Source organism: Pieris brassicae, chromosome 3, assembly GCF_905147105.1.
Source record: "Pieris brassicae chromosome 3, ilPieBrab1.1, whole genome shotgun sequence".
NCBI classification, from domain to species: Eukaryota; Metazoa; Arthropoda; class Insecta; order Lepidoptera; family Pieridae; genus Pieris; species Pieris brassicae.
Genome location: NC_059667.1, coordinates 11859508 through 11964534, shown reverse-complemented (window position 1 = coordinate 11964534; position 105027 = coordinate 11859508). Strand labels below are relative to the sequence as shown.

The 105027-nt window shown below is 33.9% G+C and overlaps 5 protein-coding genes and 1 non-coding gene across 18 annotated transcripts; 2 read left to right on the top strand and 4 right to left on the bottom strand.

Moving 5' to 3' along the window:
• Positions 1-32473: 32473 nt before the first annotated feature.
• LOC123707008 (importin-11) lies at positions 32474-46475 on the bottom strand. Of its 2 annotated transcripts, XM_045656749.1 has the most exons (17): positions 46202-46475; positions 45756-45901; positions 44958-45178; positions 44032-44191; positions 43375-43621; positions 42457-42735; positions 41848-42029; positions 40892-41077; positions 39961-40060; positions 39403-39611; positions 38601-38798; positions 37430-37622; positions 36293-36545; positions 35241-35467; positions 34372-34501; positions 33555-33744; positions 32474-33154 (listed from the first exon to the last, which is right to left on the bottom strand). In XM_045656749.1, exons 2-17 carry the CDS (start codon positions 45888-45890, stop codon positions 33050-33052), a joined length of 3015 nt encoding a protein of 1004 aa, XP_045512705.1. In that variant the 5' UTR covers positions 45891-45901; positions 46202-46475; the 3' UTR covers positions 32474-33049. The 2 variants fall into 2 exon arrangements, with proteins under 2 accessions (XP_045512705.1, XP_045512706.1); XM_045656750.1 differs by lacking the exon at positions 46202-46475 and having other exon boundaries at positions 45732-45836.
• A 314-nt stretch (positions 46476-46789) lies between these two features.
• On the bottom strand, positions 46790-50114 carry LOC123706961. Of its 2 annotated transcripts, none has more exons than XM_045656646.1 (6): positions 49843-50114; positions 48147-48275; positions 47845-48056; positions 47591-47761; positions 47340-47522; positions 46790-47262 (listed from the first exon to the last, which is right to left on the bottom strand). In XM_045656646.1, exons 1-6 carry the CDS (start codon positions 49874-49876, stop codon positions 47176-47178), a joined length of 816 nt encoding a protein of 271 aa, XP_045512602.1. In that variant the 5' UTR covers positions 49877-50114; the 3' UTR covers positions 46790-47175. The 2 variants fall into 2 exon arrangements, with proteins under 2 accessions (XP_045512602.1, XP_045512601.1); XM_045656645.1 differs by lacking the exon at positions 49843-50114 and adding an exon at positions 48343-48517.
• LOC123706958 (heterogeneous nuclear ribonucleoprotein 27C) lies at positions 49078-66228 on the top strand. Of its 10 annotated transcripts, none has more exons than XM_045656634.1 (12): positions 49078-49234; positions 50662-50865; positions 53779-53969; positions 54586-54668; positions 55167-55387; positions 55765-55961; positions 56277-56366; positions 56586-56761; positions 59743-59818; positions 64562-64647; positions 64871-64952; positions 65289-66228. In XM_045656634.1, exons 1-12 carry the CDS (start codon positions 49197-49199, stop codon positions 65405-65407), a joined length of 1563 nt encoding a protein of 520 aa, XP_045512590.1. In that variant the 5' UTR covers positions 49078-49196; the 3' UTR covers positions 65408-66228. The 10 variants fall into 10 exon arrangements, with proteins under 10 accessions (XP_045512590.1, XP_045512588.1, XP_045512592.1 ...); XM_045656632.1 differs by having other exon boundaries at positions 56583-56761; XM_045656636.1 differs by lacking the exon at positions 56277-56366.
• A 385-nt stretch (positions 66229-66613) lies between these two features.
• Positions 66614-90190, bottom strand: LOC123706960 (ankyrin repeat domain-containing protein 29-like). Its single transcript, XM_045656644.1, has 12 exons — positions 90082-90190; positions 81825-81947; positions 79691-79789; positions 78938-79036; positions 77743-77940; positions 74041-74238; positions 73824-73922; positions 73575-73673; positions 69722-69856; positions 68062-68134; positions 67771-67887; positions 66614-67297 (listed from the first exon to the last, which is right to left on the bottom strand). Exons 2-11 carry the CDS (start codon positions 81945-81947, stop codon positions 67850-67852), a joined length of 1161 nt encoding a protein of 386 aa, XP_045512600.1. The 5' UTR covers positions 90082-90190; the 3' UTR covers positions 66614-67297; positions 67771-67849.
• On the top strand, positions 73326-73397 carry Trnac-gca. Its single transcript has one exon. It is a non-coding gene; the product is annotated as a tRNA-Cys (tRNA).
• A 2567-nt stretch (positions 90191-92757) lies between the features above and the next one.
• LOC123707512 (clavesin-2-like) lies at positions 92758-104496 on the bottom strand. 2 transcript variants are annotated; one of them, XM_045657608.1, is made up of 6 exons: positions 104355-104496; positions 99560-99723; positions 98480-98574; positions 95826-95970; positions 94772-94965; positions 92758-93821 (listed from the first exon to the last, which is right to left on the bottom strand). In XM_045657608.1, the coding sequence occupies exons 2-6, from the start codon at positions 99717-99719 to the stop codon at positions 93522-93524; spliced, it is 894 nt and encodes a 297-aa protein (XP_045513564.1). In that variant the 5' UTR covers positions 99720-99723; positions 104355-104496; the 3' UTR covers positions 92758-93521. The 2 variants fall into 2 exon arrangements, with proteins under 2 accessions (XP_045513564.1, XP_045513563.1); XM_045657607.1 differs by lacking the exon at positions 104355-104496 and adding an exon at positions 103633-103867.
• Between the last annotated feature and the right edge of the window lie 531 nt (positions 104497-105027).

Sequence of the window (105027 nt, the reverse complement as noted above, 5' to 3'; positions counted from 1 at the left end):
TCCAAAGGGAACGAAGTCGAAGTTGTAGGAAAGACTTTGATTTAAAAAAAACACTTTTTAACTGGATTGAAGCTATGTATTACTATTATAAACTTATTTACATAATTTTAAATTTTCCGACGTTTCGCGTGCTTTACGTGACCGTGACGTCATCGGAAACGTCGGAATTTTTTAAATTATGTTAATAATTATAAAAAAAAAAAATAGCTTCAATCCGGTTAAAAAGTGTTTTCTTAAGACTTTAATATTTGAACCAATTATATTCCGCGCGTTCCGTTTTTGTTTGTTCGAGGAAGGTGAGACAGGGATACTAATTAAATTTAAGAATCTATACATTTGTAAGTTTGTAACCTATTAACTCAATCCTTCGAAATTTCTTTTACCATTACAAAAATAAATAAGTGACACGTGCCAGGACAGGCCGATTCAGAAAACACAAAACTTTTCACCTAAATTTAAAATACAGCATGGTAGGTACTAAAATTTCCGTAAATACTAGAATATTCTCACATCTACGTGACTTTTTAAAACAGAGAGTTCGTTGTAGAGCCTAAGGTAATCTTCTATTTAAGAAAACTATATGGTTCGGAGACGGATCCAAGTGGGGCTGAATCGGCCAATTCCTTTTGGGGATGTAGAAACAATTTTATCTAAGTTGTCTTCAATTAATTGTTTGTGGCATTAATCTTGGAAATCCATGTTTTTCACTTGGCCAGTTATAAGTCGCCTGTTCCCATGTCGGAATACCAACAAAACTTTTTATAGCCATAAAGCATTTTAGTTAATTATACCAGATGGAAATCAATATTCATAGTTAAGACAGGAGAACGTCTGTCGGGTCCGCTAGTTAATATTAATTGTGATCTAATTTTGTCACATTTATGACGCGATTGGGCTAACATTTTTTTTATATTTATTTCTGTTGTTTCAAATGTTTTTTTATAGGTTTGACTTTATTTCTATCCACCTGCTAACCCAAAATAATATAATTTTTACAGACTGCACACCTAGTGAAAAAATAGAACACAATAACAGAGTGTCTTCACTTTAATAGAGACTGTAAGTAGTGTTATTGGACATTACCTTATGTTAAAAATCCTTTTTAGCAAATTAGGTTAGACTTAAATCACGTATTAGTCTTAAGTTAGGCTAGATCGTACTGTTCCATGATGTCTCAGTAAAGACCTTATAATAAAGTATATTAGAAGTAAACACAGCGACGTAGTAACATTGTTTTTATATTCCGTATTATTTACATACTTGACAAAAAACCTCGAAAAGTGAAGTTAGTATGTAAATTTAGTCATCAACATGCGTTTCGTGAAAAATGCAAATCAAAAGAGAATTTCAGTCACCCTTTTATGTTTGAACTTGATTTTGGGATGTTAATGTTGGTATTTATTTTAAGCGATTCGAGCACTAGAGCGTGATGGTGTTCTGACCGAAGAATAAATATTTTTTCACTGGCAATACGTGATTATGTGAGTTTTACATAATTTACTATTAATGAAGTTATAACTATAAAAAATAAAGTAAAGCAGTGGCGATACAACTTTTGTAGGTCTGGCCCTCACATTTCTGTATCTGTTTCATGATCATTTCTTAATCTAATAGGCAAGTAGGTGATCAGCCTTCATTCTGTGCCTGACGCACGCCGTGGACTTTTTCGGTCTAAGGCAAGCCGGTTTTCTCACGATGTTTTCCTTCACCGTTCGAGCGAGTGTTAAATGCGCACATAGAAAGAAAGTCCTTTAGTACAAAGCTAGGGATCGAACCTACCACCTCTGGGATGGCAGTCGCACGCTAAAGCCACTAGGCCAAGGTTTCTCTTATATATATAGTAAGTATACTATGTTAAAGATTACTTTTCTACGCAACTCATACTTGCTTTTAATCACATCATGATAAATCTTTTGTATGCCAGAGACAGAAATGATCCTGTTTGTGAAAAATTGGTTGTAGTGTCGAAGGTCGAACGTTATATTGTCAGGATGTAGTAGAGAAAGTAACGCTTGCTAAGTGTGTAAACATCCTGTATTGGAATCGATTACACAGACGAGAAAACAAGAGAAGTTCATCTTTGGTTGTTTACATTTACCAACATTCTTTTATAATATAGACGTTATGTTTTTTTTATGTTGCAGCTTGATGTTAAAATGCTCTGGCATTAAGAGTGTCCATGGGCGGCGGTATCACTTAACATCAGGTGAGCTCCTGCCCGTTTGCCCCCTGTTCTATAAAGTGATATCGACACTCTCAATCTCGGGCTCGCGAGTGCGTTCCTGTCTTAAAAAACGCTCACGTTTTTCATTTTACATTCTCGAATGTAAAATGAAATCATCGAGTGGGATGATTCCAAAAAAATCACAAGTCAATCAGTCAGTCAATCGTTTACTTCAATTAGACCTATTAAAAAGGCACCCCTTGTCCTTGTCCCTTCCAAAAGTTAGTTTCATATGCATAAAAGTGGGCTAGAAACTATCCCTTTTAAATCAATCTTTCAAAATAGTTTTTAAAATATTTTGTATATATTAATTTGATAATTATATGACCATATATATAGGACAAAATAAATAAACGTTTATTCTATCTAGGACCAAATGTTGCTTGTTAAAAAGTTCTATGTTTCTTTTACTTTATAAGCCGCAACTCTTGAAACATTCTAAATTGATAAAAGTTATAACCTAAATCCACAACGAATTTAGTATTTTATCTTAAAAATTCAAAACTCAAAAATAGAAACTTCTCGCACAACTTTGTTGGTGCCACGAAAATTCAGTTAAAATTGCTGTTATCGCTCCCAACGCACAAGGGCATAAACCACAGAGCACGTACTGTCCGCGTTTTTCCATTTTGGCGGCAAATTGCACTGTACGTGACCCGACCGGACGAAACTGAACATTGTTCTACTCTTACGAATTACTTTATGGGCTAGTAAAGTAAATTATCGAATGCCTGCTGCTTAACTTTACTTCTTTTTTATGAACAGCGCGCGCCGTAAAGGTCTTTATTGCCAAATAAGCTGCAATGAAAAAGCTTGTCATATGAGGAAGTAAATTTGGTAATTTATATGTCCAAAAATTTTCAAACGAACTTAGTATATGTTATATTTACTTACATGTATTACCGGTTATAAAACTAAGTTATTGTTTTCTTTGTAATATTATTCTTTTCAAACTACGAACATATTTTCTAAATCCTTATAAATTTTGAGGCAAATAATAACGTCCAATATTGGGATGTGTATTCTTCGTAGCTTTCGAGAAATGCATGACGCATGTATCAAATTACGTGGGATATTACCACCTGTATAATATAAACCTTGTCTATACAATATTTTATTATTTAGTATTAATATTTAATTATCATCGAATTAAGAATTATTTGAATTAATTTTAACTGCTTAACGGACTTAAAAATATTTTTAATATATTTTGCATAATACTTCAAAAGTATGAAAGCAGAATTATGTTGTCTGATCACACAAGTATATTTAAGTAGAATTACAAATATTTTTGTTCCAGATCTTATGCGTAAAGTTCTCAAGCGATGAAATCCGTTTAGAGCTCAACTTGAGAGGCGTGACTTAAGGGTTGCTTATTGCCTTGTACTTTCAAATTGGATGTCTTTCACACTGTAGTGTAGCAATTTTACTTAGATACCTTTTGATTAAACGTCATTTTCTACTTATCATTCGTTAAATCCTGGTATCACGTTTTGGTGTTACAAGACGTTATAGGTAGGATGTAGGTAGGTAACTGTGATAAAATAGCAACACATCTTTCATCATCTTTATTCACACAGAAGTTGATTAACTATAGACTTATAGATTGTCTATTGTGTTTTTTTTTCATAAAAATAACAATAGCCTTTATTTTCAAAACCTAATTATAAGCATTGAAGTTTTATTTATATGGATCCTAAAAAATGTAATTTTTAACAGCAGGTAAAATACAATGAAAAATTAAGGAACCATCATATGCCTGCACAGTCAGGTTTTGGTTTGTCCACTGTTGGACATACGACTCCTCCATCCGATCCACTCGTGTCTGTCGAGGGCCAGACTCGGCCAGGTGATCCTGGCGATGTTGTCCGCCCAACGCCATTACCTTTATTTTTTTATTGCACCAGTACCAGTGCAGCACTCTCCTGCACGTTCTTGCTGTGTGCAAGCCGCCAAACTCTATTTCAGATGGCACACCATTTTAGCTGCGTCTATAATTTTTGTTTTCTTTCGTATTGCTGAATTTAGTCCTGTTTCTCAGATTCAAACCCAACATGCTCCTTTCGGTGATTCCGGCTCCATGATTACTTTTTCATAGTGTATGAAAATTATATTGAATTATGAATTTAGAACTTTATATTAATACCAGTTTTCATTTATATGTAATCAGCATCTGAATCGGTTCCGGTGCAATACAAGGTTAGGCACAGTAGCCGGGCCCGTGACTCCGCATTCATTAGCACCCTCCAGGCTCCCAAGGAAGTTGGATTAAATATTAACCCAGCTTTACTTTAATAAGCTAACACGGATACTGTTTGTTCGCTTGTCGCCGGTCGTCGTGAAGCTATGTTTTATCTTATCAGGACAGTATAGAATATTAGTAGTTATAAATAACTAAGTAGTTCTTATTTAATGTTGTCATTTGTTTTAATTTGGATACTTTTCTCAAGTCAAATATTTAGTTTATTAACACGCTGATTTGAGTAAACTTGACGCCAAAGTGAGTTTGTTCAAAAAGTATGGGACTTGTTCAAAGAGCAGTCAAAATGGTATAGTGTCTGTGGAAATGGAACCGTCATGGCAGTTATCTAATAAAATTATTATTGACTACGTCATTTCATTTATTCATTTCCGTATCACCTCGTCATCCGTCATTCCACAACTGAGCGTTTCTTGAAGCAGTTTTTGCGTACCAATATGTGGAACCAACTGTCCATTGATGTATTTCCGAACCAATTAGACGTCCTTCAAAGAGCGTACATATTTCTTAAAGACCTGCATTCTGGTATCGATAGTGTCCATAGGCGGTAGATCACTTATCACCAGATATGCCTCCTACCCGTTTCCACCCTGTTTTATTAAAATGAACTTCGTATTGTTCCCATCACTCAAATACCTTAAAAAGTACCTAATACGTAGTTACAAGTTGTTACACACATGAACCCACACACATACTCATTCTATCACATCACAGAAAAATGTAATAATTTAAATATATAATTTAAAAAAAATTCTCATAAGAATTTACCATTAAGTTTGTTATGGATGAACCCAGGATTTAAAAATTCCTACTCCTTTAAGTAAATCCCAAATCTTACACATTATAATGAATATTTATCAAATGAATGACACATTTTATTTTTTTAAGTTTAGCAGAAATTAATGCTTGTTACACGATAAACTGACAATGTTTATATATTTATATTTATCGCAACGTTACCTTTGATCAACAATTAAACTTGACATTTCTAAATTTATGAATTAATCAATGTCAAATTTGGCGGTATTACTTAACATCAGGTGAGCCTCCTGCCCTTTTGCAGGTTATAAATTTAAAAAATCACACTTATTATATCCTTTTAATTTTTTCCAATTGTATATTATTCAAACTCTTTAATATTAAAAAAGATTACCGTCAAACTACAACAAAGTTACAATGTTGCCACAACAATAAAGTTAATAAGTAATAATAATAATATTTAAGCCCCATTTATTCCTTTAAACATTCAACCTCTTATGGAGTATAGGCTTCCTCCCACTGCCTCCGTCTCTCTCTGCCTTGAGCAGTTTTCTTTTAGTCTTTCCCACCAACTGCTTTAAAGTCGTCAGCCCACCATACAAGAGGGCTACCTCTCTTTCTTTTCCCTAGTGGCCCTTTCCATCTTGTTACCCTGTTTGTAAAGGTATAAGTACTGTACCTCAAATCTCACGATGGTTCTGCCTCCATACCCATCCGTAAACACCTGTCATAGCCAACAATCTCGTCAAGAAAGTCTATTGGAGAATATTCGCCATCAATCCCGTTGACAAGCAATCACAGAACCAAATTGAACTCCTGTCGGCGTTTTCTATTAATAGTTTTATTTTGTAGGGGCTGTCAAATGTGTATAATTTAAAGATTATGATTTAAAAAGAAACTACCTTTATATACAACAAAATGAGTTTATTTATTTATTGGATCTCACCACATATGATATATCCACATACATCTACAGTATATGTTACAAGCTCTCTATTCTAAAATACATTAAATGTTACAAAAAATAAAAATATTACACGTCTAATTTTAGTTTAGTAATTTCTTGCTTAACAATGCGGATTAGGTGATAGACACTTAACAATGCCTTTTGCTTTAACAAGTTCAATCCAAATGGCCTTCATATAAAAGTTTGCAGGATTACAATTGGATTGGGTTTGCGGCAAAACGAGGGTTATGGTTTTGATCGAATCGTAGGTATATATACATCCTTATTATTTCTATGATGCTCAGCATATTGATTGTCAGCGTATACATAAAAATATTTATATTATTTATGACCATAAATTATAACACATATAATATAATAATAATATATAAACATTAGAATCGCGTTTATTTGTATAAAAGGGATATTTTGATTCCATAAAAGTTTTCGCTGCATATCCAAATCACTTGATATCGTGATCATCTAGATCGGTCTACCGACTAAACGCCGAATTGCTAATCTCCTCCTTCTTTTATTATTAAAGTCGGGTAAAAACAAAACAGCATTTATGATCTATAAAATAGATACAGAAGCCCCAAATGGGTTTCCTTGCGCCGCGCTTTGCATTTGCAAGGGCTGACCAGGGAATTCCTAGGGCTTCACTACCTTTTCTGATCCCCGACGTCCTTCTTTGACCTAACAGTGCCCTTTCTACGGTACCGTAGACTAAATATACTATATAAACTTTACTGTACCTGACGTTTCGGTCGGCCTATCAGAGCTCAGCACAGAGAGAATTACAAAATCAAATAATAATTCAAAAGCATTTATAATACATCTATTATTTATTCGTGACATCTCACGAAGTATTTTTACATTTACGAAATATAAATTCTATATTAAACTACCATTGACAGCCCTATTCACAAGGCTCACTTTGAAGATGGACATGACCCAGTTATGTCACTTCTATTCCATTTTTTACTAAATTAATTTAGAGTTTGAAGTTTTCTCTTCATACTTTTCTCTTGAAACGAAAATACATATTAGAAGAACATATTATATATTTCACTACGAAAAAATGATTTTATAATGCAAGTTAAACAACAACACATTTAAATAAGTAATAAAAAGCCTTGAAGGCTGCTTAATTTACGAGTAAATATGCCTAAAGTTTTATAATATTTAGTCTCTATCAACACTTAATTACTATCGCCAAACGGTTGTTCGTCTACAGTTTGTCCTTCGACAAAGGCATCCTCTAAAGATTTCCAACCTTGGCGATATTTAGCGGTGCGAATTTCAATTAATAATTCAAGTAAAACATCTTTTATAAACGCGAGTATATTGAGGATTTTTGTTTAAGTCTATCTAGCTGAACATGTTATTTATTTATGTCGTACTTCTACTGGTAAAATAAATTATATATTATAACAAAATCAACCAAAGATGAAACACATAATAAAAGGTTCAAACATTGACGAAACTTAGAAAGGAAAAAATTAAAATGATTCAATACATTTAACTAAATAATACCTAATTCGTGTGTGTATGTGGGGTGTGTTCATGATACATGGTATTTAGCACTTTGGACATTCTGGATACTCCTTTTAAGCATATACCACGATAGCTTAAACAAGTCTTAAATAGATGTCGTTGTTATTATGTAAATAATAATATATATATAATAATAATATATACAATATTGCCGCGTATATAGCCATCAGAGAAGATGGAAAACTATTTGCTTTCGGAATTTAGTTTATCTAAATAAAGATTTTGAGAATTTAACAAAAATATCCACTACAAAGAAACGGTCACCCCACCGTTACTTTCGTTTTTCAAAGTTATAGGCACTTTGAACTTGTGCAAAGTATTTTCCTATAAAACAACCCACTTCTTAAACAGATCTATCAGAAACTCGTAATGTTTCGTGTTTCTTTACGAGGGCGTTCTTAATGGAGAAATCATTAAACAAACTGTTTCCTTTATAAATCGTTTATTATCAGTAACAAGTATTTTATTACCCTTTGTCGACCTTTTAGCTAAAATAAACTCTATTGAACAAGTTTTTAAATGTTTCTCTATAGGTATTTTTTTATAAATTTGACATTGAACTTTTCAAGTAAGCATAATTAATAGTTAATTAAAGTTAATAAGAGAATGATGTAAAACCAAATTAACGTCTTTATTAAGTGAACTTGTATTATGTGTATTTATCAATAATAAAATGAGAGACACATACAAGATATGTAAAAAAAATATACAAATTATAATTATAGAATTGTCCTTGACGTAAATGTAAACTCAGCAACCTATAGTACGATACGAGTACTCGCACTAAGGAAAACGCTTGTAAGTAGGGGACCATTATTGCAACATTAACAGAACATTTATAGCTTAAATATAAATATATATGTAATGAAATGACATTTATTGTTTTTTTTTGACGCGCCTCGCGCTTTTATAAGTTGTCTGTGGAAGTTGGATGGCAACGCATCGGAGTGACACGCGATGGAATATAGGTGACGTTCAGATTATTTTGTGCTTTTTACTGTTATAAATGGCTTTGTCGGGATATATAATCGAATATAATAGCCATGGCTATGATAATATCGGCACGATATGCTAATAGAAACTCGAAATAAACACAAGAAGTTGATCTGTTGAGGATTAAAACTTTTAATTGTCAAATTTTCAATCATACTTAACCATATATATATATATATATATATATATAAGTTTAGCTGTCAGCTGCGTTTTGTTATACAACAAATTTTTAACAAATGAACGGCTAGACTGATTTTTTGACTGATAATTTATTGGGTTTTCTGTTTATTGCATTTTGTTATACAACGTTTTATGTCAGGTCCCACGGAAACAGCATAAAAAGTTGTATGTCCGTCTCCTGGTTCTAAGCCAGGAGATCAACTTTTAGTCAAATCGGTTCTGAGGTTCTTGAGTTATAAATAGTGTAACCAATACGACTTTCTCTTATATATATTTAAATTAAATATTTTGGATATTATAATTCTTAGCGCCGTAGAATAAGTTTATTTAAAATAATTAAGTCTCTTCACCCTGTAAACATTTACATTACATTGATACCCAGTGCTGATTGGATATGAAAAAATCATTGATGCTGATGATCAGGACATAGAACCTCAGTGTTCAAAGTCGTTAAATGAAATGTTTAACAACTGCTCTTCATCAAATTAAAGTGTTAAACATTTAATAATAACAACAATAATGTTGTGGTCTCTGGCAGAATGGCTAGCGCTGTGGAACACGTCTGCTCCACAGCACTATGCTGAGCCAGGGCCAATTACAACCACAACACACACAAACTTAAAATGTACGTTATTCCTTTTTTTCTTCCTTAATTATTATTATTTCGTGAGTTTCTGTATGTGTATGTTTCGTTAGTAATAAATCGTATGTCTATGTCTAATATTGCTTCTTGAAATCGTAAACTATTAGGTAACATTATCTTTTATAAGAGCAGTGGATTCCTCAAATGTTTTAAAACCTAACCCCCGGTCTCTCATTACATAAAAATAAACATCCCACAGTGAAATTAAATCTGAGTACAGCTGTGCTCACCGCAGCGCAGTTTAATACAAGCTCAGAGTTGCGTGTTCCAGACAGCTTGATTTAAATCCCACTTGGACAAAGAAAACGTACCGGTTTTATGGCGCATTAAAGGATTGTTTGTTGGTAATACTAAGTTATAGTTCTTGACTGTGATGTGGATAGAAATTTGAAATGTAGCTTGTGTTGAACGGTTAAATTTTTTTGTATTTAATTAGCCCGGTGTAATCTACGTATCTGAATATCTATATTTAGGTCAACTAATATCCAACCATGATTCAACTAAATAGACAGAATAATTGGAAATACATAGAGGAGATAGTGGTCTCTAAATGAAGTTATGAAAAATAGTCAAACAAGCATGCACGTCAAGAGAAAACTTTTCAACACATGCATCCTACCAATTCACATACGGCTATCAAACATGGGCACTTACTAAAGCACAATGTGACAGATTAAGCGTTAGCCATGGAAATCTTTTATTATAAAGAAAAGAAGAATTGTCAATTCAATGTCAATGTCAATTCAATTCAATGTCAATAGGTAACAAGAATTTAAGAGATAAAAAAGGGTTTGCTGACGTTACATATAAAACAAAACAACTAAAATGGAAATGAGCTAGACATACCATAAGAGGAGCAGATAAATGGAGTAAAATTGTAATACTATGGTAACCAAGACGCTATAAAAGAAACAGATGTAAGTAATTTAAAAAGTGGACCTATTCCGATGAAATTATGAAAATTGCTGAAAAGACTAAGGACCTGGACGAGGTTGATACAATAAGGAAAAATAGAGCACAATTGGGAAGGCCTTTGCCCGTAGGCACACAGAATTGGTTATCATAGATTAAGAAAAACAATAACTATATTTTATATAAGGCTAAAAAATAAATTTGCATATCGATTTTAGGTTATCAAGATAAATCAATATCCAACCATAAACTGTAATGTATCAAGCAAATATTAATTCTCAAATACCAAGGAAACATGATGGAATAGGATAGTATAGACTTTACATACTGGGCTGTGTAATGGAGTCTGCCGCCGGCAGATACGAGAGTTGCGGGAATATTGTCTTTGTGTAAGTATGGATTGAGCTGTTAATCACATGCTAACTTCAGCTCCTGAACGCAACTGATTGGAGTTCCTACATTTAATAAGAAGTAGTTAAACACTATATACGTACAGTATTAAAGGATTTTTCGTAAAACTTTTAAAATGTTCAGAGTTCTTTCCAGTGGCGGATTTACCATCGGGCTGAGTAGGCTGCAGCCTTGAGCGGCAAATTTTTGGTACCTCGAAGAAATCAAAAAGATTTCTGCATGGCGGTTTTCTGATGTTTTACAGATTCTACAATCGACCGATAATCGATAATCGACCTCTGTGTTCTCAGCTTACACTTGGTACGAGTGAAAAGAGCGAAGTTGCAGATAATGTATTTCCCACTATAAACCTATACATATCATTCCTACTGGGTGGAGGCTGCCAACTAGATGGTTTGTGTATAATTTTGTACTCAAAAATCATAGGACTCATAGGAAAATCATATAAGATATAGGACATGACAATTGTAGAGGCAAAAACAGCAAATATGTAAATGCGCCACGCCACTGGTTCTTTCGATTTTCAGAAATGGCCTTTAAATTCGTCGATCGTGACTTTCCGGGTATTGTGATATTTCTTATTCAACTCGACTTTAAACTTTTAAACAATGGAGAACGCAACATTCTTCATCCATTACTCCTATGTCCTAAACCCTTGAACCCCTACTAAATTTATAAGATCCGTCAAAATTCCAACGTGTTCCTTGGCACTAACCAAATAAATCGTCCCTTTACAAGGTAAATTCACATAATCTGTTATTCAAATATCTGAAATCCGGATAATTGTGAAACCACACACGAGGATTATATAACACAGTAGTGGATAATCTTATTATACGTAAAACCATTTACTAACAAAAATTAACATCCCTGCTTCAAACTTAAAACCGAGAGCTCAGTCTTTTGTATAACTTGCAGTAGCTTGTTAACTCCACTGATGCCACTGATTGCTGTAAACACCGCTAGGCAACTAAGTTCTACCTATTAGATATAGGACAGCTTCTTTGAGTTCTGATTACGGCTTGTGTAATCGTAATTTTTATGTTTATTTTTAAGCAGATACATATTGTAACCAAATCGAAATGTAGGTCTGAATACTTGCTTCCTTTTTAAAGGTAAAACCTTGTTGGGAGCGAGAAAAGTAATGACGCCATTTCTAATTGGTTGCACATGTCTGGAAGATTCGTATTTGCTTACTATAAGTGTTACCTGTGTTATGTTGAAGCAGGCAGATGCTACTTTTTTGCTATTTAAATGCGTTCCAATGTGTAAAAGACAGTGACCACTTAAAACTAAAAATAATGCCTTGGGTAGCACTTAACACCAGGTAAGCCTCCAACTCGTTATTTGTTTAAAAAATCTCCTGGCTTGACTTAAATACTTACTAACGTACTGCTCTGTGCGTAAGAGCTGCTCCTGTGTGAAGAGTTATCAGACTATATATCTGATAAAGATTATCCAACCAACAGGGCCTTAGACTGACCTATCACCAACGCCGAGATTAAAGTAACGGCTCTGGACAGTCTAATAATATAAATAGGACCACACTTTATGCTAAACAAAACGTAAATCAATAAAAAAACATCCGCAATTATAATAATAATCTTTAAATGTATGCGTAAATTAATTTAATTTGAATAAAAAGCCATTTACTGGGATGTATAAAAATAATGTAAGTACTGTAGTGCAAGACTCATAAAAATATTAATATCCTGCTCAATTAATTATTTCCCGCTCTTAACCTAGTTATAAACTAGCGCTGATATTAAAGTTAGATTAAATGGAATCACAGGCTGGGACTTCAACTCGGCCCTCTGTAGTCGTACTTCAAACTTAGTACACGAATAGTGTCGACGACTAATCGAATTTTAACCAATTCTTGGGTCCGGCCCAGACTAGTAAAAGCTGACCTTACGAAAGGTATGAGACGAAAAAATGCTTGGAAGCCCGAATATGGTTTTTGAAATAAAAAGTTCTACAACACGTCTTAACATCAGATTTCTTGAGTTTAGGACCCTAGAAGATCTGCTACCCTCACAATCTCATAATCGAACTCAATTTGATTCTATACAGTTAAGGTAAAATAATAAAATATAAAAAAAGTATGTATCCACAAGGTCCTTAATTTGATCCTAAATACGTTAAAATGTTTGCCTTACCTCCTTTAAACAAGCAACATTACCATGTGAACGCTGAGGCAATCCAACTTCTTGATACATTGGGATACGACGCTTAAAGAAAACAAAAACCTTTTGAGTTACTAACCTTAGTATAGTGAATATAAGTGCAAGTGCGGTATTTTGGACACACGAGCTCAGTGCCAAAACGTAGAACACTAAGACTGTTACCTAACATTATCTTAGTTGAAGATATTATCCATAATTAAGTTAACTGATTTTAATTAATGAATTAAGTTTGTGGACACGTTAGCCCCGTCTCACCTCCCTAGGACAAGCAAAAAAAAGCTGGGGTGGCAGCAGAGCAGGCGGAAAATAATAATGGCTAAAATATTAAAGTCTTTCAACCAACTTCGATTTTGTTCCCTTTGCAGTAGAGACTCTAGGCCGGGTTCAAGTGTACAGGCGCTGATTAAAGACTTAAGTTGGCGCCTAGCAGATAGTACCGGTGAGCTGATGCTTTCCTCGCTCAACGAATAAATATCGCACTACCGCGAGGAAATGCTACGAGCGTTATTGGTACACTGCCACAGGGACCAAAGTTTATAAGTTTGTTTTAATTTTATATTTATTAATTTTTAATTATCTTTATTATTACTATGTAGGTTTAGAAAATTGTAGATACTGTATATTTGATTGTTATGTTTAGATTTTAAGTCAACATTATATTACTACTTATTAGTCGATATTAAATACTAAATTGTCATTCATTTGAAGTCGCACCCTCTTTTGTTAACTTAATAATTAGAAGAAAAAGATATCTTTTTAATATTCTACGTATATATTTTATTATAAATGATTATATTTTTTATTTATTGTGGGAAAATTCCGATATTTTACTTTTATACACACTTTATCGAATATAAAATGGAGGTCAAACAAAACTGGTCTTTTATTTCTCTGACTTTCAAAGGGAGTAACGGAATAAAATGCACTTAGCCCTGTCATAGTTACGTACAAAAGGACCTCTCACTGAAACTAGATTATTTCACTCGATAGAACCCAGTATATTTAATGCCATCTCTTTATGTAGGCTTTTAGTAAGCTTTACTTGAATTTCCAGTAAACAGTGAAAAACATAGCAACTTTTTTTCTAAATCTTGTTCACTAGAAACACTTAAAATCCAAGACTGGTTACAACTTTAACATGGAGATATATTTATTCTGCCCATAAATACAATGAAAAATTTACAAAATATTACATTTGAATTAAGAATCTGTCATTTTTATATCGCCAATACATTGTACAATATTTTGCGATATTCAAATAGTGATACAGAGAACCGAATCGCTGTGATTGCATTACACAAAGTAAGTATGGAGTAAATGCAATTTTTAAAACCCCTGGGTATTCGTAAAATGTTTGTGTACCGGGTTATTAATAGGTACCATGAGACCTCCTCTGTTTGTGTCAGAAAAAGATCTGGCCGTTCACGTATCGTTCGTACGAAAAAGGTGGCCAAAGCAGTAAGGGAAAGAATTCGAAGAAATCCTGTCCGAAAGGGCCTTGGCTGGAAACGAACGTTTTGGACTACATCAGAGCTGAAGACTGGCCGTCGTCTAGCCCCGATCTTAATCCGCTGGATTATGATTTATGGTCAGTTTTAGAGAGTACGGCTTGCTCTAAACGCCATGATAATTAAGAGTCCCTAACACAATCCGTACGATTGGTAGGGAAGAATTTTCCCATGGAAAGAGTGCGTGCTTCTATTGATATTTATTATTTACCTCAACGTTTAAAGGACTGTATTGCAGCCAATCGAGACCACTTCGAATAAGCTTTTTATATTTTATATTTATATACTGTAAAAGTAATAAATATTAGATATAGTAGATTTTTTATTACTTTGTTTCAGAATTTATGGCTAGACTAAGTAGAACTTTAGTATACAGCTTGCGGTTTCACATATAGGATTTAGGGTAGGGGGTACCTATGCTGTTATGGTCATAAATAATATCTAGAAAGCAACCTTAAGTTACGCCTTCTCCACAGACCGCAGTACACCCTTTGAATCTTCCCTAGAGTACAATGTAAATAAGAATGTATTTCTAGACAAGCGTGCTCTCAATAGGCCACACCTCGTTTTACATGAAATAGGAGTGCGGCAAAACATCTGTCCAGTACTGTATAATGAATAAATCACTAAGTTTAAAAAAAATACTATTTACTATTTGACGGTACATTGTAAAAAGTCTCTTTATAACGATTTTATAACAAATAACAAGATCATTACTTGACACTTTACGTTATCTGAACTCCGACCTAAAATATTAAATAAAAATTGCGCAGGACAATTTTTCTTCATTTCGTCCCTTTGTGAAAAGTTCGCGCCCTTATTATAAATTAATCTTGGAAATGATTATAGCATCACCTTACTCCTATCCAATCATCCGTGAAAAATGGCGCCTAGTAGGTATTAATAACGGAACTTTCTCTGTTGACTGTTTGATAAATGATATCTTTATTGCCTAAGTATAAGACAGAGCCGTAAATCATATATTTTGACTGACTTTCACTGATTTCAGTAATATTTCCCAAAAACATACGTATATATTGTACGTGCTGAGTGTGGTGACACAAAATAGCTACCAACTATGGCCGAAAGCTACGAAATTCGTAAACAGACTCCTAGTTAATAAAAACTAAATTATTATTGATGTCTCGGCTTTCAAAGAATGAATGAAAAACGAAAGAATGAAGTCGAAGGTGCTAGTGCCCCGAGAGCAATGGGGCGGAGCATCCTAAAAATAATTAAGATCACGGGCGTGCTAACCCACTCCTTAGAGCTGAAATGGAAATTTCCAGGCCATATTGCAAGGTGTAGAGATAAAAGATATACCGCCGAAGCCACCCGCTAGAAACAGAAACGTAAGAAGACGACAAAAGCGATGGGTTCAACATAGTTAAGGCTTCTGGGGAGAAATAGATGGAGGAAAAATCGAGAAAGTTTAGTAGGAGGCGAAAATATCAATAACTAACGTATATTAAAAAAACTAATTATACATAACTAAGTATGTAATTTTAAACAGTATGGCATTAAAGTGGCTTTATTATTATTAACTCGTTTGAATACGGCCAATACTGAGTATTTGAGTTATTAAAAGTATATTATTCTAATAAGTAAGTTAGTCTTACTATATATATTTTTCTTTTAATAATTATTTTGTACTGAGCTCAAGTGGCAATATTGCAAGTCATCTTTGCGTATAGAAAGAATAGGACATAGAATATACAATTATTATGTCCCAGCCTGAAATTCTGTGTCAATAGGACAACAATTCTTTATTGCATAATCGAGACATTATCTTTATTATAATAATTAATTTAAACTTAATATAAAGTTTGCTATTATTTGTGGTTCGAATATTAAACAAATGAAACGGAATCCTTAATTTTTTTCTTTAACTTCGTGTATAATTTATATACACAATAAATGTACTGTTTGTTTCTTCTGCCCCAAACAAGATTTTATCGTTTTGCTATACTTTGGAACCATATAGTACAAATTTACTTGGATTATATTTTGTCATATAAACGTACACAGAATAAAATATTTCTAAAAATATGGAAACCCTAACCAGTATTAACGAGCCAGCGACGAGAAAAAATGAATTATGACGTTATCTGAAGCTTTGAGATAATCATCTTCTTTATCATCTGATAAAGGTCCCTTTGGTAGTGTTTTGTTTACAACTTAATTTCCGTATATATTTCAATTTTATTTAAACTCAACAATACATCGAGATAGTAAATAACTAAGACATCTTCATAACTAATTAAATCACATTACATACAGGCAAAAGGCCAATCATATTTTAAAAGGCTGGCAACGCACATGTGAGCCCTTTTGCATTGAGCCCATAGACCGCGTTATAACTTAACATTCCATACAAAAAATATCCGAGTTAAGTTCGGTGGCGGTTGTTGTATGAATATGTTCAAATAAAACACTTTGTTTAAAGCTGGATAGCAACTGACTTAAATCGTTTAAAATGTGAGCTTATTACTAACATAAAATTAGAGGTAGTGGGTTGCGACGCTAACAAAACCTAACTTGGCTTATCTATGGGTACATAAATATATGTGATACTTCAATATAAGTATATTCGAATTTTTTGGACTTTATCGAAAACGAGAATGTTAAATTACAAATGAATATGAAAAATACTAAAAGGCTCATATTGGCTCAATTTTATTGTAAAAACGCTTAGTATAATACTGTAACTGTGAAATACATTAACTCCTTATAAGCTGATTATTACATTATTAAAAAACTTGAAGTTATAACTTAAAAGCCATAGAAGAAAACAAAGAAAGTAAAATTCTCAAGCACGCTACAATCATAATTCTCCGAAGGCTGTCTTACTTAATTCCTTTTGAACTTTGGAACTTAAGCGATAATTTTATAAAGTTACGCTGTAACTTTATGAATAATGCACCGGTTCATATAATTGTTTTTGAATGAAACATTGAATTATATTTTATCAATAAGAACCGAGAGGAAAACACTTTGGAATTTAATAAACTTCAGCGGACTTCAAAGCTATCTATTAAATTTGCCGTTTCGCTAATCATAATTATAACCATTTATGGAATATCATTAATATTCATTATTAACAATAATTTATTAAGAATATGGTACAAAAATGTTAAGGTACGCTCTGAGCGTGCAAATTTGTCTTAAAAGGGATTTTATATAGAAGTTACATACATTATGAATTAAAATTAAATTTTTATTAATTATGAGTCATATCATTATAGTAAAATCATATATTATTTGTAGTGATAAAATATTACACTTTAAAAAAATATGATAACGTTATCAAATTAATATTAATTATAATGTTTCATTAATAGAATATATTATGTCGATTTTTAAAAACTATAGTAGGCACGCAGATCTTTTAATATTTTTTGGTAAATTATTATAAATCTTGATTGCCATACAAAAGGTTTTTTAAATTTTTGGCATAGCCAATTATTATATAGATAATGTTCTATAATAAATATAAGGTCCATCATAAAGGATTTTGAGTCAAATTTCTGTTATCTCTAGAAAAATAATATTGTTGAAAAGGAACATAAATCCTTTTCATACATACGATATTAAACTTGAATACATTCCAATTTTAAATCCAATCCATCAGTTAGTGCGCATTGTGTAATGTTTATCTGTCCTTTTACGGCACAGACTTTAACAGAAATTAAATAGTTTAGAAATAGCGTGAGTTTGGTATTTAATTAAAAATATGTTAGAACTGGACTACACTACTGACGTTGAAGACTATACAGCTACAGTGCTGTTTGTGATGCTGCGGTGTAAGTGATAAGATAAATAATTATTTGATACTTTTATAAATAAGAATTCATGCTCATTATATACTATGCCAAAGCTGTACATTTTGATTGCTCAGGCTTTCTTTGCTTATAAGCGTAGTGATTTCGTAAATCGTCGGAGTTATGGCCCGAGAGTATAGCCAAACGTAGGCACTCTCATCCACTGTTACATTGCATTCATTCGTTACATAGCACCTTAACATGAGTGGTTATAAAGTAAAACTAAAATCCTCTATTAATTAAAGCACCCTGATGACCCAGGAACCGAACAGTTTGGTCCTTTGAGACAGATATAACTAAAACCAACGATAAATGTATCTACGACTACTAAAATTAATTTGTTTATTAAAAGGAAATAATTATACTGCTTCGTTAATTACAACAACGAGAAACAATATCGCCATATTATCTCTTACAAAGTTCTCTCTATACAAAGTTTGTGTTCATAGAATTAACATCCTAACGTGTTCGATTTTACTTAAATATCCTGAATGCAACTTTTAAGCATCTAATAATACTGACTTTTGCCGTACATAAACGGTATTTTTTTAATAATAGATAGGTTGATTTTGAGACATATATTGGCCACAGACTAATAATATAGATTATATATACCGCTTAAGTTTACAACAGAGGTTTATAGAAACAAGCATCAGAGAGCTGTCGACCCGTGTCACATGCTTATGGGCTGCAGGTCGCAGTTATTGAAAACGATACATTAGTGATGTGTTCCTAGTATTCTTAATCAAACATTTTTTTGTACCATAAATATTTCTCAACTCATCCATGTCCAGTCGATATCGAATATCCCAGATATTATATATCTGGATATATCAGCAGAAATTTTCTACTTCTCATGAAACATTTGATTTCAATTTACAATCTATTCTGCGATTCTTTTTTTATGAATTTAAATCAATAATTTCAACTAAGTAAGTGCGATTATATAATTTAGACCGAAGGAGGCAGTTCCTTTGCAGTCTGTTTACATAAAAACCGCGCACTGTCCCTGTATATTCACAAGATTTAAGAATTTCTGAGATACTACAAGTATACAACGTTAATCTCGGCACGCGCGGAATGCGGCCGCCATGACAGTTTAGTAATTTAGGCGTCTAAAATGGCGGCTAAGAAATTTCGCGTGTTCAAAAAGTAATATCTACTCCGAATAAAGGAGTTAAGATTAAATAGCAACGTAAACATTTTTTCTAAATTAAGCAAGCTTATATTAAGTAAAAAGAAAAGGTAGTAAAATGCTTCTTTATAGCGTTAAACAAACGATGAGGATATATAGGTGTTTCGATGTTCATGGCCATAATGAGACGTAATGGGCTTGACGGGAAAGCAAATACGTATTACTTTTATCAGGTTAACCAATGTATAGCGTTTTGAGAATAAGTGATAAGTTTTCTATTTTTAATTATTATACACGAAAATAATTGTTATAAACATATCAAAGCGTTTAAACAATGATGTAATTAGTATATTGGTAAACCCTTGTTCTTACAGCGAATTAAAATTGTAAGGAAACCAGCCAGGAGTGGCCGTAAATATTTGGCCACAAAAATCAATTATAAAGCATCCACCAACTCGCACTTGGCCTAGTTGGTTGTAAGCTAAGACCTTTATTGCGGGCCGACAGAATATGTTAAAGAAATCAAGTGTCAAAATTTTATTAAATACCCCTGCAATTCATTTTATACCTTGACTTGACTTGACTTAATGTCCTATAACCCCTAGATGGGGCAGAGGGCGTCCACAGTGAGTCTCCATCGCGTTCGGTCTTGCCTCGTGTTGCAACTGCACATGTTCGGCGCCAGGTTTGTTTGGGACGGCCACGCTTCCGCTTTCCTTGCGGATTCCAATCAAGCGCCTGCTTGGGAATATGATTGAGATCCCTTCGGAGTGTATGGCCTATCCAATTCCATTTGCGACATTTTATACCTACCAAGATAAAACTATCATAGTGAATAATTAGTATCGTAATGTAGATAGAGATTGTAGTAACAATTATTAATAGTGATGATAGTATTGCGCTTTTAGATTCAAAAAGAACATTTGTATGTATATATATAAAACAATGTGTGCAGTGTTGGTCTAGTGACTTCAGCGTGCTACTCTCATCCCTGAAAATGTAGGTTTGTCCCCGGCTATGCACCAATTTCTATCTGCGCATTAAAAATTCGCTCGAACGGTGAAGGAAAACATCGTGAAGAAACCAGCTTGCCTTAAACCCAACAAGTCAACGGCGTCTGTCAGGCTTGATCTTGGCCCAGACCTAAGGTCTCCAATGATTTATTTTTATATACAACATTGCAAAAAAAAGTTAATAGATCGAAGTATCGCAAAGTGAATAAGTAAGAACAAAAGTGAAACAAAGGAAACTCTGCGTCCTCATCCCTAGGGAGAATATAATTTCATCAGCGGTAACATGACACGTAGATAATAATCCAAATAGGCTGAAGGCTAATATTGTACGGAATATCGCTTTCAAATCCAACGTCTTTAACGGATAAAACGATTCAGTATTGACATAACATTACGTTTAAAGTGCTTTATTGAACTCGTTGAACACGACATTATAAGAGTTATACGTAAATTTGTAAAACAAAGAACATATTATCTACTTGACGTGTGATTGCAGTACATTTTGTAAAACAAAAATCTTGACTATTTAATTGAGTGACGGAGAGATTATAGCCAGTTCTGTTCGTCAGTTCTATCCCTTTGATGTAAGAACTAAATGTAAATTAGGAAGCATTATTATTTTTAACCTAATAATTAGATTTTATGAATTTTTTAATTTCCCTCTGACAGTCATACCCAATAACGCACCAGTCAATTATGCAATTCAAATATAGCAATTGAAAATTCGTATCCGGAATAGAACTGTCATCCCCTTTGTTCATCGTTTTGACATATATTCCATTTTGTCATTATTGAGTAATCCTTACCTTGTCTGGACATTTATAAATGCTCTAATTTCAATTTAGTTATGATTTTTTTTATGTTTTACATAAGTGCCTGACTTATTAACTGTTAGTCTAGCCAACTGTTGGCTCGTTGGTAGTAAATTAGCCCAAAAATATATCCACTAACTAGCTATAGAAATCATATCTTGCTATCTTTCACTAGGAATCGAGAGCAATCTCGCGGCACGCCTCTAGACGATTTTTGTGCGTGATCAGAAACGTTATGTGCCCACTATCATCTCAGAACAATGGAGCTTATTCCCTTCTCAATGACATTGCGAAAAAAACATCCACCGCGAATTGGAAACATTTTTAGATCTCAACTTATAAGGGTCGCTGAGTTTTAATGAATTTACGCATGCGACTTACCATTTTTATGCCATTAACATATATATACATATATTGAGCATTGTTGGCCTAGTAGCTTTAGCCGACTCTCATCTCTGGGTTTGATCCGCGGCTGTTCACAAATGGATTTTCTTTGTATGTGCGCTTTTAACTTTCAACGGTGAAGGAAAACATCGTGACCAAACCGGCTTGCCTTAGACCCAAAAAGTCGCGTGTTTTAAGCACAGGTTGGCACCTACTTGCCTAGATAGATTGACAAATGATCATAAAACAAATACAGAAATCTGAGTTCCAGACCTAAAAAGGCTGTAGTGCCACTGATTTATTTTTGACAATAGTGGCTAATTAATAGCGAAAGGACTTCTTTTAAGAATGTATAAATATTTAGTTATTATACCATTTATTAAAAATAATACACGAATGGTTTTGTAATGATGAGTTTTAAATTATTAAAAATAGATTCCTAACTAGTAAATGCAGAGCTCTGAAAAATATAATAACCAAAGAGCAGTAAATGAATGCCTAACTCAATGGTAATAATTAATCAAGGTTTCACGTATGTCGCTAAATGAGGTCGCCCTAACGATCCAACTTTGAGGTGTAGAGTGTGGACTGAGGGAATCTATTATTTAACCAGCCTCTTGTCACACTATATCGTGTACCGAACACCTAAAGTTTTGAAGGCTGGGGTTTTAAAGCAAATCACTTTGGTTGCTAGTGTAGTATGTTGTTAATGGCTGCCCGGCTTTTGTCAATTCGGATTAATAAAGTAGTTGTTAGGTGAGGGTAAACTTGTGAATTCAAAGTATAATGCCTCTATGTTATGCATATCCTTTGAAGCCCCACAACCAGAAATGTGGCAGGTAGGTAGCTTTTTGTGCCTTCCCGAAGTTGAACTAGTGGCTTCAGCGTGGGACTCTCGTCCTTGAAGCCGTAGGTTCGATCCCCGGCTGTACACAAATGGACTTTATTTCTATGTGCGCATTTAACATTCGCTCGAACGGTGAAGGAAATGTTTTCCTGAGGAAACCGGCTTGCCTTAGACCCAAAAAGTTGATAGCGTAAAAGTTGATGTGTCATGATGAGCTGATCACATATTTGCATATTAGATTGACAAATGATCATGAAACCGATACAGAAATCAGACCTAAAAAGGTTGTTGGGCCACTGATCAAACCTAAGATCTACGCTATGAGGTGATTCTTGACTACCTACCCGAAACAATAACCTACAGTATGGCTAGGTATCAACACGGAGGCGATAGAAGAAGAAAATGCTCTCTAAAAGAAATAGGGGTTATAATAATTAATACTTGATAATAAAAGAGGAATTCTGGTAAGTTCAATTTTTCAATCCGGCATCAATATCTAAAAATATTGTAAAGAATACAATCCAAATTGCCAATAATTGGTGTCTTCGCCATCTGTAAAACGTGAGAACATTTGTTACTCCTTATATTTCCAGTTTGTTTCTCTCGTTGCAGAGAGAAATCGTTGTTATTACACTCCACACTTACTTTACGAGATGATATTTTCCTTCCGCAAGCTTTGAGATTTTTCCGCAGGAGATTTTTTATTGCAATACAAAGGAAATTACTGGAATTCAAAGTTATTGAGAGTAAATTCGTAGAATGCGGTTACGAAAAACAGTCGCGTAGGTCTCATTTGTTTTTCAGCGAATGTTATACAACCTTAGTAATCCCATAAGAAATAAATATTACACAAAAAATCATCGCTAAATGTGATTAGTAATTATGCTACTAAGCAGTGTTGTCCTAGTGGCGTCAGCGTGCGACTCTTATCCCTGAGGTCGTAGGTTAGAATTGGCTGTGCACCAATTCACTTTCTTTCCAACTTAACATTCGCTCGAACGGTGAAGGAAAACATCGTGAGGAAACCGGCTTGCCTTAGACCCAAAAAAGTCGACGGCGTGTGTCAGTCACAGGAAACTATTTGACTATTTGCTTAGATTGACAAATGATCACAGACACATAAATTTGAGGTTCGGACCTAAAAAGGCTGTAGCTAAACATATTAATTTTATTATTATGCTTCTAATATGCTAGTTATCAATTAAAAAAAACCGTTCTTAAGCTCATCTTAAGTTCCAAATCCGCATTGTTAAACGAAGAACTATTTCAAATAACTATTAAAAACTATTTGTAGTTAGAAGTTGAATATTTTTTTTATTATTAATTGTTATATTTATGTTCAGCGTAATTGTCATGTATCTAGATTCTAAAATCTCTTCAGTTGATAGCTCATATATGAGCGTCATCAAGGAAACATCTGGAGCGAACAATCTGTTTCAACCAGTTTCTGTCCAACGGTTCTCTTATAACAGTTCGTTTATTGTATTTAAGAATAAATAGATGGTATCATATACTGTAGTAAATGTATTATTAATAATGTGGTGTATTTAAAACAAATAAGTTAATGAAATTACCTGTTTGGATAGTTTAAAATTCCGTTACTTTTCGTTAGACTTATACGGGAAAAGTTGTATGGAAATATAAAGTAACGCTTCGACCTAATTAATAAAAACGTAAATATATTTATTTCCTATTTTTACAGTAACTTAATACAATAGAAAAGTTATTAATATAAAAATTAATCTAAAACATATTGTATAAATGAAACAAAAAACATAAAGCCTCAACCTTTTTTATAAATAATACAAATCTTGTGAATTCAGCCAGTGTGCAACTAAAGAATATCTGTCTCACACGCGAGCGCCACACACGCTCCAATGGCGCTTCGCTTATAGTCCAGTCATTTAAGCTTAAATTAGGTAAACGGAATTCGAGATATCCAGCTGTAATTCTGTAAATACTTGAATATTGACACCCTAAAAGTTGTCTCCAAACCTACATATGGTAGGGTGTACGCAACTATTAAATTTCAATGTGAAATGTCATAAAAATCGGATGATTTGCGCTTTTTTTGTAATTATGTCATTTCCTATGGGTTTTTTTGCTATTTGTATTTATTATCAATATTATAGAAAACAAAACCATATATAGTTGATGAAGTATCGATAAATCAGTGATTATAAATATTTGTCAATTTTTATTAACTTCTAACTTGTTGTATCCTACCATACCCAATACAAACAAACTTGGATACACAACTGGGTAAAAGTGTACCCACACTCCATACAACCCCATGTAAATGTATCTCGTAAATTTATTTTGAATTCGCCTCACCGTAAAGAATATTTTTCGTCTGGAGCCCAAATCAGATTTACATTCCAAGTGATTCCTAACAAGTGCTATATATTGATTACTACAACTTAATAGAAGTTATTACAATGCGAATTCGAACCGCTAGAGAACGCCTCGATTGGAAATTTTTTAAAGATACCTTTGTCGAAGGACAAACTTTAAATAAATAAATAACCGTTTGCCGATAGGTACTGATATTATATAACTTTAGGCATTAATGGATTTACATTTTTTAATAGAGGTTATTATTGAGATTTTTCTAGTTGGTTCAAAATAGGAATGTACACTATCCATCATATTCAAAGAAATAGTTACACCAATGCTCGTTTAGTTAAAACTACTAGTCGGGTTGTTTTAAACAAGCCGCAGCGTATCAAAAGCAAAGTTATGTTTGAGTTCATTAACTAATTCTTGAGACAGGCGGTTATCCGTTAGCTACAAGAAATAAAACTAATGGCGTAGCAACACGAGTACTGATACCGATTGGTACAAGAGGGAAGGAATAGCGATATAAGGCACGTTTATAAATAGTGAAATAACTGTTAAGCTTAGTAGTCTCTAAATATTATTGCAGCGGTTTATCGATCTACAACACTCACAATGTAACAGTTCTGATGCGACACGAGTATAGTCCCTTAACATCATTATTCCAATGCCGTTGTGGTCGTCTATAGCGATATTTATATCGAGGAATAACTAATTACTAAAGTTGGATAGATAAAATTATATATTTTGATGTAAACAATTTATCTGTCATCCGTATCTCGATAACACAGTAGCAAAGTCGGTCGCTCCCTTGGCGTCAGATGTACTCCTTTCAGACCATAGATACTCTCCTTAGACCAAAAATATATGGTATTAATATCTCGAAAAATCTCAAGTGATACATAGGAATAAGGGATTATTGGTTTTCAGCTATAAAAGCACGGTGCGCCCTGTGAGATTCTATGAAAACAAAATGGTCGCTCTCGCTTCTTCGTCGCTCAGACCAGATACAGATTTCACGTTCATTATCAAATTACGATATGAAATAGTATGTTAAAGAAAATAAGATTGCTGTGATCGCCTTGCACCAAGTGAGTATGAATCCGTCAGTTTTATTCCAGACACTTCAAAATCTGGGTATCAGCCGTATGTTCGTATATCGTACTATACAATAACAGATACAACAACACTTCGTCTGTCGAAGACCAGAAAAGATCAGGACGGCCGCGTGTTCTTAGAACTACAGAGGCTGTTAAAGCCAGAATTCGTCGAAACCCCATTCGAATTATGGTCAGTTTTAGAGGACATGGCCTGCTCTAAACGATATGGCGACATTGAGTCTCTTAAAATCTATAGATTCGTGGCCAAACAGATTAAAGGTCTGTATAAAAGCCAAAGGTCGCCATTTCGAATAGAATATTTTTTTCTTAATTTTTGCTGAGACTTTAATAATTATGTAGGTATAAATTTTAATAATATTACATTACTACATTGTAACAGAACTTGTGGCTGGACTACGTTATTGCATCTGTAAATATAAAACTTGTTAGGTCGCTTAAAATCGCTTGTCACTTTCAACTTGGTTGACTTTATAATTTATAGTTGGGCGGTAGGATAGGGACACGCAATTAGCTGCCTTAACGAACGCTCTAAATAAATATCACTTCTTGATTAATATCATGGCTTGATAAATATGTTGTTATTAATCACGACACATTTCGTGGTCAGTTTGGGAGTTCGGGTTTTGGAGAAATAATTGAGTGCTATTAAAAAGGCCTGAATATTGTTTTTGTAATGCCAACCATACCGTACGCAAGTTTAGATATTCATGTATTTTTACACTTAAAAATCCATATTTTACAAAGGGAGTATGAGATTGCAAGCTGACTTATATTTTCGAAAAAAAAACATTGCCATTCCCTATCAAATGTTAAAAGCCTTAAAGATTTTAACATAGAGAGTCGTAGTATATATAGTATAGGTTACGCTAAGTCTAGAATCTTACCATATTGATCATTCGAACACTTCATTTCTAATCGGAGAAATTTGAACCTAACCGTACTAATACTACAACCTTCAATCATTGTACAGATTACATAGTATTATATTAAAAATGTTTTCTTATTCCGAACTGAGACTCCAGGTAACATTGGACTCCAAAGTTTTCTTAAATGAATATTATCACTTGCTTTATATAATTTATCTCAAAAATGATTTAAAATTTTTGGGAGCCCATAGTATAGCTTACGCTCTTACGAAAACGATACCCTTGAAATCCCATCTCATAACTCCTCCTTTCTTGGCGACTCCTTTAAGGTCTCTGCAGTTGGGCTATGAATTCATCTTCCTTTAAATTTATTCTGGACAAACATTCCCTGTCCACATCGTATCCCTAACTTTCTTACTAACTAGTAACTGACGTGAGACTTATCTTAAATTATCGTGATTTATGTGTCGTTTTACATTTTACTTTCTATTATTAATGTATCATCTTTTTAGTTTAGTTTGTTTTTTTTGTTCCTATTTAATTTTGTCTTAATAACTGTGCATAACATGTATTTTTGCACTTCTTGCCTATCTTATGTAATTTAATACATTTTTTTTTCTTTACTCACAGCGGTTGCCTGGAAGAGATCGCTCGAAAGCGATAAGGCCGCCCGTTGCCCTCCTTTTGATTTAATTATGTTCATTTTTTTATATTGTAATGTAACGAAATGTTAATAAATAAATAAATAATTTATAACAATTAAAAAACTTGTATTGTAACAATTTAAAATTAAGAACTTTTGTCTAAGGAAGGAATGAAGGTATCAAAAAGGCACTTCTTCCTTGCGTCTTTATCCTTCTGTGTGATATTATTTTTTACCTTATAAGCTCATCCAAAACACATACGCCACTTTGATTCAAAGAAAAAAAAGCGTGCGTCCCTAATCCTGAGGTCCTGCGTTCCTAATCCTTCCGTTCAAATCACGGCGTAGCACCAATTGGATTTTATTTTTATATGCAATTAACACTTGATCCTATGGTAATGGGAAACATCGTAAGGAAACCAAATGCATGTCACACAAAATTCGACAACATATGTCAATCACCGAATTTATCCCACTTTTCTATAGAACTATAAAAATTATTAAAGAATCAGATGCGTAACCCATAAAGAGTTGAAGGGCCATTGTATTGTGATTATTATTGAAAATAAGATTGGGCAAATCATGGAAATGAAAAGAAAATGTATGTATTGTTCGATTTTATATACCAACAAAATATTAATAATAATAATAATAATCTTTATTTCTTCTCTCACATATACATCCATAAAAGGTTATTATGATTAAACTAAGATGATAACATTTGGAAGTGTATGTGAGAGACTGGTCTCTGTAACAGGAGAACTGAGTGACAGATAGCCAGCCTCTCCACCACCGGACCGGAACACGTACAATCAGGTCATTGTCATAAGATACAATAGAAGAAAATAAGCAAGTGCTAAAGGAAAAAAAATGGAAACGGAGTCGTAAAAATAAATTTGGTGTGTGTGCGCACGTGTGTGTGTGTGTGTGTGCGCGTGCGTGTGTGTGTATGTGTGGGCGAGTGGGTGTGTTACAGAGTAACAGTTATTAAATATTCTGTTTCATCATAACTCAATATTAATATTAATACCGAAATATGATATTATGTAGGTGCACTACCGAGGTCATTGAGATTTTTCAAGAGATCGCAGTCTAATGGGAATGCATTAAAAAGCCTGCAGCCCCGTTGGAATACGTCCAGTTTTCACGAAATACGAACTGATAACCTTCTTGAATAGAGTATAAGTTACATATTTATAAGTTGTATGAAATACTGGCATATTTACTTTGAAATTCCTATTAATTTTATTATCTGTATGATCCAGAAATTGCTTATAATTTCTAACTTATTTTTAAGAAATCTTGCATATACACTTATCCATATTTTTAAAACAACACTTGAAGACATTATACAAACTCAAAACAGATTACATTGATACACAAAATATAGGAAACAGAAAATATAAGTCAATTGAGTACATAAATAGATAAAAGAAGAAAATTAAAGTTAAACATTTAACGAACTACTTTTTATTTTGGCATAAACTAAATTAAAATCTCTAAATGTCTTCCCGCTTCTTAAATTATTTCCTAATACCCTCTTTGGTAAGGTGGAAAATGTCTACATGTTCATAAGTAGTATTGTAGTTATAGCCTTGCTTTTCATTTCTAATACTTCGTTTCTTTTACATATTTATATGCCTTAGTCAGATTACGAACGAGTGTAGAAAAGAACGAGCTAATTGCTTTGTTAAAAAATCAGGGATCGAGTTTTCATATGACTTAACAATTATAAAACAATATAAACAGTGTATTGCTCGGTAAGATAAAAACTTACAATGGATTTTAAATTAATATATATTGTTTCCTTAAAATAAACACTAAAAGGAGAGGACTACAATGATTTTTTATTTAATATCAATTGTTTTCTTAAAATAATACTCGCGTAAACAACAAACAGCCTTACCAAAGTCGGCGTGCGGCTCGAGGTTGCGTAATGTTGGGGTTTTTTTGGCTTTAGATACGCAATGCCAGCTAATAGATAAATAATGAACTAAGTGTACGTCAACGACTGATTTAGTTTTACTGTATGGATTGTTTTATATTTTAGATTTTTTAAATATAACAGGATGCAAACGGGCAGGAGGTTCACCTGATGTTATGTGATACGCCGGCCATGCCAGAAGGCTGGCAAAAGCGTTGCCGGACTTTTAAAAATTGGTACGCAAGATGACTCTTGAAGGACCCTAAGTTGAATTGGTTCGAAAATACTGGAGAGGGCAGCTGGTTCCACAGTGGTAGTGCGCGGAATAAACTGCATTAAAAAATCGCTCAGGTGGAGCCTACCATGAACCTATAATAATGAAGTTGACATGCTGATGAGTTTAGGTTCCTAAATTCAATAGCAATTTTTAGTAACATGACCTCCTATAAACAGAAAAGATTGGAATCACAAGACCGAATGAAAGAACGATAATTTTGTTAGAGATGCCTATGTAAGTTTTGAAATTTAACTGTCAAACTTGCTTCGACTCTAAAAATAATTCAATCATTTCATAAAAATAAATAATTATGTTTTTTGTATACATAATTATTGAGTAAAACAACTATTCTTTTGATTTATTTTAAATGTAAAGTTTTCTTTCTGGAGCTATTATAGTTGACTCTTACATGTCTACTTTTGATATGGGCTATCAATGTTTTAGTGTTTACAAAATTTCAGTTTTATGTGGAAGCTAGGGAATAATTATATTATGTACATAACTAATTAATTAATTGAGTATTCTTAAACATTGTTTCTGCAATTGTGTTTAGGTACACTGAAATCTTCAAAGAATGGAAGTCGTTGATCTGTAGCAAATTATAAACTCGACATCTATGGAGTTGGTAAAAGGGAATTGTCGTTATATATTGTTCCTTATCTCCGTCGACTTTTTAAAGTAATTTCTTCATAATTACACTTCCTAAACTTCAAATTACCCGAAAATAAAACTTTACAATATCCGAAATATAAAAATTATAACGCTTCACTATATTAGTGACAACATAACTTCCTAATCACACTTTATTAACAAGTTTTAATAAAAAAATATTAATTTTTATATGTTCTTATCTATTCGTATTCGAACTATATATTTGGACAATACGATTCGATACAAAAAGTTGAACAAAAAGTAACTTTTTACGATTCGCTTATTCTGTCATAGTTTAAAGGCCCAACGGCGCAATTTTAGTTGTCATTGTACAAATTTTCATATAAATAGAATGAACATATTCTGATTACCGCTAAGGTCACGTGGGAATAAGGGATGCATCCCAGATGTAGGTTGTCAATAGGCTCGCAATAAGAGCTAGGTGGGGACTTCGAGGTGATACGGATGGTATTTTGTATTCTGCCTCGACGTCCGATGATGAAACTCAGCAGGTATTAATCTCAAACTCACTCCTCGGAATACTCTCCAAAGTAAATGCGATAGAATACACAGAGACCCCCACATCTCTACGCAACGCCTTGGGATGACGCCTCTCGGATCTTATCTTGTTGGTGTACCATTCCTACTGTTTTAGTAAATTACTTCGTATCTATATCTATATATATATAAAAATGAATCCTATTTCCCTTGCTCACGGCATCACGCGTGAACGGCTGGACCGATTTCGCCAATAATTTTTTTGTTGTGTTTGTTATTGTCAGGAGGTTTTTATGAATGAAAAAACAATAAAATTGCGCAGAAAATTAGAAACCTTTATTAAGTAATCCAGACTTTTGTTACGACAATTTTTTTTAGTGCATAGCGCTTTTAAATTTCAATCTTTTTTGATATATCCTTATAGCGATTTACAAAACATTAACAGCATGCGGGCTACAAATATCGTCAAAGAGGATGTAATAAAAATTAATATCGTTTAAAAGAAATGCTTCGATCGGAGTTAATGTATTGATAAAATAATTACAGTCGCTAATTATTTGTGGTATTAATCATCAAAATCCATGTTTTTCACATGGTCAGTTATATGTCACTTGTTCTCGGAATTTCAACAAAACTATTTATATACGCTCCAGAAAAACCAAAAAAAGGATGTTGTATATCATAACTCATTACAATGCATTAAGCATTACACTTTGTTTCTGAAATATTTTTTTTAGTTAATTATACCAATTCGAAATCAATATTCATAGTTAAGACAGGACAACGTGTGTCGGGTCCGCTAGTATTTCAATAAAACAATGACATTCCTTAAAATACATTTATTAGCAGAAATAATACAATCTTTGCAGAATGTTATTTGACCAAACTTATATTTAAAAAAACGTACTTCTACTATATTCACCAAGTTCAATTTAACCCTCAGTGTTATTAATATAAACAAAATGTACAATTTTTTAATATAGAATTTAATAACATATTTATTACATCTATAATGGCAAAATAGTATACAACCACCTAGATAGTACTACATTAGGGCAATACGACGTCTGTGACGCGAAATTGGAAGCATTGTAGACATCATTATATTTTCTTGAATCTTTTCTGACAGTTGCAACTGTCAAACCGAATTCAATTGTCAATCAGTCAAACATTAAACATGACGTTGGCTTGAAATACATGTCTATCATAATAATTATATGCTTATTTATAAATTGACAATAATCGTATTAAAATATATATTATACTAACAAAAACATATAAGTGCCTTCTACACAAAAAAACGTGAAAAATATATACATAGTATATATATATATATCTTTAATATTATAGATATTGACATGTATAAATATTTCTTAAAGCTATGTCATAGGAAATAGTATATCACAATTAGTATGTGCACTTCAAGCCTAGTAACTTAAAACTTGCCAACCATATTAAGGAAAATGTATTGAAATTAAATTAGTTATTATGTTGGTACTCTCACTTTTTTCCTACATAAAAAAGGGTTTTAACTAGCTTTAAAACTAGTAATAAAAAATATTGTCAATAGTTAAAAAAATTATAATTCCATTAAAGTCGCAAAAATGGGTTCATGCTGACAATTTTGTAACAACTAGAAAATCTTAGTTACGACAACCCATTAAAAAATGTCTTTATTCAATACAAGTAACAAAAATTTAAATAACAATTAAAACCGTGACCAATGGTGGGGATATACAATATGTAAAATATATTGAAGTCAAAACATTTAGGACAACAATAATTCTGAAGTTATTAAGAAAATGCTTACGCACGGTCTTTTCTTATATGTATTCTATTTACGGAACATTTTGACGTGACAACGTCTAATAAATCGATAAATGCCTTCTGCTCGTACGAAAAATCAGACGCATTGTCCCGTTACGCTTATTGTACGCTTCTCTCTTCCACTCGAAGACTAAAGTATGCAATAATTTTAAGACGTTGTCACGTTAAACTAACGTCCGTAAACCGACTTTACAGATAACAATTTTTTAGTACGTAATTGTAACGTATGTATGTTTTAACGTATTATTGTATTGTAATGACCCGTAAAATGTAGTCCTTTAGTAGATTATAAAGAAAGGAAAGTTTATAGGAGTTTATAATGGTATGTACTCTCGAAGCTGTTTCAGTATGTCCTTGTGCGTAGATTGCAGAAGACGCTCATATGCTTCTGGACCAACTTGGTTTTTCAATGTTTGTAGCTGTTTAAAATAAATAAAATTTTAATAAATTTCTCTGCTAACAGCGCGTTTTGTTTTTTTTAAAAGATTCTTCTATAGAGATTTTACTCGGGTATCATAAATATAAGTACATAACTGCTCATATTATTATAGCGTCTAAGAATTTTAGTATGCATATATGTGTGCCCTGTATGTGTGTGTTGGCTCGTAATAGGAGCGCATGACTGTCCCTTAGGACTATATTACTAGTGTTATACCTTTTTTTTTTAACGTTTGTCTATCTGCAATCAGCCTCTTGGCTTTTATCAGATTTTATAAAATGATGGCAATTAGGGAACGCAAATCCAATAATTTTTAATTTCCCTCCGTAATTCATAAACATCAGACTGCAGCAAGTTTCGTTGTTGTTTATTTGTTGTACCTGATGGTGTATCACTGCGCGTAAGTCCAGCGCATGCGCGGGATGCGCGGCTGCAAGCCTGCGCCTCCGAGTCTCATGTGGCGTGCGCACATTACTCACTGCCGCTTCCTCCCCTCCTTCCCATCGAGCCGCACCCCCGCGCCCTTCTAACGGAGACGCAGGCCGAGAACCAGGCGGTGCGAGTAGACCGCTGAAATATTATATATTTTTTAATACAATAATCTAATCATTGATTATTTGTAATAAATTAATGTATTTACGTAATAATTATGTTTCAGGTTAATTGTTAATCATAAAGTATATAATTTAATAACTTAAAAAAAACTAATATTAAACAAATACTGACGTTTGAGTTATATTTATATTAAATTTATAATCTGTAGTGTAGGTTATATCGTTTCCTTGATAAATTAGAAATGCTCAACGATCACATGCTATTTGTGTCTCAGTTGTAGGTATTATTTAATCCTAGTATTAATAAATTCACGATGGTGTTAATTTTTCTTCTCAATTTGTTTTTATCAGAACATTAATTTTTGCTACTTTGTATATATAATTCTTCATACACCGTAAACGCACTAAACTTTTAAATTCAATAAAATACTTAAATACATTAAATCACTTTCATGCAACTGGTTATTAAAACTTTGTTTTAATGTTTTCTTGTTTTCGTATTAATTATATTTCTTTTTTAATAATTTATTTCTTTTCTTAACTCGTTAGTGTAATTAAAGCAAATTGTTTTAGTATGCTACTCTATTTTATGTACATATAATTTATTGATAATGTTAAAGCAATAAATTAGAATATAACTTACTCGACATAAGTGCCGCCATCTTCCATTTTCATAACATCATTTAAGACTTCAGCTAAATTGAGAAGAATTGCAGGAAATAGTTGTAATACTGTGGAGTTCTGCGTTGTCAATAAGGCAGCTAAACCTAAACCTGTTAATTATATTAGTAATAATTTAGTAACTTTAAATAACTCATTCATAAGTGGACTGAAACTATAAACCACGCTGGAGGTTCTTTTAAATATTAACGTCTGATGTTAAGTGATACGACCGCCCATGGACACTCGTATCAGATCACGAGTGCGTTGCGGGACTTTTAAGAATTGGTACGCTCTTTTCTTGAAGGACCCTAAGTCGAATTACTTCGGTTATACTTTAGTGGGCAGTTGGTTACACAAATGCAATAATCAGTTTAAAAAAAAGTGAAATGTTTAGGAACAAACGGACACAACATCGAATACAATTTGTATAATAAAATACAAGTTATATGTAAAATCATCAAGAAACGTCATTGACGTATACGCACACGTGACAAAACGAACGCACAAATTATCAACTTCAGTTAAAAGTATCAATATATCATACAACTTTTTTTGTTTTATTATTTATACAGTGTTACTATTGTTACTAAAACAAAAATCATGATCATTTATTTTCATTAAGCAAGTATGTCATCAGTTCTAGAAAAATAAATTCCCCAGTTCTTCACCGAACGAGCGATTGTTATTTGATATAGACCATTGTTACATAGCGATCGACTACGGTTCACCATGCTCAAAAAAGGTGTAAGCCATTTTGTAACAAATAATGAATAAAAATCAATGTCAATCAATGCTACAGAATACACGTTTAAGCTCCATACAACATATGAGTATTGTCCTAATACGTACCGACGACTTTCCACCTCTCAACCTTCATGATACAGTTCATTTTTTCAGTCCAAACATGAAGTAATTTATTCAACACTTTAACAGGATCCGAATCGTATTCCGGAAGACTCTTAGCCGCTTCTTGCACTGCTTTGTAGAAGAGATCTGTCGACAGCAGTATCACGCGGGACAGAAGACACAGTTCGACGGAAAACACCATTTGGAGGTCGTCTTTCTCTATTAAACAGCTGAAAATATAGTATAAAAAAAGTTTATTTAATATATGTCAGGTAATGTGTCTCTGTCTCTGAAAATATGATCTAGTCAAGTTACTGTTGCTTTTGTTGCTTTACCTAATCGTTGAGATTTCTTATATTACTTGTAAAAATCATAATTGAATTCGTTATATATTATTTAATTGTGTTAAATATATAATTTTATCTAACAAATTTAAATTAAGATTCAGTTGAAGATCTGTCAGATGGCAGCACTTACAAGAATGTTATTTAATAAATATTATTTAATTTATTATATCGCTTATTACTCTGTGAAAATAAAGTGTTACGTTGTGCAACAGAAAATATAAATTTAATTTAATATACTTCGAATCCCATTCAATAGGTTATAGGCCCAGGTAAAATTAAATTAAAGATCAGTGGAAAACAATAATGTCACAGTTTTGGAGTCATAACTTAACGAATAAAAGTACGAATTGTTAGACCAATCAGAGCAGAGCAAATGACTCGAGTGGGACCGAGGTGGCACCTTGACTTTTAACTGTGCGTACAGGGATCTTTTATTAAAAAAACATTGTCCAATTGATTTTAGATGAATCTCCAAGGAGCAATGATTGTCACCTCGCAAGGAGCTTTGATTAGAACTGGATCAACACAAACAGCCATTTATATTTTTTTTAAATAAAAGTTCTGTCAAGTTACGTAGTTACCTTTACATTTGATGATGCTATTTTTTACTTTTATGAAATAAAATAATTTACTAGCAAAATTTTTAGAATGAATTTATAGGTACCGTTTACCGGTTCATCAAATACATCTCGTAAACATAATACTCACTAAACAACTCTTTTCAAAATAGGCCAGATAACTTCCACGCCCAAATACGGATTCCTTTCCGGGTAAACCACACTGACGCATATCTCCGCCATTTTGAGCGCAGCGATCACACCCTCCGTCCGCATATCGCTCAACATATCGTCCAATAAGGCCATACATTTCCCTCCTTCGCATGAGAAAAATTCCTCGGGACATAGTAATGCATACGCTTGCATTATGTACACAACTATACGGAGGTGTTCCGATGACGTTTCTGAAATTATAAAAAAATATTTATCAATAAGGAAAAATGACAGACACAACACAAAAACAAGATGTGTATAAATTATATTTTATAGTTATAATTATAGAACTGTCGAGAATTAGAGAAAAGTATGAGTAACCTTTAATAATAAAAGTAAAACAATAATGGGCACAAAAATGTAAACAGCAATGTATAGTAAATACACAATAGACAAAACAATTTCAACAACGATTTTAAAAGGCGCTTAATATTCCCATACTGCTTGTATGGGGGCGGGAAACATCAAGTTTGGAAAAGTGAATGATTAAAAGAATTTGGCATGTTTTAGACTCAAATAGACATGTGTCAGGCACAGAAAGCTGGCAGTGCGGTTCCTGAGTCATTATTTAAAACACTCCCTGTGTTTTAAGTAATGTTATTATTCGCTATTTATCATCAATCGCGTTAAACAAAGGATATAAACTAATTGAATTGCTAAGAATGCTGAAAAAAGTGCCTCTAGCTGTACTCTCGTGGTGTAATTCAGACAATTTAGGTAATCGCCCTGCTTATTTATAAAACTAAGAAAGCCTGAGTGAGCAAAATGCATAATCTTGGCTACTTGGCCAATATATTTTCTGTTGACGTGCATATTTTGATTTGAGTATATTTAAGAAAAATGTTTAATAAAAAAATATATTGTATTTGTTTCCATTCTATATGGGCACGTTCAGGTACGTTACGGCACGCACGTTTTTAGAGTCCTAACAAATAGACATTTTACGTTTCTGTAAACGTAAAACGTCTATTTGTTGAAACTTGAAACATTTATATGTTGTACTCATGTTAAGTGATACCGACACCTATCGACACACGGATCACGAATGCGTTGCCGGCAAAAATAAACATCGTACCAATTATAGGATAGAGATTCTTCGCTAAGTCCAATAACTGGGGATCCGGAGTTTCCGTGGCTTCCAATACAGCTAGCCATAACTCCAGTGCATCTTCCAACAAATAAACGTGTGCTGGCTCGTTGAGCCTCGTGGATTCGTTGACGACACATAGGATCCACGGCCGAATGCTATCTGCGCACTCCCCTACCGCCTAAAAATTAATTTATTATATATTAATAATGAGCAATGAAATTCAGTAATGAGAAGAAGTTTAAAAATACAGGTAGAAAACTAAACATAGAAAAAAATAATAATTGTGTGTGAATACGTATGTACACGCGCTTCTTTGGCGAAACAAGATAAAAATCTAATTAAAATTTGTATCTTTCGCCTTCTTATACGTTTGTAGAAAAAACGACACTAACAATAGAAAAAGTGTAGGAGCAGTGCTGGCCTAGTGGCTTCGGCGTACGACTCTCATTCCTGAGGTCTAGGTTCGATGCTGAGCACCAATGGACTTTCTTTCTATGTGCGCATTTAACATGCGCTCGAACGGAAGAACATTGTGAGGAGGAGAAGAACGCTTGAAGAAAAACATCGTGAGGAAACCGGCTTGCCTTAGACCCAAAAGGTCGAAGGCGTGTGTCAGGTACAGGAGGCTGATCACCTACTTGCCTATTCGATTTACAAATGATCAAGAAACAGATACAGAAATCTGAGGCCCAGACCTAAAAAGGTTGCAGCTCCATTGATTTTTTTTAACAATAGAAAAAAGGTATTTGATATATTAATAAGTTTTTATAAAGCATTATCTAGTTAAATAAAGTTAATTTATATATCACACATAATTAAAGTAATGGACATTTGTTATTTTTTCAACTTCAGGGTGTCGGTTTTTTGTGACGGTGTGCGCGCTTCGTAAAAATTTACTCTCATCATTTTTCCCTAACGCGCCAAAAGTAACACTTTAAAAAATATATTGTTGTGTGCAGTACGTTTTCTGTGGACACTCTTTCAAAACCCATTAACATTTTGTATTGGAATTATAATTCTATTATAATATTTTTATTATTCTCATATTTGGTACTGAGATTAATACAACAAATAAAAAACCATACAAATCTGTCAAGCCTTTCTCGAGTTGAACAACGCCTATATATTATAATATAATCGAGTAATATATATATACCTTCACAAGGTGCACAACAGCGGCCAACGCAGCCGCTTTAAGCATATGATGTGAGGCCGCGTGTTGCCATAACTGCGGCAAATACGAAAATAGCGCTACAACTCCCCGTTCGCGACTGACCATCGCGCCGCACCGCTCCATCACGTACGATATTACGTGTAGGACGTGCATTTTTGTGTCGCACTCTTCGGACTCCACCTGAAATACGTTATAATTAAAATATATTTTAACTAATAATATTAAAATCATTATTTTACTTGGATCTATAAAAAAACGCATTGTTTTCACTTATCATACAGTACGACTACACTCTCATGCTTCATTTTTTTATATAATAGGGGCGCAAACGAGCGTGCGGAACGCCCAAAAAGGGCAGTCATCGAAGCCCATAGACACCCATTTTTAGTAAGTACGCTCGAATTTTTAACAGTTGGAGGTCGTATCTCTCAGGGACGACCCCCGGGAGTCGGTTCCACAGTTCACTAGTTCGCAAAAGAAAATGCCTTGTGAAACGGACTGTGGAAGATTTCCACTTTATAGAAAATCCAAAGATGTGAACAGTATTCCATATGAGGTCGTACTTGAGCCTTGTAGAGCTTCATACGTTGTACCTCAGTAAAATACTGCTTAGCCCTACTCAAAACACCCAGTTTTTCATTTATTATATAGAACGAAAAATTCATAGCCGAACGCACAACTTAAAGGTTGTTGAGTTATATGACTAGGTTGGTCTAGTGGTTAAGCTTACATTAAATTCAAATTAATAATAGTAATAAAAATAAAAGTTTAAAAAGTAATGAACCAGGAGATCATAAAGCGCAGCTAGTGCATGAGGAGCGTATGGCGCGAACTGTTCCACTTGGAAGTTGAAATCATCAATCGTACTCCGCAGGGCTTCCGCGGCAGCTAGTTTAACCGCCGGGTCTTCATCTGACCGGGTGAGGGGTTCTAGTAGCGCTTCGTACATCGCTGGTCGCAGAGACTGCGATGCGCGTACTCCGCACCATTGACCTGCAATGTTCGTTAATTTTGGCAAAAAAAAATTACAAGTTTACTAACTTATTGTATCAAAAATAACAACGAGTGGTATTATTCGTTCGCTTTATTAAAATAATAAAGAAAAAGGTCGTTATAAAGTATCACAATACGAAAATATTTGGCCATGTCATTAAAATATAATATGAATAAAAAAATATCGCAAAACCAGTGTAATACTTGTAAATTTTAGAAAGATATTTAATGGGCTTATGTGAAAGTTAACACATGTATACATAAATAATATTTATTGACTTTAATTAGGAATAACAGATATCGGTTTTCAATACCAATTCCATAGAAGAAAAAAAATATTTCTACTTACCGATCAATTGACACACTCTTCTTCTAATTATCCTATAATTATTATCTTGAATTTTCAGTTCTCGGCTAAGAACATTGGTGAACCATTCGTCAAAGTCAACCTATAGCATCACAGAAAATAATTTTATAACTGTCCATACGTTTCTGTACCCCTAGTAAGAATAGTACGTAAGTTTTTTTTATGGAATCTCGACGTCTGTGTCGACGAGCGTAGCTTGGCCTGAATGTCTTCCGCGACTAGCGCAAGGGCGTCAACTGCAAGACTCGAACCTCGGTTTGGGGCCTCGCGGGGTGGTCAAACGCCTGAAGGGCAGGACGGAAGCTCACTGGAGTGGGCGTAGTGCGAAGTAAAGTACGTAAAAAGGAACGTAAACTAACTAGAATAGGCTTTACCCTTACTATTAGAATTGAGACTGAGCCATAAGTATACACTTTCGCATTTGACATGTATTAGAATTACACGGGACTCTCGATCTACTATCACTTAGTTTATATATGGTTTTACAGACGTGAACTTAGGCCCGTAGTCAGTCAAACTTAAATGTAGTTTCAAAACCTGACAAACCATTTTTTCTTTATGAAGTTAACATATTTGAGAGCTCAAGACGAGATTGCTTGATGATGCTTGATATACGAAGATACGGGCAGGAGGCTCATCTGATGTTAAGTGATACCGCCGCCCATGACACTTCAATGCCAGAGGGCTCGCAAGTGCGCTATCGGCCTTTCGGTAAGAATCGGTAATGAATATGGATCGTAGCGAAGCACTGCTGAGCGTATTTGGTTGAGTACGCTATACAAGTTGAATGAAAAATCTGTGCGTTTAAACAATCAAAAATGTACATGTTATGTATGTTAACAAATACTTGACTAAACGAGACATTTATTTTAAAATATAAAGTTGTATTATGAAGCACTTTTCGCATACTTACATCGTCATACAAATCAAACGCAGCAAGCCCAACAGCATTGTATATGGCATCTTTCTTCAATATGTTGGGTAAGTCTTCCGAGGAGACAGCGGTTTCCTGTGATGACGCCAGCAATCTCACAAGTTCCGGGGCCAGTATTGAACGATACTCATGGAAGAGTTCCATGAATACTGCTTCAGTACATGGCTGAAAATTAATAGTTGTACGTATCTGGGTAAGTGGATCTATGTAGCCTTCGAAACGTGCATAAATCGAATCGTCGACGACCAGTCACTTTCCAAGTGACTTGTACCCTTGGCGTTGCGTAGAGATGTGAGGTTCCTCTCCATCTTTTACGGCATTCACCATGGAGCGTTCAAACTCAAACTCAAAATATCTTTATTCATATAGGTAAACAAGTACACTTATGAACGTCAAAAAGAAGTTAAACTAATTGTAAATTTACATTTACTACCACTTTGCAAGTCAAGTGTGTAGAGCGGGTACGAAGAACTGGCAAGAAACGTTCGGAGTTGATTAAAAGCTGCAGCTATGTTTCATCACCAGACGTCGAGGCAGAATACGAAATTCCACCCGTATTACCTCGACGTCTCTCGTTCCACAACTGAGCGTTTCAAGTCAATTTTTGCCGCGTACCACCGCTATGTGGAACCAGCTGCCCACTGAAGTATTTCTGAACCAATTCGACTTAGGGCCATTCAATATACGAGCGTAGCAATCACTTAAGCCGGCAACGCACTTGCTAGCCTTATGGCAATGTGTGGTGTCACTTAACATCAGGTACGCTTCCTGCCCGTTTGCCCCCTGTACTATGGCATTACTATGGGCATTACATTTTATTGTAATATAAGACCGTTCACCAACTTGCCCAATGTTGTACCCCCATTAGGGTGGGACTTTAAATCATACTTGTGTAACATTAACTACATAAAACGGTACCAGAAATTTTAACTCACTCTCAAACTGTATTTCCAAGACTCTCCTGCCTCGTCGGTAGCGAAGCTTTCAGGTTCGGCATCCCAAAGTGCCAGGTCATCAGAACTAAGTAGGAAGTAATGGGTAACCAGGTGTCTACACATATGACATACAGTGTTCTCGTTTAGGACTTCTGATTTTATTTGGTGGGCGTGGAGTGTTACTGAAAAAAAATTTAATATGTTTATTATCCGTTTCTGGCTACATGTACAATAAATTATAAAGGCTGGTCAATATCTCTCACTGTTAAACTTTATCTAATATAACTTTAATTAACAAATTTCTGTAAAGTTGCATGTCGATCATTTTTCGAAAAATAAGGTCATAAAGAAGTTTCACTTCTTACGTGTCTACACATTACACGCACACATTTTTTTTTCAGTTTTTTAAAAACAAATGCATAACAATGGAGCCATGGAGATGGCTTAAAAGTAATAATTTGTCAACATCAATAGTTTCAGTTACATTGAACAATAATTTCTATATCTTCCAAGTCAATAAAGTTTAGTAAAAAATTCCTATGGATAAAAATTTTAGGTTAGACAATTCGACTTTAAATTAAAAGACAAAAAAATAACTTCTTTACTCACTAGTAGCCGTCGCTTGATCCCCCTTCGGAAGCTTGAACTCCAAACACTGAAGTATTCCCTTAACAATATTCAAACATTGTATTGTAAATCTCTCATACGCGAGCGACATGCCCTGCTCAGTAAAGCAGTAGTAGAGGGCGAACTCCAACGAGGGTCGTATAAGTTGCACATAGGAGAACGGGTGGAAGGATAGCACGCCCAGGGCGACTTTTGTCAAGTGTATAATAAACTTTTCGCACAATTCCAAGAGGTAAATACCTCTTCCCTTTAGAAGTTTCCCTGTAACGAAAATGTATATATGTTGAAACGAATTAACAAAGACGTGGACGTGACGATCATTTCACAATATGACTAGACGAAAAATAATTCCAAGTTCAAACCCTATCAAATTTTTCTTACACATCCAAAAATAGACTTGTCATACAGAAAAACCTTATATAAAAAGAACATTTGCCCTTAAGCCACGCTTCCATTATGCAACTGACTTGCATACAAGTTGCATACAAATTGTAAAGTGGAAACAACAACATGTACAAGTTGCATTCAATTAGGTTCAAACTCGTACGCACACTCAAGTCAGTTCTTTTGCGTCGTCGTCTCGTCTATAGAGAGAAATCTGCAGGATTACCTTATAAAAATGTAACTCTAAAATGTTTTCATGTAGCTGATGCTAAGGGGGTGCGAAGAAAACAATGACATTTTTATTTTATTTTAATATTTACCACAGCACGTCCTCTACTCATGATAAACACCGTACAACTAGAAGAACTAACTTGTATGCAAGCTGCAAATTGAACAGTCGTGTTTCCAATTCAACTCACTTGCACACGAGTGTGACGTCATACATGCATGAACACGCGGCTTTATACACCAAGCATTTGTTACTATGGACAATAATATAACAATGCATATACTTACTACACTCTAAACTGGTCTTAGCTCTATCAAATACAACATTCAAAAAGGCAATAGCATCTTGGCTGTCATGTGCTTTTTTAAATCCAAATACTGTAAGTTTTCTTAGCACTCGCAAACATAATAATGCCTTCTCTAAATGTTCTGTTATCACCTCTGTGGCCACCCCTTCTTGTATGTGCCGAAGAAATATTTCTGTATTCTCATGCCATAGATTTAATATAAAACCATAGACTGTGCTTGTAAGCTCCTGTAATTAAAAAAATATATATAAAAATTAGCTTTACTATATTTGTAAAACTTTGTATGATGCAACAAAAAAATATCTATGTTGATATAAGTAAACACGGTTTGTATTGAATAAATTTACTCCATGTTTCATGGAGCGCAAGCAATGCAATCATATACTTAATACATAAATAATATTTATTTTATTGTTTAATGAAAGTATTTATATGTCACTAGTCAGTTGTTTATCATAACATGAATGGCAAGGATTGAGCAGATCGTTGGGTATCATTCATTTAAGAAATCAGGAAATTATGGTAACTCTCGTTAAATTATAAAAGTATCATACCTAACTAACATATCTACATATTAACTGCACATTTTGGCATTAGTTTACATTCTAATTATATTTAATTGAAAGCAAACACATACCTGAAATTTCTTCTTACTAACAAGAAGTCGCTTAGAAGCTAGGGCCTTAACAACATGGTGGAATATCAACAATGACCTATGTTGTACTAAGGACTGTGGTGCCTTTAGTGCCCCTATCAAATCCGGTATTAAATTTGGCCAATTTTCTGGGCAGTCGAACCTTAAAGAATGTATTTGTATGTCATTATCATATTTATTTAAAACCAATAAAGTTTAGTTTAGATTTTAATAATTTAGAAAAGTTTATGTTCAATAATGTCTACCATAGAAATTATTGACATGTTATAATTCTTCACTGTTTAATTTATTTTTTTGTTAAAATGTTCTGCAAGTGCGCAAATGTTTTCAGAGTTTTAAGAGTGTTGCCCATTAAGCCCATTAAATCTATTGTTATTGTTCTAAACTAACTTAAATATCTTAAAAAAACTTTTAAATAAGACTTGGTTTAAAGTTCAAGTTACCAGGCGATAAAATTTTAAATAAGTTCTTGTACACAAAAAATTATATGATTTCTACAAATCTTAAAACTGTTAAAAGCTTTCAAGATAGGTCAAGTACTGACATCTATCAGTAACAAATAAGCTAATATATTATCTTAAACATGGGCGGTTTAAGTGTCACCTTTAAATATTTTTTTGGATTGAAACCTATTTGAGTAATCTAAAGAATTCTATATAGGACTGTTTCTTTTTCTACATTTGCATACAAATTTAGAACTCTAAAAAGATATTGTTTTAGTTTATTAGCCTTATTGTGTTACCTTTATATATTTTATTACCCGGCTCGCCTGAATATTTAGATTTATATAAATTAGATTGATACTCATAAGCTAGGAATTATGCACAACGGACCAATTATGAGCCTAAGTGCGGAAACTGAGTCCACCAACCATAGGCTAGTATTAAATACAGTAAAGTACCAAATACCTTGCAATTTTGGCAATAAGCACTGCTTCTTGAGTTGCTATTTGGGCAACAGGCTCATTCAAAACATTTGAATTGAGGAGCCCCTGTCTTAACTTAATCTTTTCTTCATCTGATATAGCATGTGGTGCATTGCGACGCCAATATCTGTCTACACCATTCTTAAAACACATAACAGCTAACCAACGGACATGTACATCTACTGAATGGTTTGATAGCACATTCTGAAACGAATTAAAAACATTCAGCCTTCTTCTACAGGGGAAACCTTTATTTCATTTGTAACAATATATCTATTAATTTATCATTATATAAAGGGAAATATCCCTGTGTATTTACAGATGATTGGGTATACTACATATAAGCATTTAGATAAGATAATAGTATTTTATTATTATAATTATAATTAGGATTGACTTTTCATTAGCCATCTTCATAATCAAATGTATGTTTAGAAAAGACTTTAGATGAATATTTTTGTTAATAAGTAAGTAACCTTTTTTTCCATATGAACCCAAATTGTATACAAATATATAAGGCAGTATTATATGAGAATTACGTAGACGTCAGTTCAGATATTATGTTGATTATATAATTTTCATTTGTGTCACATTCAGAGGCAACACTCACCTATAAATATGACTACCATATTTTGTAAAACATATTAGATTTAGAAATACAGTATATATATATATAGTCATAGTTTATGCTAGGATGACTCTAAAGCGTATACCTTCAACTATACATGCACATTTCATTAGCAGGATAATATATTACCCTTTTGTTTCATTATATACAAACCAGGAGAACAGAATAGAAGCCAGGTTCAATCTCCCATTCTTCTAACTTCTTCTCAGCTGGTTTAAGTATATCTGTATTCTGGCTGGTAGCTCTATTGAGTGTATCCAAAACTAGTGCAAAGATGTCTGGTTCCATATTTGTGTCTCCTTCAAAAATTGATAGAAAGCTTTATTGACTAGTAAATGAATGTATGGTGCATTTCATATTTATTGCACAACAATGGTCCAGAGAGAAATCTCTTTAGTGGTGATATGAGTTTAAGATAAAAATTTGGTTAACTAATACTAGAAATAAGAATTATCATTTTTTTTGCATACCGGCTGCAAATTTCGCAATAACAATGTTTATCGTTACATAATATACTCGAAATTCCAATACCCAAATGAGTAGGGGGCGGACACGCAAAACAATCAATATACATTCATATATTTTAGAGAGCCACTTACTTATCACAAACGAAAGTCACAGGAATAAGCATAACCTAAAGTTATTTTTACTGCGACTGACAGCAGTAACGATTTTTATTTTTTAGTCCAATTCCATTACCGTTAATAAAAAGAAATAGAAAACTCGTCCATATCCCAAATTACGTAAAATTAAATTAATATTTTACTCTTATTATTTAAATAGAAAAATAATAAAATAACGTCCTAATGTAAATTCCTAAACAATTTGGAAAACATCGTCGACGGAAAGCTGCGGACCTGCAGAACTTCTTCGCTTTCTATGAGTCGACTGTCAGTTGTCGTCTGTCGTCTTTCATTGTCTATATTTGCGATGGCACAACAAGTTTGACATTAAAGATCAAAGTTTAGACTATAAGATACGCTAAGGGTAGCCCTAGACAGGGCTATAAAGTTATCAGGAGCTTAACTGATATTGGCCTAAATATTGGCATGGCTATATGCTCGCGATTGTGACAGATGGAATATGCAAAAAAGAAACATATATTGTATACCTACACCATAGTCTTGTAAATAAATATGTATGATAATTTTTTGGTGCTTTATAGGAATACTATTAAAAGATGAAAATAAATAATTTTAAAGTTATAATATTTTTTATTACATCATGCTGCAACCACTGTAGTTTTAACATAGTAATAGAGCAGTGTTATTCTATAGCTTAAGCAACTTGCAATCCAGTGTTCAAGAATTGAAATCCCAGCTGTACTATATAAAATTTGGAACGAAAAACAGGCAAAGATACATAAGGGTCCTCACCCAGTGTAAGTCGTAACCTGTGACTTGCCGGACTAAAGGTTCCAGTGTCTAAGATGGATAAGTTGTATATACACATAAGGACACTGAACATGTCAGAAACACTTCGTTATCGCGATTGATGTTGTAGCTGTAGGTTGTAGGTAAAATTTTGTTTAAGATTAAGAAGACGATTTAGAAGTCTGTTAAATTTAAACGTGTTATTTTGTAAAAATTACAGGTGTTGATCCAATAACCACAGGAATTTCCATATTCATACTAAAATGAAATCGAAAACACACTGTGATCTGAAAAATAAGATATGAAATTATTATTGTATGTCTACAATAAAAAACAGAAAAATGTGGTTAAAATTATACTCTACCTTATAAACATAAGAGATTTTTATCAACGTACGTTCCAAATTTATTGTAGACGGTACAACCGGTGGTATATCTATTAAAAATGTATAAGTTTCTTCCAAGTTGTGTTTGAAGTCTTTAAAAAATATTTCATGTATTTTCTTTTCAGTGTTATAATAACCCGACTTCACTGTGTATTCTAATTTCTAAAATAATCAGAACATTTTTAAATTTTTGTCTAATCTTAACCAACATATTATTACACACCACACACCTGCAGAAGGGATATCACTATTTTCGAGACTTTGATCTTTTTGTCGTTAGTTATATATGCTACAAATGGTATATTTCGCTGATTAGATCCAATTCCTTTATATGTTTTTATTCTAAACTGATATTGTTTAAATTTACCAAAGCTCTTGGTTAGTTCATATAGGTACTTCTCCTGAAAAAGCAACATTGTTATTTGATTATGTAATATTTTTTAATTTTGCTTAGAAATCTTAATATATATATATATACACTCACTTTGTATAACATATACTCAAAATGATTAAGGTTTAAATGCGCAACAACAACAAATGGGAATACCCGTTTCTTCATTATTTTACATATTTTTGTAGTTTTTATTATAACACGATAATGTGTTTTGGCTATTGAATCTTGAAAACTTGATGGTAAATCACGCGGAAGAATAAAATGGAAGGGGATAGTTAAACTATTTGATAGCAACGTGTTCTCTGAAAAAAATATTTTGGTTAGCAATTATGGAATCTAGTCTATACCAAATACATTTACACTAAAGTCGTATGTAATATTTTAATTCTTACCCTTAGTATCAATCGATATATCGATTCGAAGAACTTCCATATTTTCTGAATAGACTTTTATATGTGGTATTGTAGGCATTGGACGTGTCCATCTAGCTTTACTTGTTCCTTTAACATTTAACACTAGGCCTATAATAATTAATTACTTAATATAGTTATGAAAATTTTAAAATTTTATTAAAAGGAATCTTATCACCTTTTACAATGCCACTGTGTTTTAATCCTAATATTACAGATCCCGTTACAATATCACCAGTATAAAAACATCCCTTATAATTATTAAAAACCACTTGACAATCTTCTAATACCATGGTACTTAGAACAAATATCTATTTTAACTTTAAAATTAAGACTAGGTTATATAAACAAGGAAATTAAAATAAATTATCGATGATGTGCAAATATTATAATTTTTATCAACTGATATAAATATATATGATAAAGCCCTATCTGATTTTAATTGTTGTTGTTTTTTAACTAAATACAGATTAATAGGTAGTTTCTTTATGTACATAAATGTTAAAACATTAATCTTAAAATAAAATAGTATAAAAACAAATTTTGAAATTCTATATTATTCTTCTACAAACCAAAATTACCATATTTACTTTAAGTTACTGATAATATTGTGTGTTCGTAGCATAACCTGTGGAATATTTTAAAAGAGTCATGTGTACTTCCACCTTTTTATTTTTTTTAGTTGCAACTCCTAGAAGCGCCATCTTAAGTGGAGAATAAGAAACACGTGTCCCATTCAAATTTCGAAAACAATTTTATTGTTTTAAATCTTTATATGTAGTTTAAATAACTATATTATTATAGTATAAAACAAATATACATATATTAGCTTTTTCATTTTTATTGTATGTATTAAATTCAACCTAGTATTTAAAAAAAAATAAAAAAGATTACATTTGACTATTTCCTCATGCCATGACTTTTTTGGGTAAGCGGATGTGGTTGGTCCGCCATATCATTCGTGTGGGTCTGTGCTTGTGTGGTTTGGGTGTCTTACCGGTGCCAACCATTATTTTTAATTAGTAATAAGTTATGCGTATGAATCCAGACATGGACGATGATGAGAAGGGGTAAGTTATTTGGATTATATTTTAGATAACATAATGTTGCTTCGTGTACGTAAACTATAATAGGTCAAATTGCATGGTTGCTTGGTGTGTCGCATTTCACGGCAAGGCAGCAAGGCTAACAAGACATCGTTACGAAATTATTATGTTACATATTCATTGGAAAATTAATTGATTCCTTACGATATTATTGTGTTTTAATTATAATCTAAGTTATTAAAGAGTGAACGCTCATTAGCCTTTTACCGGCGAACGGCCACCGACCCCAAGCCTTTCCGTGTAGCGATCATGGCAGCTTCACTTTCCCATTACTTAAACATTGATATATTTCAATTTTCATGTTACTTATTTGTCTAACATTTAAGTTTACGTTATAATAACAACGTCTAACTAATATTTACAGTGTAAAGTATTAAAATTGTAGTTTGACTAAATATAACCTTTCTGTGACTAATTTATTGCTTTCTCTTATCAGCTAATTGTATGGCACTTAAGTTTCCATATTTTTAAATTTCACTATAAGAAATTTTTTCGGTTTGATATCCGCAAGCTTGACTTTAATGAGGTTAATAGAGCGACATTGTGCTGCCGCGTAGCTTTTCTTCACTTACCTTGCTTTGCTAAAACATGCTGATTCATTTGCATAATATTCACCGCGTTGTTTTCTGTGGTAATGTATTCGAATTGATTAAATTATGTTTACATTTTATACATATTTCTTTAGTAACTTCAATATGCTTCGTCAACCGAATTTGACACGTCTGCGCCTTTAATGTCTGGTTCAATGTGGCATAAATTGTTGTAGTATCGTACATTAATAATTATTTAAAACAATTACTAAGTATACTGTATAACTTATTACTTAAGAAAAGAAACTATACATCGCACATAACGTCGTAATTTAGTTAGATAATACATTTCCTTGATTCTTAATTTTATCTATAAATAATATTTGTTATCACTATTTGAGCCAAAGGCAGATGTTATGTTCTGATTAATGTGTAATGGTATTCGGGTCAATACTTAATTGTTTTAACAAAGTATTCATATGATTTGTGCATACATGTATATATATTAATAATCAGGCATTAATTGTAAATAGAACCCTACTCATCATGTTAGTTTACAATATTAACATTATCTGGTTAGCAACAAAAAAAACACTATTCCTTTTTTAAGATATGCTTGAAATCTTTAGCAGATTGATCATATTTACTAGTTTTATTTTGTAAAATTCATATTTAAAGCATTTTCTAGTGTATCTAGTTTTTCTGTTGAAGAAGTTATGCTGTGTTTATTTTATTTCATTAAGCCAGCATAATCTTTTTGCTATGATCAATTTGGGTTGGTGTTCAGCTGTACTTATGTTCACCACTATATATAATCATTGAAACAACTTATAATGAATGGTTTCCATTGTTTTGCTACAGAAAACTGTTTGTTGGTGGGCTATCATGGGAGACATCGCAAGAGAATCTCCAGCGCTACTTTTCACGTTATGGTGACGTGATTGACTGTGTGGTGATGAAGAATAGCGAGTCTGGCCGCTCCAGAGGCTTCGGTTTTGTGACCTTTGCTGAGCCATCACTTGTTAATATTGTCTTGCAAAATGGCCCTCATCAACTTGATGGCAGGTTAGTAGCAAAACCACAAAAAAATTTAAATGACTAAAACAAATTTCTAAGTATGTAATTTCATTGGTTAAATAATAACCCACACTTAGCATTAAGCTTAAGAAAAGGTTTGCTATAATATATCTTGTTTGTTTTCCTTATTGCAAAGTAACTGAGATTGATGCCAAAAATATTTTATGGTCATAAATAAATTGTTGAGTCTATTATATATATTTCAAAAAGACAATAATTTGTACAAAATAACTTAATTATCAAACATTTGTGTAAACAATTGGAATTTTTCATGATGATTAATGAGTTATTTGTAAAATTCTCTGTTTTATTTAAACAGTTATGTATATACAGATATTCCATGTATAGTACAATAATATCTATAATTTGTGGATTGAAATTGTATTGTATAAAATTTTAATTTATTCACATTGTTTATACACTCAAAAAGGTTATATCAATTGCAAACATTATTTTATATTGTTTTTTAAATATGTTCAAATCTTAACCTCTTACACTTGATGTGGGATTGTAAAATGGATGCTAAAAAGTAACTGGTAAAATCAACAATCACCCAATTCTGTCTAGCTTATAAAATAACAAGTATACTGCAAAAAAATAAATCTAACACATTAGTGAAAGTAATACAAATTGGAAAGTTGTTCTGAGATTAGAACGCATTATGTGCTTTTACTCTTAGAATAATGAAAGTAAATTTTTGCAATAAATTCATATGATTATTTTGGTATTATGGACTTGTTGGAAACTAACAGATTTTAAATTAACAATTTAACTATTGTAATTTCACACTACATACATTGTAGATTTTTATCAATGCTAACTATCACAAACACTCAAAGAAATGCTTTGTGTGACACTAAGTTTATGCAGATAACGCTTGCATAGTTTGGATCACTTAAATCTAATATAAAAGAAGATAACTTAGTTTACCAACAAATTGGTTTTAAATTGAACAAAAATTACATGTAGTATTCTGAAGTTTAAAGTGTTATTAGGTCTTATGTGTGTAATACCGTAAGCTCACTGTCATTGTCATAAGCCGAAAATACACTTCGTAGGAAAATTTTAAGTTACACATGTGCTTATTTTAAAAATAAAATATTTTAATTAATAGTCAATTAAGATCTGGGGCTTACTTCTCTTTTTAAATTGAACCTTTTTCCTTACTGATTTCCCATACTTCCACGGGCCGGTGAATTTTTGCGACGTTCAGGAACCATTTTTTTAAATAAAGATCAGTAGGTGTAAGCAAGTCATTCTCTTTTCCAAATTCTATTGGTATTGATTACCAAAGCAGATCAGACAACGGCATCGTAAAAAAATATATTTTACAACGAAATTATTTTTCATTCATTGCGTTGGTCGATTAGATAAAAGAAATAAAAAAATGTAACCTAGATTTATAATAGCTCATAATTTTGCCTTAATCAAGCAATGAACTTTGATTGATAACAGTACATTTCATCCGCGACCGTTAGAACACGGTGATTCGATTAAATTCGCCGTAAAATATTTTTAGCACACTGACTATGCCTAAATGATCGCGCTCACTGTTACGGCCATTCATTAACAATGTACTTTCAAACTATAGCTTCCACTTGACTCGGCGCTTTACTCGTATATTAAAATTCTGGTTTTGAGTATCAGAATCATGCTGGACTCGAGATTAATAATTTACGTTAGAATGAAGACTAATTAAAAAAAAAAAATACCACATCCAGGCAGTGCTTACAATATCTATATTGTTAGTACGTTCAGATGTTTGTGGGACATTAACCGCAAATAAGCATATACACATTAGTTTCGCTAAACATTTGTGTCTACAAAATTTGCTACACAATAGAAAAACATCTTTTTTGGCAACGGTTATATTTGTAAAAGAATTATTGTCAATGTTTAAAGCCTACCTTAAATACGTGCCAATTCTTCAACAAGTTGTTGTGATATAGTATTCACTTCATTGTTTTATCACGTATTAAGAAGTTATGTATATTCAACAAGTATCTACAAAATAAAATTAAAATGTCAACGTCATAATACCGGATACGTAACGTAAATTTTATGATATAGCTACCTACGTGACAGTAGCCAGGAGCCTTGTAGGAATGAGGCAATTTTTATTTTCACTAAAATTACCCAGATATCCGCTATTTAGAGAAAATTTATTTCTAATACTTTAGTATGAACTGGTTTTTTAAAAACTTCCTATGAATAACTAAGTATACCAAAACGTAAATGTTAATTGTTCCAAGGCGCCGTATTTTGTCGCTAAACAAAATACGAGCGTTGAACCATAAACGGCCTGTGAAAACAGTCTCAAATCAGAGAAGTTATTTCATCGGTCATTAAATTTAATTATTTATTAGTGCGTTACTCTTTGATCTGGTTTAAAATTAAATAGTCTTTTTCGGATATATGAAATTTTTGAGAAAATGGGTACAAAGCTTTGTACAGTTTATCTCGAAGCAATAAGGATATATTAAGAGAAGTTTCCTTTGTATATTTCAAATAAAAGTATTTTTTCCTTATTCGATTCAGTTTTGTCTACATTTAAGGATATGCTTGGTACCTAAACAAATGAGAACTATCTATTAAGCTTTAAGAATGGTATTCATCTAAGAATCGTGAGAACAATGCCCTATAGATACAGAGATAATACCGGCCTGCTATTATGTGAAAAAATATTGTGGATATCTGTATGTATCGTAACGCCCGCACTCGATATCTATTTCATAAGAGAAATCTGGGTTTTTCATGTTGTTGCCCTCTGTACGCATGGAGCAGAATTTTTAATATTACAATTTATTGTAATATTAAAAATATTTTTTATGAAAATACTATGGATGGAAAATATTTCTTAAATTGATGAACGGTGTGTTAAATAGTGAAAATTGTTTATAGGACAATCGACCCAAAGCCATGCAATCCACGCACGCTTCAGAAACCCAAACGTGGGGGTGGTTATCCTAAGGTGTTCCTTGGGGGTCTGCCTTCGAACATTACTGAGACCGATTTGAGAGTTTTCTTCGGAAGATACGGAAAGGTCATGGAAGTCGTAATCATGTACGATCAGGAAAAGAAGAAGTCCAGGGGTAAGTTAACATCTAGTGTGAAAAATAACCTAAAATGTTAATTTAATCATTTTCCAGTTAATTTTTTTGACTAAATGAAATAAAATTGTCTATTTTTAAACTGTGTCAATGTCATGCTTTTGTTCTTGGACAACCTAAGTTACGGTTTTTTCCGTAAAACCATATACCAATACCATTACTGACTTGAACCAAACCTCTTTTTTGCCACCTTAATTTCGAACAGGTAGTCCCGCCCGCTTTTTTTCATTAAAACACCAACGATGATTTGCAATATGCTAACAAAAAAATAGGTTCCATTTAAAAAAATGTCCCGAAATGACAACTAAATACATATTTATATCCACATCCAGGCAGTGCTTACAATATCCATGTTGCAAGTACGTTCAGATGTTTGTGGGACACTAACTGCAGATCAGCATATACGCATTGTTCTCGTGAACATTGTGTCTACAAAATTTGCGACAGATTTTTTTTGCTATGATTTATTTTACGTTCGGCCATTGTGCTTTACATAATGACGGGGCTGAAAGAGTTCCCGAAAATATTGTTATAGATATTCTCAACAAATTTCAGTTGGAAATAGGCTGCATTGTAATTTTTATTTGTCATAATTTAGGTTTTGGTTTCCTGTCATTTGAAGATGAGATGTCTGTAGAACGTGTGACTCAGGAACATTTCATCAACCTTAATGGAAAGCAGGTAGGTAATCTTTTTGTATTTATGGTCTAACATCTCAAATACACAGCCTTTTAAAATTTAGGGAATATAAATATATGGACAATCTATAAGTGTTTTAAATTTATCTACATTGATTTTCTTTTATATTATTATTTCATAATAATAATTTAGGTCACTGAATGTCTGCCAAAACAAATAAATCTACGCCGTTACAAGATTTCCACTCATACTGTTTTGTTGCGTATATAATGTATTTTGTAAAAACTATAATATAGTTATTTTTTCACGTCAATTAATTTGAATAATAACTCTCATGTATATCCAGCTATAGTTTTTTATTTTTTTGTCATCGTATAATATCTGGTCGGTCGACTACCTTCTAACCCCCTAGTTAATTACGAGTGCGGATCGTTTAATGAAAACAATAATTGTCTCTGTTTGGAAGTAATAAGTTCTATCTATAATATTCTTCACTGAGATCTTACGGGACTTGATTTCAATGGACCAAACTTCCATTAGGTGGAAATTAAGCGCGCTGAACCCCGCGATGGGTCTGGAAAACTGGGTAGTGGCGGTAGCGGCATGGGTGGTGGTGGTATGGGTGGAGCCCCAGGGGACGCGCCCGCTGCAGGCCAATGGGGACCGCCTCAAGCCCCAATGAATATGATCCAGGGCCACAATGGACAGATGGGTGGTCCACCCATCAACATGCCAATGGCTGGACCGAACATTATGCAAGGGTGAGTTCTCATGAAATAAGTTTATAAAAGTCAATATTTCAAATGAAAGGAAAATGTGCTGGTTTCATCTTCATCCATAAATGTTTTAATAAATTTCCACATCCAGGCAGTGCTTACGATACCTATGTTGTTAGTACGTTCAGATGTTTGTGGCAGAGTAAGTGCAGATCAGCATATACACATTGTTTCTATAAACATTAGTGTCTACAAAATTTGCAACAAAACTTGCCTCTGGCTATATTTTTCAATTCAGACCTTTTTAGTTAGGTCAATATAAATATCATGTTATACAAACATATCTTGAAGTAAAAAATCATAAATTTGTACAATAGTCGTAGCGTAGACAGGTTAAAGCAAAGTCGAGCCTAACATTCCAGATACCAAGGCTGGGGGACATCTGGACAGACTTCGTACGCGTCGTACGGCGCAGCCGGTGGCGGTGCGGGCCCCGGAAACTACCAGGGCTGGGGTGCTCCGCCCGGACCCCAGGCCCCGCCGCACGCGCCCGCTTGGCCTGCCACTAACAACTACACGCAGCACGCACAGCCGCCGGCTCAGGGCTACGGCAGTTACGGTAATATATTACAAATTCACAGGCTCCGGCTACCAGGATTATCCCGCACCTGACAAAATTAATTCACAAGAACGTCCCCCCGATAAAGGCTCCGGCATACTCCCTAGATAGTTGAGGTTTAGCTTTCGGTGTCAAACATAAGAAAACGATATAATGCGTATTTTGTAGTCTCGACTCGTGGCGGGTAATGAACGAATACATACCGTCGTTCCTCGTTTTCACTGCATAAACGATAGAAATGGCAATAGTAGTATCCCATATTCATGCGTCCGGGCATAAATGCGATCGCTAACGATGGGTATGTTGTGTATGCAGCGAACTACAGCTCGGCGCCGGCGGGCGCGTCCGCGGGCGGCAGCTGGACCAACTGGAACATGCCGCAGAACTCCAACTCGACCGGCTCCGGTTAGTCCCTGTCCCTTACTACCCGCGTTTTTATTGGTTTCGCTTGCGCCCGCCACCGCTGATTGGCTATAGAGTTAATACGAATTAGTCTTAGTAGAAGAGACGATCGCCCGTTCTCATGCGTAGACCCATGCTTGTGTTGCTCCTTCATCCTCGACCCTGTCACGGTAGACCGCTCGACGAGTGAGGCAGACGATAAAGCAAACTTTTGTTCAGCAGGCTCGTACGTGCCGCTGTCCGAGGGCGGCGAGATGTACGGACGCGGCGGAGGCGCCGGCGCCGGAGGGGCCGCGCCTGCGTTGGCCGGGGCGCTCTCTTCTGCGGCTCTCAGCAAGTCATCGTCGGCCGACTACAGCACTTACCAACAGTACCCGCCGGCTTATCAGCAGGACCAGGTACGCCCACACACGTACATGCAATGACTCGTATAAGTACACGCACGAGGGGCGAAGGGTGAAGGCATATATTGCGTGCGGGGCTAAACTTGAAAATATAGAATTTTTCTATTCTTGAGAAAATCTTTTGTATATTCCCACCGAACTATCGAGAAAAGTAACTTGATCGACAAATTCAGTAATTTTGAAGATATTGATTTTGCCCCTTGCCCTATATGCGTAAACTTCAAATCGCCGCATAAAAGAACTTCGACTTATTATTTGCTGTTTCTTTCAAATTGTAATGAATTGTACACATACTTCCAGGTGTTTTTTAAATAAAAAGATGTCGATACGAATATGTATACGAAATATATTAAAAACCACCTGAAGTATGACATTTGATCATCATCTAATTTGCTAATTTTAAAAGTATCAAAATGAGCAATTTATGATCAGTTTTCGTCACTTAAGGCTGGCACACTGAAATATTCGTCTGATGTATGCCTGACTTAAGTATTGCTTTTTACGAAGTTTTGCTGAAGTAATTTAACCAGTTCCTTATCATGCTTTAACCATAAAATCTAGTGCGTGCCTAATGGTATTTGCAATTTGTAACACTTCAAACATTTCACTTTTAATACATTTAGTTTTCATTTCAAATTGTTTAATTAATTGCAAATACACTTGGACCGTTCGAAAGTCGCGTTGAAACGCGTCAGGAAGTGGGTTTCGATGTGAGGCAGAATTAATAAACTCACGAAAGTGGTATTCGCGCTTATGGGTTGGCTGGTAAAAACCAACTGGATAGAGTTATCAGTTATCAATTTTTGTATCAAAGCTTTGCATGTTATTTAAGCAGAAACATCGTAATACCAATTCTATCCAGTTAGTTGCCTTCGCAAACGAATCATTTCTACTTTGCAATAAGCAATTACCAAAATAAAAGTACAGCCAAGTTCATTTTGTGACCCTGGGGCTCGCTGCATTCCTTTATCCTTTGCTTTTCTATTCCGCATCCGTTGTAATTTGGCGTGACCGATCCCTAGCATGTGCGTATGTGACCCGTCCCGCGTGAGAGACGAACGAGCGAGAGACGACTTTGATTTGGTTGTACTTTGCCTGTTTGTTTGCGATTCACGAATGAAATGAATGAAAGCGCCGCGTACTCTCGCGTACTCCACCGGTGAGCGAGTGATGTTCAGCGAAATCGTGACATTCGAATGCAAACAAACGTGTCCCGTGCGGCGCAGCATGAGCGCGCGCACCCGAGTGCCTCACCACGCTTTTTGTTTCGACCTGCGACATCGACGCCCACCCGTGCATGCTTTCAGCGGCGACCGCGGACGTGCGATGTCTTTTCGATCGGACGAGCCGTGTCGGCGACGTCACGGTTGGCGGTCGCACCGCATCCATAGTGAAAAATCGAGAAGATCGATGTTATCGAGTTTCGCTGAAGGTCTCTCATCACCGCTCCGCCGTCCCTTCCCTGTCCCGTCGGAGGTTCCCCGCCGCTCCCTGAGCTCATTCTTCGGGAATAATTCACACGCTTACGGTTCCATCTTCACGCTCAACGCTACTCACACAATCCTCGCTATGAGTCGGAGCCGAATGTGGCGAGTGGGACTTTATGTCTAATTCTTCTTTTCCAGTTGGTCGATCAGGGCCAAGAGTGGCTCCTCCAGAAAGACAATTAAACGTTGGGGTCGGACGGGGGTATGTCGCGAAACGGGGATTTCTCACTATGGACGGTCGATCGTGCGAAGGTTTCGCGGGCTCACCTAAAGGCATCGCACCGCACTAGATTTTTAAGCTTTACCTTAGTACAGTTCGTGACGCGCGATAGCATTTGTATCCTTTGAGAGATGACTCAAATATGCTTTTTTCATCTCGGATAACTGTGAATTGGCATTTAAAGTACAAATTAGTAAAATTTGGATTTTTCATATTGTTACAGGTTCATTAATAGATATATAGTATTTTAACGATAAAAATAATATTAAGAAGTGTACTTTAAGTGTTCAGAGATGAAATTCGATAATTCTGTTAATTGTAACGAGAGAGCATATTCCGAAACTGTGTCGCCATACACTCATGGGGCACTTATTGTACGACTAAACTATTAATATCGTAAGAATTGGACGCCCCATGACGACACAGCGAACGCCGAAGCCTGCCGATTCACTGGAATATATATTTTTATACTTCATTATTAAACAATTCTTAAGCTTTTAATTTGACAGCCACAGGCTTCGGTCGCCGGTACTTAGTGCGCGTTTGATATCCTTCGATTTGTCGTCAGATCCTTGAGCAGTTAGTTGTCTTTCCATTAATTTTCATCACCAAGTATTTTAAGTTTATTAAGAAATAAATCATTTGGACCACAAATCGTGAGGCATCCGACGATCGTTGACGCCAGTGGTCTATTTGATTTGCTTAATTTTAATTAGCTTGCTATCGTTTGAATATAAATTAGCCTCAGATCTGAAATAAAATAGGCCGCTTCGCTTTGACGATCCTTTATTTAACCCATACTATAATATAACTTAAAGTATAAGATAATATTGCCTAGTATACTACGTCTAGTATAACTCGGCAAAGACAACATATTATGATACAAATGTTTTAATAGCGTTTTTCGAAGCCTATCGGTATTATAGTCAATATACTAGTTAAAATTACGATATGACTCATAACATTGAATCGGTTTAACAAATGTGTTAACGATTATTTAAAATCCATTCGCTCGACGCGATTCTAACGTTTTGTAAACGAACAGAGAATGAGATCTGCAATGCGTTGGAATCGCTACGAGAATATATCTGAGTCGGCGCGTCACGTCTTGCGCACGCCCGAAAGCCCCGCAACATTATTACTATATTCACTTGTCACTTTTGAACGACACGCTTTAGCGGCGTGCGGAAGAGTGCGCGCCTAGGTTATACTAGACGTGTACGTACGGGTGAGGTCGGGGTGGGGCGTTAACGTGTGCGGATGGTTAGGGCTCGTCGTACGGCGGCGCTTCTCGGGCCTACAGCGCGGGCGGCGAGTACCACTCGGGCGCCGCGCAGCCGCCAGGTGTGCATCCGCATCCGCACCACGCGCCCAAACACTTCAACGAGTTTAACAAGGAGTGGCCCGCCGCATAGGCTCACCACGCGCCTTACACACCCACACCGAACACCTCGTCCGTCGAGACATTCTCTGCTCACTGCACTCGCGGGCCGACGGCTCGACGATAGGCTCCTTTAAACCGAATCGAAATAAGATCTTAACTGCATTAACACAAACCCACACGCGTAAGGACGTACATTTTTATAATGTTAAACGATTAATGGATATTAGATTTAAAATACTTGCATGGATAAGTCGATAACGCTTAGTCATTCGTTTTTTGGTCGCTTTTTGCTCTGTTAAATGTTTCTCTCGTGAAGTCCCCGAAGTAATTTGATGAAATTTTCCTTTCCCCGAAGTCTCGCGGCCCCTCGACTAATTCCGAAGAACGCTGAAGTCAGCGTGTCTTCTCTGCGACGCGCATTCTTTTTAACTCTTTAATATTTTGGATGTGGGCTCTTAACGTATATAAACTTCTTATATATTTTTGATTGTCAATTATCATTTTTGGATGATAAACTGATTTCTTTTAACAACATCTCGATGGATCCTCGCGATCTAGTTAAGGTAGTCATGGTGTAATGTAACGTATAATCGGCGCCGACGAGCGCGGGCGAGGGCCGTCTCCGACGCGCATTTGACAGACAACGTACACGGCCAATATAGGGTGAGACCTAATCAACTTAACTTAAGCTAAACACTTGTATAAATATTTCGTATATATCTATATGTATGTTTAATATTAGAGCATTTTCGGTTATTACCACGCACTAGACTTAGGAAAACGGTAGCGAAGTAATGAAATTATTATTATGCGTTAATATTTAACAAAACATAGTATGACTGAACGTGATTCTTTTAATTAATATTTAACCTGTTATATAAATAGGGGAACATTACCGTGTAAATGAGTATATTCGTAATTTTAATTTCTCCTATACATAATATAACGATTTTTAGTTATTACATTTTTTAAGTTAACTGTGGAATTTTATAATTTAAATTTACCTGCCAAATTAAATCAAGCGATAATGTTGTATGTTAAGTGACTGACGAAGCTCAATCATTAGGATATAGATAGGGCCCGCTCCGCACCGTTCGCTCGGACTCTTGTACATATATATACTTACTTGTGTGTAAAGCATAATTTTAATCGAACCAATCGACAGATAGTTTTAAAGTTTTAATTTGTACGATTGCCAAATATTTTTTAAAACTGTATAGATACGTGTGCGGTCACTATGAACGCGCTAGTGTTATCGCTAGCGGCCGCCGGGGCGCGCTCGTCCGCTCCCTTCGAAGTGAGTTATAATTTTAATAACATTTTTAGATTAAATTTAATGTTAGTCCTTTACTGTACTATATCGCTCAATCATTTGACCGATCGACTGATTAAAATTTTAGTGATAAGCTAAGTAATTTAATCGCGGAGCGGCTGAGCCGAGCGCGCCCCTTCCGCCGCGGTACATTATTTGTTGTAATAATTATCTTAGGGTTTACGACGTACTAATAGACTGCCCGCTCGTATACAACGGGAGCTGTTCCTTTAATTTTTAATATATAGATACGCGACCGCCCTAATCGCGGCGCCGGATAAGATTTGTTATAAATGTTTTTACTAGACAAATTGTTGAATACATTAAATGCATAATTTGATCGCGTATAGTATAGGGTTATTTAAGATCGCACCATAAGTAAAGTATAATTTAAATACGACGATTAATGTGAGGAGTAAGCAAATTTATAAGCGACCCGGTCCGGCGAAAGGTGCGGAGTGCCAAATTAATGCTAAACATAATGAGGAAAAAGCCTTTACATTGTGATGTTCATAGTTAATGCACATAATATTGGTACATTTCTTATAGCTCTATATTAATTACACACGACTGACATAATCTAGGAATGGAAACTCGTACCTTAAACCGATATAATGAAATAATTAATTGATATATAAATGATTGATAACAGTGCCTAATTGCCCACTAGGTTACGTGTAGACTTACTATTAACCTATTCGTTCACTCTCGTCTGATCGTTCCTATATTTAGGTTTAATTTATTTGAAATTCATTCCTCAGTTACGACTTTTATGACTAAGTCTCTTAAGTACTCTAGTTTGTTTGAACTGCACGTTCACGTCTGTTTCAATCGCCTTTTGTATTAGTTCCATTTCGCTATCCCGCTGCATCTGTCCCGCTCTACGCGTTTATTCGTTTGCGACAACTCGCGCCACAAGTTTCATCATTTCAGGTTAATTACTGTAGGTATAATGTACAACCACCGATGCTCGATCGAAATGAAAAAAAAACGATGCCTTAAAAAGTTAAGTAAATATATAGATAATTTATATTATATTCTTTTCAGTGATATTGAATTTAGCACTAAGATATTAGTAACGGGACGTAAGCCCGCACTCACAAACGTTCGGAACAATTAAGCAAGTTAGTTTGTAATGAATCAATGTGGCAATCATCTAATTAAACATAAAGAGTATGATTTATTTATAATAAAGTATAATATGTATTAGAAATTTTAGATTTACTCAACCTTAAACTTAGTGCAAATTATTGTGAAAATCAATTGAAGACTATTTATATGAGTTTTTAATTATTATTATAGGAGGAAAGCATTAAATATTGGAGGAATTTATTAATTAAATAGTTAGCAAAAATACAAATACGATAAGACTCGTTAGAGGCTCGTCTGTCAAATGTACGCGGTTGGAGGTGGGGTCGAGGGGGTTGGCCTGCGTTCGTTGAGCGACCCCGCGTGGCGCACTTGCATACATTGCATTTTAATATTACACTGAAGTAATATCGACATATGATAAAATGTTTACTGTATCTTAATATAATGTTTATAATACTTTAATCATGGCTTAACGGTAGTGATGTTTTGTAGTTAACATTTCGACTCTTGTTTGTATTACTTTATATAGTGTACGCGGTTTTTATATGTGTATGTTTATTCAGTAGTGTAACATGTTTGTGTAAAAGTGTATTTTGGTATTTGATAGCCAGCGCGACGCGTTGCGAGCGCAACATCAATAAACTTTATGATCGTAATTGACTAATTATATTACACGACCTCCCCTAGATGTAATGTTAGATTAGCTGACTCTTTTTAGATTTATTTTACTCGTATTTGCATTTAAGGCAAATGCGTCGGCAGTCCGAAGCCGATTTTCATTAGTCGGTTCTAAACTTATTTTTAAAAACCAATGCAGGTATTATTATTAATATGAATCCTCGTATTTATACTAGAGTATTTAATATAATGTAATTATTGAACACCTATTAATCGTATAATAAAATGCACGGGCTTTACAGTTAATTATAACATTAATTAATATAAAACTTAGGGCAAGTTGTTATTTATTTCTGTTTTAATTAAAATTTTGATGTTGATTATTTTTTTAAATATTTTTTTATAGTGAATTAAAGTACATATTTGATCTATTTAGATTACAAAATGATTAGATGAACTATCGACTGATGTACAATATTTAACGTAACGATTAATTATGGCAGTGTATAAGTTTTACTCGAGACGTTTCCACTACGGGGCGTTGTATTTATACTGACGTGAATTTATTTCTTATAAAATGTAATTAATTGGAAGCGGCTACTGCGACCGAGCCACTTTACTAAGCATGTTACGGTTGTAAGACTATTATCTAGATTTGTTATAATCTTGTAATGTGTACTATAGCTTAGCCCTAGAGTGCGTGCGCGCGAAGCGAACGCGTTCGTTCGCCGCGGCCGCGTTCGCTCCGCCTCTATATAAAAAGGAAAATTATGATAGACTTACGCGTGCGTCCTTGTTATTTTTTTTACAATAAACTAATGATAATTAGTTAATTACGGTTTATAATAATTATAACAGAAGCACTAAAATTTAAGACAAAAGCTTTGTATGAGATTTAAGTATTCGATGTAATGATGAAAAGTGCTATCACTGAACATTACACTTAAGGTTTTTTCAAAGTAGAAATTATGCATTATTCATATTAGGTACTTTGGGTATATATTTAGTTAGAGTTAACTGGTAACATTTAAGTATGTAGTTTGTAATGTAATGGAAAAATATTAAACGGTTTTGTCGTAGTTTTCTATTTAATAAGCTTCTTCTATATTAATGGTTTAAACTAAGTAATTACTGGTTGATAAAATTAAAATATTAATATTACAACTGCAAATATTTGAAATATCTTATGATAAAATATATATCTACTTTAAGGACATTATAAAACGTAGATAATTAAAAGAAATCAAAAATTTCAAAATAAATGGCATTTTTAATGGTTGCAAACCTCACTCCCTCTAGATAAGTTATCATAATTTTTGTTTTTATGATCGTTAGTAATAATAGTCTTACTAAAACAATATTTTCACCTAATGGAACGTGACAAGGTCGTTTTCATGAATTACCAAACTAATATCGAATGCACACAATCACTTGCAACCTACTCATTACACACTCTTAACTCAATTACGGTAAAGTATACTGTTGACAACCGCCTTTTTTTTGAACTAGTAATCAATTTGAAAGTATCCTCCAGTTTGCCTGTGCATCTTTAATTTGACATTAGTTTCCCATTTGTACGTACCTAACGAAATACGTGTTCTGTAAATCATTGTTTCAAAGTGCTCTCCTTGGATAACGTCGTTTTATATTTTTTTTATTTTAACGTACCAACAATATTTAGCAGAGGGTGATGGTGTTGTAGGCAGCAACGCGGGAAGTCCAAAATTTGTTCAACAGTTGAGCGATGCTATTGGAACACCTCCACAGGTTAATAATTAACATTATAAAATGACGAACGCGTAGAATTGCAATAAATTATGTGGGGATGTGTTAAATGCGCAATTTGATGATTCTGATTTTAGTCTTCAAGGATTCATCTTAAAATCAGATAAAATATTTTCAAAAAGGTTAAGCTTTTTTCCTACTTTTTATACCTGACTAGAAATTATTCTGTCTATACAAACAAGTCACTAAGAAAATATTAATCCAGGTTGCTATGGTGTACTGCAGTGGTATGGTGTCACCACAGTCCTCATTTTGTAACGTATCGGATATGTCCGCCTCTGCCTCAGGTTTTCCAATTATGTTCTTATAGTACACATAGCTAGTATATGATACAAATACACAAGTTCTATCGTAATTGAGTCGTATAGACGGTTCTAGCAAATTACTGAACCGATTTTGTACTTAAGTAGAGACATGTTAATTTAGTACCCTTATAGTTGTTAGTAAGGTAATCTGTACTCGTGAAAAATGAAGGTGCGTGGTGCGGTGAGTTTTTTTTTACTTATTTAGTATTTGTAACTGGTAGTATAAAATTTATATTATTTACAAAAAAAAAATGCTTTTTGATGTTGCTGTTGGATACTGAATGTCGCCATTTAATTGTAACAAAGGTTTATGTATAGGTGATGATTATGAATACACTGGCGGCTCCGGAGATGGTTACCAGAAGACATCCAAACGGAGCTACCACGGATCTTCGGGCGCTGCTTCCGCCTCTTCATACCATCCCTATCGGCGTTAATGAGTAACCCTTCGTTTCTCATGGTAGCCTAGTACCTGCGTTTGTAAACGGCTGGCTAGCGGTTCTCTTTTGACGTGGAGCTTTTTCTTTCTTTTTTTACTATCCTCCTTAAGTTAGTTCACTTAGATTTTTGACTTTATTATAATGACATTTTTTGCCAATCATTACAGAACCGCGCAGCAGCTTAACAACTTTGTAAAATAATGATGTATCTTTTCTATGAGCAATCATTGAGTTTTTAAATGTCTTTTTTATGGAATCGCCTCTGTGAGAATTAATGAATTAGTATATCTCTGAAAGATAATGTATATGCATTTTTAAATATTATCTCAAAGGTGTGATTCCGTGTTATTGTTAAGAAGTTAGCATAGTTTTCTTATTCATGTATTTTCAATTTGGGTCTGAACTAGTTCCAAATTGTAGTTTTCACATACAATACGAATTGCTTTCGTAAAATAAGACAAAGTCGTATTTTTATATGATATATTTGATTAAAAGCATTTTAATTATATCTGTTACAAAAGTCAAGATAACACCAGTGTTATTTTAGATTTAACCACTGACCAACAGACGGTTTACATAAAATTATTCTAAGTTATTACTATATCGCGTCCAATTAGAATTACTGCATTTATAAACTTACCCTTTGAACTAGACAAAAGACATCGAATTTTTCATCTTGACAATTTTAATTTGGTGCGCTTTTCACAATTCAGAAAATAAATGTCCATGTATTTAAAAAAAAACCTTCGCCAAAGTTATTACTGTGCAAATTGACTATGTATTTTGTTTATTTCAAATAAAACACCTTCTATCTGTAAGTTTTCTTTAACTTTACAATCAAGACTGAATCCATTCCTCCGACGAAGCGTACCTGATCGCGTAGTTGAATATTTTTTAAAATATATTTATTTTTGAGATAAAGTTTAAATCACAATATATTTATAGAATCTAATATAATAAATACATTCAGGTAAGTTCTAATTTTAGAAACGTACAATCGATGTAATTAAATATTTTTTTTACTATGACTAATGTACTGTACATAATATTTTCAAATCGAAATAGTTAAGACGTATATCATAATGATTTTATAATATTAGGCCCTTAAATTAAGCGGTACATTTTAAATAGCACAAGATACGTAGCCTAACAGTTCTTGTATAAATAATATAGTTGTCTTATTTGCTAAATTTAAAAAATAATATAAGTAACATCTGGCTTAGATTTTACATTACTGTGTTTCGTAATTAGCTGTACAAAAATTACTTTGTAGATTCACGACTTAATAAAATGTATCAAGTCATCAGCGCGAATTATTTCTTAATTAAGGAGTAATTATTATCAAATCGATATAAATGGACAGACTAGAATTTATAAGATCGAAAATATTTATTGAATGGTCTCATCATTTTTATTGTGCCTTTGGAGAAAATTTAAACTAAAATTATAATTGGCTTGATAGGATATAAGGCACTGGGATAAAAAGTCTCTTTTAGCGTAATTAAACAATTTAATTGCAGTAAAAAGCAAGGATTTCAATTGATAGGTGTCTCAAAACTAATTTAAAAAAATATTATAAAATTTAAATCCAAATAGCAATTAGGACACATGTGAAAGAGAAATAGGCTTTGCTTATTAATGTTTTCTTTCTCAGTATTCAAGCCCACTAATTTATTTAAAGTAGATTTGTACATTTAAAGCTATAACATAAAAATTGTATATTAATTGGACAATTAGATGCATAAATGCTAATTGAATGTTCATCTCTTCACGTCGAATTCGAATGTCGCTTAACGCAATTGGTACATTGACATGGACCTGGGGGACTTTCGTACGACAAATGCGCCTGGGCAGCTCGATAGCATAACTCTCTGTAGCGAGCACAACCTGGTTAATACAAATTTGCTGTTTCAATCAACCTTTGATTGGGGACATTATAAAATTATAACACTAAGGACATGATATATCACAGGCTACTACTTCGAAATTACAGGTTTGGTTTTTGTTTAAAATTATGCTTTTATTTAATGCATTAAAACAATTGTAAGCGAATTCAATCGTTTTTTTATAATTACTTAGAAAAAAAACTATGATTAACAATTTGTATTAATTTTCAGCCTTAATAACCGCCTTATATTTGAGTCTGAATTTCTAAGACCCTTTAGTTTAAAATACTTAAATTTTATACTAACTATATGTATGAAAATCCTAGCAGCGCTCATTATATTTGGGCCTAAACGCCACCATGAAGATACTTGTTCAAAATTATTAGTGCACTATAAAAAAAAGCTTTACGAACATACGAATACTTGATAAAACTGAAGTTTGTACTCGGAATACTAAAACGTGCAAACGTTTACCTGTTGGAGGTAACGCAAGTCTAGTATCGGCTGCAAAACCACGCTGTGCCAGTCTATCCAGCAGTGTCGTGGCTGACCATCACCTCTCATTGTCGCCTTCTGTCGCTGTAATAGAGGCTGTAAGGTATAAAGTTTTTATAGGGTAAATAAAAAAGGAAAATATGTTAGTTGATGTGAGAATTTCCTTATTCACAAGATCTAAATGAGTTCGAGAATACTATTTTAACTAAAGCGTAAGACTAATTGTCTAAGGTGTACACGACACTCGAAATTAGAAGAAAAAGTTAGTACCCTCGGTCGGCGCTGGTGAGTAACCTCCAGACTTCTCTTCAATTCGAGGGCTTGATGATCCGTCCGATTGTTCCTGTAGCAACAAATACATCTAAAATATATTAGGTTAATTCGCCTTGCAGGAGCTGCACCGGTTACAATTAGAGGTCGTGGCTTCAGCTCACACCTTATACAATAAAATAATATGCAGATAATTTAATTAAATATATGTATATTGAAAAGTGAACTGACGCTGTCCGTGCAAGGTCAAATAGTAAAGGCACTTCTGAAACAAATTAGCCTTGTGGTTTTTTTGTCAGAATCAAAACCGGTAATAAAAATTGCTGTTCCGCGAATGCGAAATGATATAGCCTATCTTCGTGTATTGAAAAACGACATGATTTTCTCAGTTTTCATATTGAAACAAGTAAGTTTACGTAATACAATTATAACTCGAACTACCATTAGCAGACCTGTCGCTACAGCCGCTCGTTGACATGCCGAGAGCAATTTTGAAAACTTGATTTCAGATAGTCTAACAGTTAGTGAACTAGGTTAATTGCTCTGTATTGTACTGTCACGGCTCATAGGAAATAATGAAGCAATGAACATTTTCACATAACGCTTCTTCCCTGAGGAAATAATAAATAGGTCAGGGATTGGAGGTTGTAACTATTTTAAAATACATCGCATTATTTTAGTTGTTTTTAACCGGCTTGAAAAGGTAGGTTATTATTATTATTAGTCTAATAACCTACCTTTTCCTAACCTATATGTATGTAATATTGTTGGAATTGGATAATATTTCATTAGGATGATCTCTAGGTTACAATTGCGTGTGCTCAATTTCGTCAGTGTCTTTAAGTTTGTCCATAAATTTGAAACTAAAACTAATATTCTATGTAAACTTTGGCAACAATCTATATTTCAGTAGTTATTGATATGGCTTCACTAATTTCTTACGTGTAGTAGTTTTACAGTTTTTTAAACCTCTCCAACGTTTTTATTACAATAATACGTCTCTATATTCTAAAACGATGGTTTTTTTTGTGCCGACGTACCCGAATATTTTTGGCTATCTTGTTGTACAGGATAATTAAAATATAAAAAACACAGTAGTCCCAACGTGTTAAAAACTGTACCTAATTACGCAGCTAAAGTAGTTCTTCAGTGTTACACAATACAAGATTTAAAATTATCGTGCTTCCGTAGAAACTAACAAATATAAAAGGCATCTCAATTATATTTTTATCCGAAATGAGGTCAGCTTAGAGAAGCAACTTTTGTGACTTTTATTTGTTGTTTAAGTAATGATGAAATTATTATTTTTAGTGTCTAAGTTGTGGTATGAAATTCCTCCCACACGCCTATTTTCTAGAGGACAATTTTCCTATTTATCCTGTCAGTGATACAGAAATATCTTCGTAGGATTTATTATTTTTTCAATGACATATTGTACATGTGCTTTTATGCACAGTTTCTATAAATAAACCTTTATATATTCTATATTTTCCCATAGCATCTTTCTGCCTAAATAATATTATTATTTTATATATAATTTCTTTCTTGTTACTATTAAGAAATAGTATTTGACAGTATTAGGTAATCTGAAGTAGTGTGTGACTATGTGTGTCCATTTTCATTATTTCAAATATTAAATTTACACAACTAATTTATATACCTGGTGATGATCAAGGTTGGCTGTAGCAGTCAGTAGGCCTAAAATTGCGGAGAAAGAACCTCTAGCCGCGCGCCGAAACCCTTCAGGTGGTGACTCGGCAGCGCCGCCTGCAACGCTTAGTGGTGATTGAGACCACTGAAACGATAGATAAGGAATAAAGAGGAAAAGTCCACCATTAGTGTGGTTATTTAGTTATATCCCTAAGTTATTTAGGCTATAGTTATTTCCAAAACTATTTAAAAATATCCAGCGTTGCGAGCTAGGACTGGTTGCTTAGTAAAATGATCATAACCAAGAATGCGAAATGCATGTTTCTTTTGAAACATGGTAAACAGTATTCAATTATTTCTGCAACCCATTTAAAGTCTTATATTTATTTCTATTTAAAAACCAAATCATCATTATTTAATTAATAATCCAATTATTTTCCAGGAAGTAGACGTCAGTAAGCTTTGTTTGCCATAATTTTTAAGCGTTATAAAATAATCATAAACCCATAATGGCCTACGCGACTTAATTGCCGTATTTAACGCACCGCCGCGGGAGTCCAAATTAAAATCAAGCAAACATTGATTTCTGTTTGGAAAGTTTTCATCTCTCTAGTGTGAGTTAATCAATAAGGCAGGCAGGCAATAAAGGCGTCCTAAAGTTATGGGACATGAAGGGAAAGTATCTTAAATATTGTAAATAGGGTATTTTACTGAAAGAAGTCTATGTTATTTTTAAAAGTTAGTAATACTGCATTCAAAGACTTTCTAAAAATTACTTGCCTCGTCTGGGAAGCGAACCGACTTAAATGTAAAAAAACATTCGTACTTTTATGATGGCAATTGAAAGAATGGCCAAAAACGAATAAGTAACATAGTATTTTAAAAGAAAGGAATAGCGTGAAATCATTTTAATCCAATACAACACATGAAAGTGGGTATTTTTTGTAAATTAGTTAAATAAATACTCAAAACTTGAATGGAGAAGAAGAAATCGAATGGTGTAATATAGGTGCATATACAGGATATGAGAAGCTTAGGGCATGATAGAAGATTGATAGCTTAAGCATTTCTACATTCCAGATTGGTAGTTAGATTCACATTTATACTTCCACCTAACTTAAGAACAAACACGAGCGAGGATTTAAGAGTATAAATTAATAAGATGTCATAATAGTTAAAAATTATTAGTAATAACATGATAAAGCAACAAATCGTTACCGAGTGTAGATAATCCTGTATATTTCTTAAAATTGATGACTTGTTTTCAAATGGTCCATTTTTTTCAGTTTTAAATAGTAACTTGAACTTAAAACATTAAATGTTTTACTCAAAAGTTTTTTCTCAAAAATTGCTCAACCCAACCCGTTCCGGTTGGGTTTGTTCATCTAGTTTTTCCAGTTTTAACTTCATCTATCAGTAAAGTTTATCGTTTAACTGTGAAAAGTATCTTCCAAGTTTCAGCGCAAGTGTGTACAAAGTTATAATGAATTTTCAAGTGCTTTTAACCGCTACAGGCACTTGATAATAAATAACAATTGTTTTAATCGTATAAGAATCCAAATAAGGAATAAATTTTATATTAATGAAAGATATTATATTTAACCATAGCTTTTTTCCTTATTTAATTATACTTCGTTACCATAATAAACTTAATTATACAAATAAAAAAACCTAAAGTAAGTAGGTAACATAAGTTATTAGGCAACGGCATAATCCGGCACCCTTATATATATTAAGGCCGCCCAGGCAACCCACAACAATAAAAAATTTACCTTACTTTCACTGCAACAGTACAGTGACATAAATTTTAAAAGTTGAAATAAAACTTTAAAGTTATTTCAAATACTTATATTGTAAGAAAACATGTTTACGTAGCAAAATACCATACACTTTTAAAAGTTGTATCATTATTGACTTACACGACATTCAGTAAAGCCCGCGGCTGAACAACACGAACTTTTCAGGTAATTTAACTTGCTTTGTTCGCGAGTGGTACAGAGTTTAGGCACCTACTAATAATTTGCGGTTAGGCTGTTATAAAAATAAATGTTTTAATTTAGAAGTGTATGTAGACAACTTTTATAATTAAAAAAGTATCATCAGATAAACGGCTACTCATCACATTTTATAATTATTTAAGGAATTTCGATCATAAGGACAGTTTTACACTTTTTCACATGTTCCTAATATAAATCCTATTTAAACCTCACCGTGAAGTGGCCTAGGGGCTTTAGCGTGCAATCTGTGGTCGTAGGTCGTCGATCCCCTGCTGTACACCAATTTGGTGAAAGAAAACATCGTGAGGAAACCGGCTTTTATGAAACAGATACAGAAATCTGAAAAGATTGTAGCGAAACTTAACTTTTTTTTTATTATACACCGCACCGCTTTTATTTGTAATACTCGCGTATTTTAAAGACAATAATTTAGTTTGAATATAAATAATTCTATCTACAGATAATTAATTTCCTGTCATTGCAGAACATTTACTATAGATATTTAGGTTCGCATAGTTCACGTGGGAGAGAGGCCAATTATCGTAGAATTACTGTACATACATTGTTAACGAACTCGAAACAAACGAACATGAATAATATAATGAGATACAAGCCTTAAATGCGATCTTTACTGAGCTGAGAATTAATTATTAAAACACGTCGGATCATAACGTCAACCGAATGAGAATAGAAAAATCTGTGAATGATATTATTTATATTGCTGAATATTTAAATATATTATAGTTAGCATACATAACGCACGTGTACGTTTTTTTATAACAACCTAGCCTACGGGACGCCCTAAAAGAGTAGTCGTCGCAGCCCATTGACACCTATTTTCGTGGGTGGGTTGACGGCCTTTGAGGAAAGATTAGGCTTTTATTTTATACTAGGAGGTCGTATCTCCTAGGAAAGACCACAGGGAGTTTATTCCGTAGTTCGTAAAAGAAAATGTCTTGTGAAGCGGACCGTGAAAGACTAAGTCTAAGGCAAGCCGGTTTCCTCACGATGTTTTCCTTCACCGTTCGAGCTAATGTTAAAAGCGCACATAGAATGAAAGTCAATTGGTGCACAGCCGTGGATCGAACCTACGACCTCAGGGATGAGAATCACACCCTTAAGCTACTAGGTTAGGTTACTAGTACCAACACTGCTGTTAAGTCATAGAGACTAGAGTGATCTATATAAGTTACAAAGCAAGTAGATTATGCGCATAATGCAGAAAATGTGATACAACATATGATGGCTATGTATAGGATTCACAAAGCACATTCGCGCATTCTCAGAGGATTAGAGAATGTATGAATAGAGGCTTTAAAAGTATAAAGCTCAAAATCTATTCATTACTTAACAATGAGCTTAAAACAGATATTTGTTAAAGATAGATAGGTGGAATAGCATTTAGATAGTGTTTCGACGTAATTAGGTTGTGTTAGTTTTATCTATTATTAACATATTAGTTTGATAAATTGCTTATCAGCTTCACTTACACCCACAATGTGAGTTTTCTGAAATAATCTTTAACTCCAGCGATTAAAGTTCAAATTCAAAAACTAGTTTTTATTGTGACATCATTACATTACACACTTTTGTCCTTTTTCAATACCATGAATATGCGGGGATATAGCTCAGTGGTAGAGCATTCGACTGCAGATCGAGAGGTCCCCGGTTCAAACCCGGGTGTCCCCTAAGTTATCCTATATTTTATTAATTTTATACATATGAAACCGAATTATGCACTATTAAACTTTATGATACGATGCGTCAAGCCACATAACTGCCTTTTAGGTCCCGGAATAGAAATTAATTTGTTTTCAATAAAAAAACATTCATATTTTTTATTCCCAAGATGTTTCTTAACTATACCTGGTCAGTGAGGGCCGGATCTGCCCCACGAGCCAGCAACAACTCAACAATGTCTGTCGCATCGGCCGCGCACGCAGCATGCAGCGCTGATGATCCCACCTAAAGCCAAATATCATAGTTAGAAAAGCAGAATATCTTCAATTTTAAAATAATATATTTTTGATTATTTATTATCTTTCGTAATCACAATCAACCTTTGCTTTAAATCAAGGTTTCCTGTGCTAATTATTTATTTTGAAACAAAATTACGTTATTCTGTAAATGCACATCTGCTCCAAATGCAAGGAGGTGTTCTACAATGCCGCGACATCCCTGCGCACACGCCATCTGCAGCGCCGTCACACCATTCTGCAACGAAATTAAACTTAATTTTGTTTCTTTGTAAGTTCAAAGAAACTTATGTGAATTATGAATGCTTATAGGAAAAGAAAGCTTTTCTTTGTTTTAGTGAAATAAATAAACTCACGCTATCAACAGCATCCACGTTACACTTGCTTTCCAATAGAGTCTGTACTAGCTCAGTATGTCGATGGACTGCTGCAATATGCAATGGAGTTCTGCCGGAGTTATCACGAGCCTCGCGCGAGGCTCCCCTTGCTATCAGGAGAGCGGCAGTGCTGCTGTGACCTCCCTCACAAGCTAGGTGAAGTGCCGTCCGACCAGCCTAATACCAAAGATACATATTTACGAATATAAGTATTCCCATATTCGCTCTAATAGCTTTTAGTAGTTTAATAAGAACAAATATTTTTAATTCTACTTAGACGGAATACCTTTTCATATTCCTTAGTATGTAAAATACTAAGGTTTTAAGGCAATCAAGGTTCATAATAATTTACCAAAAACATTAAAAGATCTCTTACATGGATGGTTATATTCTACTAGAGTTTTTAAAAATCAACTCAATGTACCTACTACTTTTGGAAGAATCATATTTTTGAATAATGTGATGTTTTATCATTACAAATTTACTATAATGATATGTAATACTCGTAATGTATGTAACTTATATGTAAAATTCCTTTTAAGTCAAATTTGCACGCCTGTGTGGCAGAATATGAACTTCAGATTGTACCGCCACAAGATTTTGTGCAAATAAATTATTATTAGTAAAAAGTAAACTAAAAATGATTCAATTATTATGCCTAAGGTTAAAATTACTTGTTCGCTTATAGTCGGCAAGATATCTTTATAACGTAATATAAAAATAAACTCAACCCCGAATAAATAGAGTTCGTGAATATTGATGCTTCAAATGTTTTGGAACGAAATAAGCCCATTGAATGGAATTGAATTTCGGTGAGTAATTATTAGAAGTGTTGAGGGGTGGAGAGCAATGAGTTCCATAACGGACATTATTGGAAAAGTAGGAAATCGAGCGTACAAATATTCCCTTCTAGGTAATTTACATTCTTCCTTATATTATTAGCCTTTTTCTAATACACTTACATATTATAAAAGAAATTTCCTTAGTGGCATCTGTATCAACTAAAATCCGAACCGATAAGCGGTTTTTACATTGATAGCCTTGGATTCCAAAGATTTTATATGAGTTGACTGAGGTAAAAAATTGTTAAATGTATATTTCTGTATGATAGTTTTCCAATATACTGAAAACCAAGCGTGCCACCACTTTGATATTAACTCTGATGGTAACTTAAAAAAAACCATATACCAATGGGTTTTTATTAGGTCTGGGCCTCAGATTTCTGTATCCATTCCGTAATCATTTCTGATAAGCAAGTAGGTGATAAAACTTCTGTAACTGACACACACCGTCGATTTTTTGTGACTACGTTTTGAGTGAGTGTCAAATGGGCACATATAGGAACGAATTATATATTCTTATAAGTAAGCTGATATAATTCTATCAAGCAAAACAGGAACACAATTTACCGAACATTTACGATCCATTAAAAACCTTAGACCATGAATTTATTTAGTCTAAGTATACTTAGTACGTACCTGTTCCTGATTTAGTAGGAACAGTATTGATACCTGGCTGAAAATATTTTTTTATTAGAAAGAAAGCAAGGTTTGTTGTCGTTGGTGGGTCGACCTCAAATAGAATATACAATACATCGTTGTAGTCAACGTCAAAAATAATATTAATTATTTTAATATTTCCTGACTTTGAGATTTAATTTCAACAATATTATACGCGGAAATTGTAGAGATATTTGATGAAGCAAGTAATTTAGTTGTTTTGCCTCGCAAGCTTTGTCAGACGTTAACTGTCTGCTAAATTATGCTTCATTTGTTTAATGAATATTCAAATATCAAAGAATTTACGCTCAGCTAACTGTGGAACTACTTTATCGGCGTTAGAAAAAAATTTCCGTCACATTTTTCGGTTACGCGTCACACTTTGTATTATTTGTATTCATGTCTGTGATAATAAAAGCGTTTTGTTAAACTTTATCTAATTTAACTTTATTAAACCAATTCTTGTGAAGTTGCATAAAGTAGATAATTTTTCGAAAAATAAGGCCATAAAGTTTTTTTTTTTAAATAATTTAAAGTTTTTTTTAAATAATAACAATAATTATACTATGTCTATGTTCTGTATAGCTGTTAAAGAGTAAACGTACATAAATCCGCCTTCAAATTTGTATCTCTAAGCTTAATATTCTTGAAAATCGTAATCACATATCATATATCTATGTCGCAGCCAATTAGCTTAATTAGCCGTTCAATCAACAGCCTAGCCTCTTTACTAAACAGCGCCATTAAACTAGCGACCTGAATTGTATTCAGCCGTAGCATTTGTTACAACATTTAATAAACTGGATGGCTAATGATTAGGCCATTCGTACGATCATGTGACAGAAATAAAAAACTGGAATATGTGACATAAGAGATTCTTTAAGTTATTAGTGTTCTTAAGCTAACCGTTAGTATCACTATACTCCTTCATTTCATTAAACTTTGGAAAACTTAATCAAATTTGTTGTTTACCTACGATTTATTGACAGTTTGGAGTAGGTGACAGAAAGTGGAACCAAGTCGTGTAACGTCAGCGTTTCAAGTCATTTGTCTAGCTGTTTGATCAAATGGCTGAATATCATTCAGGCCGTCAGTTGAACGGCGCTGTTTAGTATAGAGACTAAGCTGTTAATTGCACAGCTAATTAAGCTAGTTGGCTACGACATCCACATATGAAAAGAACATAAGACTAATCGATGCTATAAAAACAGCATGAAACGAAACTGCTACGATTTCGTAATGTGACCTATAGACTCGTCAGCGGACGTTTTATGTGAATATTATGCGAATGGAGCTCACTAACGACCAATTCATTGTAGAAATCATATTGATATACGTTTTCGCCATAATGTATGTTTTAATCTATTATTATAAGATATTAACAGGTGCAATGTCCAAGCATGAAAGTAGAAGTACCTCTCACGTCGCATTTTTGTGTACAATACTGACAAATATTGACATATTGTTTCTGGTGGGTGAGGTGGGAACCTCACTAGAAAAAAAAGTTTTGCCGTATGTACCAGCATTTTTTAAGTTGTCAGTTATATGTCCTGTCAAGTCCGCGCCATATACGCAGCTATCCCCGTATACGGGCGTAGTACGTCCACAATTCCAAAAAGCCTTGAAGTTGTACCTGCAAGCAGACCTGTGGTCTGTGGACAGTGAACCTGTTAAGTAGTCAGAATGTTTGTCTCATTTATTTTCAAAGTGACGTGAAAATTACTGTCGTGCGTCACAGATGGTATTCTTATGAGGCTTTTAAGTGAATTCTGATAATAAGTCAAGAATCATCATCATCATCAATGGCTGTAAAGCCCCTTGTTGGGCCTTGGCCTCCTCAAGTATATTTCTCCATCGCGATCTGTCTCGTGCTTCTTGCGTCCAACTTCGAAGACCTATTGATTCAAGGTCCTTGACAACTCTATACCATCAACGCAGCCTCGGTCTACGAGGTTTTCTCTTGCCACCAGAAGAAATAGATGACGTTGGCGTCAAGGATACGAATACGTTAAACACCGTCATCGCAAACAAATAAGTCAAGAATGACTTTATTTACACCTATTAACTTAATTATTATTTACTATGCGAAAATTTCAATATAAAAATCAGTGTTTATAACGGCCACTCAAATTCAATTGTTTTACTAGTAGTGTTAGTATTAGCTCGCTACAACTAAACTTACCTTATTAATTGCATCAATATAAGCTCCTTTATCCAACAAAAGCTCCACCACGTTGGTGTAACCGGCTCGTGAAGCAAGCGCAAGGGACGCGTCACCCGTTGCGTCGATGGTTTGTACTCTTGCGCCGATAGAAATCGCGAACATGGCAACATCGTATGAACCACGAGCGCACGCGCATTGCAGAAGATCATTCTGTTTCTGATGAATTTAAATTAGTTTAATATATGTTACATATGCATTTAATAATCACCATCTGTTCACGAAGTATTTTCGAACCAATTTATCCTTCCAGAAAAGAGCGTACCAATTTTTCAAAGGCCGGCAACGCAATCGCGAGCCTTCCGGCAACGTACATGACTTTGTATTTTGCCTCCTATTACATAAAAAAATTGAGTATTCGAATTACGTGTTCATTTAGCGGGTTTTCTGTGCCAGAAACTAATGTTTCACCGGGATCAGAACTCAAGACCTACGTCCCAATAAACAGTAAGAAAACAAATACATTAAGGAAATTAATATCATTAGTCACGTGATTAAAAGATTCAATGAAAATCAATTTTGTTTCTTTCTAAACGCCTTGAAATATATTCTTCAAACGCTCAAGCGTTTTATGAACGTTATTTTTTAATGTAATATGAGATAAGGATTATATTTTCAAGGATGTAACGCCTCATTAAATCGTTTATTGACCGATTCAAATCACAAAATGGAGTGCAGAAATAAATATTTATTGGCGATATCATTATTATCCTTGATCCTATCTTTATGTTACCCTTATTTTTACTTTCTTTAGCATTACTGGTAGTCCTATTTAGAAAGTTGATTTTGCCATATCTTGTTTTATATTTGATTTTATTAAGTTTGATGCTTTAATTAAGTTTACCTAATTACCTTACCTTATACCCCCTTTTAAAAAAAAAACTAAACCATTGTACTCTTTTAACTGTGCTCCTTTGACTTTTATATCGAATTGTATTTACCCTGTGTTGAAGAGAGACAGACAGTACATTACGTAAAACGGTGCATTAAGACTGATATTATTTATAATGAATAAAAAGTTTAGATTTTTTGTAGTATTACTTTAATTACCTACATCAAAGCAAATTAATAAAGAAAATAATTGCATAAATTTAAAAAAATATTATTATTTAATGCATGATGTTATAATTTAAAATTACTAGGGTATTATAAAAACCTTATTGGTAGCAGCCAGACAAGCGCCAGCTTGAACTAGAACTTGAACAGCGTCCAGGTGTCCATGCCAGGCTGCCATTAACAATGGACGCATGCCAAACTGCGAATCAACAACATAGATTTAACTTTAATTAATTATTTAAACTTAAAAATTCTACCAGTACATAATATTCGATATAGGTATGTATCTCTTTATTTTTGGAGTCAATATCACAACTAGACATACACTAATCCGAAATACATAATTTAAATAAATTCATAAATCATCACACGAAATAAAGATTTCAGGTTAATTACGCGCTATTACATAATTTAGTAATATATCAATGATAGTTTACAAATATTAAATGCGTTTCTACACCCGCAGAATAGAGGGCGCAGACTAAATTCGTTCTATACAAATAAATAAAACTATATTTTTAGGTCTGGGCCTCAGATTTCTGTATCTGTTACATGGTCATCGCAATAGGCAAATGTGTGTCCTTTGCCTGACACACACCGTCGACATTTTGGGTCACTATTTTTCCTTTGCCGTTCGAGCGAATGTTAAATAAGAAAGTCCATTGGTGCACAAAAGCGGATCGAACCTACGACCTCAGGGGTCGCACAATGAAGCCCTTAAGCTCTGCTCTACGCTCTTGTCACATTCGTTCTATATTTGTCAATATTGACGACCTCAATCGTTATTCCACGTAAAATGTACCCTTTATTCAATATGGCCACATATCAATAAGCACTGAATATTCAATATTACCTTGTCAACAGCCTCAATATCGCAGTTGGCGTCGATCAGTAATTTGATTATCTCCACATTGCCTCTACTCGCCGCCCAGTGTATCGGTGCCCGCCCATACTGAAATATCATTATAGTATTGATCCTGTAACGCTTAAAGAAAACATGTGGTTGACCTATTATCAATGAGAAATAGAAAATCGAAACATGAAAGTCAAGTCTCGGTTGGTAAATAGGCTGGTAACTTTAGCACGAACACTTATATAGCAAAAATACTACAAGTTCTAAAACGTTTAAAAGTAAGTTTAACTAAGTATTTATTATTTAGTTTAAAAGTAAGTAAAACTAAGATTTTTGCTATTGATATAATTATATATTGTCCTGTTTTACCCAATTTTGCAGGATACGCCATCGACTTTATGGTCCGTGGTGGGCCGGTTTTATAACGATGTTTTCCGATGCCGAGCCAGTGGTAAATGCGCACAGAAAGAAAGTCGATTGGTGCACAGCCAGTGTTCGTATGACCTCAGGGATGAAACAAGATCATGCCACTTGGTCAACACAGGCAGTGTATACTTACTTACACCATACATTTTTACTTCAAATAAAACTAAACTTTTAAAAATAAAGGGCAATCAGGCTGGAGGCTCCCCATATTCTATGCGACACGCACATTGCCCAAAGAATCCCGAGTTGCGTTGCCGGCACTTTAGAAACCGGTACGCTTCTAGGACCCAAGGAGGTTCAGAATATCGACGGGAAGCTATATCCACGTACAGAAAGCACTAATACAGTCTAGAACATATTCTACCTGACTTAGTAATCACATGCTTTTTCATTAAAAAATTCAGCTACCAAAGCATTCTTTCAATCGCTGAATAATTCATGCGTGTTCCTGAGAGTTAGATACTAATCTGGAATGGTAAATACAACCCGGAGTCAGAGGTGTTAAAAAATTCAAGCACGGCTGGTTGAGCTTACATTTTGGATGAAGGTCGAATCTTGTGTCACGTTCCTTTTTTTTCAGATGAACGAAATTTCAGATGAACTTCGAAACAGATCTAAGTGTCACAACCTTACACTAATTTGTGGCGCTAGTACTATATAGCGATCTATCTATTTTTTTTCATATAAAACAAGAGGCAAACGGGCAGGAGGCTTATGTGATGTTAAGTTATACCACCTTTCATCAACACTCTACGTCCGAGGGCTTGCGAGTGCGTTGCGAGCCTTTAAATACATTGAAAAAAATATAGGAATTACATAAAAAACGTGTTACAGAGTGCTAACGCTGATATAAACATTATAACCCTTAGTATAATATTGGATATAGCGAATGCCTTCGATCGGGTGTAGAAAGCGCTTCTCTCGAAGCTTTTAGCCTTCTTTCCGAAAAACTACAGAGGATGTTCCGACCTTAAAACCGTGAACGCTAGGTCCCACAAGGCCTATCTATGTCTTATACCCGACTGTTTCTTCTGCATATCAATTATATGTTGCAACTTAGCAACATTCATTGCCTAAAGAGATCGATCTGAGATAAATCTAAATAGAGTAAGTAAATCAAAGACTTGAAAGCAACAATTCGCCTGCGGTTGCTGTGTGCTGAGTTCAAGCGAGGAAGAACTTCATCAGTAGTGACAAAACAATTGAATAAAAAGTTCAAAACATATTCTAGGCGTCGTTTGTTTTATAGTAGAAATGAAGATATCTATAGAGTGTCCATAATACATATTATACACAACCATGTGTATAATATGTATTTGTAGGTAAATGGTTTTTGACGCCGGAAACCAACCAGATAGACAATTTCACAAAACTGTTTGCGTTTGTTACAAGATCCTGGCCGATTTTTAACGATTAATACATTAAAAACTACAAAAGAAACATGGCATTATGGCCGGGAAAGAAAAAAACAACACATGACTTGGATGAGACCGTCATCTTCACCTCCGAAGAAATTTAAGGCGATTCCATCTGTTTTAAGATTTTTTTTTGTAAAGCGCCTTTAATGCCTTTGATTGTGATATAAATTACCGAGTTTATTTTAGTTTTTCTTCTGCTAATTGTTATTAAGAATTCCTTTATTTTCGGCAACTATCGTAATAGAGATAATTTTATCTAAACGATTTCATGATCTTAAAATAGCACTTACATTATTTCTACAGTTGACATCCGCGGGTCTCTGCAATGCCTCTCTAACAGCAGCTGGCTCATTCTTGATGACGGCTTCATGAAGCAACAGGTCGTTCTGTTGTACCCGAGACCGGTCGCACATCTGTGAAGAAAAGTATAATGTTGGATACACCCTTAACAGGAATAATAAGTTACGTAATTATCGTAACAGAATAGTGACGCTAAATGTTTGTATGGAACTTATACAGCGCTCTGTTAGTGTATTTAAAAGAAAACATTGAAATATAATTCGTGTCGTCAAATACGGATGTTCCACAAAACTATTGATTGTGCTCTCAAAATTTTTACTCCACAACTGAAATCGAATCTTAAATAAATTTAATTAAAATTGAGATATAATATGATTTTGTAGCATTTGAGATATTACATAGTAACATTGAATTTACTTTTATTTTATCTGCTTTCCATTTAATAAATGAATTTAGTTTGAACCTACGTCGAATAATTTGTATCGAAACTCGTTAATGGCCCAAAACGAAACGATTCATCGTAATGGGCTTATGAATTCCCCAGTTAATAATTAAAGTCTAAAAGATGTTCAGTTTAGAGCAAAATTTTATAGTTTTAGATTACTTTAATTTTGTATAGACCTGGTGTCATTGCTGTAAAACACGAGAGTAAATGGAATCTTTTTAACTTCTTGACACGACACCATGGACAGAAATCGAAATATTTAACAACGAATTATCCACCGTGATGGGATTACATGTTTATTGGCGTCAGGTTCTTGTTAGAAGTTAAATATCCTGAGCTCAGATATACGTGGGTAACCCTGAAAATGTTTAGAACTGGCCAGTTAGAAACATTGCTAATGAAAACTTTTTTTCATTAGCAAAGAAAGGAAGAAGTCAAGGAAAAAAGATGATTGCCTCATTCTTTGGTCGGAAAGGTAATTTCGCGACAGTTGTGCTAGAAGATGGAAGGACAGTTACTGCAGACTGGTATGTCAATCGCTGTTTGCCTGCTGTCTTGGAAAAAAATTGACAGCAGCGCCCTCGAAGCAGGATCCTCCTTCATCACGACAATGCTTCAGCGCACTCCGCAAAACGGACTATTGCGTATTTGACTATGGCAGGTGTCGAGATAATGAGTCATCCGCCATACAGTCCTGACCATTACGAGCCCTGAAGATGCGGTGAAAGCGTACGAAAATGCCATAGAAGAGGAACCCCTAAGGAAGAATGGGCCCACTGCTTTTCTCAGTGGTTCCATCGAATGCGACGATGTGTAGAGAGGAACGAAAATTAGAAAAACAATAAAAGTATTAGCAACTTTCTACATTAAGCCGTTTTTCATTTTCTAAACAATTTCAGTGTTATCTAGGTATACACGTGTTTATTTTAATACTGTAGTATTAAGTAAGCCATTGAACCCTTAGACGATTGAATTAATACAATATGTAAATTTAGTTACAAAGGACAATCGATTTTTATATAAATGGTTGTCTAAAAGCTTTGCATTTTTCTTAAAAACAATTTCGTAATACGTGAAGAACAAGGATTTCATTTTCATGACTATGATTATTCTTCAGTGTCTAATTCGTTTAGGGTTACCCAAATATTATTGTTCTCCGTCGGCGTCAGAATATAATAATATTGAATAATCAAAGCCTTATTGAGTTTTCGAGTTGTGCTTGGAATTGTATAAATTGAAAATCAACAAATTTGAAGAAAATAATTTTAATCAGACATTTCAATAAATTTGAATTTATTTTATTAAGTATTAAAAGAAAAAGAAAAACGTTATTTCGAATAATGAGGATGAGATGAGATGTACACTAAACTGAAACAGTTCACTAGAATTTCTTGTGTCGTGGGCAGCAAGACTCTTCCAATTCGACATACTTAATATACAAGCCCAAAAAAAATTTTTTTATATCATTTAAAAACATAAAGCATATTTTTATTCACATCAGAGATATTGCCCACAATAGGGATACATGTAAAAACCGCAAAGAAATCCGGTTAGTACTTTAGAAGATTAGAAAAAGACATAAAGTTTAAAAGGTATTCACTTATCGTATTAACTACAATAATTATTCGATGAATTTATTACACATACACGTTTAGTACATACACGCTAATGGCTTTATAGAGGAGCAAAGCCTTCAGATGCTTCCAACTTCCGGTACGGGTGTTGGAAGGTAATGAAATTAAGCGTCCCCTCCATAATTAAATAAAAGGAAGGAACACGTAGGTATATTTAGAAATTTTTTTTATAATGTATCTTCCAAATAAGCATGAAAGTTTCTATTATTTTATTAATCATGTGGTCCATCTATATCCACTATAAAATCATAACTACTTTCGACTCTTAGAGCTATATCGTGGTTTGTATCATTTAGTACTTTGATATCTCTGTGAATTAAAAGTTGTTATGCAATAAGAGAGTGACCTATCAGCAGATACGGGCAAGCCTTGGCATTGGTATGAGTCAACTTCAAAAAATATTACACGAATATTTAGGCGTCAGGAAGATTTGTACCAGATGGATTCCCCATACTTTAACCGACGACCAAAAACATATTCGCATAGACTGGTGTCGCAACAACAGACAACACCTTCTCGAAGTTGTAATGTATCCAGAATAAACAAGATATTTTATATTTTTTTCAGTTGAATTTGTAAAAAAATATTATTCTAACAGAATATACACTAATTATCCAGAGCTTGATATATTCGTTAGAGGGCTGATCAACTTAAAAAAAAGCACTGTAAAGTGCCTGTCTGATATCTACACCGCTATAAACTGAAAGTGTAATATATTTTTTTAGAATTTTTGTAACATTTATGTTTGTTTTATAATTGTCATATATTTTAGAAAATATTGATTGTAACATATACTGCAGATATTATACTTTAAAAAATAAACTGCTATTGCTTAATTCAAAGTATTAAAGATAGATTCTTAATGGATCTAACATGAGGGTTTTGTCAGCGGATGTGGTTTAAAAAGCTAATATTCAATAAATTTATTAAATGACGTATATTTATCCGAGCTCAGACCAAAGACTCATTTATCAAGTGTTTAGTAAGCCACGTGAACAGTAAAAAGTAGATTTTGAGAAATGTCCTTTTTAATTTAATTTTTGTGTTAAATTGGTTGTAATATCTCATTTGTAGTTTTAGATTGTCAGAAGATTACTAGAAAACAGATATATAAACAAAATTATTTTTTAAATTAAAACCTAAATTCCACTTATTATTGGGACATAATACGTATATAATATTTTACGTTCCTGAACTAAATTAGCCTAAAGAGAAATCAAGCGAATCCCCCATAATTTGCTTTCTTAAGTGTAGCCGTACTCAAAGTAATTTATTAAAAGAAAATCGTTACATAACCTAGACCTAACCACTATGTGGTACCAGGTGCCCACTGAAGTATTTCCGAACTAATTCGTCTTAGGGTCCTTCAAGAAAAGAGCGTACCAACTCTTAAAAGGCCAGCGACGCACTTGCGAGGCTTCTGGCAATGGTGCAGGTGCATGGGCGGTATCACTTAACAACAGGTGAGCCTCCTGCCCGTTAGCCTTAGGAGGCGATAGGTCGCATAAAAGAAATACCTAAACTAAAACAAAAGATTGATCGAGACACTAGTGTTCCTCATTTTCTTATACTGCTCTGAAACTTGGACTGTGAGTGCATTCGGAAGAGCCCTCTAGATGCCCTCGTAATGTGGTGTTAGAGGCTGATGCTCAGCATTCCCTGGAAGGCAACGAAATACGAATTTTTGAAGTCGCATACAACTAGGTGACAACCCGTCTTTCTTCAGTGAATTACCTGTTGGTAAGGATCTGTTGATCCTAAGCGTCTTTGAACATATAGTATGCAGAGATCCTGATAACTTCTAAAAGCTTGTGGTGACCGGTAGAGTGAAAGGCACGAGATAGAGATCTGCCTCGGGATCTCGGTAACTGTAACTGTAACAGTACAGGCCTTAGTATTGCACCGGTACTAAGGCTTGCTGAATATATCCGGGAATGGAGGAAACTATGCAACACCAACACGACCTTCAGTAATAAAGAACTAAAAAAAAATAAAAATCAATGGCGCTACAACCTTTTCAGGTCTGCGCTTCAGATTTCTATATCTGTTTCATTATCATTTGAACATTGAATAGGCAAGTAGGTGATCAGCCTTCTGTGCCTGACGCACGCCGTCGACTTTTTGGGTCAAAGGCAAGTCGGTTTCCTCACGATGTTTCCTTCACCGTTCAAGCTAATTTTAAATGCGCACATAGAAAGAAAATCTAATGGTGCACAGCCGGGGATCGAACTTACGAGCTCAGGGATAAGCGTCGCGCGCTGAAGCCACTAGGCCAACACTGCTCCCAATAAAGAACTGAAGCCAGCATGAACTAAAATTGTGCAATGTTTTCTCACTGGTTTAATGGCTTTCACACAATTTACTATAATGGTTGAAAACTGAAACATTGAAGGTTAAGTTTACAAAAGGATTGGGTATTTTTATTTATTTAATAGTACAAATTGAGATTTACATGAATTTTAACATCTAAACATATCACAACTTTGCTATGTAACGTATTAAACAGATTAATACTTTAATAAAACCTAAACATAACAATCAAATATACATTATTTATAATTTTCTTAACTTAACTCGTAATCATTAAAATAATTAAAAATTTAATAAAACAAATTTTTTAAAGTTTTGTGCCTGTGGCATTGTACCTTTAACGCTGGCAACATTTCGTCACTGTATTGCGATACTTATTCGTTGAACGAGGAAAGTATCTCCACCATCCACCACCTTTAATCTATAATTAGCGCCTGTGCACTTGAACCCTACGGCCCGAGAGTTTCTACTCCAAAGGAAACGAAATCAAAGTTGGATTATTATTTAAGCCGTTAATTATTTTCCGCCTGCGCTGCGGCTGCCACAGTTTCTTTCCCCGTCTGAGGTAGGTGAGACGAGGCTAATGTGTCCACAAGTAGCATCACATACCAAAACCCGTCCCTTCTATCAAGGAATGAACGACATGTCATCCGGCCGCGTGTCATCGTCTCTGCCTGTTGGTTCCAAAATGGCTGGAACATTAACGGAGGCAAGAGAGCGGCGTATGATGTCGTTGAGCGCGACGTGGCGAGAAAAACGATCTGCACTCTATTGGCAATGAAGGCCAAGCGCTTCAATACATTGAAATAAAGGTTCTGAGTATATAAGGTACAACACACGATCGATAATATAAGTATCTTATTCAAATGTAATATAATATTTATTAGACATACTTGTTATCCAAATAATCAACTGATCAGCAAAATGTAATGTAACAAAGCGACCGCAACAATAATACTTTACAGAGCTTTGTAGCGAATCGCTACGAATGACAATAATTAATTAGTACTGTGTATTGTAAAGGTTTCTATTTTCAATAATTGTTATATTGTATTGAAGACGTTACATAAGCTTTATTTTGTAGAAAAAGTTTAACCTTATTTTCAATAATTACACCATTAATTCGTGGAAATTTTATTCAATTTTTTATTGTTATGAAGCAATTATGACTTTTCTATAGGACAGAGAAAAAGGCCAAACTAGTGGCGTAATTACCAACAGGCTGGAGCCTAGGGCGGCCGGTTTTTTAGGGCGGCAAATCGGGTCCGACTTTTTTGGTTTGCTACCTAATAGAAATCAAACAGATTTTGACGTTTTCTAATGTTTTACTAATAGAAAAGTCCGCAACAAAAATTTGCCGATGACTTTCCCCTCTCACTAGTCTTTGGTGTAGGAATCTTTCATATTTTAGAGTAAATCAGCAATCCTCCTCTGCGACCTCAGCTCACACTTTATATAAGTGAAAAGAGCGAAATTGTTTCAAATGTATTTCCCTATTTCCTCTCTCTTGCCTTTATCAACTTATACATGTTATTCCTACTACTGGTTGGAGGCTACGATCTGGATGATTTGTGTAAAATTTTGTTCTCAGAATCAAATCTTATATTTTTTTTATTTTACATGCAAATTACAATCGTAATTGAATTGAATCTAGATTGTTGATCTAGTTGATTGAATCTAGGACATGCCAATTGTAAAGGCGCTGGCAGCACAAACTTCACAGCCTCTACCTTGAAATGAATGAATTGTCTTAATGGTTAAAAGATGTAAGATATTGTCTACAGACATTAAATTACTATCATTATTAGCTACTTTACAGGACGCACTTGGAGAAACATCAAAACGTAATTTAAGCAATTTAAAGAAGACTTTTAATCTTATGTTTAGCAAGGTTTTCACACTTATTATTTGTTAGATAAATGATCTTTTGGAGATTATAATTCAATTACCCTACGTATTTGGAAAACAAAGCGCGCGCAAAATAAAAGCTATTTTTCTATCATCGTTGGTCGGATCCATGGTTATGTTGTGTTTGTTTATCAAACAAAGAGGACAAAGGGATCACGTTTCACGGTACTTTGTACCAGGAGAGTATAATCCGACAGGAGGCACATTAATGTATTTACCCCTGGGGTCGGGTTATCGACTAGGGTTGAAACCTTGGCCTCCTTTTATTTACGCTACTCGTGTTTACTTTCAAAACCGCGAAAGTACCCAGCTTTGTAACCTGTAACTATGAATGATAGGAGTAAGTTTTTTCGTTTCATCTTCAAAGTCAAATCAATCATAATATCGTCTTTAAAAGCGTTGTCATGTTCAAGAACGCACCCGCCTGAGGAGAACAAGGCTTGTTAAAGCCTTTCAGTTCAGTTTAAGGCCTTAACGAATAGGTTTAGTTTCGCAATAATATAAATGTTTGCATGAGGACACGTCACCCGGAAAATGTAGAGCAGAATGATGCTTACAAAACCTTGTGCTTAGGTGCTATTAAATATACAGATAACTCCCACTATATTTAGGTTGTTTTGTAAAAAAGTTTGCGTGGGACCTTTTATGAAACATCAGATTGCAATACTTATAATCCTTTTAAAGCTTTATTTCATAATAGTGCTGCTTTTATATTTTGTCAGAAATAATATGTATTTTGGAAAGCTTTTTCAAATAATTGAAACGTTTTCCAATTAACGACCTTTTTTAAATTAAGTTTACGGGGCAAGAGATGTAATTTACTCTCTATGAGATTGATATATCGTCTAATGAACTCTACAGTGGCGCCAGATAAAGTTAAAAACGTCGTAAAGTTTGCAAATACGACGTGTCGAGCAATAAAGCATGGTTGAGCCCTCGGGATTAGTTTTAGTATTTCAAAGAATTCTTTTTATTTTAATGTTGAATAAAGTGTAATAATTCTAGAATTTGTTGGAAAATCGGGTGTCAAATTTATATCTATACGATCAAAGAAATAATGAAATAAAATTCAGTGTATTTCCACCTCTATTAGGTGAACGAGTGATGCGAACCAATCTCTTATATAAACACGGAAAATTGCGACTCACGGGATTGCCTGTAAAATGTATTTAATATTCGCGTGAAAATTTATCCCGCTGTTTGTATGATGTAGTAGACTGGATTTTTTAAATATAATGATGAATAATATAATTAAGTTAGTTTAGTTTAATATAATTATTTCTTCAAGTGTAATTTTTTCGCGCCGTCTATTACTTGTTTTCTATTTGAAAAAAGAACAGGCTTTGTATGAGGTGAAATAATTTTTTTTCATTGATAAATGAAGGTTGGTTTATGCCAAAATAACATCGCTTATGTGACCACCGTGGCTTCGTTTACAAGCGAATATCCGAACATTTAAGCGCTTAAGGTCTTAAATTGCCCGGGGAGCATTCGCATACACATACCTTAACGATTAATATTATAATATAGACTCTAGTTTAATATAATTATTTCTTCAATGTTATAACATTATAGATGAGATCTAACCATTAGTAGAATATTTTTTCCCCACAGTAAAGTTTACATTATAATATATAATAAGTCATAAATCATTTAACAATAATATTTTCTTATCAGAAAAAAATAATACACCTACACTACAAGATAAATCTTCAAATAATGATACAGCATGTAATGCTTGTCTAAAAATGTGGACAAGATTATATCGTGTATGATTACGAGTGTTATTAAAATGAATGTCTATTATTTTCTAACGTCACGACAAAAATCGCCTCAACAATATGACAACAGCATCTAAAACACACTGTTTGATTTTTGTTACCTTTGAGTGTTGAGAGCATAGTTAATTAGTTCGGTACTATTAAAGTATTAGCGTAAGTGTTCACTTACCTTGAAAAGTAGCCTTCAACAGTTAGGCTCAAATATACTTAGAAGTATTGAATTCGTCGCAAAGTGTAAGGCGGGCGGCGTAGCAATCGTCCGCGCTACGGCATAGTCCGCGACACATTGAGATTTGAATCGTAGCGACCTGTGGCTACGGGATTCTGCACACATGCGCTGAGCATAACTTAATATTTAATAGACATAGGTTGAGCACTACTGATACTTCTTTGTATTGTATAGTTTTCTTATAAAAATACGCTTTTACTGACAACGATCCACTCGAGATTATTATTTGAGGTAGAAAAGTGAACAGCTTTTGATGTTATGCGATATAAATTTCATACTTAATATTGTTTTCGTCTGTTGGTTGGTTTTATTCTTGTATTTCCTTTATTAAATTACGTCTAAGGGTACATAGACTAAACTAATGTCACTAAAGCCTGCACGGCCTAATTTTCATTAATTTTTTGTCACATTGGCATACCATCCGAGAAGGCTTTTACGTCTCTATGTTTTGAAGTTTATGCGTTACTCAATTTAATGTTTAATAGTTATATTTTATGTTAAAGTAGTGTATGCATATTTGTAAGATTTATTTAAATAATAATAAAACATTATTCCCTCTATTTCGTCTGTAAAACGCCGAGTATTTTCATTGCTACATATTTTAATGAAAAGAGTATTATAAAACATATACATTACGGGAATCGGCATCTGTTCGTATGCGATAAGTGTAAAGGATGGAATGGCTATTATGGATGTCTGATGACCTGATGATGTGACCAGTATAGGGGAGAAGGTGGCAATGCTTGCTTCATCGTCTACACTACAATGAATAACTGAATGACGACAATTCTTATATATTTCTATATTTATGATATACAACTATATAACCCATATTTATTCGTAAAATTACGATGATATTGTACTCTGTTTTGACATCCCTAATAATATTGTTCTGTATAAATATTTATTAGAGTCGCGCTGTTTGTATCGTTCTCCGAGCTTTGTTGACGATCTCTATTTGACTTTCCAAACTTGGATTACCTTCTTGAAGTTATTTGAAAATATTTACACATTGAGTATTAAACACGATTTGTATGTTTCTATTTGAAACAGTTATATTATTTACTTTAACGTAGGAAAGATGAAACCTCAACTGGTTATTAACTTTCAATAAGCATTTTTTTTTATTTCTCCACCTTTATCACGGTGTGGATTCTATACACCGACGCTACGAAAAGGTAGATAATTATAAAAGGTCTTAGGATTCCGGTTCTATAGCCAGCTATATAAGTATACAATAGATCATTAATGAGACAGAGTCATAATGTTTCTGATACAACATATCTAAAATTGAATGCAAAGTAGTATAATGTTACTTTCCTTGATAATAGCGGGTATTGGAGTAGTATTATCTATATTTATTGATATTAAGTAACATCTTCCATCATCTATATATATAAAAATGAATCCCTATTTCCCTTGGTCACGGCATCACGCGAGAACGGTTGGACCGACTACGCTAATTATTTTTTGTTGTGTTTGTTATTGTCAGGAGAAACCTTCTCCTTTTTTCCTGATGAAAGAACAAAATTAAGAAAATTGCGCGGAAAATTATAAAATGTTACGATAGCAATTTTTTTCAGTGCATAGCGCTTTTACAATTCAAACATTTTTCATGTAACCTTATGGCGTTTAACAGAATACGTGCTGCAAATATCGTCAAAGAGGATGTAAAAAAATGAATATCGTTTAAAACAAATGCTTCAATTATATAATTATATTGATAAAATACATATAAAATAATTACATTAGCTAATTGTCTTTTAATAATTCTTGAAAATCCATGTTTTTCACATGGCCACTTATATGTCGCCTGTTTCCATGACGGAATACCAACAAAACTATTTATATACGCCCCAGAAAAACAAGCAAAGAATGCTGTATATAGTAAAGCATTTTTAGTTAATTATATCAATTCAAAATCAATATTCATAGTTAAGACAGGACAACGTCTATCGGGTCCGCTATTTTTTTTATAAATAAAGACATGTTCGCTTTGATCCAATATTAGGATAGCAAAATGCTTTTACAGTTCATTGAACAGAGTATATGTATTAAAGTACACCAATACGTACTGTTAAATGTTCCTCGTTAACCCCCGTAAACGCGTGTATCTTATAGAAGAATATTTGTCTAACAAAATAAATTAGTTATAGCATATAACTCTTCCATTTTTGTTATTCTCTAAGATAATAAGGCTTAGCTATCTGCATATCTAAGATTTCATTTATTTATTTATATTTTCCCGAAAGGCAGAGAGCACGGATGCAGCGGGAGAGATATGTCAGGACCGTAATAAGCCGCTTCATCCAATTTTACGACATTCATCATGCATATTCATCGGTTATGGGTATTTTCAACTTCTCCAGCACTAGATTTGGTCCAAGTATGAACGACAAGGCCTATTTGAGATTACTGGTTTTTTGTCGTCCATTAGCAATTCCGTCGTCCCAGTCTTCTAGGGAAAATGATTATTCAACCTTGACTTTAGAAAGACAAAATTTATTTAACAGAGCATTGTTAGATTTGGAGGCGTAAGTATCATAGTCATTGAAAGAATCCGAAGAGATAGAATGTAAAAAAAACTATAATTAATCTATTTACAAATAAAATAAATCATATAAAAAATCTTTATTATATATCACATTCATACCGTTTCTAAAATGTTGCTTTCGTAAAAAAGACTAGAATTCAGTATTCAAGAGTTTCAAATAAAAACAACCTAACTCATAAACAGATAATTTTGTAAAGATTATATCACAGACAAACTTTAATAATCTTATTTTACTTTTGAGCAATTTTTATATGTTACAATAATTATTATTTATTAATTATTTAAATTAAAGCGTAATTTTACTTTAAATCGATTTAAAACCTGCACGAGGAACTTTCCAAACGTTATACATTAAAAAAAAACTTACAATGTCAACCACTAATAAAATAACCTAATACAGGAATATACCATTTTTAACTAAATGCATATTTTTAGCGTAATCCGTAATTTCGAAACTTTTATTTTAATCATATTTGTTCAAAGACTCGATAATTTTATTTGCATAGCTTACTTTTTAAATAGAAGTTAATATTTTTTTTAATATATGCAAATTATACCAAAACGTTCTCCGTACTAAAGCAATACAAAATAATTATTATACCCTATCTTGAATAGACCACATAATAAGTAACAGTGAAATTACAGTCATTTCTTCAATTGCAAGAAGAATGGCTGATCATATGAAAAAGATTCTTCCTGAGAATCGAACGCGGACTCGTGAATTAAATGATTTCTGATTGAGGATTAACTTGTATACATTTCGAATTTTGCATTTCACTTTAAAAAAATGGTCGTTGGTTCGTCACCAACAGTTAGACGAAATATCCTATTCTTTAATAACAAATCCCAATTGTTTCATTTCTTTGTCAAAATGTTCGTCTCTGTACTTTTTTATCTTCTGCAACCATTTGCGAGCTGATACGTGGCTCCTACAGGTGCCCCCATACCTTGGAGGCAAACACGCCGGGTCCAAATGCTTATGGAGTGACTTCAAGTCGTTCCCATGGAAATGTATTTTGTCCCACGCCCTTTGGGGTATGAATTTCTTGAACACGAAGAAGAATGTATTCAGTAGCCAGTTATAATTGATGATGTGGCACGCGTTCAGTTTACTTGGTGTTGAGACCTGAAAATAAGGATATAGAAATGGCTGGCGAAGGTTGTTTTGCCCTATAAGAATTACTACTATCTACTAATGTTGCTATTAAAATGTGGAGGTTGGTATGAAGTGTAAAAAATATGGGTTGCAAGCATTTTTTATGACAAATCATTAAGAATGGGTGGACAATCCTTATCACTTAGGGTTATAAATAGTTTACGACATATCGAATATACACAAAAATTATAAGAATCAGTCCAGTCATTTCGGAGTTCAGTTAAAATCATTGTGACACGAGAGAGGTTGTATTTATTTCTGTTTGTAATGAATTAACTAAAAAATTACAGGGCCGATTTCTTTCACATACATGGAATACTACATTATCTTTATTTATTTAAAAAGCTTTACGAAATATAATACAATATTAGTTTTAAATTAAAACGGACGGACGGTTTACAGACAAAATATTAATATACAGGATTCCACTTTTTCGTGAATGCCTATTAAATTTATTATTGCTTCTTTGGAAACCAAGCCGTTTAGGTATGCACTGAGTGCTTAAGGCATTAAGTCACGAAGGCGGTAATGCTATGGAATTATTCTGGTATTTCCCGTTGATTAGCATCTTATAGGTGACAAGTAACTATAAAATCGAAGCAGAAAGGTTAACTTTCATTTAAAATAAAGGCTCGAGGAACAAATAGACGGAAGAAAAATAAACAGGAAATGATTTTTGAAGTGAAACTTCTTTATCGTGACACGGGAATTTTGAGCGTCATTCCGGGAGATGCAATGGACCTCTACCTATTGAAACCCAACGGCCCCATCTCCTCGCTATGGACGGAGTGTAGGGCAACAGTTTCCCTGTATCTGTGCCCCCAAGTGTGCGCTGTCTATTAAGAGAGTCTGCCGCGATTGGCCAACTTACAACCCTTAGAATTACCTAGATTAACTAGTAAATTTCATAAAATACTCACTCCCATAATATTGACAATTTGATACGCGATCGAAGGAGTCAGGGCGGACACTTGTCGTAGTGTCAGGCCTTCCAGATCTACAAGCACAGTGCCCCCAAACACCTGGAGCTTCGGTTGTCGTATACCGATCTCAAACATTACAATACCAAGACGGACTAGATCTTCAACGGGATACTCCGAAGGGTCCCATTTACCTGAAATAAAAATAGTTCATTTGCAGATAAACATAAACTAGACCCAATTGTTTTTATCGTAAGATGTTTTCAAGTATATTTATAATATAATCTATGAAATAATACTATATAGCTAACAGTCCTGTTGGATTGAATGAACACGGAGTTGAGAATGAAATTGGAAAGACAAGATGACACGCGTAACGCGGCTGAATCTCTCGGCTGCATTTCCAGACTCTAGGGCGATCGTCAACATCCACGACTGTTTTAATGTAAAGTGGGAACAAACCGTCATCCATGTGGTATGAAATTATTTCAGTATAATTATTATTTTCTTATGTAACCAAGTTCATATTTCAAGGATCGTCATTGCTTATGGCGGCGTCCATGCGTCGGGTTGTCTCTCTCCCTAAAACATGACGGGAGGGCTGATGGCTGGCCATGCGTCATACTCGTGATCGGGGCTAATTGTGGTGACTGGTCGTACTTGAATTCGTGTATGCGGTGATGTTAGTTATTTTGACTATCTATTTGCGTGTTGTTTCCACGAGAATGTAAGTGCGTGCTCCTATTTCACCATGCCTCCTGCTGATAGAGGATCTTTGACAATCTGAGACAAATCTTTGTTGTTGACGTTCATAAGTGTACATTATGTTACCTATATGAATAAATGATTTTTGACTTGACTTCTGAAAGCGCATTTCATTCGATTGTGATTGGCCAATCTCATAGACACAGATACGCGACGAATCTATTGCTGATTGAGCAATAGATACCCAGTTTGTCTCGTGTTTATTACTCCTGTTAAAATTTGGTAATTATAGCTGTGTGATATCTATCTATAATATAGAGAGTGTCAGGTATAAAGATTAACAACATACCAAAGCGCATGATCGAAAGTCTCCCTACATCAGGACGGTCGTACATACAGCCTTCGTAGGCTTCACCGGCTTTGACGAGTCCCCACAGATCGACATCTTGGTACAAGTGTGTGCATTGTTCTCGGAATTCACAGTATCTGACGAGCTGGAAACAGAATTTATTGTGGATTTTGGTGAAAACATCTCATATTAAATTGTATTGTAATACAATTTAACCCACAAAAATGTATAAAAAGTATGTAGCCGAACGTTTTAGCCGTGAGACGGTGTGTTCAGGGAACGCAACACAATACTGATGGAGTATTCAGTGGAGTTTTTTTATGTATGAGGAAGCAAATGGGCAGGAGGATCATCTCATGTTAAGTGATACCGCCCATGGACACATTAACCCTATGTTATTTTTAATGTTAAAAGGAATCAATCTTAATTAAATATTGTACGATAATTCTTCGTATCTTCGCTAATGATGATCTCAATATCGATGGAGTGACGATATTTGTCCGACATATATTTATATAATAAATCAGTAAAATCCACGAATGCATTTAATTAAGTATACAAATACATACACATAGGCGTCATTGGACGCGTGCAGGAAATACAGGAATTGATGAAGTCCAGCGGTAGTATACTGATCGAAGCCATGAGAAACGCAATGTTTTAAATATATCAATGTAAAAAAGGAAGGATCAGCCCTAAAAGTTGTTGGTCCTGCGCTAAATTTCGTTCCATGAAAGTTTAAGTTTGCCTAGAAGAATTCGCTCGCAAGCTATACGGATGCCAGTTGCCTTCCTGCTTATTTAAAAAATCAGTGGTACTACAACCTTTTTAGGTCTGGGCAGCAGATTTCTATATCTGTTCCATGATCATTTGTCAATCTAATAGGTAAGTAGGTTATCAATTTCCTGTGCCAAACACACAAACGTGGGAGTCGCACGCTCAAGTCGCTTTTCGGCAACGCACTCGCGAGCCCTCTGGCATTGAGAGTGTCCATGGGCGGCGGTATCACTTATCATCAGTTGAGCCTCCTGTCCGTTTGCCCCCTGTTCTATAAAAAAAGGCGAACAATGCTCAACAGTGTATCCCTCTTACTTAATCATTACTGTCTTAATCAGTCTGTATTACTGCAACGCAATTTAAAAATAATAGTAATAACAATACTATAACACTTGTGTACTAATTGAGATTCAAAATTCGTTATTGCTCGTGCTAAGTCCAAGCCGCGTCGTCCTTGAGAACATTCTTAATATTATTGTATTGCAAAACTGTCGTTATATTTTGCCATATTTTTTGTACAATAAATCACGTTTCGTAAAGTTTATATAACAATAAATTAATTAATGTATGACGATTAATTATGAATATCAACTCCATTACTATTTGGAAAGAAATATTGACGTTAACTAAATTGTGAAACGTTTCTTTTAACGTTCAAAAAACTCAATTATTTCTGGATTTGTCACTAAAATTACGCGTATGACATAACGATTCTTATCCACATAATTCATAACAGAACTCCAAGAACAGTGTATTTTAAATATTTTCAGGTCGTAAACTAAAATTGTGAAACAAAGTCAGTAACGCCGCCCCCTAGAGCCTTTAGAATAAATGCTCAGTTGTTATTATAAGACGCTCGAAGTAGGAAGTATGCCAGGTTTAGAAAATTGGTTTTTCTCAAATTCTGGCTTCTATTGTTTTTTGTACACGTCTCGCTCAAGTCGCCGATTTCCAGCACTTGCCATACACTTGGCGTACACTTCGACCATCTCTTAATACAAGTGAGAAGTTATTAATTTTGACATTAGGAGGTCATAGTTTGAGCTTAGTATCGTTTCTCAATGGTCTTGGCTAATCTATCAGTTCACTTGTTCATCTTTCTATTAGTCTATTTTTGGGTCTTAAACGTGGCAGTTTCCACTGATGTATTCCTTAACGTATGAGTAAATTTATGTTTCTGATTATGAACTACTGGAAAAAGCTCCTGTACACAGGTTTTAACGCAACACCTTAAAGTAGAAAGACCACTATAACCTTTTTCCGAAAAACATATGTTAAACATTAGAATTGTCACAAGCTATGATGGCATATTTTTAACATGTCTACGATTAAATCAGTACAACCTATTTTTTAGGTGCCTCTGATTTCTGAATCAGATTTAAGATCATTTGCCAATCTAATAGGCAAGTAGCCTGCTGTGCCATTTTCCAGAAAAAGACGACCACAGAGATGAGAGTCAATAAACAGACCCGAAAATAGCTGGCATAAGAAGTTCTCACGGGCTCTAAAACTTCATTCATTATGTGGGTTTTCAAATGATAATTTAATACTTATGGTTAACAATAATTTACATTTAAAATAAGAATAAAAGATCAGTCATGGTTATATAAATTTAGTATGATTCATGTAACCCGTTATAATGTTATACTCATATTAACATACTGCATAATTATAGTAGGTCAAGAGTTCAATAACTCTACTCACTTAAGATTAACTATTGACGATATATTTAGATTTAGTTTACAAGGGAAAAATAGTCTTTATCGTTTTAATAATTATAATTATATTAAATACATATAAGCCATAATAACTTTTTTTATAACCTATCGCAGATGTGTACAATTTAGTTAAGAAAATGAAACTCTGAAAACACTTACAAGTTTATGCGCCCTTGGTATGATGAAGTCCCTGGCGCGAAGAAACCTTAACAAGTACTCGTCGTCCGTCCGAAGTGGCTCGCATTCCCCTCGATCTGAAATTAGTTTACAAAATGTGGGTCTTCTTTATATTGAAACTTGCTCCTTTTATAAAACAGATTCGTGGAAAGTTATTTTTGGTGTATTTTTCATCTCCATAACGATCATATTTTTTGGAAAAATAAAAGTTAAACTGAAATTTGTAATAAATCAACGAAAACGTTAGTTTGCCTGTGGATTGTTGAAATTATGTCAACGACAACTGTTTCTACGTAAAGTTACGGTTTATTTCAGATAAACTTAAAATACTTTTTGGACATATAATTTAAAATGTTTTGTAGACATGTCTATTGTGACAAAACTACGTTGCAATTTTGGACGAGTAAATAGGTTTTTAACTGCGATCGTAACAATATGACGCAATACTATAGAGAGATGATCTGCGTAACAGTTCGTTGCTCTGTGGACGAAATAACGATAACAATAAATTTGAAATTTATCCGTTTTAAACGAAATCAAGGATTGGTCATCCGTCATATTCAATATTTACCGTTTTAAGCTTATTTTGTATAAGACAACTACAATTGTTTGATATATTTAATTAAAGATGACGCGTAAGTTCCTAAAACGCGTACATGTAATTGTAATGTACATGAATACTAAAGGCCAGTTGGCAACCCTGTTACTATTTCATCAAAGAAAAAAAATTGATAGCTTAGATTTCTCAATGTTCGCAAAAATTGTTAGACACAAAAATATTGTCTAAATTATACACACTTTCCGTGACTTTTTTTTCTTCTTTAAGATTTAGATTTAGTTCATATGATCCATATTATGTATTTTTGAAGAATCGACTACAATACCTATTCCAGCGATACTGTATATAACACAAATTCCTGCGAAATGTAAAAAACGGTTTTAAGGCTTTCTTAACATAAATTTCCTGGATTCTATACAGTCCGTTATGTTTATGTTAATTTAGGAATATTCTCGAGAGGTATGCATACATTACGTAATAAAAATATTTCAAAGGAACCATACCAAAAATCATGCTTCTAAGCTCAGTGATTGCTGCGTCCCTAGTGTCTGGATGCTCGTTGCATATTTCCGGGGCGATTTCTAGCAGCTCAGGATCCTCTCTAGTATTCAATTCGGCCTCAAAGGCAATTTCCAAAAAATGCTCATACATTGTGGACGCCATTTTGCTTTAAAAAAATATAATTTAAACTTAAAATTGAAATTAGATTTTAAAAATTCAACTTTTAGACCAAAACACGATCGTCGTCACAACACAACGTTGTTATTTGAAATAAAGTAAAGTTTACCGTTACGTGAGGTCAAAATTCTCAGAGTAATGGCAATATTGGAAGTTAATTAGAATGTTATTTTTCGTAAGGTACTTCCAAGGCAACTTAAGCGTTCAAAAGATTTTGTCTCGTCGGAATCTCTAAATCCTGTGTATGTATGTAATAAGCCGGTGGTGCAGTTAGGTAACCTTTCATTATTTTCAAAAATATGATAATTTTAATACCTGTCATAAGTCATAACTCATATTTGGTATAAATGTTACCTTGAACTCTCGTAACGTTGCAACTATGTAATGCCTACTAATATTAGGATTCGAGGTGCAATAAATATACTTAATTATGAACAACCTCAGACCATCAGATCTCCTCAATGGGACAGTGATTTAATTGCAACCCAAATGCTGTGGGTTCGGAGCCCGCATCTTGCATTAATTAGTTATTTCTTAGCGCAATAAAATATGGGGGATTAACACTGTAAGGAAAGCACCATCTTTCTTATAAGCAAAAAAATTCACGCACGGAAATAAAAACCACGAGCTCCATGGCTATAGACTCTGAGCAATAGTTACGAAGTTAGATGTACAATGCAAGAGCCAACGACGCGATTTACAACTTTGTTTTTGTACAGACGATAACGAGGAAAGTGGTGTCCAAGGGGCTTAGTCAAGATGCCTTAAGAGTAGTGTATGTAGAAAGTCGAAAATTATATTTTATGAAAATTTGTCGACACGAACTGGCATTTCGTCATATTGGCTAAACTCCCAGGTATCCGCGAGCAGAATCTTAGTTACAACCTAAACAGATTCTGCATAAATAAATAATTAATTGATTATAGATTATATAGATATAATTGCCTATTGTTTCCGTGAACTGTGGACTCAGCATAACTATTTTTATATAATAATCATTGTGATGATGAAATTAGATTAGAAATATTAAAAAAAACATTATTGAACCATGAAGATCATTTAAGAAAAGCAAAAAAAGTTATATGGAAATGTATAAATGTTATTTTTATTTAAGAATTATGCATACGTACATAAAATATTTTTTAAACAAAGCAACAATGACAACATATCAACTGTTTTACTCGTAGTAGCAATGTAGACAGTAGGAAGTATAAATTTACTTGTGCGCATTAGATGACAATGTAAAATATTTCAAGAGGTATCTAACGTAGTCGGATAAATAAAATTTCTGTGAGCTCTTTAGATCTTTATATAATAATCGTTTTATTTATGGAATAAATTGTAATGGTCATATAATCATGCTATTCATTCTTTCTTCCATAGGAGACACTGGATTTAACTATACACGAATATACAACTCGTGAAATGTACTCAATGGTAAAAAGGGTCAATAAAGGTAATAACGCCCCGGCTCTGAAACTCAGCCTGTCCGCGAGGCAATATAATTAAATAGTGACATGGCGACTTTCTGTGAAAAATTTAAATAAAGAATTAAACATTTGCAGATCTTAATCATATGGAGTTGATAACCTTGTCTCCTAATAGGGAGCGTAAGTCTAGAACATTATATAACAGCAAGGTTTGAAGGCTGACTAGTTATGCCTATCACGTAACCTACTATTATATATCATTATATCACTAAGTAACATATTAAATTAAATAATATTACTAAAATTATGTCATTCAATAATTATAAAGAATATAAAATGATTCCAGTGTTGAAAAGATTAGAAGACACACATCTTTACATATTTATAGGTCTTATAAGCAAGGATATATACCTGGCCCAACAAATCTCAACCTTTGATATTATGTCAAAAGAAATAGATATAAAAATTGGGAAACATGAAAATGTTACTGGGGCCTTAGGAAGTAATGAAAAACACCGAAATTTAAACAAAGATATATAACACCTGCATACTTCCAGTCTTAGGCATTCACTAAAGTGCATACCAGGAAACTGAAGATATAACAGATGGCGATGGAAAGAAGCTTGCTAAATATCAGGAAGGATAGAGTAAATAATGAAATCATAATTAACAACACGAAAATTGAAGTCGTCACAACGAGGATACGAAGATTGTAGTAATGTGGAAACATTAATGAGCACAGAATGTACCGTGGAAATGGGCTGATCATATAGTAAGAGGTATAGAAAAGTGGAACAACAGGATCATATATTGGTGGTACCCAAGAAATAAGAAAGGAAAACGAGGTAGACAGTTTCGAAGATGGGACCTTCTGTGGAAACTGTCTGTGACGGACGAAATAAAAACCGTAACAGGGAAAATATGGACACGCTCGTGACAAAGTTGGGCAAACACATGGGTTGTCATGTGAGTGTAAGCAAGGAGGAGTACTCCCTGCCGTGTGTAACACGCTTGGACCGAATCCGGGACCTCACAGTGTTTAACCATTAACCCATTTTTGTGGTTAAAACTACATTCACCAACTGTCTATATCCTATACCTCTACCTACCTGTGATCCTAGTAGGTGTTAATATAATTGTTTTTTCTGTGTTTTTTATACCTTTTAATTACACCGATTAATAATAATAATAAACATTTATGATCAATGCTTTTTTCTACAAAGTAAAAATAATCATTAAATTTATTTAATAATAATAACCATAGAGACGATGAGGTCATGTCTGTCTAATAACAGGAAAACCTAGTTCTTAACAAATATTGGCTGCCATAATATTCAAATCAAATATTTTACCTATGTATCTTGATTCGAGACCAATTTAATGTCAAGGTATCCTTGGATGTATAAGACGCATCCGATATTAGCATTTATAAGATAGCTGACCCGCAAACGTTGTTTTGCCATGTAAATAATGTCTAGAAAATTTAGGGTCGTATATATTTTTTATAGCCACATAATACAAAATTTAAAGAGATTTTTTTTTGGGTGGACACCCTTATCACTTAGGGGTTTGAAATATAGATTCTTAGACTTACTGAATACGCTTAAAAGATAAGATATCGATAAGAATCGGTCGTGCCGGTTCAGGGGAGTATGGGAACGAACATTGTGACACGAGAATTTTATATATTTATGTATATAGAGATTATCGCAATTTCTTATCGGATGTCGATTTCAGCCTCATCTAAGCTATCTATTATTCCTTGGTCGTTCAAAATATAGTTGTGATTTGTTTATATTGTCCTAGTGCTATTTTTATTTGCATGAATATTATTAATTAATTTATAATAATTAATTAATTAATAATAATTATATTATAATGTATAATAAATATTATATTCAATTAAAATTGTTGTCCATGGTGTGAATGGTCGCAGTCAACCGGTTTAAGGAACCGTGAAGGTATCGCCTGATGTCAAGGTTTGTATAACAGGTTAAAAAACCATTAAACCTTCTATAAACTTTAAATTGAACGATGCATAGGATATTTCACAAATAGTGCAAATGTTAAAAGTTTTTAACAGACAAAAATCTGTTTTCAAAAAACCCTAACCCCAAGCGGTCAGATTATTGACTAAAGTAACTAGGGGTAAAACAGATTAAATTATAATTGATGTTTGAGGTGGTATTTAGACAATAAAAATTATGAAAAATGAATAAAGCATATTGCAACATGTTTACTAAGAATTATCTAACAATTTTAAACAGTAATTTGAGGGTACTTAACTACTATAAACCATTAAAATTACAATCTTTAATTGGACTTAAATTAATTTAAAAAAATTAACGTAAATAATTTTTCGTGTTCTGGGTTTGTGTCATGTCTGGAACTAAGTATATTATTAATCACAAGTAATATTTCATAACGATATTTTTGATAAAAAATATTAATAAAATACAAAAGCTTACCTTGATCACTAAGTCTTTGCACTTTGTCTAAGTCACATTACAAGTCACAGATTAAAAAGCGGGATTTTATCAATTTATATTTTTAAATTTTTCAAAAATTTGTGCGCGTCGCATCCGCGCTGACCAAATAAAAACTAAGCGAATATCACTGATTATCACAAGCTAAAATTAAACATTTGTTGTCCTGCTTACATCGTTAAGCAAAATGTGAGAAGGAAATATTTATGTTATTAAGTGTAATTATTATATGAAGCAATGGTTAAAGTGTATCATCATGTTATCAAGAAGTCAACTGTTGTAAATGTTTTTGTTCGAAACAAATTAGCGTTTTTATTGAATTGTTATTGTTGCGGTCCTGGTATATTATACTAATTTAGTCTTCGAATTATACTTTAGGAACTTAATAACGTACGTATTTATTTAACGTCATAATAATAAGTATCTTAATAGTTTCTTATTAAACATAATATTAAAATTCACAAATACTGACTGCGTTCAAGATATCCACATGATCGATACTATCAGTATTCATCCTTCGTTTTATTGTCTCCTGGTCATTCACATCAATTTTTTTCCCCATATTTATTAAATATGATGGATGAATAAATAATAAATAAATAATAATGATAGAGAGGCATACTAATTTGAGAATAAATAATAAATAGATAGAATATGTAACACGAAACTTGAATTATTTTTTTATGGTAATAAATAATATTTACCTTATAACAAACAGAAAAACAAAATTCCTACAACACGCAGCAAAATCCAAATTTGAACTTTTTTAACTTATAATAAATGTAAATTACTGGTAACACAAAACACTTGACAATATTCAATCAACGCACGTGTGTTGTCATTAACAATGATTAGCACACTGGACACACCGTGCTTATCTTATGTCTTGTAGGACGAACAAGATACCTTTATCATACAAGGTCTATTATAGCGTATAGTTTGCATATAGCGAGTCATGCAACATTTATGGCTGTTGCATTGTATAATTCCCAACACTACCTAACACTAAAAATATAATGAATTGTCTATGTAAACTCCTCCGAAATGGCATGACCGGCTTTTAGGAATCTATTTATCTATGATATTAAATTTATTTTCGCTTTTTATCAGTTGGGTTTGACAACCCAACACACATTACTGAATAGCGATAATAGTACCGGATCTTTATATGTCAAAACAATTCTTGCCGGGTCAGCTAAATGTATAAAATCAATGGCGCTACAACCTTTTTAGGTCTGGGATTTCTGTATCTGTTTCATGATCATTTGTTAATCGAATAGGCGGCAAGTAGGTGATCAGCCTTCTGTGACTGACACACGCCGTCGACTTTTTTGGGTCTAAGGCAAGCCGGTTTCCTCACGATGTTTTCCTTCACCC

Excerpts from the sequence above, each read along its gene's own strand:
- LOC123707008 (XM_045656749.1), bottom strand. The coding sequence starts at position 45,890 with ATGGAACCAGACATCTTTGCACTAGTTTTGGATACACTCAATAGAGCT. Across the intron at positions 42,030-42,456 it reads GGATCAAGCGACGGCTACTA|TAACACTCCACGCCCACCAA; the intron begins GTGAGTAAAGAA and ends ATTTTTTTTCAG. Across the intron at positions 33,745-34,371 it reads GATGGCGGCACTTATGTCGA|CGGTCTACTCGCACCGCCTG; the intron begins GTAAGTTATATT and ends ATAATATTTCAG.
- LOC123706961 (XM_045656645.1), bottom strand. The coding sequence starts at position 48,457 with ATGGTATTAGAAGATTGTCAAGTGGTTTTTAATAATTATAAGGGATGT. Across the intron at positions 48,276-48,342 it reads ACACAGTGGCATTGTAAAAG|GCCTAGTGTTAAATGTTAAA; the intron begins GTGATAAGATTC and ends TAATTATTATAG. Across the intron at positions 47,762-47,844 it reads TTGAGTATATGTTATACAAA|GAGAAGTACCTATATGAACT; the intron begins GTGAGTGTATAT and ends TTGCTTTTTCAG.
- LOC123706958 (XM_045656632.1), top strand. The coding sequence starts at position 49,197 with ATGCGTATGAATCCAGACATGGACGATGATGAGAAGGG. Across the intron at positions 56,762-59,742 it reads CGGCTTATCAGCAGGACCAG|GGCTCGTCGTACGGCGGCGC; the intron begins GTACGCCCACAC and ends GCGGATGGTTAG. Across the intron at positions 64,953-65,288 it reads TATGTCCGCCTCTGCCTCAG|GTGATGATTATGAATACACT; the intron begins GTTTTCCAATTA and ends GTTTATGTATAG.
- LOC123706960 (XM_045656644.1), bottom strand. The coding sequence starts at position 81,947 with ATGTGCGACCGGTCTCGGGTACAACAGAACGACCTGTTGCTTCATGAA. Across the intron at positions 73,674-73,823 it reads ATGTGCATTTACAGAATAAC|GTGGGATCATCAGCGCTGCA; the intron begins GTAATTTTGTTT and ends ATTTGGCTTTAG. Across the intron at positions 67,888-68,061 it reads CTCACCAGCGCCGACCGAGG|CCTCTATTACAGCGACAGAA; the intron begins GTACTAACTTTT and ends TATACCTTACAG.
- LOC123707512 (XM_045657608.1), bottom strand. The coding sequence starts at position 99,719 with ATGGCGTCCACAATGTATGAGCATTTTTTGGAAATTGCCTTTGAGGCC. Across the intron at positions 98,575-99,559 it reads GCTTAGAAGCATGATTTTTG|ATCGAGGGGAATGCGAGCCA; the intron begins GTATGGTTCCTT and ends AACTAATTTCAG. Across the intron at positions 94,966-95,825 it reads ACTTTCGATCATGCGCTTTG|GTAAATGGGACCCTTCGGAG; the intron begins GTATGTTGTTAA and ends TTTTTATTTCAG.